The sequence below is a fragment of the Diabrotica undecimpunctata genome, chromosome 11, assembly GCF_040954645.1.
Source record: "Diabrotica undecimpunctata isolate CICGRU chromosome 11, icDiaUnde3, whole genome shotgun sequence".
Classification (NCBI taxonomy): Eukaryota; Metazoa; Arthropoda; class Insecta; order Coleoptera; family Chrysomelidae; genus Diabrotica; species Diabrotica undecimpunctata.
In genome coordinates this window covers 21,523,458-21,667,636 of record NC_092813.1, presented here as the reverse complement: position 1 = coordinate 21,667,636, position 144,179 = coordinate 21,523,458, and the positions used below count along the sequence as shown (strand labels likewise).

The following is a 144,179-nucleotide window of genomic DNA, read 5'->3' as shown; positions in this document are numbered from 1 at the left end:
TCCGACACAAGAGGGATACAGAGGACGTTAATCACACGCCTAAGCGATTTGAAATACGCCAACGATATCTGCCTGTTAGGACAAAGGTTCCAAGATGTGGCTAATCAATTGGAAACATTTTCCACTGAAGCCAAAAAAGTAGGTTTGAAAATAAATATTAGTTAAACCAAATCCTTGAGAATAAATGCAAGGAACAACACGCTATTTACTATCAACAACAAGCAGATTAAAAATGTGAAAAACTTTACGTATTTGGAAGTGTCATAACAGAAAGTGGAGGTACAGAGGACGATATTCGTATGAGGATACGAAAAGCTCAACAAGCATTCAGCATGCTCAACCCTGTTTGGAGATCTGACGAGTATACTACAAGGACAAAGTTCCGCATATTCCAGACGAATGTCATGTCTGTTCTACTCTACGGATGTGAAATCTGAAAAGTGACAAAAACCCTTACAGATAAACTGCAGGTCTTTATTAATAAATGTCTACGACGACTTGTTAGTATTTTCTGGCCTAACATCATCAGAAACGAAGATCTACTACACCTGACCGAACAAAAAAGGGTAGAACATCAAATAAAGTCCTGAAAGTGGAGTTGGATTGGTCACACACTCAAAAATAATTAAAGTATTGCAAAGATTGCCCTAAGGTGGAATCCCCAAGAAAGAAGTAAAAGAAATCACCCAGTACAAACTTGGAGAAGATTCATCATGGACAAGATAAGAGGTCAAGGAAAGTCCTGGAATGAGGTGAAGGCCTTAGCGCAAAATAGAACCCGGTGGCGAGTTTTCACTAAAGCTCTATGCTCCACTTGGGGGTTCAAGAACCTTAGAAAAAATAAGGATTACATAGAATATTTAGTTAATTGAAGAATTGAGGCCAACTATTTTTGAAATAAAAATAGTAAAATGAAAGACAATGTCAATAAATGAATAAAATCAAAAAAAATTAAAATAAAATAATTATTAAAAGAAAAATAACGTAATAAATATGAGACGTTTATAAAGTTACAAAATTGATATTTTATTTTACGCATATATTTTAATTAAATTTAGAGTTTGATATTATTGTTAAAGTTAAATAACAAAAAAATTTTTGCTATTTATTTATGGCAAACGTACTTATAAATGTTTAATTTTCTAAAATATAGGTAAAACATGGATATTCATGTTATTTCTCAATTTTTGTGCAAATAATATTAAAATAAGTAGTTTCTTAACATATTTGTGGTGTCTTTTCGGTTGCAATTAATTTAGGTCTGCTGGTGTCATATGGAAGACGGTCTAACAATATCAACTGTATTGGGATATGGTTAAACTTCATTTTAGCACAAGGTATGATAAAACTGCATGGTAAATTAGGTATTGTTGTAGTAATTTATGCAATTCCTTTATTAATTTACAGTTAGATTTGCTTTCAAAACAAATACTTTTTTATTTTTAAACGTTACGGTTTTTACATGTAGTGTTTTACTTCAAAATAAAATCTTTTACTAGTAAAGTGAAAAATGTCAAATAAAGTTTTTTAAATACAGCCGACTCGCGCTAATTCAAACCTGTGATAATTCGAATCTCTCTATAGTTCAAAGTTATTACGAGTTCCCTACAAAATCTCGTTATATTTCGAACTAAATTAACACATTTTTGTGCACTTGGTAATTCGAACGAAAAAATCATTGCTATATAACAAAACGCCGCGTTACTTCGAACTCATCGGCATTTTAAAGTTGCAGAGAGAAAGAGAGGGAAAGTACAGTTCAAACTTGTATCAACGCACTTTTGTTGTTGTTATGATTAATTTGACTACACACTTCTCACGAATTGGTTTGTTTAGTTATTAGTTACTGTTACTCTTTGGTATACAGATTAAAATCTTGTTAGTCATGAGCCCTAGAAAGTATAAATGTTTGACGATTGCTGAAAAGAAGAAGTTAATCCAAAAAGTAGAGGAAGGTGAGAAGAAAAGTGATGTTGCAAAAGAATTTAAGATTTCTCTGAGTACTCTCTCAACTGTAATAAAGCACAAGGAGAAAATTAATGCTGCTCAATTTGCTTGAGTACGGAAAGAACTACTAAACGTGAATTTCCTCGTCTGGAAGAAAGTCTGGTTATTTGGCTAAGACAGTGTAGAGGACAAAAAGTGTATATTAGCGGAAACTTGTTGAAGCAAAAAGCAAAAGACTTCGCGTCTACTCTAAGCATCAAGTGAAGAGTGGCTTACAAATTTCAAAAAGAGAAATCTAGTTGTGTTTAAAAAAGTTTGTGGGGAAAGTGGAAGTGTTGATGATGCAGTTTGCTTAGATTGGCACGATAAATTGAAGACCTTGATTGAAAACTATGATGTCCGCGATATTTTTAATACTGATGGAACTGGCCTATATATCAAATGTTTACCGGACGTAAGTTTACCGGACGTAACTTTAAAAGTAAGACGCTTACTTTTAAAGATGAAAAATGTCATGGGGGAAAACATTGTAAAGAGAGGTTAACAGTTTTACTTGCAGTAAATATAGACGGATCAGAAAAACTTACACCTTTAGTGAAATTGCGATGTTTCAAAGGTGTGAAATCGTTTCTTATGGATTATCGTGCTAACAAAAAAGCTTGGATGACGACAGAGCTTTTTAACAATTGGCTTTTAACAGTTAATGGGGACATTAAAAAGCAAAAAATTTTACTATTTTAAGCATTGCACTGTCCACAACAGTCCTCCTACATTTTAAAACGTGGAACTCTACTTCTTTCCGCCAAATACAACTTCAAAATTGCAACCATTGGACTAAGGGATCATCCATAATTTTAAGACATTCTATCGCAAAGAAATTGTTAAGCTCGTTTTAGAATCTCTTGACAAAGCTAACTGAAAATATCACGGTTTTGACAGCTATTTTACTTATTGACAAGACATGGAGAGGTATAACACCTCTAACAATTCTCAACTGCTTCAAAAAATCCGGTTTCTTACAAGAAGATCAGGAAAATCTTCCAATACTTATGCAACCAGCAATAGAACCATTAGTTGACATTAGCGGTGTGAGTGTTTCTGACTTTGTTGTCAGATTGTCTCATTAGATACCTTACAAACCTTGTGTATACAAAATGAAAGAGATGAAAAAGCATGTCAGGCACTTTTTTTCTTAAAAAAAGATTGATTAATGCACAATAAGAATACATACATGTATGTACACGAATGTACTTCTAAACTTTTGTCATTGTTATAGAATAGCAGTTAATAAATAATCATTGATCAACACTTAATAATTCGAAGTTTATTTTTTTTTACAAATTTCAAATCATTTGATATTTCAAACACTCAATAATTCGTAATATTTTAAGAGTCTCTCGAGTTTCGTATTAACGAGAGTCGACTGTATAGAGTGAAGAAATGCGTTTTACAAAAATTAACTGTTTAAATTAATAAAGGCTTTTATCAAGTTGCGTATATTGCTGATAGCAGAACTGCTTGTATATTTTAGATAATCTACTCGTCAAACATGATGATCTATGTAATTACCTTAATGCTCATGATATCCATTTTTGACATAAGACTATTATTCATATCCCTATTTGTATTATTCTGTAACAAGTTTATTTATTTACCTTGTTATTGTCATTAACCTGTTGTACCTATTATTGTCTTCTCAAGTTCATATCCCTATTTGTATTATTCTGTAACAAGTTTATTTATTTACCTTGTTATTGTCATTAACCTGTTGTACCTATTATTGTCTTCTCAAGTTCTTAGTTCATTTATCTGAAATCATACGGCTACAATAAAGTACTTTCTTGTTTCACAAATTCTTATCTCTTAAAGAAGGTAGTGCCATATCCCCGGACTGAGCCTGCAATGACCTGGTCGTCGGCAAGTTCGAGAGCAACGTTATTCCTAGCCGTTTGTTATCCACTACGATCAGCAAAAGCCTAATGTCTGAATGTATACCTGCTGTCCAAGCTATCTAGTTCCTTAATATACTCATGGCCCAATAAAATGTCACAAGAATATCTCTTTCACTTATCTCGGCTGAATGAATGCCAAAGCAAGGTTTTGTCACCTTCGGTAAACCTGTGCTGGCTACCTTCAAAGGACATCTGAGGATATTTTCTCCTCCTTCTCACATAGATGGCACTTTAAGTTATCTATTAATCGAAGTAGATTCTTTCGTCGTGAACAGTAAATATGGTGACCGCCAAAGAGAATTCTACGATTAAGGATTAAATAGGAGGAATAAAGTTGTGAGACTTTTAAATGACTCTGCTACATAAAATCTAGTCTATCTCACACTTTCACAAGTTCTTTAGTAGCTCTAAAACTTTTGGGTGAGAAGCTTCTTAATACTATCCCGGTCAATACTAAATATTACTCCAATCATAGGTTCCAGTCTGGCACTCTTCCAGTGGAGGCAGTGACGACGAGACCCGAGTTTCAAAGACCCCAGCTGTTCATTACCGTCTACACCTAAGTATTCCGGTACCCATACCAAATTGTTGAACTTGTTTGTATATAGTTATAGCTAGGGTCCCTTTGCATTCCAGAACTAGCTTGAAACTAACTCTGCTGTCAGAATGGCCTAAATTCAAGGCTGATAGAAATAGTCCTGCCAAGACAAGTCCTAATAACTATCTCGTAAAAATCTCAGCATGAAACGTTAATGCATACCAAACGAGAGCCTGGGCCTAGTTTTCGGTTCATTCACTTAACACGATCATAAAAATAAATCGATGAGTGGAATGACGGACTATGCTGTCCTGTATTATGAAAAGTATGGGATATTACTCTACGGCCTGCTTCCAAAAGTTACAATGACCAATAAAATATACATTCATTACTGTAACATTTAAAAATTTTGTTAAATAAATTTATTTTAAGTTGTTAATTTTTTATTAAAATGGTTTAAAAGGTTTATATATTCGGTAATGGTTACTTCTAAATGATCATATGCACCAAAACATACTTAATATTTTGTAAATGTTTGTTGCAAGAAATATTGTTTATTATTATTTTATAAAATATTTTAATACACTAATCAAAAAATATTTTCCTGGTTTTTACTTCATCATTCAATTCCATTTAGTTGTCTTTTAACTTGAAACATTGTCCGTCGATAGCAGTATATAAGAATATCACAAATACTTTGAGGATGTAAACCACAATCGATGAGTGAAAAGTAACTAGAAAATAAATGATAAGTTTAAAATAAATTCAAAAAGTTGCATCAAAAACTACAATGCATTGACCTTTATTTTTGGACTCTTTTTTTAAGAACTTCATAAATTAGTCTACTTTCCATATATAATCCTCTCAATTCAAAATATGTGTTATTTATTTCGGAAGCTTTTTCTTATACACCATGATGTTGCGCTTTCTGCGATCATTCACCAATGATGTATTGCCGCCTTTGACTTCCTGTTCATGATATCTATTTATGATACCTATTGCAGAATTCTGGACCAGATAGTAGAGATCCACTGGATCGGTACCATAAATTTTTGGAGTTACTTGGTAATCTTCAACATGTATTTGTCATCTGCTATCTAGTGCTTATGTTAGTATGCAAGGTATGGTTGACTGCTTCGGGTTAACTGTCGATTTTTAGTTTTAGATAAGTGATGGATTCAATCGTTGCTTGACGAAAGTTAATTGTAAAACATTTTTTTCTACACTTTCACAAAATTTGTTACAACTGATTTTTACTACAGCTGTTTCGGCAGAGTGCCTTACTCAAGGGATGTATTTTTACTATGTGTACACTTTATAGTTGATAAGTAAATAATTTGAACAGGGGAGAGTTGTTTATTTTAAGTTGATCGTTCAGATTTATATATTTATATTTTTTAATTTATTTATTTCTACAGAATATAATAAAGATAGCCTAAAGCCTTTATTTTAAATGGGGAGAAATTAAAATTGGTCGTTAAAAGAATGATTATTATCTATAATGTGAAGTGCGTACGTAGAATCTGTTTTTCTGTTTTTCGATTATTAAAAGCCCTTTTGTGTTGTGTTATACGTTTGTTAAAGGTTCTATCAGTTTGACCGATGTAAGTTTTTGGGTGGTCACCACGTGTAAATTTGTATACCTCACTGTTTAAGTGCAATTTCTTTTGGCTCTTGTTGTTCTTAATAATTTTGTTTTGAAAGCTGGTATTATTGTTTTTTTATGTGTTTGGCTATTTTTGTTGATATCTTGCCTATATATGTAATCAAAGAAAAGGTACTGGGCTTTTTATCTAATGGTCTTTAGTCTTTCCATTCTTTTGAATCATTCTTTTAACGACCAATTTCAAATTCTCAACATTCAAAATAAAGGCCTTTAGCTACCTTTATTAAAATTTATGGAAATTAATAAACTAAAAAATATAGATATACTTCTGAATGACCAACTTGGGACAAACACTCCTCTCCTCAACTTATTCAGTTAAAGGCTATAAAGTGTAAACACATAGTAAAAGTACATCACATGAGAAAGAAATCAAGTTCTCATTGTTTTATCATTAAATTTAATTTTGGCATCAAGGTCCCTTGACTGGCACATTTCCAGTAAGAAAGCCTGGTATGCTCCTGAGTTGGTCCTTGCTTATTTTCTTCAGAAATTCACCCCTAATATGCATGTGTATAGTCAATATATATTTTGCTATATACTTGACCAGGTATACATATCAACTGGGAGTTATGTTATGTTCGGATCCAATATATCTGATTGCGGATAGTGCTTTTGGTTCTCTTAAGGTCCGCCATGGACCGAAATATTTTATCTTATCCTGTTTTAGCACGTTCATTAGCTCTTGTATTGCCATATATTCCTCGATGTCTTAGTACCCATATTAGTGTGACACTGTTCTCGGACTTTCCACACTAGCCTAAAGACTATCTTAGACCTTAGCAGCCCTGAGGGCTGCTTAACTATTTGTGCTCTTATCGATTTCTGTTGTACACTGCAAGATTAAATCAATCTCTGCCTTAAATATAGAGTTACTTACTCCAAGATGGAGTCTTAGATATCCTGGTGTGGTTACTTTCACCCAGATCCGGTATTCCCTCCTGAATTTGATTTCGCATTACTGCATTCGTTTTTACTTTGCTGTTTGCTTCTGTACATCCGCTTCAGCTCTTATGTAGTATTGATATTATGCAACTGAATTGGGGTCGTTTTGCCAAGCGATGTACAAATTACGTTTGTTATCTATGTTTCTGAACATTCTGAACATATTCTGTTATCATTTTCATTTAATTATTCCTGTTTTCTTTTAATATATTCAACAGTTTCTTTAGCAGATGAGAGTATTGCTGATTTAAACTTTGACCAATGCTCCTCAATGTCATCAAAATATATATCAATAAGCTTGGCAGTCAGTATTTCCTTCAATTTTGTCAACTTTTCGTTGTGCGTAAGTCCAGCAGTGTTAGTTTATTTCTTACTTATTTTCTTACCAATTAAAAAGACGATTACGTCTTATCATGAAGATGTGAAGAGCCATGATATACCGCACTAGTCGGTAGTCAGTCCAACACTGATCCGTACTGGTTAAAGCACTTGTTAGTAGACATGAGCATTGAAATCTCCCAATATAATGAGTTTGTCTGCTTGGGAAGAAGTCTGTCCAGTTGAGATTAAAGGCACTCTTTCTTCTCATCGTACGTCTAAATATAAAGTGCATGCGTATGTACTAACTACGGTTGCTCATTGTTTATTTACCAGCTTAAGGCGGAGTGTCATAAGCCTTTAATTTATTCCAGAAGGAATTTAAAGATAGTCGATGAGGTCGTTTTTTATAACAAAGCTTAAGCCGTGTATTTGGGTTTTATTTTTTGCTTTTTCCTTCCAAAAGAAAGCATAGTCACCGCCATGTTCTTTAAGGTGACCTTCTTCTACTTTTATGGTTTCACTCAGCGCAGCAATATCGATATTAATTTTTTTCAGTTCACGAGCTATTATTATTATTTCTCGTTGTTGCTTATAAATTCTGTCTCATAGCAAAAGTTCATAAAACTCTTTAAATTTTCACCTCAAAGTAGTGTTGCATCTGGACACTGTTATCCAGCCTGACTGTGACTAGCGAAAGTACTTTTTGCAAACATTTACTTTACTACTTTATAAAAACTTATTGAAACTGATATCAGTTTATTTAAATACAAGTTCTCTTTTTATAAATATAAAAATATACGGAACATTCCATTTATAAAAAGGTATTTTTGACGTCAGTATTTAAAGGTGATCGATGCTGTATATGTCTTGTATCATAAGAAAAATTCAAATTAAAAGTAAAATCCGACCTATGCGAAGAATTTCTTCACAAATGATATTGGGAATATTTCCGACTTTTTTCCTTTTTTTGTATGTACTTTATGCTTATCTTTTACTTGCAACATGCATTTAGATTCATTGTATATTTGGAATTTATTGCTATTGATTTGGTATGTAAACATAATTTATTCACGTAGTTTAAAAGCTTAAACTCATTTTAATCTAAAATACACATTTTATTATCGATCTAAATTCAAAAATGACACCTTCAGACCTACATTAAATTACTGGGCTCCGGCCTCTCGACGCATTTGGGCCGATTGACAGTTATTCGATGGTACTTGCAGCTGGACCACAAGGACCTCAAGCTCCTCATGAACAACGAACCAGCCGATAGACGCCGAGAACCGAAGAAGAAGCAAAAGACTTCGTAGTGGTCACTAACCAGTGTCAAAGACAAATGGAAAGTGCACTTCGAAAAAATTCATGAAAAGTCTGATTAGCATTTACATTATTATCTGTAGCTAGTGATTTTGTAAATTGGTAGACGGTGTTAAACAACTGAAGTTTCCGAATTCAATTAAATGGAAAAAATATTAGCTAATATTATTATATATTAATCTATTTATCTGATGTTGAATTAAAGCTATTTTAAAGTTATGACCCTATAATACGATTTATTAAACGTATAAAATTTATTATAAACAAATTTTATCCACATAAAAAGATTTCAGTTATTTTCGTTTACTATATGTACCTAATGTTTGATATATCTCCCCAATTTACAAAGAGAATAAATAAATAAATCTTAGTCACGTTAAACTATACTTCTTAAATTACAAATTGCCATTTAGTTTTCTATCTTCGCCAATTTATTCCAACATAAATGCAACTGCTAACTTTAAAAATGTAACCAATAAATTAACAACTGCGATATTTGTTGTATAAGGAATTTATTCAACATTTTGTATATGGAATATATTAAAAATAGTTATTAAAATTAGTACAAAGTAAAGGCGAGATTACAAAAATATATTTAAATACACATTTTGGTTAAAATCTATTCTAAAGAAATATCTGGAGAAAATATCACAAAATTATCCTATAAGGTTGTTCTTCTTGTTCATGTTTCATTCCTATCTCTAGATTGGATATTATAGATAAGACTAAAGGTAATGGATTTTGACAAGAGCTATGACTTTGTAAATAACAGGTAAACTTGTGTACTGTATTGGGATGACTCATAGCTCTTGTTAAAATCCATTACCTCTATGTTAATTTTGGTTATACCTGTGAATCGACTCCCATAGGTTATGTCCTAAAAAAACGAGGATAACCAGTTTGTCGAAATTAAATTTAGGTTGCATTGCATCTGGTACCGTTTTAAACTTTAAATGATTATTATTTAGAGAGCCTCTCCAGATTTAATCCCAGTACCCTTTCGCCCTGCTTCTGGCGTCTTATTCGCTTTCTGTATGCTCCTTCCTTTGTCTTTTTTTTTCCATTTATATTTGTAATAGAGGAAGGTCTAGTATACCCTACATAGAGTCGGTTGGGGCAGTCGACATAAATCCTGTTGGTTTTCAGCATTCAGCACATTTGCTGCATACGTAATCGTAGGTCTGTTATTGTTATGGTTATGGTAGATAGGGGCAGGGCCCATTTGTGAGCCCTTCAGATACTTAGGCCTCCTAAAATGGATTCATTTAATTACCTCTATCATACGGGCTAGACCCATAAGGATCTAGTCTTTGGCGTTTCTAATGCCCAGACTACTCTGGGCGAGAGGGGCCAGATTAAAGGGTCCAGTAAAAAAATGGCACTTTATCAGAGTGACGTTATAAAAAAGGTAGAAAAAAATAAAATTTTAACGAGGTAAAATTTTATTACAGCATTATTTAATAATAATAATAATAATAATAATAATAAATGTCTTTATTAACAACAGATTAAATTTTCTTTACAATGAAATATAATATCAGTAGGACCAGATTCTGCGGCACACAACTGCTCTTCCACCTAACCCCCCGAAAATAGGATAGATAGACTATATCTAAAGAATGAAATTGTATTTACAATAAAACATAAAAATATTAAGTACATATTAAATTTATTAATTATAAAGTATTTATTTTTTTTTAATTCTTAAATTTTTAAATTACTGTTCAGCGAACAACTGCTCATAAATTAATCTCTTGAACTTAAGTCTAGACAGATTTTTAATATTTTAGGACAAACTGTTAATATTGCAAGCAATTGAATATGAAAATGAACGTTTAAAAAAGGATGTTGTATGTTTAGGTAAAGTGAGGGTATTCTTGTGTCTAAGATTAAGATTATGAACCTCCGTCCTATAAGTTATTCGATTGTACAGGTATGGTGGAACTCTCTCTTGAATTATTTCATGGTAAAAACATAAAGCATGGAGTTTCCGACGATTTTTCATATTTAGCCACTTGACTACAGTGAAAACATGACTTATCCTTTAAAATTTCCTGATGCCAAAAATCAAACGCAAACAAGAATTTTGCAATTTCTGTATTCTCCATTAATCAAATTCAGTGAGACACGCATTGTAAAGCACGTCACAATACTTTAATTTTTATAATACCAGAGCATTACATAATAATGACTTTGTGGCCCTACTTAATAAATTGCGGCTTTGTTACAGTAATTTTAAAACGGCGTAAGCTCGTTGTAAACAAATACTTACATGATATTTAAACCTTAAATCTTCGTCGAACCAAACCCCAAGGCTTTTAATCTTTTTGCTAAAAATTAAATTGTCATTTCCTAAGATAATTTGATTGGCATAATTCTATAAAAATATTTTCCTATGGAGATTCCTCCCAAAAATGATACCCTGAGTTTTTAATGTATTCAATTTTAAACAATGATTTTGAGAAAAAATCTGCAGCTGAAGAAGGTCATGATTTATTGCATTTACCGCTTGATTACACTCATTTGGATAAAATGACATATAGAGTTGGGTATCGTCTGCATAATAATGTTGTGAACAGGACAAAAACACAGAAGGAAAATTAAATATGTGTATAGAGAATAAAATTGGACCTAATATAGATCCTTGAGGCACATCAGTATTAAGATCTAGAAATGGAGAAATATTTTGATTAAGTTTTACTGCTTGACATCTATTAGAAAGATAGGATTTCATTAGATTAACTGCTCTCGCTTCTAGACCAATATATTTTAAAATAGAGAATAACAAATTATGGTTAATTGTATCAAAAGCTTTTGAGTAGTCTAGAAGAATTCGAATTGATATTTTGTTTTGGTCATAGGCTCTAAAAATATCATCTGTAATATTTAATAAAGCAGAAAGACAGCTATATCTGGACCTAAAACCGGACTGCATCGTAGAGATTATGTTGTTATTTTTCAAATGCGTTTGTAACTGAATATCGATTACCTTTTCCAAAATTTTAGATAATGTAGGCAGTACAGTTACTGGTCTTAACTCTTTAATGCTTTCTGTAATTTTAGTCTTCGGTAAAGGAATAATATGTGCCCGTTTCCATTTACTGGGAAAAATTGAATTTGTTAAGCAACAGTTAATGATATGTGTGATCTACGGTAGAAGAAAGGGAATAAACAGTTGCAGCGTTAATATTTTAATACCATCATTACCAATAGTTTTACGTTTAATATTAATAATAATATGCAAAATATTAATTTCAGATACTGGTTTAAAGTTAAGACAAGAACTGAGAGAATACTTAAAGTTGTTTTCATAGAATATTTGTGTATCAATGTAAGCTTTTATGTTTGGTATGACTTTAATAAAGTGTTTATTTATCTCGTTTGCATTCCACACGTTTTTTATTTTAAAGTTATTTTTGGTTTTGCAATTATTTACCAACTATTTTAAATTATTCCACATATCTTTAGAAGATTGATCATGTATGTTTTTAAAATATGATTTTTTCTCCCTCGTAGTCATGGCTATTACTAAGTTACGCAATACTTTGTAGTCATTCAATTGATTTATATTTTTAGTAACCTCGTAAGTAGTAAGTGCTTTACCCTATCTAATATTAATTGCTTGATGGCATTAGTTATCCATGGAGCATATTTCTTTGAGATTCTAAAAGTCTGATATGAAACATGTATGTGAAGTAAAGTAGTGATATTATTAGAGAGAAAATCGACTTTACTGTCTATATCTGGCAATTCATAAATTATTCTCCGCGGATTCCAGATATGATTTAAATTAACTGTAATTTAAATTTTTGAAATTCCGAGTAGTAATAAATTTATTTGTATTAGATTTGACATCACAACCAAATTTTAAAACAACCAATTCATGATCGCTTATTTCTGGGATATGTTTTACTTCAATAGACTTTATCCTCAGTAGATGTGATTACATAATCAAGCAGAGTCGATGTGAACTGGGTGATTCTAGTTGCTTGATTTACCATCTGCCTTAGTCCAAGACCATCTAATACATCTGTAATGAACTGTGTGGAATAATTATTGGTATTTAACAGATCAACATTAAAATCGCCCAAACAGAGTAAATGATCTACACTTGGCAGTACTGATGATAAAGTTGTTTCCAAAACTCCAAAGAAAGTTTTATAAAATGCTCCATAAGGATTATATAAAACACCAATAGCTAGTGTTTCATAACGAAGAGAGAGTTTTAACCATATCTTTTCAATTTCATTTGATGACTTAATCAGCACATAATTTATATTACATTTTATGTAAATACCTACACCTCCACCTGTGTCATTTTTATTCCTGTCGACTCGCTCAAAGTTATAGCCAGGTATATTAATGTTTTTACTGGATATTGATTCCTTTAACCATGTTTCACGTATACCCAAAATATCTAAATCATTTTTCAAAATAAGTTCTTTTACATCAATAAAATGCGCAACTAGCGATCTAGAGTTTATATGAGCAAACTTTAAACTACTCATGTTAAGCTTAGATTAGATCCTTACTAAATTGGTACAAACGATTATGTAAATAATTTAAGCAAAATTTGTAGATGATTATTATTTGCATAAACAGTAATTCACATGGTGATGTATTAACAGTGTAAAAAAATATATAGATATTACTCTTTAATTCAAAACACAGTATAAACTAAGGATTTTTTACTAAATAACTCAAGATGTACAGTTAAATTTGAATTGAAGCTTAAAGAAAATAACCTAACAGTAAATAAATTTAATTCGCCTAAGTTCAGATAATTAAAGCAATAATTAAAAAAGAAACAAAAATAAAATGTTCAAAGAAAAATGAAAATAAAGTAAGTACCTATATGCCAAAATCTATCCCCAAGATATACCATTATAACTAATAATAATATTAACTCTAATTGCAAACCAACATATTATGAAAATAAATTTAAATTATAATAAAGCAAGGTCGTTTTCAGATAATATAAGCTTCTTTGACCCATTTTGTGATACATATATTTTACCTTGATATGTCCAGCAGTTTTTGGTACCCACAGATGTCCTCACTTTTTTTTAATAATTCCTGACAATCAGGAGAAAGCATTTCACTAATCACGACACTGCAACCTTTAAGATTTTTCTTCTGATTAAACACTTTTGTTTTCAACCATCTGTTTACAAACACAACGGCTACCGGTCTTAGCCTCTTATCCAAATTTCGTTTTTTACCTAGTCGATAGCAATCAACTAAATTGGTTGACAAGATAGGTTTATTGTTGATTATATTTGTAATAACATCAGGTAGGTCGTCTTTTTCTTTCTCATCGACACCATTGATAATAAGGGATTTAAGCCGTTTGTCTTGTTTTAGATATTCAATGCTATTTTGGTTTTGAATTACAAGTTTTTGCACTTTATTTAATTCTTCTTTGACGGAATTACTTAATTCTAACATATTTTGCTCAAATTTATTTATAAAATCTATTTGGGTACCTGAGATATTACTGGTTACTTGAGATCTTAGATCCTTCATACCTTGTTGTAAAGCTTCTTCAAGTTTCTCAACACGTGCTACAACATTTTTATTGATTGTTTTAGGAGTATTTCTTGTTGATGGCATTCTTTAAACTATATAACTTATACGTATCACTACACTAATTAGTACTGAAAAACTATTAAAATGAATGCAATTTACCGTAAATAACTTAGGTTTTCTCGGAGCTAGACTTAAACACACACTCTTACTCGTTCAGCGCCATCTATCCTATCTATTATATCCTATCCTATTTATTATTAAAGCTGCATTTAGGGTACAAAAAAATAAGAAATAAAACATATAATGTATATGAAACTTACATTTTTTATAAAAGAGTTCTCTAATGCTAAAAAAAATCAGTTATTTTCTTCTGCACAACATTTCCGAAAAATAAAGCTATTATAAAGATATTATTAAGGATATTTTCTGTAATATCCTTAATAATCTGAGCTGCTTCTTTGGTAATTTTGGATGCCTCCCTGAACTGATAAAATCTGGATATGGTCTCAGCAGCTCTCATTGCTTCTTGGATTGTAGGACAATCAACGCCGTCTTCTTCTTCTTCATTATCTTCATCAACATTCATTTCCACATTTTACACTTGTTCCATAATTTCTATATCACTTAAAACTTCTCTCTAGTTTGCATTAAATTTTTGTATCCACTCTGACAAAGGCATTTCGTCATCCTTGTTAACATCTTGAATGTCAGGAGAAACTACAGTCAATTTAGCTTGACGAAAACACTTACCAATTGTCACTGACGTAACCGCACTCCACATATTGTCTAAAAACTGAACTGCGTTAAGAATGGTAATGTTCACTGGTTCCCCATTGTCCATACAAAAAATCATTATTTTCAAAAGCTGTTTCCGATAACGGCCTTTTAAACTTCTTAGGATTCCTTGGTCCATAATCCGCAAGATATTTTTGCAGTTGGCTGGTAAGAAAACTAGGTTGATATTGGTTCCTTGTCTCACTTTCTCAATTCTTCTTTAAAAATAGCAAAAGTCCTCCATACTTGTTTGTTGGCTGTGTAGTTTACTGTTTTTGAAACATCTAGGATGTAAACTTTTCCCAATAACTAAAAGCTTTCTTTTCTCTGTACCTGTTATGTTTGCACAAACGAAAGCTGTGACTCTTGTTTTGAAAGTTTTCCACTTTTCGCTTTAAATTTCCTTTCTGAAATTTAAAGTTTTGTCTGGCGTTAGTTTGTAAAAGACACCAGTTTTATCGCCATTGAGATATCTTCATCCTTGTATGGTTGCCTTAGTTGCGGCCATGTGTTTTGTAACCAATTACCTGTTACGTTATCGTCGACACATTTTCGTGAAGGGAACTGAGTGCCGAACTTTAAACCGATCTAGCCAGCCGATAGAGCATGTGAAATCTTCATCAAACAGTTTTCCGAACTTTGTAGCCTTCTCCTTTAAAAGTGGCCTAGACACAGGAATATCAGAACTGCGACACTGCTTGAACCATCTGACTAGAGTTGAATCTACATCACCACGAATGCACTTCCTAATCTTTTTAACATTTTCTCCCTTCTCATTAAAGGCTTTTAAAAATTTTGTCCTTGTTTTTTAGGATTGAGCCGACAGTCGAATTAACAAGTCCAAATTGCCGACATACATCAGCAATTTTTCGACCATTTTCAAATGCTCTTATAACATGCACTTTATCTTTAATATACAAAATCTTCCTTTTAGTACTACAACTTGCCATATTATAAAATAAAAAGTTAATTACTAAATTAAAATTAAAACCTAAAAACAAAACGAGGCGAACACAATTTCACGATAGCGACAATTTCTTACACTGACTGTTCTGAAACCGAAAATTTGACTGTTAGGATGACACTGATAAATAAGAAATTATGGAACTGTAAAGGTTTATGATTTACAATGTTAGTTCGTTCGTTTTGCAAAGGTCGGACAATACAACCGAGATGACGTAACTACCGATGCCGTAATGTCCAAGTTCCACTGTATATAGTAGGTACATCTGTTCGGGTTTCATACCTCACGATTTCTTACATATTATTCGACATATCCAAAGGATACTTCAGAACTTCGTTTTATTGGATATTGATTGATTTCATTCGCCTTTTTGTCCGTTTCTCCATATACAACCAGCATCTAGATGTTATATAGGTTCAAGCTCTTTCCGAAACCTACTAAAACTGTTTTGTAATGAAATAGCTAAGAAGACTTGTGGTAAAAGCTGATACTTCACAAGGGCTTTATTAAAGAATTATTAATACAAAACTAATAAAATAGACAGATTTATCTGTAATCTGCAAAAAGAATTTATATCTTTAATGAAATAATGCAAAAAAAGTTACAATACTACGAGTAATTATACTTTCAAAAAAATAATATTATTTAAATAAAATAGAGTTTTCAAAAAATTGTGTTTATTAAATACTCAAAATGACGTAAATAATGAACGTACAGCTAAACAGGTTGCCGTCTTTAAACGAATTGAAATAAAACTTAGTACGCAAATTAATTAATTTAAAAGTTTAAATTTCTCGACACAAAAAAAGATTTCATTCATACTACAATTAGGTTACAAAAAAAAAATAAGAATATTTATAATTTTTATCGTTAAACGTTACACCTAGTAATATTCTTGTAAAAAATAAAAAAATTACGTGCCCCTGACTAAATCACCGAACGCCAGTGGCGGATCCAAGGGGAGGGTCACGGAGGTCATGACCCCTCCCAAACAAAATTAAATATCAATCAGATAATCATCAAAAAATAATTTAAAACCCATCAACCCTATAAGCAGGAAGTCAAGAGTTGAAATGATTCAAACTCATTTTTATTCTAGGTGTAAGTGTAGAATTATACAAAAGAATTTTTACATTGCTCTTTAAAAAAATCAACAATTCTGAATACAGTAATTCCTCGACTACCTCTACCCAGACTTCTGCGAATTCAGAGATACGCGATTTTCAAATTTTGTCAATTCGTCATTTGGGTGCCAGAGCGTTCGATTATTATCGATGAGATAGAATTACCGCGCACACATTATTGCTTACTCTTATCGCTACATTTTTATTTTGTATTAGGTATTTCTTATCTTCAGTTTTGTCTACAAATTGGTTGTTTGTAATTTGAACATTTGTACATGTTATATTTATCTATAATAAATATCAAAGTGAATATTGTTGTTGCATTAGCTCTGTCTGATACGTTAGTGATCACTTAGTCGTCTTCTTCAGTCACCAAAATTAGATTTGAATCTATGGATAGAGGCCATAGAGGACACTAAATGCATTCTTCAAAATAAAAGATCAAATCCTGAGTCTGTTTTTAGCAAACTTTACTATGAAGTAAAGGAAATAGCTGAACAACTAGACATTGAATCGAAGATGCCTCGTATAGTTGCTCATCAAACCTATTGTCAAAACCAACCTGCTAACTTTTGCGAAGAATATTTCCGAAGATCTATTTATTTACTCCTTTTAGACAATATCTTAACTGATTTAGAAGAATAACTTTCACCGAAAGTTATGAAGCTATTTAATCTTCGAGTTCTTTTACCTAAAACTGATAACACACCAGAAGATAAAGTTGCATTAAAAAAAATTGTTGATTTCTTTCAGGATATTATTGGATTATTATCTACTGCATATTCCACAGTAGAACAAGAGTTTTCACTGTGTATTCAATAGTGGAAAAGGATGTACAAAATAATGGAAAACTTCCTGATTCTATTTTAGAAGCATTAGAAAACTGCGATATTCATATATATCCAAATATCAGAACATTTCTGCAAATATTAATTACACTGCTTGTCACTGCAGCAAGAGCAGAGCGTAGTGTTTCTACGCTTAAGCGTCTAAAGACTTGGCCACAGTATATTGCTTAAAAAGAATGAGTAGGTTCACTCTCGCATTTTCACGGTTCCAATTTTGATTCCACTCCTAGGTCCGTGCCGGTCCGTGCGCAATAGATTTGGCGAAAAATGCTGCTGTTGCAAGATTTAAAATATTTCATTAGTTTCAAAGAATATTCCAAAATTATAATAAAATAATTATTATTATAGAAGTTCTTCACACTTACACACTTCTAAAGTTTGAAAAATCATATTGCCTAATTGGGTTATTGGGAAATAGCTGATCTCGCAGCAAAATTAACCTTATAATTAACGAATGATAGTGACAGTACTCAAACTGCCAATTATCTTAACCACATTTAAACGTTTCACACTCAACTTTTGGCAAACTAACTGAACTATACTGCAATTTAAATTTGAAAAATACAACCACATTGAATATTAGTGGATGTGCAGAAAGAAAAAACAATAGTATCTAGAAGACTGACTAGAACACACTAGGTTAACACATAGATACCTAAATGCATTCCAGTAATGTGCCAATACTGCCACTGCCAGCTATATTTCGAACATCTATATTTGTTCAAAATACCAAAGAGTGCCAATGATTAAAGACTAATCGGAATGAGGCTCTAAATTAATCAACCAATATAAGCATATATTTAGTTTTTACCCATCTAGAAACATGTTCATGTTCAAAATGCATCCCTAGTTTATCATCTTGACTAAGAAAAACATATCCAAATACTCTACTGATCACTCTAGCATTCTTATGTTTCTGTTTCTCCATATTTTCTATGGGTATAGATGTATAGTATAAATGAGTAGGTTCACTCTCGCATTTTCACGGTTCCAATTTTGATTCCACTCCTAGGTCCGTGCCGGTCCGTGCGCAATAGATTTGGCGAAAAATGCTGCTGTTGCAAGATTTAAAATATTTCATTAGTTTCAAAGAATATTCCAAAATTATAATAAAATAATTATTATTATAGAAGTTCTTCACACTTACACACTTCTAAAGTTTGAAAAATCATATTGCCTAATTGACTTAATCTATTTAAATAATTAATCATAAGTATCTATCGTGTTTGTCAAAGTGAAATAGATTTGTACTAAGTAGTACTTGTAAAGAATTTCTACGTCCTTGGAGATCAGTATATCATTGTTCCAGAAGTATCAACACATAATTGTAAAATTTTGAAAAATGACTTTATTATGTTGGAGGGGTTAAAACTGCATTTTCTATATATTTTTAAATCATCATAACTGTATTTACGGAATCACCGGTCATGGCAAAATTCGTAAGTAAAATTACGACGATTTACAAATATATGTTGAAACTGCAGTTTTGATCCCTCCGACACAATAAAGTCATTGTTCAAAAATTTTACAGTTATGTCATTATACTTCCGGAACAGCGATATATGCTATCACTTTTCCATCGTTGTCTGGAAGTGGAATCTGATTTTATCTTTCAAAATTATGATTTGACTGTTACTGTTCCTGTCTGTGAGTATCTTAGTTGGGTGTAACATATATTCTATTATTTTATATTCTGCAAGAATTTGAGTATTACCTTCAGAAACTATTTAACAGGCCTCCCAAAACCCAGCTTTGGTTTGATTTGTCATGCTTTAGTCTCAAAAAAAACTTAAGCTATGTAAAAAACATAATTTTCTTGAACCTTTTAAAAAAGAATATTAAATAGCTGAGGAGATATATCGCATGTCAGGATTCGATCAATTAATTTTGTACTCAGCCTGAAGCCTTTTTTAAGTCAATAAATCAAAATTTGTCTTAAGGAAAATCTATTTTTATCCATAGTGCCCTATCATATCTTGTATGTCGCTATACGTTCATTAATATTGAAAACATTGTTTATCTTCCCTATCTACCCTTTCAGTGGTCGCCTTGTTTATTTTTTCTATTTGAATATATTCGTTATATCCTCCCCTTTCATTTGCTATGTCGCATGTTAGGATTCAATCAGTTGTTTATTTTGTACTCAACCTGAGGCATTTTTTAAGTAAAAAAATCAAAATTTGTGTTATGGTAAATCCATTTTTATCCATAGTGCCCTATCCTATCTCGTATGTCGCTATACGTTAATTAATATTGAAAATACTGTGTAGTGCCCTTTTATTTAACGCATTTTTCTGTCTCAACAGCATTTTTACAGCTTTTACTTAATTATATTTAATTTAGGTAGATGTTGGTAGTTCAGATTTCTTTCCTAGGTGGCGTAGTTACCTTACTGGACAAACAGTGTGACATCCTAGCTTTTTATATAGATAGATTCTTTCAATTGTAAATGTTTGTAAAAATTTGAGTTTAACTAACTACGTTTTGAACGTAGTGATCCTACAGTGGGATATTTAGGCTATATGACATTTTTTCATTTCATTATTTTGTTATTAATAAGTTGTGATTGTGGAATATATATATATATATATATATATATATATATATATATATATATATATATATATATATATATATATATATTCTATTTTAACTTGTATTCATAGTTCGCTACTTGTGTTTTTTATAATCTTGTTTTTATTATAACTGCTATCGTAAAATTGAAATCCTCAAAATATAATTTATAATTCGAATGTATTATTATTTTTTCATCTATAGAAATTAGTTTCCTCATTAGCTCTTCGTTTTATGAGATTTCTCACCAGTAACAGTGAATACAGCGTGATTGTCTATGGAATACAAAAAATTAAATATTCGATTAATCCAAACTGATAGATTCAACATAATACATTTTGAAGGACAATCAGTAATCATTATTTGGGAAACTATCGATAATTGTCGAAAACGTTAAATAAAGGGAAGTATTCATTATTCCGAAAATCTCATTAAATTTTAGGTCGCCACAAGTCACACTTTTCCTATTTATTTTCGAGCAGTGTATTAAAAATTATATTGAACAGTGTAACAAAAACTGGAATTTATCTGCGCGTGGAACTCATGCGCGTGAAAAAAATGGAACATGAAGAACAAAGGACTGGCGGCAGAGTGAACCTACTGATTCTTTTTAAGCAATATACTGTGACTTGGCTTACAAATAGAACTTCGGAAGAAAGGTTAACTGATTTAGTACTCATCAATGTGCATTCTGAAATTTCTCTAAATGTTGATGCAATCGTAGAACGATTTGCTAAATTGGATAGGCGCAAAGAATACATTTTATAAAATAATATATTATTTACTTATCTTATTCTTATAATATTTTTAATCACTGAACTCTTATTTACCACTCGTTGCCGGCTGTTGCTGACAATTCGTGAGAAAAATTTCAATACCGGGTAAAAAAATATTTCACTCACTTGTAGCATAATATGCCTTATTATAGAAATAACTATTCTTAATAATATTAACATAATATTATATTATGTTTTTTATTGAATAAATAAATTTAACTAAAATTCTGTTCTTCTAGTTCTTCTTAAGGTTCCTTCTTCATTATGGAAGGGTGGCTATAACTATAGCAAATTGCTCTTTATCTTGAGCTGTTCTTAGTATCAAATGTGTGTCCATGCCTGTCCAGTCCCCTACATTCTTCAGTCAGGAGCATTTTCTTCGTCCTGGACCTCTTTTTCCTTCTACTTTCCTTTCCATTATGAGTCGTAGAAACTTATATTTTTCCACTCTGTAAATATGTTCTAGATAACTCGTTTTTCTGTTGTTTAAAATGTTTAGGAGTTCTCTCTCAGTCCTTATTCTTTTCATCGCCTCATTGTTGGTCACATGCTCTGTCCACGAAATCTTCAGCATCCTTCGAAGAACACACATTTCAAAGCCTTCTATAAGCCTCATACTTGTAATTCTAAGATAAGATAAATTTTTTTTTTTATTGAATAAATTAACAATTAAATTAGTAATCTTACCGCATAAAATGCAGGTTTCACCACAAAACTGTATAATAAATCTGTATATGAAGCCATTTCGGTGAAAGACTTGTTTTATAAGTTCGGGCAAAACTATTTACATTTCGAGAGGGGTAGTATAGTTATGTTGATAATATTAGTTGTTTTCAATGAGCTTAATTTTTATATTAATTAAGCCAAAACTGATTAAATTTTGAAAGATATTATGTAAAATCACTCTCAAGTATAGTGTTTAAGAAGAAAATGTGCCAATGTTTATGGGAAAATATGAATACTCTAACCCAGACAAAAGGTAAAATTTTTCCCTGTCGCATCACCCATAATCTAATTTCAATAGGATTAACAGGGCAGGAATTTTGTAGTTCGCAAATAGTTGATAGTAAGCGGCACACAAATTTACTTCTCAATTTTTATTTTTGACGGATTACATCTGATATAAGTCCGAACTGGATAAAGTAGACTCGCCTTGTTGCGAAATTTATTATTTGAGGTATACGTGAATGTCAAGAGAGGGACAGGCTGACAGTGTTATCTTTTTCGAAAGTAATATTATTATTGCAATTTATTAAGCTACCCATAAAGCAATCCATTTATTGACCTTCCAATAAGTTTTTTTACAATTATCTTGGTACTCTTCCATATAGGAAATTTAAGCAATGAAATAGCTGATCTCGCAGCAAAATTAACCTTATAATTAACGAATGATAGTGACAGTACTCAAACTGCCAATTATCTTAACCACATTTAAACGTTTCACACTCAACTTTTGGCAAACTAACTGAACTATACTGCAATTTAAATTTGAAAAATACAACCACATTGAATATTAGTGGATGTGCAGAAAGAAAAAACAATAGTACCTAGAAGACTGACTAGAACACACTAGGTTAACACATAGATACCTAAATGCATTCCAGTAATGTGCCAATACTGCCACTGCCAGCTATATTTCGAACATCTATATTTGTTCAAAATACCAAAGAGTGCCAATGATTAAAGGCTAATCGGAATGAGGCTCTAAATTAATCAACCAATATAAGCATATATTTAGTTTTTACCCATCTAGAAACATGTTCATGTTCAAAATGCATCCCTAGTTTATCATCTTGACTAAGAAAAACATATCCAAATACTCCACTGATCACTCTAGCATTCTTATGTTTCTGTTTCTCCATATTTTCCTAATACCCTTTTATATTCCTGGTTATTTGCGCCCATTCTGCTATTGAAGTCACTTACTAGGTAAATATATATTCCGTTTTGCTTGTTCTGTGACCAATGCAAATTCTTCCCAGAATTTCCTTATTATAATCCGATTCGTCATCGTTTGGGCCATATACAAATATTATTGTTTCTAAATTCTTGCTTTTTTCTTTCATATCAACTCAGTATTCTCTCTGATCAGGCTCCTCTAATTAGCTAATTGGCTAACGGATCTGGAGTGCACTATGCATCCTACCCTTGCCGCTGCTCTCTAATTTTCTTTTATTCTACTATATATAAATATATGATCATTTTCTGTTGTTATCATTCTTTGTCCTTTTTTCTTAGTTTCGGTTGTTTTTCTATTATTAGTATATCTAGCCCTGTTTCTTCAAACTTTATCTTCAGTTCTTTTTCTCTGCCTTGTATACTTCTGATATTCTAGGTTCCCAGCTTCCATATTTCTTTTCTATTCTCCTTGTTTTTTTTTGCATTTCACTTTCCTGTCCATTATTATTTATTGTACTTGTTTCCTTATCCATTGCTATTTTTGTTCATCATTTACTCTTTCCTTAACTGGTACTAACGGGTCTTTTTGGACCCAACCGGATAAATTTATCTTCGTATTTTGTTCGCACAAGCGTCAGATAACGGCATCTTTTAGGAGTTCTCCAAAATCATACACACGCATCAAGGTGTGAAATACCAGTCGATAAATGGACCCTAGACCCCTAGGTAGGTCTAGGGTCCATTCTCTGACCCGACGATACCAGATACTCATATATTTTTACGACCATAAATTTAATTGTTATTGATGGAAAACGCATTACAAGTGAACAGGCACAAGCAATTTTTTTAAACGATGATTATGGTGATATTAGTGACTCCTCAACTATAGACAGTGATCATGACAGTGACCCAAAATATGATATTGTGTGTGAAGACAATATTCCAGGGAACACGAAGATTGATGATTCAGGACCTTCAACAGTGATTATTCGAGAAATCAGCTATCAGAGTCCTGTACTTTCAGTAAGTAGTGATGATGAAGATAGTGAGTTTTCAATAATTATTCAGGTACGTTTATGGCAAAAATAGCTACAAATGGTCAAAAAATCCACCAACTACTGGCGAAACATGAAGTCATAACATTGTAATACATATTCCTGGTTTAAAGTCTGCTGCAAAAGACTGTGCCGAAAAAACGCTGTATAATTTGTAAAAATTTGTGTTTTAATCAATGATGCTATTATAAACCTAATTGTGGTATGCACAAAGAAAAAATTAGCGATTTGTCATGTTCAGATAATAGTATGGATCACTGGGTCTTCTTTTGAGCATACAAACTTTTTAGTAATAAATGCACTATTTGGACTTTTATATGTTACATCCGTCTTTAATTTGAATCATAAGGATGCTGAAGGACTATTTGCAAGTGAAGGCATGTGACGCGACGTATTTTGTGTTACGATGTCACTGTAAGGATTTTTATTTCTGTTAGCTGCCTTACGGTTTGACAGCGCAACTACGAGGAATAAGAGACTTAATGACTAAATGTTTCATAAGTTTATATCGGTACCTCGGAGGTAAAGGACACTATGTCCATTTTCTTACTTTTTTAGGAGAGCAGTTTTAAAATTTTTTAAATTTGTAATCAGTAAATACTCAAATGTTTCTTATATTTAACCAAGATTAATATATTATTATTGTGGTGTGTATAATCGTTTTTCATTCCATAAAGTGTTATATACCTGAGGTTTACCGTTCATTATTTAATTTTTTTTAAAAAATGTGTAGTTGGACATAGTGTTGTTTACCTCTAACAACTTTTTTAAATAATGTGGCATTGCATGTTAAGGTCTTTACGAAATAAACAATACAAACACATTAAAAAGCCTATACTATTATTCTATTAGAGGTAAATATTATAATGTTATAATAATTAAGTAAAATTATAGACAAGTTTCAAAATTGTTAAAGATGCTCCATATCATCTTCATCTTCTTGTGGGTAATCGTTTGTGGCTACATCGCTATGTGTTAAATTTTGATAAAACGCATAACAACCTGACGTAACAAAAGGCAATAGTGCAATTAAGTCATTGTACTTTTTTTTTATTTCGAAAAAATATGTGTCTCGACAGCTAATGGTCATTGACACAGCTACAATTTACATTCATGTTTACATGGTTAATACTTTACATTGGGTACAAATTAGTTACAATACATTTTTTGTAATACATTTTGTTTTATATTAAATTGTATAACTTTGTGTTTTTAAAAAGTTTAATACATTTTCATAGTTGCTGCTGTTTGAGATAAGTATGTCTTTTAGGTTGTTACCAAGATTGTATTTTCTTCTGGCCGCTAGGTAGTGTTGACAGTCAAGAAGTACATGTGTTACGGAAGTCGTGCTGTTGCAGTACTGGCACAAAATCTGATTACTGGAATTCATTAGGTGTCAATGTGTAAGGCGGGTGTGCCCTTCTATCTTCAATCTTCGAATGATAGATTTATCCTTTCTTTTCATTGGTGGGAGCTAGTGGTAGAAAATGTTTGGTTGTAGAACGCTTAACTTGGTATTGCTTCTTTTCCAATGATCATTCCAAAGGTCCATTATTTTATGTTTGATTATTTTTTTTAAATCTGATGATGTTTGAATGTCTGTTGTAACGTTAAGAGAACATGCTTGTTTTGCTGCTTGATCGGCTTTTTCGTTACCTGGAATACCAACGTGTGATGGAACCCACAATATTGTTACTGTAATTCCATTAGTTTGAAGGCGATTACATATACTCTGGATTTCTTGAACTATTGGGTGCATAGAATGTACGTTTCTTATGGACTGCATGAAGGACAGAGAGTCCGTACGGATTGCTATAGTTCATTGTACTTTTGTTTTGTGATTTACTGAGACTTGATTTAATTGGGCTGGAAACGTTACTTGCTGTCTTCGATACCTCATGAAGTCCACTTCATACATATTTTGATTATTGAAATCGGTCTTATAGAAGAACTTTCCAATGTGTTCTTGTTGGACTTGTAAAAAAACTCATGTTGACACTAGAACAGGGTTTTTATTAACATTTTTTTTCTACTTACAAAAGAAGGATTAGCTGACAATTTCTTATCGAACAGCGTTTTGAAGTTTTTGAAATCTGCAAGTTCCATATTGTGCACTGTGTATTTACCTGATGTTTGCCTAACTAGTTGTTGCCAGGCCCATGATGTTAAAATGGCCAAATTGGAGAGTTTCTTTCTTTTTCTTTCGATTAAAGGATGAAAATTGTGTACTTCCATATGTGTGTGCCCTTTCAGTAAAAACTTTTGAGTGATCGTCTTTATTTGCAGTATCCAAAAAAAGCAAATTATAATACTTATATTTTTATTTTGTCCATAGCAGTTATCGGTCCAAAGGGTGATGTCCTCTACTTGACTACCTGGAATTGTATTGTCAGCCCATTTCAAAATTGACGAGTTTCATTTGCACCTCGGGCCCCTTTCGATTTGTCCCACATTATACATTGTACAGAAGAGTCACTGGCATCATGTTATGTAAAATATAATGTCCAAAGCTTCCTTTTGTAGAAACTAATACAATTGTTTGTTAGTGGTGAAGGCAAACATTTTTGCAAATCACCAGATAGTACTTTGTATTTTGGTGACTCTTTAGCTATTATAAAGTCCAATTGTTTTAAGTTATACCGAGTTTTAGATTCAATTAGGTGAGCATCATGATCAGCCTGTACACTGGTTAGTTCATCTGCAGTAAGATTATTTTTTAATTGAGCGGTGAATGTACTGCATGTATCGCAAATGTCTCTTTCGGGAGGTTTAAATGACAACTTGCAGTCTTTATTAAAAATATCTGCGTACAACCACTTTTTTGCTCTGAGCTTTGGATCTACATGTCTTTCATTGCATTCATCAATGTACAGTTGATACATCTTTTCTATTGTAAGTTCTGTGGCCAGATAATCTCTCTCACTTCTTTCTCTGGAATAATGACTCTCGTATTTTGGGAATGATTTAATATGTTGATGTATACTATTTATGGTTTCGGTAGGAGTTTTATTGGTTGGCGTGTGTCTACCTCTTTAATCAGCTTTTATTGAACCTCCTGGTTCAATTTTTTTCAACATATTTACTACTACTAAATTAGATATACAAAGTGTGTTTAAAAACATAACCTTGCACACCTTTAATAGCTGATTGTTTACTGTAAAATGGTAGTGTAGTGTATTATTTTTAGATTTGGTAGAATTTAGATTATTTTCTTGATCGAAGAGTAGGTTGGATGTCGATACATGAGAAGATAAATTGCTTTTTAAGATCTGAAACGTTTGTCGCAGTCCAGTATGAGTTGAAAATTTTTTGTTTCTGGCAATCTGGCAATTCTGGCAATCTTTCAGAGCATTTCATGCAACACATGCAAGGAGGCTCTAACATTTTTGCAGGCATGTCTTTGCTTCTTTTACTGAGATACTCTTTCCCAATATCTGATTCTATTTTAGAAGTATTAGAAAACTGCGATATTCATATGTATCCAAAGATCAGAATATTTCTGCAAATATTAATTACACTGCTTGTCACTGCAGCAACAGTAGAGCGTAGTGTTTCTACGCTTAAGCGTCTAAAGACTTGGCTTACAAATAGAACTTCGGAGGAAAGGTTAACTGATTTAGTACTCATCAATGTGCATTCTGAAATTTCTCTAAATGTTGATGCAATCGTAGAACGATTTGCTAAATTGGATAGGCGCAAAGAATACATTTTATAAAATAATATATTATTTACTTATCTTATTCTTATAATATTTTTAATCACTGAACTCTTATTTACCACTCGTTGCCGGCTGTTGCTGACAATTCGTGAGAAAAATTTCAATACCGGGTAAAAAAATATTTCACTCACTTGTAGTATAATATGCCTTATTATAGAAATAACTATTCTTAATAATATTAACATAATATTATATTATGTTTTTTATTGAATAAATAAATTTAACTAAAATTCTGTTCTTCTAGTTCTTCTTAAGGTTCCTTCTTCATTATGGAAGGGTGGCTATAACTAAAGCAAATTGCTCTTTATCTTGAGCTGTTCTTAGTACCAAATGTGTGTCCATGCCTGTCCAGTTCCCTACATTCTTCAGTCAGGAGCATTTTCTTCGTCCTGGACCTCTTTTTCCTTCTACTTTCCCTTCCATTATGAGTCGTAGAAAGTTATATTTTTCCACTCTGTAAATATGTTCTAGATAACTCGGTTTTCTGTTGTTTAAAATATTTAGGAGTTCTCTCTCAGTCCTTATTCTTTTTATCGCCTCATTATTGGTCACATGCTCTGTCCACGAAATCATCAGCATCCTTTGAAGAACACACATTTCAAAGCCTTCTATAAGCCTCATACTTGTAATTCTGAGATAAGATAAATACTTTTTTTTATTGAATAAATTAACATTCAAATTAGTAATCTTACCGCATAAAATGCAGGTTTCACCACAAAACTGTATAATAAATCTGTATATGAAGCCATTTCGATGAAAGACTTATTTTATAAGTTCGGGCAAAACTATTTACATTTCGAGAGGGGTAGTATAGTTATGTTGATAATATTAGTTGTTTTCAATGAGCTTAATTTTTATATTAATTAAGCCAAAACTGATTAAATTTTGAAAGATATTATGTAAAATCACTCTCAAGTATAGTGTTTAAGAAGAGAATGTGCCAATGTTTATGGGAAAATATGAATACTCTAACCCAGAAAAAAAGGTAAAATTTTTCCCTGTCGCATCACCCATAATCTAAATTCAATAGGATTATCAGGGCAGGAATTTTGTAGTTCGCAAATAGTTGATAGTAAGCGGCACACAAATTTACTTCTCAATTTTCGTTTTTGACGGATTACATCTTATATTAAAAATTTAGGGATAAATCATCCTGAAGAAGAAGATTTTTTTTTATTGCCCCACTAATCGTAGGAGTAATAATAGCTTTTTCTTTAACCTTTGTTTTCGCTGGTTTACTTATACGTCTCATATCATTGTCGTCAGATTCTGAGCTTTCACCACTTAGAGGCTCATAGATTTTATCAATATCCGAATTTTTATCTCCAAACAAATTATCATTTTCTTCCACTTCTTTCTTATAACGAATATATTATATCAAACCATCTAAAAGAAGGACTTGAATCGTGTTTTACTATAATTTATGAAAATATTTTAATTCAAAAATAATGTTAAAAAATGAAAGATTTAGACATGACTTTAAATTATTATGTTTAATTTCAAATCGAGAGCTGTCATTCGTTTCTCGTAAAGGGTAGCACAAAACTGTATTGAGTTGTGGCATACTAGAATAAATAAAACACACTGGAAAAATTAAAAATTTAATTTGAAATTAATACAAAATGAATAACTTTTACAGTGAAGAATTGTGGAATTTAAATATATGTATTATAATTCGAAATTGCTGAAATAATAGTATTTTGTTATATCTCCATTATTAAAAATTTCTTCAAACATTTTGGACATTAACTCAACCGTCTCTCTGGTGATTAAATTTATTAGATACCGGTTTTTGTTGTTAATAATAAAAATAATATTTATCTAAACACATTTTTGAACGATATTTTTTTTATTTAGATTTAGTGCAATTTCGTTATCTGTGATGGCAACAATTAATTGTTTCGGTCTGAACCAGAGATATGTAACAGAGGCTCTCTTATATATCTCTGGTCAGAACACTGGTTTACATTGGGAAAAAAAAGTGTACCATTTTTATATGACGGGAAGTGTACAAGCGTACATAACACTATGTCCGGATGGTAAATGACGGTGCACACATATAGTAAAGGTAAACAACACCAAGCCCACATGGTGTTGTTTACCTTTGACTGGAAGTAGACTTGGTGTTTATTAAAAAGTCGGTAACTTGCCGTAAAATTGTCTTTGAACATAGTATGGTTTACCTATGTGTAGAGCCAGAAAATCTATATTCAAAAGTGCAATAATCTAAATTTCGATAAAAATGGACAGTGTCCTTTACCTCCGGGGTACACATATAAAACTGTAAAAGGTGGTATATACCAGGAGACTGTTTAACTATGAGATTCCTGTTGGTTTCAGAGGTCATTGTTTCTTACGCGTTTATATAAAAAGTAAACCTAACAAATATAGTCTAAAAGTGATGTGTCTCTGTGATGCCAAGAGTCTTTATTTGTTAAATGCCTTTATTTATACAGGTAAAAGAAAAATACCCAATTCCCAGAAGCTTTCTCTCCTGAAATTATCAGTATTATCTCTTATTGTTCTGCTAAATCAAACTGAAAGAAGCATAACTGGAGATAACTGGTTTATCTCAATTGAACTGATAGATTAATTGCTTGCACAAAAACTAACCTATGTTGGACCGGTACGTAAAAACAAAAGAAATGTTTTATCGTATATAATAACGAAAAAAAAAAGATGCATTTTATTCGTCTAAATTTGTTTTTACTTCATCAAAAACAACGGTTTCTTCTGTAACAAATCAAAATAAGTATGTACTTCTTCTGTCCTCAATGCATCATAATGACAATATATAGAAGACATTATAAAAATACCTGATATCATGCTTTTTTACAATTCCACTAAATCAGTCTTAGATAGTCTGGATCAGAAATGCTCTACATATAATACTGGTAGAAAAACAAGAAGAACAAGGTCCATGTGCGATGTGGCGAAGCTATTATGAATATTGCCTCTGTAAATTCGTTTTTTTTTTTAAACTAATACTGACAGTGACATGACACAAAGACAATTTGTAATTTCTTTGGAAATATCAATGATTAATGCACATATGGAACGCCACCTAACTCTAACGAGGCTTTCCAGAATAATTCCGATGATAATTCGTAAAGTTCTTAAACTTGATGAATTAGTTACACCGACAGAAGAGTCAAAATTGACCACAAAGCAGTAACACAAACCTTCTAGAAAACGGCGCAAATGTTACATTTGTCCATCAAGCAAAGATAATAAACACCAAACTGTTTGTAACACATGTGGAGATTATGTTTCTAAAAATCACAGTATACAATTACTGCAATGTTCAAATTGTTTAAAAAATAGTATGTCTCAAAATGCCCTTGCAGATTTTGCAAAAGAACAATTTTTTAAATAATAATTTTTTTAGTTTTAGGGTATTCTTCTGAACCTGTACATTTTTAGGTACAAAATGTACTGCTTTTTTATTTTTGCATACTACATGTTTTTGTTAAACTTTTGGAGCCAACTCTTTATATACAAAATATTCTTTCATAATGATATAATAATAAATACATAAAAACTTTAATTTAATTTAGTTATTTTTTTTATACTTGAATAAAATGTCGGATCAGAATTAACCTGACAATACCAGTTACGAGTACAAAAATGACGATACCAGTTAAGGGATAGTTTTTTGTTATTTCTATTTTTTCTTCGTTCCTGTTCTCCATTTTCCTAAAGTCTCTTTGTTGAATCCAATTCTCACTAAAGTCCCTTTGATTTTTCCTTCCTTTGCCCTTTGTCTTATTTCTTTCTGCAACATAGTAACAATGGTAACATTATACATATCTGAATACTCCATTTAGCAGCACGTTTCCTCTCGCTTTTACTCTGTTTTGAGGTATACGCAGGTTGCATGCCTCTTTATGTGTCTAGATGCACGAATGAATTCTACTAAATTGGAAACAACAAATCATGTTTTATATGGATAAAATATTTTACTTGAATCTCTAATGTATAGTTATTTATATTTATGCTAAATATACTTAAAATTTAATAATATTCTGTTTTTATTGATATCGATTTATAGACCAATCAAGTTAGTCATAACTGTATAAACTGGTTTGACAGTTGAAATGCGTAGTATGAGATAATACAAAAAGACTCTGATTTAGGGATTTATCAATTTTTTAGTGGAAATATATTTAAATATACAATCAAAACGTCAAACTCATTATATTGCTCATAACTTAAAAACCTGTCTATTTAGAGGTTTAAAGTTGATAGACAACTTTGGTAGAAAAAAAGATAGACCTCGTACAATATTTACCAAGCCGGATATCCATATTTTACCATCTACTCATGTTACAGAAAGCACTGATTTTCAATAAATGTCCCACGATCCTCCCTCAAACAAACGAAATCGCTCTGGAATTATAACCCCTCCAACAAATGATACTCCAGTAAATAACCCCTTCCCAGACCCTAAATTCAAAAAGCCAAAGTCTTTAGTCACATACATGGGAACCACTAAAGTATCTGACAATATAAAAAATTCAGCTAGACGAATATATAAAGATATTTCAGTAAACCATTCAATATCTTATGAAACATTAGTAGACATACTGGAAAATGCTCATGGCACCCTTGATCCAGTAAGCTTAATAAAAACTTATACACATGTCTAGAAAACCTATTGAAACTTTTAAATCAACTACATGAAAATTTATCAAATAGGAAATCGAAAAATAAATGCACTAGACTTCGAATCAAAATACTTAAATCCATACAATCAGAAACTAACACCGAATCCAATATAATGAAATTGTAAAAGATATATCATAATAGCTTTCTCAATTATCCAGTGGAACCTACGAGGGTATTACACTCGCCTTGAGATATTACAACAAATGAATAAAAAACTTACTCCATCCAATTAGCCCCAAAAAAGTTTCTCAGTTTAGATACAATTTCATTTCTAAGTAACATTTCGTAACTATCTGACGTTAAATTTCTTTCGATAAAAAATGAGCCCAATTAACTGAATACCTACTATACCTGACCATAAATTTAATTTTTGTGGTCTTTGAGTATGGTTTTCACGCATCCAGTGTGGATTTACGTCACTCCAGTACCTTAAATTGTGTCGATTTAAACTTCCACACAATGTAAAGGTTGCTTCATTATATTTTTTTTTTGGTTGGAAGTCATTTTATAGAAGCAATTTGTCTTGCAGAACTTTTCGAAACACAACTACTGTCACTTTTAGTTAATAATGTAAATAGTGAACAATGTCAAAATCACAGCATTCTACATTTAAATATTTAAATTTAATAAAAATGCACTGTTTTATATATTTAAGACATTACGGTATGAAACGGTCAATCTGGCAATATTGCAAATATGAAATATGGATTCTCCGTATCTCAAAATAGGTGTACCTCAAATTTAGTAAAATTATGACTTGTAATTTACGAGATAATTGGTCGTTTCTCCAGACTTTTGGGCCACTCTATATATCGAGTAGCGTTTACTGGTATATACAATTTATTGCGAATTTATATTGTAACCTGAGTCCATAAAAGTATGTTGCACTGATAAAGGTGGTTATTGTCAGGTTTGTATCTTCTAACAAAGGCTTTACTAATTATGCACAGATCTGTATGTATTTTTTAGGAACTTGTTGGAAAAAATTGATGAGTTTGATTACTGGATTTTTTGGATTGGCGCTTTCTCTGGTGAAATAAAAAGATAGTACAAGTTAACGTCATATAAGAAGTGGAAGTTCAAAAGATTCAATGCACATAATTACAACTGAGCTAGATCTAAATGCATCTAGACATATAGTAAGGATGTCGTTTGTATTGAATTTAAAGATTTGAGAGAAGTATTATAGGCTGCCATGAAGAGCATGCTTCCATAATCTAATCTGGAGTGACTAAGAGCTCTATAGATTCTCAAGAGAATTTTTTCTTCAGTTCTCCATTGGTCGTGAGCTAGATTTTGTAAAATTTTTATTCTATTTAAACAGTTGCTTTAAGTGTTTTCAATGCGATATGTCTATGTAAATTGTATGTGAAAAGTAGCTCCTAAAAATTTGTGTTGATCAACAACTTTGAGAGGGACTCTATTTGGAAAATTACAGGAGAATGGTAACTATATTTTCCACTAAATTGGATAACTCTGAATATAGAGGGCGAAAATTTGAAACCAATTTCTGCCGACCACTTATAAATCCTATCTAATACGTTCTGAAGTAAAGAACATGTAGTTTTGTGACTTTTTCTTGACAAAATATGATAAGGTCCTCCGCATATATCACATATTTTACTGAAAGACGCACGAAGGAACCCATGTAATTTATATTGAGAAGAAAAAAGTAGTGTTCAAAACTGAGAGTTGCGATACACCGGTTTGAAGAGTGAGTGATGCAGATGTTTTTCGATTTGTAGAAACTTTAAAAAATCTATTAGTCAAAAAAGTACATATAAATGATAAAATATTTACGGAAAGATTAAATTCTTCAAGTTTTTCGACGATGAAAAATCTTAGATACAGTCTCAACGGCGCTCTGTATATCCATGGCCACAGCGACATCGCTCTTATTTGTTATGACTTTAGAAATTTCTGATTGAAGAAGAACCAATCTGGCTATTAGCGCTAAAACCTGATTAAGCAGCAACTAAAAAATTATGATGCTCCAGGTGGTAAAGCAGAAGTTTGTTTTTATCATCTTCTCTAATAATTTAAAAAACATTTATATTGATACAGAAGAGCTTAATAAGCCATTAGTTTTGTTAATAGGTATAATGATTGATTGTGGCCAGAGGGCGGAGAAATCTTGATTACACCATATCATATTATAAAGTACGATCAGTTTGAATAGCGTTTCTTGGTGAAGATTTTTAAGAAAAATTTAAGGAATATTATCAAAACCTGCCGCTAAATTTTTTGTAGAAGAGATGGCGAGATTTAGTTCTTGTTCGGGAAAATGGTGATTAATTGAATTCGACTGATTTAAAGCAAGGGGTGTATTGTAGCATTTTTAAATTCCTTGGTATATATTAAAATCCCCTCGTATTTGCTAAAGCACCGAAGTATTATTTCAATCCTCTTTGCGTTGCCGAGTTAATATAAAAACATTTTAAGTTTGTTGATGTATCACGGACTCGTATTTCTTTGATATTTTCTTTTGATCGAATCCACTTAATATACTGCGTTTCAAAAAAACATCCATTTAGATCGCTGAGAAGGTTATGCGAGGAAGCAAATGATTTTTAAAAGTGACATTCACTCTCGATAAGGCCGGCCGCTGTTAAAGGCGTGTTTAGTTTTATTGGAGTCCGAATTTAGCTTCAAATCCGTAGTTTTTTCGTTTCTTGTCCTTTTTTATAGAAAATAAGTAGATTTGTGGTAGTTAATTGTGCCGTATGTGTAGTTATAGAGGTTTGCATGGTTGGTCATTGAGAACAGACGTCGGTATGTAGTTTGAAGAAGCCGTCAAAATTTGTTAGAAAACGTGATTTATACTCAAAGTAATGTGTCAGTTCCGATAAGAGTAATCACAAAAATTTGTTTTGTTTTAAGATTTAGTATTGACATATTATGACAGCTAGCACTATTTTTGACATTTGGTAAATATCTAATCATATTTGAGATTTTGTTTTGTTTTTAGAAAAAGGTTGACCTCTACGCATAGTTTAATTTAAAAAGATATTTTTTTGTTTATAATCAATTTATTTCTGCTACAAATTATCGGCCAATAACAATTGTAAGTATTGTAGTATCTCCAACTTCAAGAGATTGTAAGCTGATAGGACATAGTAAGTGTTTTTTCTTTGTTATTTTTGATATTTATCTTTTTAATTAATTATATAGTATTTTTTTGTATTGCCATCTATATTTGTAACTGTTTGTGCTGAGACAACAATAAATGTTTAATTTTTTCCCTAAACCATTTTGTCTATTTATTTTAAAAAAGATTCTAACCTTTTTTCTTGTGTTTTTTTAGGAGGGAAGAGCCTTTTTCTTTCATCCAGCAGGAAGTTTCCTCAAAGCAGCGTCGCATTCTAAATAGCTAGAGAACGTTCTTGTGTTTTGTTTGTTCCAGGAGACTTATGTAAGTACCCCTTTATTTCATTACCCAATTTTCAACCCCCTATAGTAATACCCTATGGGGTAGGCAAAATATACGTTACAGTATTATTATTCGCGTACGGAATAAAAAAGTTGGCTTTGGTTTTGTCATGAAAGTGTTGTTCAAGTATGTAAGTTATTTATGTTGATCGTCTGTATTCATAAATTATTACAGGTTTTGAAGAAGTTGTATTTACAGCCTTCATCTGCGTAATTTTTGTCCGAAAATCTGTAGAAATAGACCTCACAAAGTTTGCTCAAGATACTTTTCTGTTCACTTTTAGAATTCGTTTTGATTTTGCACTCACTTTTTAAAAAATGATGATCTCTTCAATTCAGTTATCCTTGAGGAATTTATCACATAATTACCTATGAATTGGTCAGCAGCACAAATAAGGCAATCCGTAATGTGCGTTAGAAATTCATCAACGCTATTATATCAACGGCGGCAGCTGTAATAAACTCGTTATATATATATATATATATATATATATATATATATATATATATATATATATATATATATATATATATTATATATATATATATATATATATATATATATATATATATATATATATATATATATATATATATATATATATATATATATATATATATATATAACGAGTTTATTACAGCTGCCGCCGTTTCTCGCAACCTAGCTTCCAACGCTTGCGATCGTTCCAGTCATCTACTTGTAGACCCCTATCTTCCATTGCATCTTTTACTTCTTGTCTCCACGATCTTCTTGGTCTTCCCTTTTTCCTGCGGTTGGTGGGGATCCACTGTAACATTCTCTTTGGCCATCGTTGATCATTCATTCTTTCTACGTGGCCATACCATTTCAGCCTTTTTCATTCTATAGTTTCCAGGACGTCAATGTCTATGCCCATACGCTCTCTGATTTCAGTATTCTTTACTTTATCTCTTCTAGTGAGTTGGCAACATCTTCTCCAATAATTCATTTCCATTGCTTTTATTTTAGATGCGTCATTTTTATTTATTACCCAAAGCTCTGAACCATATGTAGCAATGCTTTCTATGATACTTTTGTATATCCTAATTTTTGTGTTTCGGGTGATGTGGTTATTCCAAAGTATACTATTCAGTTGACGTATTGCTGAATTTCCTTGACCAATTCTAGTAGCTATTTCTTTTGTATTCCGACCATTGTTTGTAATGTTTACACCGAGATATTTGTAGCTATCAGTATTTTGAATTTGTTTGCTTCCTAGTTCTAAGTGCTTTCCTTCACCTCCCAGTACTACGTACTCTGTTTTTGATGGATTAATTGATAAGCCCCACTTAGTATATTCTTCATCTATTTTTCGTAACATGTAGTGGATATCATCTTGATCTTCTGCAAGTATTGCTTGGTCATCAGCAAAATGCAAGCTGTACAGTGTATGGTCTCCAATTTTAACACCCATAGGTTCACATTTTCTTTTCTAAATATCCAAAACCCCCTCCAAATAAATCTTAAAGAGTGTAGGTGCAATGCAGCAGCCTTGGCGAAGTCCTTTGGTCACTTTTATCTTTTTTGTCACTTTTTGTCCAATCTTTATTACACTCGTCATATCATCGTACAACTCCCTTACAGCATTAATGTAAATCGGTGGAATATTCTTGTCTTCTAGCACCTGCCATAGCTTGGCTAATGGGACAGTGTCATACGCTTTTTGAAGATCAATAAATACCATGTGTGTCTCCATATTATGTTCCATTATATTATGTATAATATGTGCAGTTTTCCATTCTCTAGGTAGCTCTTCTCCTCTCAGGAATAAATTAAAAGTATAAGCCAATAGCTGAAATAGTTTGTCAGGGCCATATTTCTAAAGATAATTATATCCATTAAATCCCTAAGAATTTTACTGAAGAAATCCCAGTTTGCTTGAAAAATTTTCCATTTCTCATGAACATAGTTGGTTTCAGGTAAACTATTATAAATAAGAATTGTATTTTTATAATGACTACTATCATATAAAGTTTAAAGAATATTCCAGTGGTGGAGAGAAGCAATTTTGGGATCACAAAAACTCAAGTCTATGGAGAAAAACGTTCCGGATTATATATGAAAATATTTAGAGTTTCCAAGGTTTAAAAGGTTAATATTAGTATTGTTTATTATCTGGAAAATTTTTCCTCGACCACATGTTCATTCAGACCTTCATAGTGTATTATGGGCATTGAAATCGCCAACTAATACAAACGAAACGAAAAGTTTTTGAATAAGATGGAATACATTGGAGCTCTGTAAGTTAAAGTAAAAAGGAATGTATATACTAGAAACGACTACTGTATTGATGCACCAGGGAGTTATTGTTATTGCCTCCAAATTAGTATTTAAAGAAAACTCTTGGCGATAATTACTGGTTCTAATATAGTTGTAAGCAACAAAATTTTTTAAGCAAGGATTCTGAACTGTGGTAAAATTGGTTTCCCGTAAGCAAAGAAAATCGCGAGAGTCATCAGATATAAGGGATTGCAGATTTTACAGGAGAGGATGAAAAACATCGCAGTTACACTGTATTAGCGTGAAGTTTGAGTGATGGATGATGTTAGTATCAATGAGATTCGGATAGTTGGGATAAATCAGAATGGTAATCATCATCGCTGGGTTCTTGAAATATATTAGAGCTTGGCGAGTTTTCGGTTTCATTTAAGTCAATGTTCAATTTATTATTTTTTTTTATTAGTTAAGTTTTTTTTATTGTGTGAGTTATTCTGATTTTCACAAATCTTTCTGTAAAAATTGGATGTAACAGAGGTAAATTAGAATTCTGACCTGTAACCGAAAGTATTTTCTATAAATGCAATGATGTTGTCAGATGGCATGCAATATTTCGAGGTATTGAAGGTACATATTCTTAATAGACTGTTTTGCAGTTTCCTGAGTGCATTTTGTGAAGAAGACCCTTCGTTTCTGTTTTGGTTTTTTGGTATTTATTTTAGGGAGAGGCATCACATTGGAACTAGTTCTGGGTCAGTAGAACTGGTGTGAACTTCAGAATATCCTCGTTTGTTTGTAGAAGTGGGAGGTGCAATTGGCTGATCTAGTTCCCTTGTGTTTTCAGTAGGTTTCACATTGAATTTTTTGGTATTTTGTTCTTCTTCTTTTTCTTCTTCTTCTTATTTTTATGTAGAGAGGACTCTTTTTGTTTTCTTTTTGTTTTTCAATGTTCCTCCAGTAAGTTGTCGTTCTATCGTTTTCCTGGTCTTCTTACTGATCGTATACTATCTTTGATAGCATTTTGTACAAGATCGTGTGGAATAAAAGGGAAAACATTTGAGATTATTATTCTTTTAGTAGGAGAAATTAGAGAAATTTTAATATATCGACGGCGTAAAAACAGGAACTCGTAAGTGACAAGATGATGATTTTAGAAGAGACCAAAAAAACCGTATTATATTTCATTTAGGGCGCATCTTATTATGTTTTTTGTGAAATAGGCTTATTTTTGGTGAGTAAAATAAAACAAGCAAATATTTTTTAGAGTAATTTTGAATTTAAGTAAAATGACACTATTTATAAGGTAATGTTTAATCTAAGAGTTCACTTACCAAGTAGTGCTCAAATTTAAAATAAGAAAAAGACTTTTATGTCTTTAAATGATTTATTAGAAAAATAATAATAAAATATTAACGTTGTCTTAATTAAAAGTATCAAATAAATTCTGGAAGAAGTTGTATTTTTTCACAAAACTAGGTTAAAGAGTTAACTATTTTTCATTGTTATTATAAAGTGGTGAATTATAAAAATACCAAAAGTCACGTGGAAGACATTTTTTATCACCTGAAAGTGTTCAAATTTAGTTTAAATTATTGAATTTCTGGAATTGTAGAGAGGAGGAAATATCACAGATTTAAATTCAACTTTATCAGGCCGTATTGGTATTCCTGAAACTCTTCACAACAGTCCACTTTGTATGAAATTTTACCACCTTTGTACTGAATCGCACGGATATCAGTAACTAGGTAATTCGAATTACTTGTTCTTGAAGGTCTCAGAGACTTATACTTTATTAAACTCTTCTTTCCAAAATTTCCTAAAAAGTCAAAATTTCTATTTCTTGCTTCATATGGCTGAATTCACCCAGCTTATTGTGTAATTTTTAGGTACATAATCACTTGGTGGGTATATATCTTTATTTTTCAAACGTGTTTCTATTACAGTATGAACCCAGTCACACTCCATCTGAGTGTGAAGCTTTTCAAGAAATTTTTGAACAATTAATACCTTATATTTGTCAGCTAGGTAGAGTAGGGCGTTGGAGTATAAGCAAGTAATAATTTTCTATTTTGGGTAGTACAGCCGTCCGAATATATAATTTATATTTTTTCAAAAATTCTTCCACTGGACTCCCAGTGTCTCTAAACCGACGCCACAAACGACTTACGGCGCTTTGGGAGACACCCAGCTGGTCAGCAACTTGAGTTTGTCGCATACCAGCTTGAAGGAGGCTCACGGTTCTATTCATATCATCCAACGTTAAATGTTGTCGTTGCATGGTAAAAAGACAATATCTTTAACTTACCTATTAAGCAAGAAAGGTATAAAGTAACTAAAATTAAAAACAAACAAAACATAAATATGTCGATTTTTTGTCCCTTATAAAAAACATTCTAAAACACGTATTGCTATCAGTTTTACAATTTTTTTTTGATAAGATGTGAGTGTCTGTATCAACAATTATAGTACAAGCAAATTTATATGGTCATGAAATTTCTGTCATTGGTATTGTCATATTATTAAAATATCCTTAGACTTTTGCGTTGTGTGTATTTTAGCATTGCTAAATTGACAATTACGAGGTACTGCATCAACATAATGGCTGCAAAAAGTTACGAGGTACCATTTTCTGTAATTTAAAGTCTTCCGGAAATTTTTCCAGCTGTAACCACTGGTTAGTAGATGCCGCTACTTATTCTAAACCTAAAACCGAAATATCTCATTTTATGCAAATTTGTTAGTTATGAGGTCCTGCCTTTCTGCCGTCGATATACAGATTCGATTATTGGATATTCTAGGTGCAAGAGAGATATATTTAGGCCGTAGGTGACCAATAGCGTTACCTACTGCCTTTACACAGTGGAATACCTTAAGATTTTCAGCTTCAGCGGCAAAAACCAATGACGGAGTTTGGCTTGAAACATTACTATTTGTGTTTTGAGACACCATGTAGAATTTAGAGCAATTGGAGATCTGTTCGATGTTTTATCGCCCTTGTAGTCAAAAGCAAACAATATTTTATGACTAAAATTATTTGGTTTTAACTACGATGAAATTAGTCTTTTACCTCAGATCCAATATAGATCTGCCCACAGTGCCCACGCCACTGGTGGCAGGATTAGTTTTTCGCTGATTTCTTCATTGTACTAATTATTATTTGCACCAAAAAATGTAAATAAATGTTTTAATACATAGGTACGTAAATTGTCCAAGTTTATAATAACAGTAACTATAATTATGATTTATCGATAGCACTACGGTTTATAAAGATAAGAGGGAAGCAGAAAAAGATGGCACGATTACTCCTTTATACACGCTCGAACTCCAGTTTTGGATTTAAAACAGAATAATAAAGGAAATTACGTTAAGAAATACTAATATTGCAGTCTTCAGTTATGCTTTATTAAGTCAAAGTGAGATAACAGTTTCCATGTACCTAACATAATGTTAAAATAAGAACAAAAAAATTAATAACATGCGGGGTTCATAACACAGTACTTTCCTGAAAGTTTTCGAGAGGGTTTTAAACTGTCTGATTCTTTTATACACTCGCCACAAAAAGTATCGCATAAGTTTCAAAACAAAAAAAAGTTTCAAAGTAGATATAAATTTTAAGCAGAAGATATACGTGTAAAACCTCCTTTAGGTATTTAAGAGCAGATAAAATTCCAAAGTTGTTGAAGTGTTTTGTTTTTGTCAAAAAAAGTAAAAAGTAATAATAAATAGGTACTTTTTATTTTTATCATTTTTTGTGTGTAGTAAGTTTGTTTGTTTTTCTATTTTAGAGTTTTCCGACTGAAATGTAACTTTTATATGTCTGAGTAATTAACCATATTTTGACTTTTATTGGAGATATGCAGTTACAGCAATTCGTTGCCGTTTTTAAATTTTTGTGCAGGTTTATAGAAAATTGAGGTTACAATAGCAAGCCATATCCAGGACTTCAAATAAATATAGTACAATAGGTTAGTTTACAGCCGTTTGGACCTTTCGACGACTGTAAATGATGACCGCTCTCTAAAATTTTAAGAAAGTTTGATAAATGATAAAAAGCATACAATTTTAAAAAATACTCACATTAGATAAAACTATGCCTTGTTGAATGTCTATGGGCTCGTCTTTTTTCTCTCTTTTCGACCGTCTTCAAAGTAACTTTAGAACTATTAGTGTTTTCAAGCGACTGCCCAAAAAGCAAGGCAAAACTTTGGCACCTCCTCGAATTTTTTAATGTGATTATAATCGTAAATCTAACATTTTGGTTAAAATGGCTGGATAACAGAAAATATAAGCAAAATGGATAAATAGTTTATAAATATAGTAAAGTAGGTTAGTTTACAGTTGTTTGGACCTTTCAACGACTTTAAATGATGACTGGCCTCTGAAATTTTAAGAAAATTTGATAAATGGTAAAAAGCATTTAATTTTAAAAAATACTCAGACTAGATAAAACTATGCCTTGCTGGATGTCTATGGGCTTGTCCTTTTTTCCTATTTTCAACCATCTTCATTGTTATTTTGCATCTATTCGCATTTTCAAGCGACCGCCCAAAAATCAAAGCAGATCTTTAGCAGCTCCTCGAGTTTTTTAATGTGATTATAATGGTAAATCTTACATTTTGGTTAAAATGGCTAAATAACGAAAAATAATAGCAAAATGGATGAACAGTTTATAAATATAGTAAAATAGGTTAATTTACAGTAATTTGGACCTTTCAAAGACTGTAAATAATGACCGCTCTCTGAAATTAAAAAAAAATTTACAAATAGTAAAAAGCCTAAGTTTTAAAAAGTACTCAGATTGGATAAAACTATGCCTTGTTTCACGTCTATGGGCTTGTATTTTTTCCCTCATTTCAACCATCTTCATTATAACTTCGGATCTATTTGCGTTTTTAAATGAACGGTCTCTGAAATTTTAAGAAAATTTGATAAATGGTAAAAATCATACAGTATGGTGGAAATGAAAGGAATAAATTCGTTATTTCGTAAACCGGAGACTTTAAGGAAAAATCCTGAAACCCGTCGAGTTTTATTTTTAAATAAGCTATTCGTATACATTTTTATTTTTGACGTCATCTATGTGAGCGTGATGACGTCATTGCTAAAATTTTTGAATAGAAAGGGGGGTATTGTAATACATCATTTGAAAGGTCTTTTAAATAACTATTCAGCTATATGTCTAAGTAATTAAAGTTTGTAATTGTTTAAAAAAATAATTAAATTTTTATTATTACAATAAATATTTATTAAGTATTATTCAATAAATACTACGAAACCTAAATTAAGTGCTCAAATTGTTTACCTTCAGCTAAAATACAATGAGAAAGGCGTGCCGCGAACTCTTCTCTAACTTCCGGAGTTATTTGAACAACCTCATTACGTATTCTTTCTTTCAGTTCATTAATGTTTTGTGGTCCATTTTGATACACTTTACTTTTTAAATAAAATCCACAGGGAAAATAATTCCTGTAGCTGGCTGTATACCACGTATAACAAAAAGAGGTTAGTCTTTGTATGTGGGTATATTTTATTTTATAAAAACCCTTAAAAGGGCAACATTAAAAACACGAACGTTTTCGGAACAACCGTTCCATCATCAGGTTAAAATACCTAAAATAAGTATAAACCATTTAATTACAGCAAATGTGGTTTAAAATTTTGACTAAGGTTAAAAAAACAAAATGGTTATACTTACAGGTTACCATGCCTGAGCCACCAAAATATTTGGGTAAAAACCCTTTAAAATGTAATGTGTTACCAAAGAGTGTACATGATGTTGATAATATTATATGATGTTTAATATTTTAATTAGATTTTACTTCAGGTAACACACACCCATGCTTAAGTGAGTTCCAGTGTCCGGAGAGTAAACCTCTTCAAACGGACTTCAGCTGGCAACTGATTGATAAGATACCTATGAGCGGTGTCAAAAACAAAATGTCAATGAACCATGAAACAATGTTAGTTAAACATTATATTACTACAGCCAAAAGATTAAAAAAACTTTGATGATGTTAAAATGATAACAGCAATCCAGGTGTTGGGATTTAAAAATTTTTCTATAATTATTTAATATTGGATATAAAAGATGTAAATTACTGGTGTTGTTGAAGGTCATGTTTAAGAGAATGACGTATGCATTAGGCAGCTTATGTTACTCTATATCGTATGGAGTGTGGTCTAAAAGGTATAATTTGTGACGAATTAGCTGAAATATATAGACATGTCCTTTTATGTTGCTTACATCTAGGACAAGGAAAAATAAATAAATAGTATATATTTGTAGCTAATGTAAGACTTCGTATTTAGATGAAATTGTTTAATACTGCTTGTATCTTAAAAATTTTTAATATAAGTGGTTCCAATAGATTGAGAAAAGTGATTGAAAATCTTCCGGCTGAAGGAATTAAAGTTATAATATATGTGATTAAATTTAAAAATTTGAAAAGGCTGAGATCCTCAGAGACTTGGCAGGAATAAAAGTAAATGAAATGACTAAAGAATAAAGGAGAGTGGGTTAAAGGAAAATGAATGAGTTAATCAACAAAATTAGAGATGATAGAGGTCCTTCATGCTTAAAGCATCTAGCACCCTGAACAAAATATATTTTTTTTTTTTTTGGCTTAGACTTATCGTCATACAGCCAGACACAAAAGGACTAAGACAGTCATCATTATAATTATTTACCTAAATGCCCTATCAAAATAAAAGACTATTACATCGATATAGGAGAACAGGGATACACGCTTCTCGCCTAGGGACCTATCAAGGCATTTATTTATATAAGACACAACAACACTAGGTCACGGAGAGGAGGAAGTTATACAAATGGTTTAAAACAAAGGTAACAAGATTAACTAAATAATTTTTAGAGAATTATAATGATAATTTGCTGTCTTTTAAAAATTGAATTAAGGAGTTGTAAATATCTACAGAGCCAAGTGATAATAAATATAGTATATTCCAAGGAGCTGCTATTTTATATTTTAATAAATCATTTATAAGTTTGGATGAGTACACTCTGTTTTTAGAACAACCAAAAAATATATGATCTAAATCACTTTCCTCTCCACAATGCTCACATTTGTCATCATCCAAAACCTTTATTTTAAATAAGTGCTTTGGATAACATGCGTGTCCGAAACGTATTCTAATAATGGAGGTTATGTGCCTCCTGGAAGCTCTAAAAGACTTGTACCAAGAAAATTTGGGAATATCTGGCTGAATTATCGAGTATCTATTTTGGTTCACAAAAGAGTATTCCTTCCACTGGTAGCTCCACTCTCGAAGCAATGTTAACTTGCAAGAAACAATACTGTCAGAAAGCGTTACTTTATGTAGAATACCAGTATCGGATAAAATGCTTTCTTTGGCTAATAAGTCGACATATTCATTATGTTCAAATCCTGCATGTGCTTTAATCCAGAGAAAATGTACATTGATTCCTTTAGTTAAAAGAGTTTGAATAATATGTTTAATTCTATAAATGTATGGGCAGTCTTGTAAGTTAGGTGGTCCATATTTACCAATGGATTTTAACACTGCTAAGGAGTCCGACAGAATTAGAATATGGGCAAACTCAACTTCAGCTACATATAATAAAGCTTCATATATTGCAATAGCCTCTGCTGTATAAATCGAAGTTTCCGGGTTCAGTTTGAATTTCTTTTCTATATGTTCCGATGGTATAAAAAAAGCGCATCCGGTTCCATCTGGAGATTTAGACGCATCTGTATATAGAGTTATTGCCTCTTTGTATTTGCTTGTTAAAGATAGAACAATATTTTTATTTAAATATATATTTTCACTATAATTTGGTACAATAATATCTGTATGTAAAAAGAAAGAAGAGTAATTTTTGAATATATAGTTCGTTCTATCTATATTTTTTAAAAGTGCTATATTTTGATTATACGCTTCGCAAAGTAAGTGAGATTTCTTTTTTTGCCAATATTTATTTGTCAGGTCATGGCAATTCAAAGTGACTATCTTTTCGTATAGAGATGAGTTCAGTAAGTATACTTTCATTAAATATTTTTTGGACAAAAACCTTCGTCTTATATTTAAAGGAGGTTCTAAGGCTTCCAAATATAAAGCTTGTACTGGAGTGGATCTCATGGCTCCTAAACATATTCGTAAGGCTGAGTTCTGTAAAACGTTGATTTTGTTTAGTAGTACATTACTTGCTGATCCATACAAAACACTTCCGTAATCCAAAATAGATCGTATGTAAGCTTTGTAAAATAATAAACTTACTTCAACATCCGATCCCCACCAAGTTTTATTAATTGATTTAAGAAAGTTTAATCCCTTATTGCATCTGTTCAACATGTCATCAATATGTAACTTCCAGGTCAATTTCTGGTCGAGTATCATTCCCAGATATTTAATTGTGTTTTTAAGGGAAAATTGGTGCCCACCTAAATTTATTGTACTAGCATTAGGAAAGTTATGTCTGGTAAATAAACAAACTTGTGATTTACTGCAGGATAATTCGAAACCATTTTCTATAAACCATTTTTTATGGAATCCGTACACTTCATTCAGGTTTTCAATGGATTGCTGATATTTTTTGTGTTCTGTGTACAAACAGAAATCATCAGCATATTGTACAATATTAAATGCAATATTAGTAATAGTGATGTTGTGTAGATCTGCTGTGTAAATGTTAAACAAAATAGGACTCAAAACGGAGCCCTGAGGTAATCCTTTGTTATTAAGTCTAGGTCCTATAAGAGTATGATTGTCTTTTAAATAAATTATCCTATTTGTGTACAAGTTCACAACGTTAGAAGCAAACTGCGCTGGAATATGAAAAAATTTAATCATTTTTTCTTTGAGAATTGTAAGAGATACCGAGTCGTAAGCACCTTCGATGTCTAAAAATAAAGCAGGTACATAACTGTTCCTGGAAAAACTATTCTGAATGTCTACAACAAGTGTTGTTAAGGAATCTAAGGTTCCATAACCTTTCTTAAAGCCATGTTGGTTAGCGGGTAAGGGACTTTGATCCCTTAGCCACCAATCTAACCTAATTTTAATCATCCGTTCAAGAGTCTTCAATATACATGATAATAATGATATAGGTCGGTAAGCTTCAGCTAATTTAGGGTTTTTTCCCGGTTTGGGAATAGGGACAACTATAATACGCTTAAAATCGATTATGCCTTTACCCTCAATAATTATCTGGTTAAATATATTCAAAAGTAATTCTTTTGCGTTATCTGGCAAATTTTGTATCATAGGATATTTGACTGCATCATATCCTGGTGAGGTACTGACGCGATTATCAAGGGCAAACTCTAATTCAGCTCTTGAAAAAGGTGTTAAGAGAAAATGATTCTGATCAGATGAGAGAGTTTCAGATGGTATTACATCTATCTGGTTATTTACGTAAGGTGGAGCTATTTTATCAAAAAAGTCGTCTACCCATGTGTTATTTAGAGGCAGTGGAAAGTTAACTTTTTTCCTGTTCATTTTCCTTGCTTGGTTCCAAATAAGACCAGATGAAGTTTGTTTATTTAATTTTGAACACCATTCAACCCAACTTTGTTTGGCCTTCAATTTCAGGAATTTTTTGACACGAGCATTCACTTCTTTGCATTTACAAAAATTTTCAAGAGAAGGATTTTTTTTGTAGTTTACTAATGCTTTCTTTCTTTCCAAAACGGATTCATCACATTCCGAATCCCACCACGGAGCGGGAGTACGTTTACATTTAAATGATTTATATTGACAAATTGATTGTTTAGAAGCTTCATTAATACAGTCAATAAGGAAATTATATTTTTCTTGCGTGTCTGAGTAGGCGTGAGGGTTGTTAGTTAATAAGGTTTCAATAAACTGAGAGTATACTGACCAATTGGCTTTTTTAATGTTCCACTTACTGCTGGGATAAATGATATTCGCATCAGTTCCCAAGATATCGATTACAACCCTTATAACGAAGTGATTTGATCCCAAAGTATCAGTATCTACAGACCACGAAATTTTATCAAAGAGAGAAGGTGAGCAAAATGTGACATCAATCATGGAATCTGTGTTTCCTGGTCTCGTTTGGCAAGTTGGTTGTCCATTATTCATTACCACATAATCTAGATTCTGAATTGTCTCCACAATTTGATGGCCTGTTTTATCATTTTTAGATGAGCCCCACAGAGAATTATGTGCGTTCATATCTCCTCCAATGATACAAGGGTGTTTTAATTGAGAAAATAACTTATCCCAATCTTCGGTGTTAGTTTTAGCTTTCGGACACCTATATACAGAGAGTAAAGTTAAATGACTTTTGTTATAGTTGATTTTAATACCACAAGCAAGCAATTCTTTATTATAATTTTTTTTAATTTTTATGTTTTCAAAGGGAATACCAGTTTTAATTAAAATAGCAACTCCGGAATAGCCGTCATCCCGATCTTCGCGAATTACATTATAACCTCTATAACTATAAACAACATCCCGTTTAAACCAGGTTTCACTTATTAAAGCTATATCAATATCTTCGGTTATTAAAAAGTTGAGAAGGCTGTTTTTGTTAGCAACAGCTGATCGAGCATTCCATTGTATTATTTTGAGTTTAGCTTTGAAAGTAATTAGATTAGTTATTTTTTAAAAATATTATCTAGAACATTATTAATACCTTTGGCTAACATATTAATATCAAGTGATTTTGCCTGTTCTAAACAATTAATATTTTGAATAAAATCTGAGAAAAGAATTACTAAAGAATCTACTAATTTATTTTTATCATTGTCTATAGTTGAAAAACTTTCCTTGTTTAAGGGTGGTAAAGGTTGAGATGGTCCAAATCTGAAAGGGATGTGAGGAGATGTAGGATATTCGGAAGTTGGAGATGATACTTTTCTTTTTTTATTTTCTCTATAATCAGTGCTTGATTTACTACAACTTGGTTGACTAATATTTTTGGTTTTCTGTAAATGAGGCCTCAATAGGTTGGAATAAGCAGGTTTATTAACTTCAGATGTGTTAGTTAATTTTGGAAATTCTCTATCTGAATTTGACAATATTTCAAATCTGTTATTACAAATAAGACCAGAAAAAGAAGAATTGTTTAAATTTTTGGCCTCCAAATATGAAATTTGATGTTCAATCATGATATTTTTTATTTTTTTTTGATGTTCGAAAAAAGGACAGTTTTTAGAGATCGATATATGCTTATCACTTTTACAGTGTATGCAATACATTTTTTTTTTCATCACATGTATGTGTATCAGTTTTAGTTTCTCCACATCGTATGCAGTATTCCTGTGTACCTTTACATTGTCTAGAAATGTGTCCAAATTTGAGGCATTTATAACATTGTGTAACTTTACCTAACAATTTTTCAACTTGAAAATATACATAATTAATTACAACATAGTTTGGTAAACAATTGCCTTCAAATGTAATTATAACATTACGTCTAGGTACATACTCTGTATTTCCATCCTTTTCTATTTTCCTGTGCATTCTTTCAATATCAATAATTTGTGAATTAGAGGTCATATATTTTTTCAAATATTCAATGTTATATTTGGTATCGACATCACGTATCAACCCTTTGATTTCTAAGAGGTGATTGGGAATATACGCCTTTAAATTATCGTCTTTTAAATTACTATTAGTGACTAATTTATTTGCATCCAAAATAGATTTGAGGATTACTTTAACACGGTTTCTTCCTATACTTTTAATTTCCTTAATATTGTTGATCTTTAATTTTTGATGTAAAATATCACCCACAACCATAGGGTGCAATCGGCCTATATTCTGATCATTGGTCTTTTCAATATATACACAACAATTTTGAAAATCGTAATTACTAGAATTAATATTAAAAAGTTTTACTTCCCTTGTAGCAGGAGAAACGGTGGTATTAATTCCTGTATCCATATCTTGTTCACTAACACTAACAACTTCAGAAGTATTTAGTTCGCGCATTGGCGTCTTATTGGTATTCTCCCCCATCAGGGGAGAATATTTTCACTTTTTTATCACTATTTTACTATAATATGTAAATATTTTTAAACACGACGAAATTAAAATATTCTAATTGTCACAAAAACTGGGAGCTTAATGACTTTATCAATAAACACGTCTACCCGATATCAATGTATCGCTTCGACTGGTTTAAAATTATTAAAAACTATAATTTTTATCGGAGAACTTTTAAATTCAAATTTTCACTTTGACAGTTATTTGACGTGTTTAAAATATATTTTGGTTATATTAAATTCGACACATAAAAGCCTGATATTTTATATGTGAGTATGGTGTACTAAGATGTTGACTAAGAGAGGGGGAGCCATGGTTGATTAAGGGTTTAGGTAAAGTGGGAGAAAGTGAATTCTGATGAATTGCTGGATTGTGTTTAAATGGTTACTAAGTTTAGAACTAATGAGTGGATGGTAGATATATGAAAAGACAGAGAACTAGCAAAAGAAAAAAGAATGGACAGGAATATGATGTAAACGTGAAGATTGTAAAATAATGAAATAGTGAGGTATAATAGATATGATGTTAACAATAGGGGGCTGAAAAATTCTTTTGGAGGGAGTGTTGTGACAGTAGTGTAGAGAGAATGGTTGTTTTAAAAGCAACAATTGTTGAGAAGGATTAAGGTGTTGACGTTTATAGAGGAAGGTCAGATAAAGAAGATGGGGTAAATTTGAGAAGTGTGGGTTATGAGAAGAGTTGTCGGTGTAAGGGTTGAAAGTCACGGTTGAAAGATACATGGCGATTAACGCAGTTGGGGCTTCTTTGCTTTTCCTTGACTATTTCCAAGTCTTCATATAGATCTAAATTTAGAAAACATTTTTGGGGTATATTATGTAACAAAGAGACGTCTTCTGGTATGTTGAGGGTATGTTTATGTTGTGCAAGATGTTGTGAGAAGGTGGAAGTGTTCTCTTTTTTAGTGTGTTCTAGGGAACGGGAAGTTAGTGATCTACAGGTTCTACCTATATATGTAGCATCACAATCAGAGCACTGTAATTTGTAAACACCACTACGATCCATGTAGTTGATGCAATCTTTTGAATTGGTTAAACATTGTCCTAGATTGTTCAGGACTTTAAAAGAAATGTGGGTATTCTCAACAGATCTTTTTAGGATATATCTGATATCTCCAGAGAGACGTTCTTGAAGGTAAGGTAAGGAAGCATAATGAGGTTTAATGGTCAAGTCTCTGGGGAACGCAGCCTCTCTCAATAGTTTGAGTTGTCTCTTATTAATAAATCTTCTAAAATAAATCAAATCCACCCAAACATAAAGTTCACCATGGAACTAGAGTCGTCTCAATCTATTAATTTCCTCGACCTTACTATTACCAGATTAAACGACCATTTCGATTTCAGTATCTATAGGAAACCTACACAAACCGACCATATCATACCTTTATCTTCCAACCACCCAATGTCACATAAATATGCAGCCTTCCATGGTTATATTCACCGCCTAGAAACAATCCCACTATCACAATCCAACTACCAAACAGAACTCAATATTCTGAAACAAATAGCATCCAACAATGGGTATGACCCCAACCTCATTAACAAACTTATTAATAAGAGACAACTCAAACTATTGAGAGAGGCTGCGTTCCCCAGAGACTTGACCATTAAACCTCATTATGCTTCCTTACCTTACCTTCAAGAACGTCTCTCTGGAGATATCAGATATATCCTAAAAAGATCTGTTGAGAATACCCACATTTCTTTTAAAGTCCTGAACAATCTAGGACAATGTTTAACCAATTCAAAAGATTGCATCAACTACATGGATCGTAGTGGTGTTTACAAATTACAGTGCTCTGATTGTGATGCTACATATACAGGTAGAACCTGTAGATCACTAACTTCCCGTTCCCTAGAACACACTAAAAAAGAGAACACTTCCACCTTCTCACAACATCTTGCACAACATAAACATACCCTCAACATACCAGAAGACGTCTCTTTGTTACATAATATACCCCAAAAAAATTTTCTAAAATTAGATCTATATGAAGACTTGGAAATAGTCAAGAAAAAGCAAAGAAGCCCCAACTGCGTTAATCGCCATGTATCTTTCAACCGTGACTTTCAACCCTTACACCGACAACTCTTCTCATAACCCACACTTCTCAAATTTATCCCATCTTCTTTATCTGACCTTCCTCTATAAAGGTCAACACCTTAATCCTTCTCAACAATTGTTGCTTTTAAAACAACCATTCTCTCTACACTACTGTCACAACACTCCCTCCAAAAGAATTTTTCAGCCCCCTATTGTTAACATCATATCTATTATACCTCACTATTTCATTATTTTACAATCTTCACGTTTACATCATATTCCTGTCCATTCTTTTTTATTTTGCTAGTTCTCTGTCTTTTCATATATCTACCATCCACTCATTAGTTCTAAACTCAGTAACCATTTAAACACAATCCAGCAATTCATCAGAATTCACTTTCTCCCACTTTACCTAAACCCTTAATCAACCATTGCTCCCCCTCTCTTAGTCAACATCTTAGTACACCATACTCACAAATAAAATTTCAGGCTTTTATGTATCGAATTTAATATAACCAAAATATATTTTGTTCAGGGTGCTAGATGCTTTAGGCATGAAGGACCTCTATCATCTCTAATTTTGTTGATTAACTCATTCATTTTCCTTTAACCCACTCTCCTTTATTCTTTAGTCATTTCATTTACTTTTATTCCTGCCAAGTCTCTGAGGATCTCAGCCTTTTCAAATTTTTAAATTTAATCACATATATTATAACTTTAATTCCTTCAGCCGGAAGATTTTCAATCACTTTTCTCAATCTATTGGACCCACTTATATTAAAAATTTTTAAGATACAAGCAGTATTAAACAATTTCATCTAAATACGAAGTCTTACATTAGCTACAAATATATACTATTTATTTATTTTTCCTTGTCCTAGATGTAAGCAACATAAAAGGACATTTCCATATATTTCAGCTAATTCGTCACAAATTACACCTTTTAGACCACACTCCATACGATATAGAGTAACATAAGCTGCCTAATGCATACGTCATTCTCTTAAACATGACCTTCAACAACACCAGTAATTTACATCTTTTATATCCAATATTAAATAATTATAGAAAAATTTTTAAATCCCAACACCTGGATTGCTGTTATCATTTTAACATCATCAAAGTTTTTTTAATCTTTTGGCTGTAGTAATATAATGTTTAACTAACATTGTTTCATGGTTCATTGACATTTTGTTTTTGACACCGCTCATGGGTATCTTATCAATCAGTTACCAGCTGAAGTCCGTTTGAAGAGGTTTACTCTCCGGACACTGGAACTCACTTAAGCATGGGTGTATGTTACCTGAAGTAAAATCTAATTAAAATATTAAACATCATATAATATTATCAACATCATGTACACTCTTTGGTAACACATTACATTTTAAAGGGTTTTTACCCAAATATTTTGGTGGCTCAGGCATGGTAACCTGTAAGTATAACCATTTTGTTTTTTTTAACCTTAGTCAAAATTTTAAACCACATTTGCTGTAACTAAATGGTTTATACTTATTTTAGGTATTTTAACCTGATGATGGAACGGTTGTTCCGAAAACGTTTGTGTTTTTAATGTTGCCCTTTTAAGGGTTTTTATAAAATAAAATATACCCACATACAAAGACTAACCACTTTTTAAATATCCCCATAAAAAGAAATCAAGAGGAGTCAAATCAGGTGACCTAGGCGGCCATTCTATTGTTCCTCTTCGGCCTATCCACTGATTTGGAAAGACGTTGTTTAAGTAGTTGCGTACCAAGACAGCATAGTGTGAAGGCGCACCATCTTGCAGTAGCCATAAATCATTTCTGTTTGGAAACAACCGGTTCAATTCTGGAAGCAAGAAATTTTGAAGAAATTCTAAATATCGAGGACCTGTTAAGTTTTCTTCGAAAAAGTATGGTCCAATACACCTATTATCTATTATTCATCTTCTTCTTCTTCACGTGCCATCTCCGCGACGGAGGTTGGCAATCATCATGGCTATTCTGATCTTAGATGCTGCTGCTCTGAATAGTTCAATTGATGTGCATCCGTACCATTCCCTCAAGTTACGCAACCATGAGATTCTTCTTCTTCCTACACTTCTCTTGCCCTGGATTTTCCCTTGTATAATCAATTGAAGTAGGTTGTATCTCTCATTACGCATAACATGCCCCAGGTATTGCAGCTTTCGTGTCTTGATGGTTTCCAATACTTCCATTCTTTTGTTGATTCTTCTCATGACTTCGTTGTTTGTTACATGCTCGATCCATGATATCTTCAGGATTCTTCTATACTATTATTATTTATACTATATATTCTTATATATTATTCATACCCAAACATTAATTTTCTGAGGATTGAGTACGGTACTCTTGCATCCAGTGTGGAGTTTCCGTAGCCCATTACCGATAAGTTTGACGATTGACATGACCGTTTAGTAGAAATGTAGCTTCATCAGAGAAAATAATCTTTTTTAAAAACATCGGATCTCTGTTATTTCGTTCCATTATAATGTCACAAAATTCAATTCGTCTATCAAAATCATCTTCCATAAGTTCTTGTACTAAACTTACTTTGTAGGGATGCCACTTTTCCTTCTTTAGCTGTTTAAGAACTGTTGAATGGTCCATGTCATTATCTAACGCTACTTGCCGTGAACTGTTATGAGCATTATCTTGAAATGCTAACAGAACGTCTACTTGTTGGTTTTCAGATATTGGTTTTCTACTACCTTTAGGAAGGTCTTTAACATGACCCGTTTCTCTAAATTTTGTCTCAATTTTGCTTACAGTGGATTGTGAAATTGGTTCTCAACGGGGGTATTTAATATTAAATAACGCACATACTTCTTTCTGCGTACGTGTTTTATCTCCATAACCAATCATTATGAGAATTTCAATTCTTTGCGTTTCAGTTAGCTTCATGTTCAAAGATACAAAGACTTTTTGAATACGTTTACTACAATAATACTATTAATCACGTGACAGAAAGATAATTAAGTTTGAATGTCCAACTATCAATGTTCATATTGATAAGGTAACTAGTTTTTTTAAAAAGGTAAAAAGTAGATAAAAAAGACATTTCATTATCAGTGATGGCCTTTATAAAATTTATTTTTGGTTGTCAATAATACATCATATCAATACTTAATAAATATTTATTGTAATAATAAAAATTTAATAATTTTTTTAAACAATTACAAACATCAAATACTCAGACATATTGATATGGCTGAATAGGTATTTAAAAGACCTTTCAAATGATGTATTACAATACCCCTCTTTCTATTTAAAAATTTTAGCAATGACGTCATCACGCTCACATAGATGACGTCAAAAATAAAAATGTATTCTTACGAATAGCTTATTTAAAAATAAAAATCGACGGGTTTCAGGATTTTTCCTTAAAGTCTCCGGTTTACGAAATAACGAATTTATTCCTTTCATTTCCACCATACTGTATAATTTTAAAAAATAGACTGGATATAACTATGCCTTGTGGATGTCTGTGGGCTTGTCTTTTTTCTCTCTTTCCAACCATCTTCATTATAACTTCGGATTTATTTGCATTTTTAAACGACCGCCAAAAACCAAGACAAATCTTTTGCACCCCCTCGAATAATATATGATTATAACCGTTAATTTTACATTTTAGTTTAAATGACTGAATAACAAAAAATATAAGGAAAATGGATAAAAAGTTTATAAATATAGTACAGTAGGTTAGTTTACAGCCATTTGGACCTTTCGACGACTCTAAATGATGACTGTTCTCTAATATTTTAAAAAAATTTGATAAATGGTAAAATGCATCAAAATTAAATAAAATTACTCAGATTGGATAAAACGATGCCGTGTTGGATGTCTATGGGCTCGTCTGTTTTTCCTCTTTTCAAACATCATTGTAATTTTGCATCTATTCGCGTTTTCAAGCGACCGCCCAAAACCAAAGCAATACATTTGCACCTCCTCGTATCTTTCAATGTGATTATAATCGTAAGTCTTACATTTTGGTTAAAATGGCTGAATAACGGAAAATACAACCAATGACTCTAAATGATGACCGCCCTCTAAAATTTTAAGAAAAATTGATGAATGGTAAAAAGCATCAAATTTAAAAAAAAAATACTTAGTTTGAATGAAACGATGCCGTGTTGGATGTCTATGGGCTCGTCTTTTTTTCCTCTTTTTAACCATCTTCATTGTGACTTTGGATCTATTTGAGTTTTTAAGCGACCGCCCAAAAACCAAGGCACGTCCTCGAATTTTAGAATGTGAATATAACCCTAAATCTTACTTTTTAGTTAAAATGGCTGAATAACGAAAAATATATGCAAAATGGATAAACAGTTTATAAATATTGGACAATAGGTTAGTTTACAGCCGTTTGGACCTTTCGACGACTCTAAATAATGACCGCTCTCTAAAATTCTAAGAAAATTTGATAAATGGTGAAAATCATATAGTTTTAAAAAATTCTCAGATTTAATAAAACTATTGCTTTGTTGAAGGTCGATTTGTTCGTCTTCTTTTTATCTTTTCAGTCGTATGTATTGAAACTTTCTATATATTCGCGTTTCCAAGCGACCGCTCTAAAATTTTCAATAAATTTGATAAATGTAGCAAAAGCATAAAATAAATATAAAAGCATAAAATTAAAAAAAAAAAAGAATAATCCGATTGGATAAAAATATGCCTTGTTGAATGTCGATTTGTTGGTCTTCTTTTCCTCTTTCCAACCGTCTTTATTGCAACTTGCTATTTATTCGCGTTTTCAGGCGACCGCTCTCTAACATTTTCAGAAAATTTGATAAATTACAAGTTTAATTCAAATATACATTTTGATTAACCAAATTTATTTTTATGAGTACTACATTAACAATACAAAAGTTTAAATAGAATATTTTTAAAAAGTTATGGATTTAACCGTTACTTGAGGGAAATTCATTTTATATAATAATAAAACACTGAAAATTTTTGTTTTCAAAACTTCCACAACATTTATTATAATATCTTATCACTACAGCAGTTTCGGCAGAGTGCCTTCCTCGAGTGATCTATTTTTGGTATGTCTTTACACTTTATAGTCTTTAAATGAATAGGTTGAGGAGGGAGGAACTGTTTGTCTCAATTTTTAATTTGTTAATTTCCACAGATTCTAATAAAGATCGGTTAAGGCCTTTATTTTTGAAGAGAATTTGAAATTAAGAATTTGAAATTCGCCATTAAAAGAATGATTATTTTTAAAACAATACGGTCAAAAGTCCTGTGTAATATATGTAAGTATAGTATGTAAAACATCTGGTTTTTAAAGATGTGTTTATGGAAAAATTATAAATAATTATAAAAACTTATTTTAATTATATTAAAAAATTATAAAAAATTATAAAACATTATAAAAATTTATAAAAAATTATAACAATTAAATAAAACTAAATAAAATTAAATGAAATTAAATGAAATTAAATGAAATTAAATATAATTATAGTCGCCAAATATCCAGATGGGTATTGATTTGTCCATAAACATAAGAAGATAATTACTACTTCCAAAAGATCGCTGTGATGGAAATCATGACAACTGTATATTGCTCCCATTTTCAACGGAGTTAAGTGTGAAAATATACAAATGGAGATAACTTCATAAATGAAGACGTTTTAGATCGAAATTTTATCGTGCAAAAGTATTTACCTCTGTTGTTTACGTTTACGATCAAAACTTATTAGTGGTACCGAAGATAACTCATTTTGAAATGTGTTCAAGGAATTTATGTCTAATAGACTCTGTTGACACTATAATGTCGGGGTCAGTTTAACTATATTTGTATTACCATACGCCAATTTTTCGGAGCTTGCCTAAATCTGCACTAAACACGATGCATCACGTGTTTTCGGCTCACAGCTGAATAACATTGAGTGGCTTATTGATATTTTGTTCATTCATTTGCGTTCTTTACGGTGAGACATGCACATACTTTGAGATTATTGTCTACTACTCGTATTAGAGAATAATATCGTGAGTAAAAATGTTTGCAGAAAGAGAATTTCTTGCCGCTCTGAAAGAACGGGCATTAAATTTAGAAGGTAAGTAAAGTTGAATAATTTTATTAGTATTGAGTATTTTTTACCTCCAACGCAAAAACAGAAGTATTATCACTTATGAGTTATACGTTTAGTATGTGTGTATGTATGCTTATGTTTATGTGTGTGCGTGTGTGTCTGTGTCTGTGACATCGTAGCTCCTCAACGATTGTGACGATTTAAATACGTTTTTTATTTAAAAGTTGGCGTAATTGAGACAGCTCTTAGGTATAATTTGTTTGTTTGTGTATTTATGTGTCTGTCTGTGTCATTGGAGCTCCTCAATAAATGAACCAAATTATGATACGTTTTTTTTTGTTCGAAGTCGGCACAATAAATTATTTAGATGGTTTTTAGCTATAATTTATGAAGTCTAATAAGGCGTTGAGTTCATTTCGTCGGGGGTTAATGAAATTGTAGAAATTTTTATTTATAAAATAAATTATATTTCATTGTTTCTTATTGTTTCAGCTGAGCTCAAGTAAATACTGACCAGTCCATTAGACCAAAAAGTGATACAGCTAGATGTTCTAATTTGGAAAGTGAAAAACGAGAAAACAGGAAAAAACAAGAAAATATGGATTCTCGTTTTTATATTTTTAAAACTGATATTTCTGAAGCTTGTTGTAGCAGAGGTCAGTTTTGTTACAATTTAGAAAATAGCAAATATTATTTATGTATTCTAAATGTTTTTGCAGATGCACCTAGTGAAAGGATTACTGAGTTCTTTGGAAGCGATATCGACAACAGTGACAAGAATCCAGATTATGAACTTCCTGAATCAGAAGACTCGAATAGTATTCCATTGGTTTCGTTTGAAAATACAATAGATCCGAATCAATTGAATAAAAATAAAAGAGGAAGAAAATCGGTAAAAATTAATACTAGAGCAATGAGGAAAAAGACCAAACATGGACAGAAATGCAGGTAAAGAATACGTGACCCTAAAAAATAAGTTGATGAAAGGCAAAAAATGCAAGGTACTTGGAGATTTCCGAAAAGGATGCGGTAAAAAAGTTGATAACGAGGGACGTAAACAGTCATTTATTGAATTTTGGGAGTTAGGAGATTATAATAAAAGGGTTGCTTACTGTTCAAGTCTTATTTTGAGACAGGAAAAAAAGATAATGAAAATTAATTTATCAAAAACAAGAGCCTGTAGCTATCAGTATCACTTCAAGATCGCTGGTGAGCAGCTAGTTGAAGTTTGTAAACAGTGCTTTCAAAAAACATTTGATTTGTCGAATAAGTTTATAGAAAATGTTATTACAAAAACTAGCTTTTCCGGTATAACAAAAGAAGATAAAAGAGGAAGCCACATAGCTGCGAATAAAATAAGTTCAGACAGAATTGACATGATAAAGCAACATATAGGTCTTATACCTACATACAAAAGTCATTATTGTCGTGAAAAAACTGGAGATAGACGTTTTTTACCTTCTTTTTATACATTGACCAGAATGTATGATGAATATAAAGCTTGGATCCAACCTTAAAGTCTCGTAAGTAGAAAGATGTATGAAACTATTTTTCACAGAATGAACATTTCAATAAAAAAACAATTGACAAGTTACATAACACTATAGTGAATAAAAAGAAAGAAGAACAAAAAGAAAAAATAAGAAGAGAACTAAATCGGCATCAAGAAGAAGCAGAAGCTACATATGCAGCAAAAAGAAAAGATAAAATAATTTGTCAAGATGACAAGACCCAGAGAGTTTTTGCTTTTGATTTGCAGCAGTGTTTACCCACGCCCAGCCTAAACACTTCAATCGCTTTTTATAAAAGGCAACTATGGACGTACATCCTTACAATTCATAATTGTGGTAATAACAAAACTACTTGTTGTATGTGGTATGCAACCATTTCTGGTCGTGGAGCCAATCAAATAGCTTCTTGTTTGTATAAAGAGCTCTTAGAAATCCCACCAGAAGTAAGAAAAATAACATTGTATTCGGACACTTGTGGAGGGCAGAATAAAAACTCGCATCTCATTGCAATGTTTATGGTCTTAATGGTTAATTCTGGTCTCGATACATTGGATCATAAATTTTTAATTCCAAGACACAAAAGGCTGGAGTGTGATAGCGACCATTCGATAATTGAAAAAAAAGAAAGAAAAAAAAATATGAAAGCCGAATTGAACATCCAAGAGACTGGTATCAACTTGTTCGACTGTGTGGTAAAAGATATCCCTTTAGGGTTCAAGAAATGACCAGACATGATTTTATTGATTTTGCAAGTTTACTAAAGAGTTCATTACAAATAAGAAAGGTAGATAATGACGGTAACCGCTTTATTTGGAAAGATGTTAAATGGATTAGATATCAAAAAGAATTTGGACTGTTTGCATATAAAAAGAGTTACAAAGAGGATGAACCATTTAAACCAATGAATTTTCTTAGAAGAGGTTTCTCATCTCCTCCATTAAATCTACCAAAATGTAAATATCCAAATCCAATTTCTTTAGAAAAAAAAATAATCTAATCTATTTATTACCGTACATAGATGACGTATTTCACGATTTCTATAAAAACTCACCTACACAGAGCGATGTTGCAGACTACTGTTCAGAATAGGAAGAAGATATACTAGATGAAGATTAGTGCAGATAGGATTATGTACGCTAAAGTTTTGTGCATTTGGATATAACTGATGATTTTCAAAATTACAGTTTAATATTTTCTTTTAGTTTGTAAAAATAATAAAGTTTTTAATTCATCTTTAGTTAGATTTAAGTTGTTTCATTTAAAATTTGCTTATAGATTCATAATAATTTTTAAACGTTTATATCTCAAAATGGGAATTTTGGACTTATCTCCGTTTGCACGCGCAAGGGCGTATTAATCTGTAAGAAAAGTATTTTGTGATACATCTATGGATTTCAGCATAACCTCCACCTTCCTTGTCTCTACACACATATACTGCACTATATCCATTCACATTAAAATAGTGATAATACTATAATCCAACTTCAAAGAGCCCTATACCATATTTCTAAATATAGATGCATAAAATCATTTTAACTCCAATAGAAAAAAAAACTGCCGCTCGTAAAAATATACCACATAGGTGTTCTGTCTCTAAAGACAAAATATGAATACCAAATCGGACAAAAAAGTCGTTTTATGGGATTTTAGGAGAAACAAAATTTTTTATCAAGAATGGCATTTTTCGCTAAAAATAAAAAAATACTCCTCTTGGGCACACTTTACAATGTCGTTTCATCGTCAACCCATTTTTTGTTTGCCAATGCTTTCATTGGAATTAATCCGTATTGGCAAGCTTTTTTAATTAAAAAGTGTGATATTTCCATTTCTGAATTCCAAATCGAATGCTTAAAATTACTACTAATTTGCACCATAACGCAACAGTGCAAAAATGTGTAGATAAATTATTACATAAATAATAAACATAATAAAAATTTACTGGGAGCATTTAAGTGATAATCGAATGAACTACGTGACATTATGTATGTTTGATTAACAATGGTATTTCTTACGAACGAAATTTATGATTTAATAAGTGGTGGAGATACATGACACATGTTGTTGACTCCACAAAAGTTACGTCAGTGTTTTGCATTAGGGAATTTTTTAGCGGTTACGTTTTTTTGTTAAACGTATGCTAAAACATATTTACGACGGTCCTCGTTCTGAACTTTCTAAATCAGAGGCAATTAAGGAAATATAATTTTTATCGAAGATACCAAAATCAACCATTTATGCCAGGGGTGAGCAACGTTTTTAATCAAAGGGCCAATTTAAATTTTAAAATTTTTCGGCGTACCATACATAAAGTAGCACTGATTAAAAGGTGAAGTACTACCATATTGAAAATTTTAATGTCTTCGTTCGTCACCGATCACGTTTTTTTACGCCTTCGCTGCAGTTACGAAAAATTCAATTATTATCTTGTATGCTTACCAGTTATAATTGACTGGTACTGTAGAATTCTGTATTTAGATACACCAGTCGCAATAGACTGGTAGTTCTTAAGAAATGTGAGATCTATCTGTCAATTTTTAAAGATTTATGTGTAGTACCTAATAGTTGTATACATACAAGGAATAGGACAAACTTGCTGGAAACTGTATCAGTACCAGACTATTCCTTTTGGTAAAGCAAAAATTGAAATTTTTAAGAAGTGCATATAATATTTTTAAATAAAATAAAACCAAAACTTTTATTGAGAACAAAATACATATTTTTCATAAAATGTAAAAATAACAAATGCTAATTATTATTAGTAAGAATAAGTTTTAAAATTTATACATTGTGTTTAATTTTTTTTTTATTATTTAATTTAACGTGCTTGTGACAGCTTCGACCATTAGCACAAGGCACCGTGGATACAATTATACATAAGGTACAATTACATATTATAATATACTATAGTTATATATTATTTAGTAAATTTTCTAGCTTCAGGAACTGGATAGCTGTGATGACTTGGCTCTGGTTCGATAATATATCTGTGATGTCGCCCCTCATGCCCAGTTCTTGGCGTCGTTTATTGTAATCAGGGCAGTCCACAAGGATGTGTAGAACGCTTAGTGGAGATTGGCAATAGTGACAGATTGGCTTAGGTGTAGAATTCATTAGGTGACCATGTATAAATCTGGTGTGACCGATACGCAATCTTCTAGTAACAACCATCTCATTTCTAGTTATACCAGGGATAACGAACCGCTCAATCGTCTGATCTATTTGGTGTAAAAATGTAGTGGATTGGTTCCAATGATTCTGCCAGTAATTTCGTACGAGTTACTTTATACTAGTTTTTAGGTCACTGGCAATTTGTATATTACGTGGTGTACAATTGGATACAGCAGCTTCTTTGGCAAAGCGATCGGCGTTGTCGTTACCCATAATCCCGATGTGGGAAGGAATCCATATGATAGTGATATGGATGTCGTGAATGATAAGATTTTGGTAAGTGTCATGGATTTTTTCTACAAGAGAATGATTAGTAAATAGATTATTGATGGACTGGATAAAGGCAAGGGAGTCTGTACAGATGGCAATATGTTGATTCGGTGCTGTACAGAGTTTGAAGGCTTGGTAAATAGCATACAGTTCACCAGTGTGAACGCTGCATGTGGCAGGTATTTGACATGAACTAACGACTGTTTCCGTAGTGGTAACCGCACAACCAACCCCCGTTTCACTCTTTGATGCGTCAGTGTAGAGGACTCGATGGTGGGTTTCTGTCTTACTAAACTTTGTAAGTGACACATTAGATTTCGGTAAAGCTTTGGTCCAAGGAGAATTCTGCGGGATCGGGAGGGGGATACTTAGGGATAAATTTATATGTGGTATTAAAGTTGGAAGTAGGAGGGCGATAGTGTGTCTGCGTGGAGCAGGAGGGTGAGTACTAGTATAGTTGGGTAATGTCAGCAGTGTGTGTACTGGATTAGAAGGGTTAGCTAAAGTAGAGGCAGCATAAGAAAGGAGGAGATATTGGCGCCTAAGCCAAAGAGTGGGTTCGTTGGCTTCGCGGTAGAGGCTCTCAGCTGGACTGCTACGAAAAGCTCCTAAACAAACAGAGGCGCATAGCAGTATTATATACTGAATTAAAGGTTGTAAGGATGTTTTGGATGCTGACATATATATATATATATATATATATATATATATATATATATATATATATATATATATACATATATACCAGTTTACTCCAATTAGCCTCTTCTACTCAAATCCGACTCTCACCTTCATGCTGGTATCCCCTGTAAACCGAGCAACCCAACTGGAGATCCGGTATCCAACCCGGGTGGAAAGTTGGGTGGGGAACTGACGAGAGCGGGTGAAATGGCCCTCCGAAAAGGGGGTTTGGCGTTGGGTTAACTACCCAACCCTGTAAAAAACCTTTTGTTATGAGAGCTACAAAGAAGGAAACCGGACTGTCTAACCTACGACGAACTCGCAAACGAAATAAGGATAATGATTTAAAGATTTGCACCTGGAACGTAAGAAGCCTTTATCAGCCTGGAGCCACTGCTCTGCTCATACAAGAAATGAATAATGCCAAAGCAGATATCATTGCTTTACAGGAAATGAGGTGGATTAGATCAGGCATCCTGGAAAAAAATAACTGTAATATTTACTACAGTTCACATCCTACCCGACACGAATTTGGTACCGGATTTATTGTAAGCAGCAAGGTCAAACATACTGTAATCGATTTCAAAGCTATTGATCATAGGATATGTCGAATAAGACTTAAAGGGAAGTTCGCTAATATTAGCATTATTAGCATCCATGCTCCAACGGAAGAAAAAGAGGATAATGAAAAAGACATGTTCTATGAGGCACTAGACCGAGAGTACGATCAGTGCCCAAAAAATGACATCAAAATAATAGCAGGAGACTTTAATGCCAAAGTCGGAAGAGAGAATATATTTTCGCCCACCATCGGAAAAGAGAGCCTACACGTAGAATCTAATGATAACGGTCTCAGAATCATAAACTTTGCGATGTCTAAGAACATGAATATAGCTGGGACAAGATTTCCCCATAAAGATATACATAAGGGAACTTGGAAATCTCCTGATAATGAAACGATTAACCAAATAGATCATATAATCATCGATGCAAGACACTGCTCTAACTTATTAGATGTTAGGTCTTTTAGAGGAGCAAACATAGATAGTGATCATTATCTAGTTAAAACACGATTTAAAGAGAGAATATCCAATTTAAAAAAGGAGATGGGAAGAAGGAGAGAAAAAATCGACATTAATAAACTAAAAGATCCCGACATTGCAAATGTATACAGACAGCAAATAGAAGACCAAATAAGGACAAAAAACTTAGAAGAAGAAGAAGATATTAACCAACTATGGGCAAATATACGAGATATTGTCTTACAGAAATCCGTTGAAATATTGGGCAAAACCAAGTCAGAAAAAAGAAATCATTGGTTTGATCATGAGTGCGAAATGGCCACAAATAGAAAGAACGCAGCATATCAAAAAACCATTAACGCAGGTTGTACACGGAGAAAAAAAGAAGAGTATAGACGTCTTAGAAGAGAGGAAAAACGTATCCATCGACGTAAGAAGAGGGAATACGAACAGAACACTCTCAGTGAGATACAAAGTTTATTCGATAAAAATGAAACGAGGAAATACTACAAATCCTTAAATATTAGCCGTCGAGAATTTAAACCACGATTAAAAATTTGTAAAGACACTAACGGTGAAATTCTACATGATAAAAACTCAGTTCTTAACAGATGGGCACAACATTTCAGCGAACATCTAAATATAAACGATATTGAAGGAGAGTACAATATAGAAAATGAACAAAATATACAACGTCAACTACACAGTGAAGACCCAACAAGAAGAGAAGTGTCAGATGCGATCCTAAAACTCAAAGACAATAAAGCCCCAGGAATCGATGACATCTGTTCGGAAATGTATAAAATAGGTGGTGATCAACTTTTTGCAGCAATCCATAAACTAATAGTACTTATATGGCAGAATGAATGGGTACCAGAAGAGTGGCTGAAGGGAATAATATGTCCATTGCATAAAAAGGGGGATCAACTGGAGTGTAAGAACTATAGAGGCATTACTCTGTTAGCATCTGCGTATAAGATCTTCGGCAATGTATTATCTAAAAGACTTAAACATTTTACAAAGGATATTGTTGGTCAATATCAATGCGGATTTACTGCTGGAAAGTCAACTACACATCAAATTCAAGCACATAGGCAGATTCTAGAAAAGTCATTAGAATATAACATAGAAACACACCATCTATTCATTGACTTCAAAGCAGCCTATGACAGTGTGAAAAGAACTGCATTATATAATGCAATGATAGACTTTGGGATCCCACCTAAGTTAGTTAAGTTGTCCCAACTAACAATGCAAAACGTAAGCTCATGCGTTAGAATTGAAGGAGAAAACTCTACGTTCTTTGACATTAATAATGGTCTAAGACAGGGGGACGCGTTGGCGTGTCTCCTCTTTAATATTGCCTTGGAAAAGGCAATCAGACAATTAAATATTAGAATGAATGGAACTATTTTTAATAGATCGACGCAAATTCTCGCATTCGCTGACGATATAGTTATAGTGGGCAGAAGTATGAGAGACATGGTGCAGTGTTTTACAAGGCTTGCGGACGCAGCAAGTGAATTAGGACTTGTGGTAAACGAGGAAAAAACCAAATATATGTTGGTTTCTAAAAACCCTCGAAATATCCAACAAAGAATTAAAATTAACAACCATACCTTTGAGCAAGTCAAAGAATTTACATATCTTGGATCGCTAGTAAACGCAACAAACACGACAAGCGACGAAATAAAAAGACGCATAGCAATAGCAAACAGAACTGTTCACGGCCTCCAGAGACATTTAAAAAATAAAAATATAAAACGTGCACTAAAGCTTAATATATACAGGACCTTAATAAGACCAGTTTTGATATATGGGGCTGAAACGTGGATCTTATCTCAAAATGATAAAAGACTTCTTGGTATTTTTGAGAGAAAAATTCTTAGAAAGATTTTTGGGGCCGTAAATGAAAATGGGCTATGGCGTCGAAGATACAACTTTGAACTGTATCAGTTATACACCGATCCAGATATTGTGAAATTCGTTAAAGTGCAGAGACTTAGATGGGCTGGACACATTGCTAGGATGTCAGATCACGAATACACGAAGAGATTAACATTTTCAAAACCAGAGGGCACAAGAAGCAGAGGACGACCACGAATGAGATGGATTGATGATGTGGAAGAAGACCTACAGATTCTAGGGGTTAGAAGATGGAGGGAAGTTGCCAGGAATCGACAGGAGTGGCGACTTCTTTGTGAGCAGGCCAAGATCCACAACGGATTGTCGAGCCACTTATGATGATGATATATATATATATATATATATATATATATATATATATATATATATATATATATATATATATATATATATATAAAGTTGCCATAATCGAGTTTAGAGCGAATAAGAGACCTACATATTTTTAATAGTGTACATTTGCTAGCGCCCCATTGGTAGTGAGAAAGTGTTTGATGATATTTAAACGTTTTAGGCACTCTGCTCTAGTTTCCTGAATATGTTGTTTCCAAGAAAGTCGGGAGTCGAATATTAGTCCTAGAATTTTGCGGTGATCGACGACTGGGAGAGGGTGATTATTTACTAAGATTTTAGGGACAGTGGAGAGTCTTTTTCTGTGAAATATTTGAGAACGCCAGATAGAATTATATATGTCTAACAGGAAAGTGAGGCAGCGGTTGGGTAGGTTTTTAAGAAAAATATAAGGGATGTCATCAGGGCCGGCGGAAGTATTTTTGCATGAGGATAAGGCAGATGTAAGTTCAGAAAGTGAGAAGGGAGAATTAATATTGTCGATATCTTGTAAGTGCTGTGAAGTGAGGTCGTAGGAGAGCGGTTCTTGTGTAGAGGATGAAATTAGGGGTTTGAGTTTGTTGTGAAATTGTTCCTTAAATGTATTAGCCAGGGTATTGCAAATAATTTGGCTGTTGCTAGAAGACGTGCTGTTAGAGATTAAATGGGTAATTTTGGTGTTAGTTTTTTGTCCCTGAACTTGTCGAATTTTTTTCCAAATTTGGGAGGGATTTGTGTTATCATTCAAAGACGATACATAGTTATGCCAGGATATTTTCTTGCTCTGCTTGACAACGTATTTGGCTTTGGCTTTTAGCTTTTTATACTTAATTAGATTTTCAGGACTTTTATGTTTGCGGTATTGATTGAGCGCAGTCTTGGATTGTCGAATTGCGAGCTCACATTGAGAGTTCCACCAAGGTACAAGTTTATGTCGGGAGCTAATTGTGGTTTTGCCAATATGAGTTAATGCTGCTTTAATTATGGCATCTGAGAATAGTTTTATGGAATCATCGATATTATTAGAGTTAGGTAATTCGCATATAAGGGATTCAGATTTTTTGGAGAACTCTGGCCAATTAGCCTTGTTGAAGCTCCAATAACTTCTCACTGAAACTTGGTCATAGGTGTTGTCACGTATAATTATAGGGAAATGATTGCTGTCGTGAAGGTCGTCCGCTGTTTGCCAGGATAATTTGGGGGCCGATTTGGGATCACACATGCTTAGATCGATGGTAGAAAAAGCACCTCAAGCAATGTTAAAGTGGGTGTATGATCCCGTATTCAGGACACATGAGCTAGTGCAATCAAGAATATTTTCAACAACTTTACCACGTCCAAATGTACGCGAAGAGCCCCACATAGTGTTGTGGGCGTTAAAGTCTCCTACAATTATATAGGGTTGGGGGAGTTGGTATACTAAATCAAGGAGTTCTTCTTTCTTTAGAATGTAGTCAGGACGGATGTATATAGAGCATATTATAAGTTTGTTAGGGCAGTAAGTAGTGATGGCGACAGCTTCGAGGTTGCTAGTCAGAGGAAGAAAAGTGGAGTAATGGTCTTTAGAAACAAATATAGATGCACCTCCACTAGCTATGGAGCAGACAGATCTGATGTAATGATCTGATGTAATGAGTGTATGGAGATTAGTTAACGTGAAGTTGGTTTCCTGTAAGCAAATAAACGTGGGGCGGTGGAGAGATATCAGATAATATCCGTCGCAATTCCATTGAATTATAGTGAATATGAAAGTTATAAATTAAGGCAGATCGGTTTTGTCTATGGATGGTTCACTGTCGTTAGAGCTAACAGATGCAAGACTAACAGTGTCAATAGCATCATTTAGATTTATCGTTGCCTTATTTTTTTTTTGTAGGCGAGTTATACGACTTTTAAGTGATCTATCAGACATATTATGGTAGATTTGTTTGAGGTCATCAAGAAGGGCGTTAATGTTCGTAGTAAATTGGTATGCTTTAGCTAAGGGGTCATGACAGTTGAAAGAATTTTCCAAGAAAGCAATTAGTTGTAGCGAGTTAATTGAAAGGGATGATGGGTTTGCTGCTATAAGATTTTCTATGATTGAGCGGGCAGATGGGCTGATAGTGGCTGATGGTTTTGTATCCTTGGTTTTAGAATTTTTTAGGGGCTGATTTGGGGCCCGGAAGGAGTTGTGATCGAGGGAATGTGGATCGATTGGACTTTGAGTAGTGGGATCTAAAATGGCAATTACAGGGGGAGAATCGAGGCTTGAGTCAGTTGAATGAGCTCGTTTGAGGAGGGCAATAGTAGGATGTGTAGGTTGAGGTTGATCTAAAGGTAGAGGTGTAATGTTAGATAAATTGTCGGAGGAAGAATTTGGGGCAGAAGTGTGAGAGGTGCCGGAAGGTGCAATGGGGCTATTATTGGTGAATTCATTAGGTACTTGGGCAAAACGGGCGTGGGTAGTAGTATCCGGTGGGTTTTGGTAGGTTTCAGCCGTATGTCCGGCTTTTTGGCAAAGGAAACATTCTAGTTTGTCTGATATAACAAAGATTCGGAAGGAAGTGTTTTCAAAATGTATTAATATGGAGGTTTGTATTTCGAAATTTTCTTTATCTGGTATTACGTAGATAGACCGTCGAAAACCTAATATATGGGAATAATCTTTATCGGGTGAGCCTGTACGAATCTGAGATACAGGTGAGGCTAGTTGCAGACCAAGTTCGTTTTTTAATACCTGCTCGATAAGTTGATTTGGAATCGATGGACATACATTAGATATTAACAATCTTTTAGTTGGGTAAATGAGTCTGCGGATGTGGATGATTTCATTTTTAACGGAAAGAATAGAGTTGAATGTAGTAGTAGAGAGAATGTTTTTGAGAAGAATATCGACGTCAGAAACAGAAGCAAGAAAGATGCAAATGCGTTGGTTGGATATGCGGGAAGCGTGGGTAATACGCTTTGGTGTTACGATTTCACCGATCGCTTTAATGTAATCGAAGAGAGCTGTATCCGGAAGAGCATTTAATACTATCGCTTGCTTTCTGCTAGGTATGATGTGGTAGCCGGTGTAGGTTTTGTTGTATTTGATGTGGTAACAGGTACGTAGCTTGGAGCGGTGGGTTGAAGAAGCATTTTTAAATATTCTGGATGCCAAAATATTTATTAAAAATCAGGCGCAATGCCTGGCCTATTAGTGTGTTTGTATCAATTAAAAAATTTACATATCAAGTTATTTCACAAAAAACTTTTCACTTTCAATAATTACTTGATCAATAATCACATTCACTGACAAGTTTTTTATTAGAAATACTATTAGAAGAAGCCGAGGTGTTGACTCGTTGGCTTTTCGAATAGGAATGGTGAGTTTAAAATTAAAACATGGTATAATGCAGGTTTCCCCTCGCATATGTTGCAGTATGTAGTAACTTTAAACCTTTTTATCAGCTTCTTTACTTTTCATTGTTTCTCTCAGCTTCTTGTAACATTCCATACAATTTCGCATTTTTTGGTACCAGGCCCTTCAGGTTTAGTTCGTATATGTTTTCGAGGAACTGATTTTATATTCGTCATTATCTGAATTAGTTAAGAATTCAGAAGGAGCATAATTAGAATCATAGTTCGAATGTTGCTAAAGGGTTCTTCCTCTGATTCGCTCAAAGTATTTATAATTGTTTCTTGGTGCCAATCAAAATTCTGATTGCGATTTATAAACGAAGTACATGCTAATTACAAAAAGACCACAAAATATACATCACCTATTGACAATCAATGGTAACGTGATAGAACAAGTAGAAAAATATCAGTACTTGGAAACTTTGATCAATGAAACCAATGATTATACTGCAGAAATAAATAGGCGAATAGAGATTGCCAGATCAGCATTTATATGTGAAGCCACTCCTAACGTGCAAAAATCTAAATTTGGAGATCAGACTATGTACCATTCGCTGTTATATATTTTCAATATTATTATATGGAGCTGAGACTTGGACATTAAAAAAATGCAATTTAAAAAGAATCGAGGCTTTCGAACTCTGGTTATACCGCAGAGTATTAAAAATATCATGGACTGATAGAATTTCAAACAAAGAATTACTGGAGAGGGTTGGTAAAGAAACAGAACTAATCACCACTATACAAATCAGAAAACTGGAATACCTAATTGGGTAAACTACCTAGGCCACGCGATGAGGGTACCAAAATATGAAAGTTTGAGACTCATAATACAGTGAAAGTTTCAAGGAAGAAGAACTTTTGTCCGAAGGCAGAACTCATGGTTGAAGAATGTAGGTGATTGGTATCAATGCAGATCGATTGATTTGTTTAGAGCAGCAAGTTCAAAAATAAAAATAGCCATTATGATTGCCAACCTCCGTAGGAAGACGGCACTCTAAGAGGAAGAAGCTGTATCGCAACATTCATCAAGTGTCAAAGAACAGTGTTTGTTTATTTCGAATTTTGCAATGCATTCATGCAGCGTTGTTGTTATATTCTCGGACAAGTTTTGAATTCTCCTTGCAATGGTGAATCTTAATAAACTAATGTTTGAAATAATATTTATTTTACGAGGAAATGTTATTTCTGCAACAGCAGTCAGGCAGTCTTTTATCATCTCTCATTGGGTGTCATTTTTTTGCCAGTATTTGACTGATGCCAAAACCAACTTTTACTGTCGTATTTGATAAAATAGCTTGATTTTTAAAAATAGTCTTTTGTTTTCGCAAGCTTCTCTTCATTTGATTAAACTTATCTAGCCGGAGTTGGTCTATAAAGTTTTTGAATTCTTGTTCATGTTTTGTATCGTAATGCCTATGTGATTGGCGGGCGGCATAAATATGTTTAACGGGCCGCGTGTTGTTCATCCCTGATTATGACAAAAACAGTATACGAAAACAGTACGCAGCGAATGTGTTTCTAGCTATTTTAAGTATTGGAAAAAATTGGTTTAAAAATTAAAATTGTTGAATGAAGCCTATTTTGAGTTTTCATTAGTTTATAACAAGAATCTTAATCTATACATTCTTTGCATTTATAGATCACCTGATTCTTCCACTGAACTATTTTTTCAGAACCTGCTAAATTTGTTAGATGACCTGCCTAATAGAAGCAGAAATATTATATGCGATTACTTTAATAGTAATTACGCTATTGCTTGTGCTACCCAACTATCCTTTGTCAATATATTCAAATATTATAGTTTAATAATGCACGTTAATTCTCCTACAAGAATTACTAAAAGAACATTTACCATAATTGATTATATTGTCTCAGATTCCTCACCCCTTGATATACGCTTTACAATTATTAAGGTTGATCTGCACCCCCAAAAGACAAACTGTAAATTCAAAAAATTTGAAAAAAATTGAGAAGGTATATGTGATAACTAGAAGTATTTTGACAACTTTTAAGCAAACTTCATGTTTTCGTTTTTGATAAAACTCAAAAAAACTACTTTTTTCCAAGTATAAAGCGGGAAAACCAAACATAGGATTTTGTTAATTTTTATTAATACTTATGAATTTTTAAAAAATTTTTGAATTTACAGTTTTGTCACAATAGGAAAAAATAATATGTTTCGGCTTATAATAAAGTTACCGGTAAGAAACCGAAATTTTTTTTAATAACAACATATATAAAACTGTAAAAGTGGAAAATATTTGCAATAAAACGTTAAATATTTTTTCCTAAACATATGAAAAATCGCGTTAAACAAGAATTATGTCTTGAACCACCGCCTTCAAATTGTAATGTAGGGAGATGGCTCCATCTGAAACAATGGTAGTATTTATCATCGATAGATAGCATTACGTTCGGCTTCGAAACGCTTCAAACTAAACGTCATACTAACAGGGTTGCCATATCAATTACTTTGTACAACAGCGGAGAAGTGGTAGACATTACCTTCAATTCTCAAATAGCTCCTCATCTTATATTTAATAGACCTTGTACAGTTATAGACAAAATAATCAATAACTTACCACAATTTTCGATCTCCTTCTAACGTTAAAATTCCGGCTCACATAAAAGTTGAGCTTGCCGATTCTTTCTTTTTTGAATTCAGCCAAATATATATTCTGATCGGCTGCGATTTATATCATTATTTACTTAAGTCTGCCGTGATTATTACGGGTCCTAATTTACCGTCTTTTATAGACACTCATCTCGGATACGTCATAGCAGGTCCTGTACCTCGGAAAAATATTAATTTTTCTAATGCCAATACTTTGGCTTCTACCTTTTTAACGGTATATATGATGATCAATAAAATATTCAAATGAAGAATATGTGGAAAACTTATTTCAAGATACAACTCTTATCCTTTCTTCCGGGCGATATCAAGTAGATGTGCCTTTCCTATCGAATCAAAATAAAAAATTAGGCTGGCCGTTTGGTATGGCCACTCAAAGACTCTTTGCTCTTGACAAAATTTTAAAAATGATACAAAGCTTTTTGCAGAGTATCAGAGTGTAATTTCGGAATATTTGACACTCGGACAAGCTAAGATCATTTCTTTATCTCTTTATCATAGTTTATCAAACGAGTTCAAATATTTCATACCCCATATGTCGGTAATACGAGAAGAAAGTGTGTCCAAAAAACTCGGGATCGTGTTCGATTTTTCAGCTAAAACTGACTCTGGTGTGTTCCTTAACGACTTAACTTCAGAGGGTTATCAACTTCAGGACAATCTTTTTGACATTTTGTGTCGATTTAGATGCTTCAAATATGTTATTTGTGATAACATCAAAATGATGTATCGATTTATAGACATCAACCCAAAACATAGACATTTACAAAACATACTGTGGAGAGATACTCCCGATGAACATTTTAAGTGTATTCAATTATCCTCTTCAAGTTTCGGGTAAAATTGTGCCCTATTTCCAGCCACTCGTGTTTTAAAAGACATTGCTTTAAATAATCCTAAGGCTCGCAAAGCACAGCATGCTATCCTCCATCAAACTTATATGGATGACAGTCTGACAGGAACTAATCATAAAAATGACTAAATAAATAAATAATAAATAAATAAATAAAAAAGACAATTATTTAAAGAAAACAATGATAGCTTATACAAGCGACAAAGTATTTAAAACAATAACACCGAACATAAAATTGTAAAACTGGTTTATACATACGAAACCAATACAAGAAATAATATATTATCATAAGGCACCAAAATATTTTATCTGAGTAATGACTCACTAATGTTACGCTATACGATACGTTATGAACCGTTAATGGATTACATTTTAAGTAGGCGTTATTTTCATGTGTTTGTCGTTAATTCTAATATAAATTTTTTATTATTTAGAAATTACAGCCGCATCCCCCATAATGATTATTAGCGGCGGCTACAGAAGTATAAAATTAGAGTTTATAAAATATTCCTATACATTTTAAGAAATTTACGATATTAATAACAGAAAAATTAGTGCCTAATAAATTACTTAAACTGTTAGGTATGTTAAATGTACTACGAAAATTGGCAAATCTATGACATTCAATTAATAAATGGTTAACGGTTATTTGTACATTACATGTTTCACAAATAGGTGGATCACTTTTGGACAGTAAACATGAGTAAGTCTCGTGTGTCCAATTCGTAATCTAGTTATCACCAATTGTTCTCTTCTGTTCCTGGTTGAGGGTTGCCAAGCTGTAACGTCATTTTTGATTTGCTTCAGTGATGTTTGAGAAGATTGCCATTCGTTTTTTCACTTGCACAAAACTCGATTTTTTATAAAAGCTTTTATATCACTCGTGGTATTTCGATTCTCGGCTTTTTCTATATCGGCACATTTAGCAATTTCACTCACGCACTGGTCTGCACTTTCGTTGCCAGCAATGCCAATGTGGGATGGAATCCATATAAATCTGATACTCCTAGAATTTTCTTAAGCCTTCATGAGTTCTAGTTTTATCAGTTTCTCAAGGGGATCTTTAGGATAGATCTGTTTAAGGGTTTGAAGGGCACTTAGTGAGTCACTTAAGATAACAGAGTTAGGAATATTATTAGAATTTATATGCATGATAGCTTTAAACATTGCATAGAGCTCAGCGGAGAAAATCGAAAAGAAGGTTGGAAGACGAAATTGATATGTATCGCGTGGATTAACGAATGCAGCACCTACTCCTTTATCACACTTAGATGCATCTGTAAAGATTTTATAGGCTCTTGCCTATTAATAAGGATCTTGCACGCCGATAACATTGCTTAGAAGTAGATTTAATTTGTCAAAACTAAGAACAAATGTGGGTAAATGATTTTGGATAAAATCTTTAGCAGGTTCAAGGTCATATGATTTTGTTGATTTTATACATGTATGCTCCTCGTTGCTTTTAACTTTCTTGACTCTAGGTTTGGATGTAGGTACAGCAAATGATTTTTCTGTATGAGTTGTTTCTGGAGACGTAAGAACATCATTGATACTACGTTTTGGCTTGTAGCGTTTTAAATTTTTTGAACTACGAAATATTTATATGTTAAAAATTTCTAAAGACGTCCCTGTTTGTCTGTTTGCAACGAAGTTAAAATAGTCAATATAATATGTGTTATTTCGACAAATTTAAAATAGTTGTTTTGATTCAAGGCTGTAATGTAAACAGCGAGGAAATAAAGAAGGAAAAATTAAGGGACAATTCGCCTAGTAAAGAGTAATAATTATTTAAGTAATTATTATATATTCCAAATTAATAAAGAATAAATTCGACACAGTTTAACGTATACATTTCAAATTAAAAACAAAACAATTGACCCAGTTTAACACAAGCCTGAATGTTTAAAAAATTACGACACTTAGACCTTGTTGGAAATTAATACAAGGTAAGAATTGTTAAACAAGTGAGAAGAATTGAGCTGAGTAAGAAGTTTTACAAAGCGTGATCCAGTTTAACACATGGAATACGTGACATAAAGAATCTAAGGTAGAAGTTGGCGATACATAAAAAAAACAGAAGTTGGTCAGCAGTCAGTAAGAACTCGGCACCTGAGGGTGGCCCACGCGAGAGGCGCGCCGAATGAGCGCGCTATTTAACTCGACATGATAGTGTGACGTACAAGTGTCGGCAACTGGAGATTCGAAGGTACGAAATCTCAAATCCCGGTAGACTGGAGGCGTATTCCCTAGCTAGAGCCTAGATACGCAGAGGTAACTAAGATCTCTATATACTAACCCCACGTATATCTAATAGCACGGAAATTGTCTGACCTTTAATTCCTTGCTTGTCTCTTCTCGTCTCCCTTCGCGCCTGATCGAACATTTTGGTCATAACTGATATTTTGTAATGTACAGTCTAGTTAATACATTGTAAATTCGAAATTTGTTTTGTTATTCCTAGCCGTTACAGGTCGAGACTAGAAGAGATACACATTTCGCTTATGCAGTGCTCCGGCTTCTAACGTAAGCCCATAGCCTCTCACTCTTTGCAGGACCTGAGACCAAGAAGTCCTTAATTCCTTCCTTTCCAAAAATTACTCTACCCTCTTGTAAATCCGCGAGGGCGAAACCAGTCAGTTCAGACTAGTGGAGCCAGTAAGCCTTGCCCCGCTCGCAGGGATAAGTATCCCCTAAGAATTGTAGAGGTCTTAATAAGGATATTGAGACATACGTCTTCTACAATGGTGACAGCCTTATCAGAGTGAAGACATTTCATTTGAGGGTTTTGGTCGATTTATTTACAGTTTCAATCATAAATTATCACACATTAACCCCTATTTATTATTAGAATGGTGACAGCGGACCCGGTTTGGAGAAATTAATTCGGAAATAGGGATGATTAAGTCACTTCTACAGTTTTCTATTGTTTTGGCAAAATTTTGCAAGTTTTCTTATAATATAAGAATTTCTTCCATCGTTGAAATCTTGCTTCGCCAGTGGCATTCCAAAATTTTTCTTCTAGTATAGAAACAGTACAATATTCAGCAAATATTATTTTATGTACAGGACTTCTTTTCTGAAAATCCTTTTCTTTTTTTTACCATTGACGTTTTGCGTCCAGAGACATAGACCCTCGATCAACTTAAAAAGAAAAAAAATAATTTTAGAGTATAAGCAAAGAAATCAGTTTGCAAAACTTCCGTCAGGTCACTCAAGTACTAAATAATTTTCGTGTGGTAGCACAAATCTCGTTTTAGCGAGTAAATTTTTTTTTATCGCGAGAAAATACCTTCATAACAATCCCGTCCTAAAACCAAAAAATTCCAAGAGGCCATAAAAGGTAGGTGAATCGCTTTTATAATCAATTAAAGGGAGGACAACTTAAATGATTTTGCTTGAAAAATAAATACTAACCATTATTTTAACAGTTGATTTTACTTGAGATAACAATTCTAATTTATTTTATTTAACAACCAATTATATTCTCTATATATTTATTTTTTTTGAATTCTTAAAGTTACCATATAGTACTGTACGAAATATATAAGTATACAGTTAAGATACACACTTATTATTTACGTAGAAGTTGAAAATAAGGAATTTAATTATCCAGGTCAAGTTCACAGTGTCGAGTGCACCTTATATTGGAAAAAAATGCAAAACAGCATTAGTTGAGTTTTATTAAATGACTGTTTACATATCAAGTTCAATTTTGTTTTGATGAATTAAGTGTGCCATATATATTTTGTAACTCGAGGAATATTTTGAAGAAAGTATAAAATTTACCATATCACACTCGATACTGAGATTCAGACGTTTGCATATTTTTTGGACAAATCCGACGGACTCTGAAAGTTTTTATAGCGGACAATAAATTGATATTATATAAATATGAATCGACTATATTGATTATTGATTTGTAATAGGGGACGGTATCATTCCAGAAATTTTAGTAACTTTAGTTGTCTATTATAGATGAGATTTTTGTGAGATTCGCTGATACTCTAGCGAAAGAGACGAGTAGAATTTGTTGTCGTCTTAGATAAAGTAGAAGTTGAAACATTCTTCGTGTATTCTATATTTATTGAACGTAGTAGGGATTTACTTGACGATTTGTAGAGATTTCTGCAATAGTCAATTTTTGGGACGGATGACAGCTCGGTATATTTTTAATATTGTTTCCTCATCGACTCCTCAACTATAACGACCCAGTGATTTAAGGATTTTTATTTTTGAAGGCAGCTGACCTTAGGTTCTCGAATATGTGGTCTCCAGGAATGTTTTATCGAAAAATAATGCAGAGAAGCTTTATTTGATCTACTACTTGGAGAAAATTTCTATTCAGAAAGATGGTTAGAGATTGCGTGTTTTGTCTTCTGGTAAAGTGAATGACTTTGGACTTCGATAGGGAGAAGTTAATGCTGGATTGACTGACCCAGTTGTTTATCTTATTTACCGTTTTCTGTAGTAAAGTGTTTGTGGGGGATATGACCTTTCCATGACAGACTAATATGATGTCGTCAGCATATATTCCATATTGTACAGGATCATTTATGAAGGAACTTAAATCGTTATACTAAGGAAAAATAGTATGCTGCTTAGAGCAGACCTTTTTTGATTCTATGGTGTGAGAATGTTTGACGTCGTATGATCTGACTAAGTGTTTAGTATCAGAGAAAGCGGTATAGAGTCAAAAGCGATTTCGATATCAAGGGAGAGTGCAATCATTTCATTTTGTTGAATAGTGCATGCATAATTGTGGATCGAAGAAGTTGAAGATTGTCCACGGTGCATCGATTTGGGCTAAAGCCGGATTAAAATAGGTCGAGAATATTATTTTGTTCAGTGTGCCAAAGTGATCTTTTACTATTTATTTTCTAGAAGTTTGCATGATGTACAGGTGAGAGAGATTGTCCTGTATGAGTTTAACGTGTTTGGAGATTCATTGTCCTTTTTGATAGGAATCGTTAAGGATTGTCTCCATAGAGATGAGAATTGTTGAGAAAACCAAATGTTGTTGAACACTTGGAGTCTTTTTTTCGTATGTATTTTGGTGAAGAATTTTGAAAAAGATAGAGGAAATAGTAGGATAATAGACGAGTAGGAGACGGAAGGCGTCGGAGAACGCTGTAAACCGATAGTAATAATCGAGGAAATAGTAGCATTAGAGGAGATAAACCGATAGTAGTTATCGAGGAAATAGTAGCATTACAGGAGATAAACCGATAGTAATAATCGAGGAAATAGTAGCATTACAGGAGATAAACCGATAGTAATAATCGAGGAAATAGTAGCATTAGAGGAGATAAACCGATAGTAATAATCGAGGAAATAGTAGCATTAGAGGAGATAAACCGATAGTAATAATCGAGGAAATAGTAGCATTACAGAAGATAAATCGATAGTAGTAATCGAGGAAATAGCATTACCGGACATAAACCGATAGTAATAATCGAGGAAATAGTAGCATTAGAGGAGATAAACCGATAGTAGTTATCGAGGAAATAGCAGCATTACAGGAGATAAACCGATAGCAGTAATCGAGGAAAAAGTAGTATTACAGGAGATACATCGAATGATGATACAAGAAAAAAATGTAGGAACAAAAATTATGGAAATATAAGTGAATATGAAAAACACGATACGAGGATATATCGTAATAGATTTTATAGAAACAGAGGAGATTGGCAACCACAACGAAGTAGAAGAATAATAAATGGACATAGGTGAGATGCCACAGAAATAGAGGCACAGCGAGAGGATATTTCGCACCGCATGCGAATACAGTGCCAGAAGTAGATTTTTTGGACAGGAATGTAGGCAAACTGCATATGGTTCGACCTTAATGTTGAAACCTACGTCGAACAGGAGGCTGCTAAGAGGATAAGCTAGGGTGGTACTTGAATCCCAACCCGCTGAGAGTCCTGCTGCTCCAGCACGACACTGCAGTAACTACAGACTGGATTAAAATTGCGAAACGAATTGGGAATTAGGATTTTTTTTTTTCAATGAAGTAAATGGCAGAATTATTGAAAAAGAAGTTTGTCACAATGAAGGACGATTCCCTATGAGTATTGTATTTATATGCAAGAGAACAAAAGATGTTGAGTAAATTAGGTACTCACAAAGGCGAAAAATGATAAAGAGATTATTGAGAAAAGTATTTGTCAATATTATTACATATTTAACGAAATTAATTTCGAGATTGAACTGAAAAATAGAAGAAACAGTTACAGTAATATTGAAACAAAAGTTGCGAAGGAATTACAGAAGGATCAATAGATAAACCGATTAAGGGTATGTTATCTATAGGAATCATAAATGTGAATAATCCAGAAACATAAATTAGAAGTTTTATTCCGAAGATACAAAACCAGAAAAAATTTTATATTTGAAGAAAAAAGGCCGATCGAAAAAAATGCAAAATATGCAGATGTTTATTTGTAAAAGACGAGAAACAAAACAAAAAATACGATACCTAGAATATTTTATGTCGATAGCAAACACATTACATAACGAAATTAGGTTAATAGTATGATATTTGATACAGTTGGAATGTACGAGTAAGCAGTCCATAAACTTAAAAGGTGTACAATTAACTGACCAGGTTAAATGTTTTATTATTATGAGCGTATATTTAAAATTTTATTTACAATGCAAGAAAAAGCAATTTTGCGGAAATAGCAGTACCACGTAACAGATTATCTAGGAAAAAAGTAAAGTTTAATAGACTACGAAATGTCAAGAAACATTTAATAATGAATATATCTAATAAGTGCCGTTTAGAATTCTTCGATTTATAGAAGAAAAACAATTTATTTTAAGGATTTATGCTTCAGGAATAGCATTAGGAGACTTGTTGAGATTTTGGCTCACAAGTGCGAGTACAGGCGATCATAAAGAAAAGGATAATAATGAAAAATGAGAATAAGAAGAAATGAAAAATAAGAATCAGCCAATTCATAATGAAATACGAAAAGATTAAAAGAATCATAATTAATTTAAAAACAGGTACAAAAATTTGTATAGTACAAGATAAGAAGGTCAAGAAGAGTTATAATTAACGACTTCCACATGTTACAGGAAGGATATGAAAGAATAAATAGAATATATAGTACAGAAATATAAGGAAATAATATTTCTGGAACGAATTACGAAGAAATGTTGAGAAATATGTGAAATGTGAAGAGATGCGATGATTGCCAAGGGCATAAGCACTCAATCATAGACCAGGAACTTCACTTAACAAACCGCCGAGAAGAAGAAAAGGAAGCCAGGGAGACATCAGCCAACCAAAAAGATCAGAACGTATAAGGAATAGACTAGGCAGCAAGCCCGAAAGAAAATGTTGCTGCATATTCCATAAAACGAAAAAGAAAGGATGGAACTCATACAACAGAATAAGAAATAAAAAATGAGACAACAATAATAACACAGAATGATGAGAACGCAGAAACGTTTTTCGACGCAGAAGACCAATAAGGAAAATATCAATCAACGACAAGAAAGGTTAAAAGCTTGGTATTACAAGAGACGGCCGCTCGAATAATGCTAAAGTTTTAACAAGAAATTTAATATAGTAAGGAATCCGATATACAAGAATATCATTACCAGGTATAAGTCAAAAATATACATTACAACAATAATAAACTAACATAATGTGCTCAGCTGATTATCTCGTTCGTCTGTTGTGTTCTTATTTAAATGAACTTTATGTGTATGTATGTATATATGTGTGTATGTAATAGAATCATACTTGCCTTGTTGGAACGTATAAATGTTCCGATGTGCATTCGATAATGTTTGCAAACACCCCACATCATCTCCCGACATATTATTTAGTGTCTCTAAACCCTGTTCACCCCCCGTAAGAAATTATTGTGCCTGTGACACAATCCTCTACCGTCATACCACATTAGCAAGGAAAATGTTAGCTCCCATAATCCGAAAATATGGAAAACAAATAACAATAGAAAGGGTAGGTTTTGCAATCCAGTATAAATGTAACGACGGATTGGAATATGGTCGTCACCCTTCCTAATAGAAGTACACATGTTAATAGGTAAGAAAATTCGCCATTAACAACAAGGGACGAAAGACCAAACACAGGTAATACACTCATTCACATTTAAAAAAAAATAAATAGAGTTAATGAAAATAATTTTCTTTGAAAGTATAAAAGGGCAGGCTCGAAAATTAAACTAAAAATAGTTAAAAACTAACGTGGACAAACAAATCACTAAATAGAAATACAAGATTACTATTTTATCATAAAACTAAGCAATTTTATAAAAAAAAATTTAAAGATCAAGTTAGAAACCGCCAGCAATTTCAAAAATGCAGTATAGTCAAAACGTAGTTCAAATACCAAGAATGCATATTATAGGTCAGTACGTAAATTTGCAACAAAGACTGCTGCTCAGCAAAATGTAATTAGCCTTGAAACATAATTACAATAAACAATTGTAAAGTACAAACAACAGGTGATTTTGTTTAATAAAAAAAGAAAAATAAAGATAAACTTTATCTTGGAATTATTTTAAAATTTTAGGAAATAGTTAAGAAATAGTCTTGAATTTTAAAAAAATTACATTTGAAAATAGGATACTTAATATAGTTTCTGATAAAAGCAAAATTCAGTACACAGTATATTGTAAAAAAAATAAGTGATGACAAGTTGAAAATTAAAAATATAAGAATTAACTTTACAGGGTGTATATATATCATAAATATCATATAGTATATTGTAATCGTTTAAAAAAGTCCCAATTATCTATATATCCGTTAATAACTAATTAAATATCATTTTATTTATTAGTTATGATCACAAGGCATACTAATATGCAATACAATGTAGGTTAGTTATAAGTCAGAACTATGTAAAGCTATCGCTACAATTGTCTGTAATAAGCAGCTATGCATGTAATTATAGATTAAGGTGCGTTGGACTTACGCGTAGAAAGTACTAATGCTAACTAAAGTTTGCTAACGGGAGTGCGACTACTCGAACAGTAATAACAGTGCGATTTGTTACAAAAACCGCAAAGAAAACCACGGATACCGTTCAAAACCGATTACATTATTAACTATCTTATTCCTGGAAGCAGCAACCACAACCAGAGAGAGGAAATCCACCTACGAGAGGAAGTAATATGTCCATTCATCGATGGCTATTGCTTCGACTCTACAATAGGCGAAATAACCTGGGAACAATACAAAGACAACAGTTGTGAAAGTCAATTGTCACAACTTTATAAAGGGCACGGTGAAAAGATCACTAACAAACAATCCCTAGAAGAGCTGGTAATAGTAGAACAAGATAAAAACATATTTGCTCTAACGCTACACAAAAGGGCTATAATATGTAACACAGAGGTATGGCAAACTGAACACCCCCGAATCCTAATAAATTTCCTCGTAAACAACAAAATAAATCCTAGTATGCCACTCCTTCCCCAAAACGTAGACCTAATGACCTACATAAATAGCAAATTCCTTTACACCGAACAAGCCTACCAAAGAGAAATAGAGAATCTATACTTAGACACAGTACTGCGGCGATGTCAAACAAAGAGAGAAATTTTAAAAAACAGATTACTAATGGCCCCATCCCTACCTAACGCTGTCAGTCAACTTATGCAGAACATGCCAGGGTACACTGAAAGAGTGCTAGGAGAAGTACTTTACATAATGCAATGCATACCGAAACCAGTGACCATACGAAGAACAAACAAATGTTTCCATAGACTACCGATCTCACTACTAAACCAGTCAAAATTTATGTCACCAGTAACAAGAATAATCCAAGATTACGCCGAAGAAATAGATTGCAACCATGTAACACCTCCGATGTACTACGTAGAAGAACAATGGATCAGCTTGACACCAGACCCAACCAAGGCAGTCAATCCAACAGAAATCACAGTAGAAGCAGAATCATTAATAGACATGGTACCACCACAACCATTAGCAGCTGGCGGAATATACACACAACAAGAAATACAAGACGCACAAAGGATAGTCACATTCGGATCAGAAAGAAAAGCAGTAGAGAACATAATCACCAGAAGAACAGCAGGCCTAGAGACAATAAATCAAGGGTACACATTAACCAAAATATTTGACGAAAATGAACTAAAGGAGATCGCTCACTCCACCCTCAATAGAATATGGGGATGGTTATCCACATTAGGAAATATCACCAGTAGCTTAATTGGCGTATATTTAATATATAGAACAATTATATATGCTTGTGAAATAATACTGAATGGGTTAAGAATATACCAAACAATAGGATGCAGCTACATAATCATAGCAGGGTTATGGACAAACCTCACCAACTGGGTAATACACCGACACCAAAAATCAAAGAACGAAGAACAAAATATACACCTGAATACAAGCAATGAGCAACCAGAATCAGAAGATGAACATTGGACAAAGAGATGCAGCAAACACATACCAGACACCAATTTGTCAGAAGTATAACGCGGCAAAAGTAAACCAGTACCAACCAGAAAAGACCAAACCAGCGAGAGCAACCCAATGGAGATAGACAGCACTAACAAGATAGTTAACGCGGTACGTGAAAATTGGCAAACGGACATTAAAAGCCAAAACGACGCGAGTGAAGTACGAAAATCCCCACAGGAATACGTCGATATTGAACGATCATAAGCAAAACCGCGATTGCCGTGAAACGCGAGTTACATTCGGATAGAACAATTTTAGAATTTTAGAATTTAGAATAAGTGACACATGTAGTCACAAAACACAGTAATAAGTCAAGAATGTTTCACTTCTAAATTTCAATAAGAATTTAATACAAAAGTAATTCAACTTGTCATACACATAGGTACAATACGGGGGCAGCACGATACATTCGCTGACCACCGCACAATATTCTATAAGAAACAATATAATATAACACAATAATTGGGACTTAATATAAAAGAGTATAGTAGGATATAAGTAATGTAAGATGTAAGTAGAATAATTATTATGGGTTGGAAAAGGAAAAGGCCTCTCAGGCCATTTCTTTTTTTTGCGAAGGGAGTAATGTAATGTAAACAGCAAGGAAATAAAGAAGGAAAAATTAAGGGACAATTAGCCTAGTAAAGAGTAATAATTATTTAAGTAATTAATTTATATTCCAAATTAATAAAGAATAAATTCGACACAGTTTAACGTATACATTTCAAATTAAAAACAAAACAATTGACCCAGTTTAACACAAGCCTGAATGTTTAAAAAATTACGACACTTAGACCTTGTTGGAAATTAATACAAGGTAAGAATTGTTAAACAAGTGAGAAGAATTGAGCTGAGTAAAAAGTTTTACATAGCGTGATCCAGTTTAACACATGGAATACGTGACATAAAGAATCTAAGGTAGAAGTTGGCGATACATAAAAAAAACAGAAGTTGGTCAGCAGTCAGTAAGAACTCGGCACCTGAGGGTGGCCCACGCGAGAGGCGCGCCGAATGAGCGCGCTATTTAACTCGACGGGATAGTGTGACGTACAAGTGTCGGCAACTGGAGATTCGAAGGTACGAAATCTCAAATCCCGGTAGACTGGAGGCGTATTCCCTAGCTAGAGCCTAGATACGCAGAGGTAACTAAGATCTCTATATACTAACCCCACGTATATCTAATAGCACGGAAATTGTCTGACCTTTAATTCCTTGCTTGTCTCTTCTCGTCTCCCTTCGCGCCTGATCGAATATTTTGGTCATAACTGATATTTTGTAATGTACAGTCTAGTTAATACATTGTAAATTCGAAATTTGTTTTATTATTCCTAGCCGTTAGAGGTCGAGACTAGAAGAGATACACATTTCGCTTATGCAGTGCTCCAGCTTCTAACGTAAGCCCATAGCCTCTCACTCTTTGCAGGACCTGAGACCAAGAAGTCCTTAATTCCTTCCTTTCCAAAAATTTCTCTACCCTCTTGTAAATCCGCGAGGGCGAAACCAGTCAGTTCAGACTAGTGGAGCCAGTAAGCCTTGCCCCGCTCGCAGGGATAAGTATCCCCTAACAATTGTAGAGGTTTTGATAAGGATATTGAGACAGACGTCTTCTACAATGGTGACAGCCTTATCAGAGTGGAGACATTTCATTTGAGGGGTTTAGTCGATTTATTTACAGCTTCAATCATAAATTATCACGCTTAACCCCCCCCCCCAATCTATTAGAATGGTGTCTTCACACCCAATATATTTATATTTATAATTAGAATAGTAATTATATATTATTAGAATGGTGTCTTCACCCCCAATATACTTTTATGTATTATTACAAGGCTAAATCCCCGGTTTGTCAAGACATTTTGTTGCGAGAACAGGTTATATTTGAAAAGGGTGGCCGAGATACAGAAAGATCGGCCGAGGGGAATTGAGGTCAGGTAGGAAGAGTTTTTTGAACGAGAGTCAAGCAAGAGATCTCAAATAGAAAAGATGTTAAGGTGATTAGTAATCAGGAGTTGATTCAATCTTCTTGGTGTGGATGTCTTAAGACCGGTTAAGATGATAATACTCTTTGCATAATGGCAGTTTAGAACAGAGTAATTATCATAAGATTTGTGCAGTACACCGGAACTGAAGAAATTTTGGAAATTATTATATAGGATGTCCCACCAGCTTTGTTGTCGTTTACCTGCTTGATCCAGTCACATCTGCTTCAGATCTTCGTCCCTGCGTATGGAAATAGTTTCCTTTTGTTCAAATTGAGAGTTTTGTCCTTGCAGCTCCAATCCCAGAGATAGCAAGTTTTCCAAAGTTAAGTGTCAAAGTTAGTGAATCAAGGTAACATTTAACATATTAATTTTAAAGTAAAGACAGACATTTTTTTGCTAAACTAATAATTGCTTTCATTAAAATTTAAAAGGATTTGTAAAAATTATTAAATTGTAAATTTTATGGTTTAACTTAGCTGTCATTTTAATTGTTTTTTTTTTTAATTTAATGTTAACATATGACAGCAAGCTTTATTCTTTTCGATATTTATTTGTTTTAAAAAAAGGTTAATCTCTGTGAGGTAACATTTGTAAGTTTTTGTAGTATCTCCAACCCCTGGAGTTTGTAAACAGGCAACACATGTAAGTTTTTTTTTGTAATTTTGTATTTTGCAACTTTTAATAATTTTTGTGCAATCTGTATGTTTGATAAGTGTTTGTATGAGACAAAAATAAACGTTTTGATTTGTTTCTCTGATCCATTTTTTTATTTATTTCAGGAAAATCTCCCAACCCGTTCGTGTTTCTTATTTTAGGAAGGAAGAAACTTTCTTTACTCCAGCAGGAAGTTTTCTCGAAGCGGCGTCCCATTTAAATAGCTAGAGGTATTTCTTCTTGTCTTTATTTGCCCAGTTGCCCAGGAGATTTATGTAAGTACCCCTTTGTTTCATTTTTTTGTGTAGATACCCCAATCCGACCCATTTATTTCAACTTATCCACGACCCCAGCTCTCCAGCTAATCCCTGAGTGCCGTTCGCATACGTATCGATTTGTTTTGCTTGCCCTTTCTCAACTCCTTTAGTTTCTGTCCCCAATTTCCTACCCCCATAATCTTTTCTTGGACGGAAATTTGTTAGTTTTATATGGATGTTGATGCAGGTTGAGGCATGATGTCAGGGGAGAAAGGAGTAGTAGATTGACTGTTATTAGAATCAATTAAATTTGTTGTTGATTCTAGTTTATCGGGACAGTTGGTGGCGATATGTTTAGACTTTATGCAGTTATAACAGGCCATAGTTTCTTGAGATAAGAATATTCGATATGTTGTATTATCGAAGTCTAAGGTGAATGAGTCGGGTAAGGAGATATTATGGGGACTGACATATATTTGTCTTCTGAAACTTAAAATATGATTATATTCGGTAAGGGTGGAACTGATTTTTAGAAAAGTGACAGGAGAGACCATATTAAGTCCAATAGTTTGTAGATAATCAACTAACAGACTGTGTGGTATTGTTGGACATACGTTTAAAAAACAATACGTTCCGCTGGTGAGATTAATCTTCTAGCTTGTACAATATTGTTCTGGATTTGTATGTGCCCATGGTTTTGCATAAATTTGTCCACAATTTTTTTGTTTGCAAGGTACATGCAAATCCGATTATTGGATAGTCGGGAGGAAAATACAATATTTTTGGGATGAATTAGGTTACCCAAAGGAATTAAGTAATCTTGCAGTCGAGTATTTTCTAAAGCGCTGAAGACAATTGCTTGGTGTTTTGAGAGGAATTGTGTAGAAGCTGCTGATGAATAGGTTTTATTGGTATTTGTCTGTAATTGCGATACTTGTGGTATGTTAGAGAGACTCTGAATATTAGGTTCCATTTTTGATTTTAACACGGAACATGTGTTTAAAAATAATACGGACCTGCCTAGTAATCAAACAGGTAGTAAAACTGGAATAATGTTTCTTGAGTCGTATCTTACTTATAATTGTTAAATTAAAAATTAACCAAAAACTTGTTGATCACGTTATATTAATAAAAACTAATATGATGTGTTCACTTACTGGTGTTTCATGTAATTGTCACTTAACTATTTATAAATCAACTATTATAATTACTGCATAAAATTTGCAAATTTGTTGAGACCAAAATAAACACGCCTTTCGGTGGGAAGTTTTGGGAAAAATTTCACCTGGTCTGATTGAGAAGCAAAATGCATTTAACAAAGAAGGCCATGATGCAACGTGTCAGGGGAATTATTAGGCAAATCGAAAATAATGGTCCCTTGTCTGTCATTTGAATTTTGATTAATATTAAGGATAGTTAAGTTATATTGTAGAATAATTTAATAAAAATATAAGATTATTGTGGTCAGAGTTATATGCTTTTGAAATTTTTCCCAAAACTTTAGGATCATACGTTATCTATATCGGCAGCTCTTATCTATACGGTAGTTTTTTAACATGTTATATTTACAATTATTTCTGGAACGAGCTGTAATTTTTCTTAAATAACCATATTGTGTGGTTGAGGCGCATTGTCGGTTCGGCATGATTTGTCACATGCTCTTTAACGTATTCTTCAATACTAATCCAGATACTTCCGTTTTGTTACTTAATCTCTTATTTGACTTTCAATCTACTTTTAATGTTACTATAAATGGTCAAGTAGTGTATTTGTACAGTTTAGTTATAAGCTAAATTAGGTGTTGTGATATGCCTACTTCTTTTATCCGCCATAAGTGTATCCGTCTGTTCATGTGTATCCAATGTATAGTGGGATATTGGATTCCCTAGACTTAAAAATCGACATTATTGAAATTAGACAGTAAAAATTATAATAATATTGATTTATAAATTATTGTGATTTAAATTTTACTACTTCATGAAACAAATATTGCACGTCATAAACTGTAGCAATCGGAAAGTTACTAAGATCTCCTTGTTGTACAGAGTTTTCTATAATTTTATGGGGTAACAAATATTAGAGTACTATCACTTTCTTAAAATGTTACACGAAAACTCAACTCGATATACGAACATTTATACAATAAATGTTTCAGTGACATGCATTAAAAGAAAATACTAATGTATAAAAATGGAAATTTTCCAAGTTTAAAAATAATTAAAGCAAGTAATATAAATTTTCACCTTGCTTAGTAAACAAAAAAGTAAAATACAAGTTATATGTCGGTTAACAAATTATATTATAAAATTTTTAACTACATTAGCCAAGTATCTATGAAATTTCATGTAGCCTGGTGCTTCCGGAAAAACCGGAAGCACCAGGCTACATGAAAAGGCCACAATCAAGGCTGTTGAGTCTCATTAAAAGGACCAAGCTAGATGAAGTGCTTTAAAATAAGGGGGAAACACAATAGATCTGCAAAGGTCGCAGTGTATCAGGCCCTATTGGCCGCCCCATTTTCTACATTCTACATCTATGAAATTCCTCGATGACTAAATTGATGAATATTTAAATAAATTTCAAGTTCCAAAATGTACCTGCTGCAAAATTTGAAAATCTACGACTAATAAAATTATTGGCAACATTGCAGGAGCTTAGTTGTATACGCGAAAAGGTGCATACGGATCCCAAAAATTTTTTAACGTATTACGGAGTCCACTTGATCCTATGCGTTGGTCGGAGTCTACATAAAGCGCTACTTAGATAATAATATACACGGTGTATATTATCCTGGAGTTCGTATAATACTGTTTTGTTAGTACGAAGCCCACATTAACCGTTAGATCTAAATGTAGGAAATAAATAAATAAATAGGAAATAAATTTGGAAAACTCCAATATAGTTATATATATTGGAGTTTTCCAAAACATATTTTTAAAAAAATTTTATTTAACACAAAACAGTAACAATACGTTTTATTATGATAAAAGCAGAATCTAGACTAACTTACAATATGATTTTTATACAGAATGAAATATACCTAATACCAATATGACGTTCCGAAGAAATAGAAACAAATCCAGTTTTGGGTCAAAATCCACACCGGCTTTCGAACCGGTGACAGGACCGGACTTAAAATTAATCAACCATGACTTCGAATAAAACTATGAATACTACTCACACTTCATCTCACGTCTCATATTCCAGTATTGTCATTGCATTTAAAGATCCAACTGAAGAACAAGCTTTAGTACTTTCCAGTATTGAAGGAACCAAAATTCATGACTACATCATCCCGTTGGTTCACTAGTTGGTCCACGTAACGTATCCTGAATGCTCTAAGCAAGCCAACCCCACTACTTTTAATGTACACTCAGAAACTTCTCAAAACATATTACCAACAGTAAATACCTCTAATAACCAAACAGAACTACAAAGTTCTGACAAAGCTAATTCATTCACTGCTAGTGCATACCTTAAAACTTTTCAAAACACATTAATTACAATAAAATCCTCTAATAACCAAACAGAACAAATTATGGAAACTGACAATAACCTGACAGGACCCATAAGTAATAGAAGTGAAACATCTTTTTTAAAAGCTCCAACATCATCAACCTCAAACAACATCAGAAATCGTACTCCAGTAGAATTAACAGCAAATCCAATTACTACAAACGTCCCTAATCAACTAAAAAGCTTCATCTCATCTTCTCCAGACATTAACGAAAATACCCCACAGAACGATTCACAGATATTTACTTCGCCTATAGTAAGCAAACCAAAAAAAAAAGTCAACCATAAATTCTTGCGAAGAACTTTTACTTTCACTAGAGTCAATTAAAGACAAAATAGAAAACAGATCACCACCGTTTATCCTAAACTATAATGAAATATGTGACTTTCTAGAAAACACAATATATGCCAATTACCCTGAAATAATTTCAAAAGATTACTCGAATGAAACTGCCGAGCTAATTGAGATCCTTAATTTTGTTCACGCTTATACCCACAATTCAAAATAAAAAAAATAATATAACTAGATTAAAAAAAAAAACTAAACCCCAATAATATCTCTTCCACAGAAGAGACAGATGAACAATTATCTCAGGCAGAATTCTAACATGTCCAATTACTTTATTTTAGAGTGGAATCTTAATGGGTTTTATACCAACTTAGAACAGTTAAAACTATTAATAAATGAATTATGCCCAAAGATCTTATGTCTTCAAGAAACTCATTTTAAACAAGCTAATATAAATCTTAAAAATTATCTATGTTTTCCAAAAAACAGAGTAGCACAACAGGCCAGTGGCGGAGTAGCTATCTTCGTAAGTAAAGACCTAGAAGCTAAGCAAATTACATTAAGTACTAATCTCGAAGCTGTAGCAGTGAGTATAACATACCAAAAAAATATTAATATATGCAACATTTATTAACCACATCCTAGCGAGCTAGACCTACAAGAACTAAATAACCTTCTTGATCAAATTCCACACCAACAAATAATTTTAGGGGATATGAACTGCCATTATTCTGCATGGGGAAGCTCTAAAACAGACAAATACGGTAATCTAATAAAACATCGCAACGATAAACGCAGAGCGACAGTGGACCAAGATGACGACATGACTGGACCCGAAATACTAAGGTCTGAAGTGGAAAAAGCCATTTCATCGCTAAAAAACGACAAAACACCAGGTCCCGACAACATACAGAGCGAGATCATAAAACTCCTATACGAAACGGATGACCACTTCCTCGATTTTCTGACAGGCCTTTTTAACACCTTTTACGACAAAGGGGAGATTCCGGAGGAATGGCTTTAATCGACCTTTGTAGCCATACCTAAAACACCAAGTGCAAAACACTGTGATCAACACCGCTTAATAAGCTTGATAAATCACATTACCAAAGTTTTCACCAAAATCATACACAATAGAATATATAACAAATGCGAAGCAAATATATCGGAGTCACAGTTCGGATTCCGAAGCGCATTGGGCACAAGAGAGGCGATCTTCAGTCTGCAAGTTTTAATTCAAAGATGCAGAGACAGGCACAAGGACGTCCACTTGTGCTTCATCGACTTCTCCAAGGCGTTTGACAAGGTCAAACATGATAAACTCATGGAAATGCTCAGGAAGATGCATATTGATGGTAAGAATCTGCGCATAATAACCAGTCTCTATTGGAACCAAAGTGCTGAGATAAAGATGGGCAACTTACACAGTGGGAAGATAGATATTAAAAAGGGTGTACGACAGGGATGCGTCCTCTCGCCGCTCCTGTTCAATATATACTCTGAACAAATCTTCAGAGAAGCACTGGGAGAAGTTTCGGAGGGTATCAAAGTAAACGGAGAGGTAATCAATAATATTAGATATGCTGACGACACAGTTATTATCGCAAATGACTGCAACGAGCTTCAAAGACTCATGCAAAGCATACACACAGCAAGTCAAGAATATGGTTTAGAACTCAATACAACCAAAACTAAATGCATGCTCATCAGCAGAACACAACAACCTCCGATGCAATTGACATTAAACAACCGAAAAATAGAACAAGTGGAGACATACACATACCTTGGAACCACAGTCAACACAAAATGGGACCAGTCAACAGAAAGAATATCACGAATTGCAAAAGCACGAAACGCGTTCAACAATATGAAAAAGTGGTTCACAAGCAAAATCTCATTGGAACTAAAATTAAGACTGGTCAAGTGTTATGTCTTCCCGGTCTTGTTCTATGGAGCAGAGGCATGGACCACAATGGAAGCCACCCTGAAGAAACTAGAATCCTTTGAGCTGTGGATATATCGCCGTATTCTTCGGATATCCTGGACAGACCACATCACTAACGTGGAAGTAATGCAGAGAATAGGCAAAAGCAAAGAAATAATCTTCACCGTAAAGAAACGGAAGCTTGAGTAGTTCGGACATGTCATGAGGCATACTAAGTACCGGCTGCTACAGTTAATAGTCCAAGGAAGAATCGACAGTAGGAGGGGACCGGGAAGAAGACGACACTCATGGATGCATAACCTGCGACAATGGTTCGGTCTAACATCGACCGAACTGTTCAGAGGTGCCGTAAACAAAGTCAAAATAGCCTTGTTAATAGCCAACGTCCGAAACGGATAGGGCAAAGGAAGGAAGAAATAAAACATCTCATTGACTCTTCTGATCTACTATTATTTAATACAGAAGAACCTACCAGATTTTAACTCCTATAACGGCTCTTTTTCCGCCATATATTTATCATTATGTAGTAAATCCTTATCAACGTTCCTTACGTGGAATACTTTAAAATCGTTATATGACAGTGACCACTTTCCTATCTGCATATCATTAAATGAAATTCAATCTCCTAATTCTCCAACCTATCAATCCTGGAAATTAAAGACTGCAAACTGCTCGTCTTATCAAGATGACATTGAAAAGAAAATTGAAAACTATCATCTAAGTAATGATATAAACTCTAATATTACCTCTATTAAACAATATAGTTATAGAAGCAGCTTTAAATGATATGGGTAAAACAAAGCTCCGCAAAAGACCTCCAGTACCTTGGGGGAACAATGAAGTAGCATATCCTCTATCTTCTAGCAATCATGCTTTTAATGTACTTAAAAAACATAATACTAATGAAAATTTACTAAATTTAAAAAAACTCAGGAGAGAGTGATTGGCGGTCAGTCTAGTTGGATGTGTGTAGTGTCGCTCCGAAATTAAATTCCAATTTTGGGTGGTTTCGAGTGTAATCTGCATGCAAATTAGTGTAAAGTGTATTTAAAAAGGACATTTATGTAAGTAAATAATCAGTTATCTGATTTTGAACTGTATTAAATTAATAGTTAGTTTTAATTGCCCTACGGATAAAAGTGAAACTTCTGAGTGGTCGAAACGAGTTGAGCTTTTTGCGCTGGACGGGTGATTAAGAACGATAAACAATAATAATTATCAACAAAAACAATAGGTCTGTTATTCAGGTTTCGGTAAAACTATACAGAATTATAAAGGCTGAATTTATTTGCTGTTTTGATATTGATTGTATTTTGTAGCTACAAGTGGTAGAAGTCGAAACTGGTTAGGATCGAGAATAATTGCTAAGATTTAACTGTAAAGGTAGGCGCGGCGCTTTTTGAGATCCGTAACCGTTACTTATAATATTTATATATATAAATACTTTAATTATTTGAATAAGAAGAAAAATGGCGGATGGTAAGGTTGATGAAGATGGTAAAAGAAAAAGCAAAGAGGAGATAGACATATTTAGCAGGAGCAGAAAAGTGAGCCGAATGCCAGACAGGTCGAAACCAACAACGAATGAAACCAGCAGCCAGAACGAAATGATGGAACTAATGAGACAAATAGCAAGCGATAATAAAAAGAAAAACAGGGACCTGGAAGAGATAAAAAATACAATGGGTAATATGATTGAGGAACTAAAAGAAATTAGGAAGGAAAATAGTGAATACAAATTGCAAATGAAAGAAATAATAAGAGAAAATAAAAATCTAAAGAAAGAAATGACAACGATGAAACAAAAAATAGATAAAATAGATAAAATATAAGATGGAAGCATGTCAGAAAGAAAAGAAGAAAAATAACCTAATAATGGGAGGCTTACCAATAGAGACAATAAAAGCAGAGCAACTGGAGAACTTCATAGAAACAAAAATGGGAGTAAAATCAGAAATAAATAGGGTACAAAAGATAAATGAAACAATGTGTGTTATCGAATGTAAAAAATTCGAAGATAAAATGAAAATACTGAAAGCCAAGGGTAAACTAATAAACTATAAACAACATAGAGTATATATAGAATGTGACCTAACATTGAAAGAGATAGAGATACAAAGAAATCTTAGGAAGATAGCAGCAGATGAAAAGACTAATGGGAAATGGACAAAAATTGGATATGGTTTCATAGTTATTGAAGGCATTAAGTGGAAATGGAATCAAAAAACAAGCCAGATAGAAAAGATAACATACAATACAGAACCAACTGGTTCAAAAAGCTGAAGAAAACACAATGACGGACCGAGAAAAAAAACAGGCACAGAACAGAGTCATGAGCAGATCTAAAGATAATAACACAAACGGAAGTAAAAACAAATTGAAGTACAACTTAAACACAGAAAAGAACAAAACAATTTGGAAAATGGCATCATGGAATGTGAGAGGTATAAATGGGAAGGAAATAGAACTGGGGGAAGAAATTAGAGATAAGAATATTGAAATAGTAGCTATAACAGAGACAAAGAAAAAAGGAAAAGGATCAATAATATTAAAAAACGGAATGTTACTAATATACAGTGGTGTGGAAGAAACGAATAGAGCTCAGGCAGGAGTAGCGTGCATGATAAAGAAGGAGAGTATCAACAAAATAAAAAATTGAATATGTTACAACGAACGTATACTCAGAGTAGATATAGATATACATACAGGATACAGAGGAAACCAATACAAACCTAATCATATGTTATGAACCAGATGAAGACGCAACAAAAAACGAAAAGAATGAATTCTGAGACAAATTACAAGAAGTGATAAATGATTGTAAAGAGAAAATTGTGATCACAGGAGACATGAACAGTAGAGTGGGGAAAGAAACAGAAAAATGGAACAATGTCATCGGACCTTATGGAGAGGACAAACTAAACAAAAATGGAAAATTACTACTCGAATTCTGTCTAGACAATAACCTGGTGATTATGAACACACACTTCCAACATAAAAGGATACACAAGATCACAAGAGAAGTCAAATCAAGAGACGAACAATCAATTATAGACTATACTATAGTGCAAAAAACAGAGAAGAACTGGCTAAGAGACGTAAGGGTAAAAAGAAGTTATGAAATTGGTAGTGACCACTATCTACTAGAAACCACATTCAATAGCAAAAGAAAAGAAATAAAAAAAAGAAATGAGAACATAAACAGAAAACACAAAGAAATAATAAAAATTTATAAACTAAGGGAAGAAACAATGAGAATAAGATACTCAGAAGGACTAGAGAAAGAGATGAATAATGAACATGAAATAACAGAAACAATAGAAGAAGAATGGGGAAAATTTAAAAATGCGATGATAAAAACAGCTAAATCAATATGTGGAACCACAAGAAATAACAACAGAGGGAAACGAACATCTTGGTGGAACGATGAAGTGAAAAGAAAAGAAGAAAGTATGGAAAGAATACATCCAAGATAAAACACAACAAAAATATGAAAATTATAAGAGACAAAGAACAAAAGTTAAAGAGATAGTTAAGAAAGAGAAAAAGAAAAGTTGGGAAAAATTCGGGGAAAAAAATGGAAGAAAACAGCACAGAAAACGTAAAATTATTTTACAGAACACTGAAAAACCTAAGAAGCAACAAAGAAACGAAACTGAAACAAATAATGAACAAGAAAGGAACAATAATAAACGACGATAAGACAATAATGGAAAGATGGAGGGAACATTTTCAGCTGATACTGAATGGAAATCAAGCGAATACAATGGAGAAGGAAAGCCACAACAGGAGAGTATCCATGAGAAACACGGAAAATCCAGAAACTATAGAAAAAGAAGAACTGGAAGAAGCAATAAGAAAGATAAAGATTGCAAAAGCACCAGGAAGCGATGAAGTAGCACCAGAAATGATGAAATATATAGGAGTAAAAGCAAAAGAAAAATTGTTATACATATATAACCTAATATGGAAGAGAAAAGTAATACCCAGAGAATGGACAAATGCAGTAATTATACCTATATACAAGAAAGGAAACACAAGAGACTGTAGGAACTATAGAGGTATATCACTACTATGTGTAGCAGCAAAAGTATACGAAACCATAATAGAAAGGAAAATTAGAAAAGAACTAGAACATAAATTAGAGGATGTACAAAGTGGATTCAGGAAAGAACACAACACACAAGACCATATATTCACCATGCAACAAGTAATAGAAAAAGCATTAAAGAAAAATAAAGAAATACATCTGAGCTTTATAGACATGGAAAAAGCATTCGACCCAGTCAAAAGAAAAGATATATGGGAAAGCCTAAAGAAGAAACAAGTAAGTGAAGAACTGATAGAAGCAACAAAGAGTATATACATGAAAACAACAAATACAGTAAGAATGTTAAATATACAGTCAGAACCATTTGAAACAACCCAAGGAGTTAGACAAGGAAAAACAACCCAAGGACACAACACACAAGACCATATATTCACCATGCAACAAGTAATAGAAAAAGCCTTAAAGAAAAATAAAGAAATACATCTGAGCTTTACAGACATGGAAAAAGCATTCGACTCAGTCAAAAGAAAAGATATATGGGAAAGCCTAAAGAAGAAACAAGTAAGTGAAGAACTGATAGAAGCAACAAAGAGTATATACATGAAAACAACAAATACAGTAAGAATGTTAAATATACAGTCAGAACCATTTGAAACAACCCAAGGAGTTAGACAAGGGGGAATTCTCAGCCCAGTACTATTCATAAATATAATAGATGAGATAGTGAAAGAATGTAAGAAAACATTCAAGAAATACTGCATCGGTTGGAACAGAATGCAAATGATAAATGCTGAGATGTGTATATTTGCAGACGACATAGTATTAATTGCGGAAACTGCAGAAAAACTGAAATACAACTTAGAGAAATAGAACCTAGAAGCAAGCAAATACAACTTAAACGTAAACAAAGAGAAGACTCAAATAATAAAAATATTAAGAAAACAAGGGACGGAAGATCAAATAGAAGTAATGATAGACCAACAAAAAATAATGCAGACAAATTCATACAAATACTTAGAAACAGTAATCAACAACAAAGGAGACATCGAGGATGATCTTAACAACAGAATGGAAAACACAGGAAAACTATTCCAAGCACTAAATAGAGGATTCCTTAATAACAAAGAAATATCAACAAAGACCAAGATGACAATATACAAAACAATATATAGACCTACAGTGACATATGGAGCAGAAAATTGGATATTAAACAAAAGACATCAGAGCAGAATTCAGGCAGCAGAGATGAAATACCTCAGAAGAACGATAGGAGTAAAAAGAACTGATAGAATCAGAAATGAAGAAATAAGAGAAAGACTCAAAATTAAACCGTTACTCGAGTCAATCAAAGAGAAAAAATTGGCATGGTTCGGACGTCTAACCCGGATGGACAATAATAGACTGATTAAGTCAGTAGATAACTACTGATTAAGTAAGTAAGTAAAGTAAAAAAACTCAGAGCAACAGCAAGATACCTCATAAAGAAAAGCAAAAGAGATACCTGAAGAGAGTACGTATCATCTATCAATTCGTCTACATAGACATAGAAGCACATAATGCTTCTACAATCTGCATTAACAACTCTGACAGCCCCTTAACTGCTCCTATAACTCTTCAAGAGTTAGAAGTTTCTCTCTCAAATATAAAAAACACATCTGCAGGACCAGATGATATTCTACCAGTCTTCATAAATAACATACCATTCGGAGCTAAATTAATTATGTTAGATTTATTTTAATACCTGCTTCTTAAAGCATGAATTCCTAGATCTTTGGTCTCAAGCGATTATCATTCCCATTAATAAGCCTAACAAACCAAAAGACAACCCTACCTCTTACCTGACCCATCTCTCTTACATGTTGCATGTGCAAAATCCTAGAAAAAATTTTAAACCTCTGCCTTATATGGTACTTAGAAAATAATAACTTTCTTACTCCCTTTCAAAGTGGTTTTCGAAGAGGCAGGTCCACATAAGATAATCACGTTGCATTACAGACTTCAAATTAATGAAGCTTTTGCAAATAACCAAAAACTAATAGCAATATTTTTCGATATAACCCAAGCCTACGATAGAGCATGGAGACACTGTATTTTACAAACCTTGAAAGATACTGGCATTCAAGGTAACATACTTGTATGTATAAATATTTTTTTTTAAATCGCTCAATTCAAGTTATAATAAATGGTGTTACAAGCTCCTCTAAGATACTAGATAATGGAATTCCTAAAGGTTCGATTGTTAGTCCAACTTTATTCTTAATCGCTTTTAATAGTATTATGGATGTAATTAAAGCACCTATTAAAGCTAGTCTTTACGCAGATTACATTGTTATTTATACTAAATCAAATAATCTAAGGACAGCATCTAAAATTATATAGAGTTTCCTAAATCGGCTTTGTAATTGGACGATAAAAACGGGATTTGTTTTTTCTACTGAAAAAACATGATACATTATTTTTAATAAAAATAAAACCCACCTCACAACTAGTCTAACATTAAATAATTTACCTTTAGAACAGTCAAAAGTAATAAACTTTCTAGGTCTAACTTTTGAGAGAACTTTAAATTGGAATTCGCACATAAATAAATTTCAGCTTTTCTGTCAAAAGAGATTAAATATACTCAAAATATTATCCAAAAAAATTTGTGGTGCTGATCATAAAATATTAATTAGGCTTTACAACCGCTCATTAAAACTGCATATGTTACGATGCTGCATGTAAAACCACTCTAAAAAAACTAAACAGTATTCAATCTACAGCTTTGAGATTAGCACTGGGAGCTTTTAAAACTAGGCCGGTTAGTAGTATGCAAGTTTTAACTGAAGAACCTCCATATCATATAAGATGACTATCCTTGAACTACATTGCAAAGATATCATCCCAGAAACAGCATCCTGTATTTTTCCACATCTGCAATCCTGGCCTTCTTCCTAACAATAATACTAAAAACTCTACACCCCTCATAGAAAGAATAAAGCTCACAACTTTCGATTTGAATCATCTTAATCTATCGCTACATATAAATGCAAACTATCCCCCATGGACCAGCCACCCAGTAACTATTGACGTAACTCTTACCAAGTATCCCAAATCAACTACAAATTCCACACTAATTAAATCTCTATTCATGGAAATTCTAGACCACTACCCTAAGTATTTGCAAATGTTTACCGATGCCTCTGAAACTCCCTATGGTTACGCTGCTGCCTACTACTGTATCTAAAGAAAATATTCTTACAGCATATCGATACCAACCAACTGCAGTATACTAACAGGTGAAGCTACAGCTATTTTGGAAGCCCTAATCTTCTACGAAAAGAGTAGACCGATGAAATGCATTATCGTAACAGACTCATTAAATGCATTACTGGAACTGAAACAAATATATACCAACAACCCTATTATACAGAGTATAAAAAACGAACTAGAAAAATTTCGATCATTAGGAAAGGAAGTGGCTTTTATTTGGGTACCTTCACATTATGATATGACATTAGGCAGCAGTAATGTCATTACTGGATTAAGGCTGTGGAAAGTAAAAATCCTGTAGGCTTAATTCCAGATAGTCACAGGCGACACTCACATTATGAGTTAAGCGGCTGTGATACTGCGATCTTAGGGCACTCTTTTGTCCTGGAGTTTGAGAAACCGGCTTTGAAGGCGGAGGAACGAAGACTTTTAGTGAACGGCATAAGGATGCAGAAGGCAAGGAGAAACCACTGCATTAAAGACTTCTTGTAAGTATCTCTAGTACAATTATCATGGTGATAAAAAACTTTAAGATTCCGACTACTGATCATGAAAATCGGAATTCAAGATCCGGCAGGGAAGGTAAATCTAGCTCAAACCGTGAGGCCTTCCAGGTCGTTATCAAGAGAAATCCTCACGAACCAAACTACATTCTAGATGATGGATCTCTAAGAGTATTGCGAACAGCCATAAAGATAGGTACATGGAACGTTAGAACAATGTACGAGGCGGGAAAAATCTATAATGCCATTCATGAAATGGAAAGACTCTCGATTAATATTATGGGAATAAGCGAAATGCGCTGGACAAATACGGGATACCGAGTTATCAAAGATCACAAAATATTCTACTCAGGAAATCTTAAGAACGAACATATAAATGGAGTGGGCCTAATTATGAATAATAAAATCGCCAACTGTGTCAGTCACTTTGTACCTGTATCAGAAAGGATGCTCTTAGTTCAGCTAAACACAACTCCCATAAAAACAAACATTATTCAAGTATACGCTCCTACAGCGGACGCCCCAGAAGAAATCATAGAAGAATTTTACAATGACCTTACTAATATTGTCAAAAGGATTCGGAAAAACGAAATAACACTAATAATGGGAGACTTTAATGCCAAAGTTATAACTTTAACAAATTTCATAGGATTATTTAAGACTTATACTATGTCAGAAGTTAAATGAATATTGAGTTTTCATCGAAATTATTTACAAAATAAACGTTTGAAAAAGGGGTATGTTTTTTACTTATAAACAATTGTAATAACTTCTATGTTTGTCAAGCTACAGACTTGTACGTACAACCACTAGATAGCTGGTATAAAAACTCACATTTAACAAAAAAATAAACCTTCTATGAACAATAGAAACAAGGTTAGCGACAATTTTTTGTTAATTATATCTCCATTGTTTATAAACATTAAGAAGTAAAATTTGCACAAATTTTGAATGAAAATCTAAACTTTATATTGAATTTTATAGCTACTAAATTCATCCAATTTTTCGAAACTTAAAACCTTTCGAAATGAAGTTTCGAACCTATTTTTTCTTTGGTATGTTGTGGAGATGTCCATGTATATAACCGTCGAGGAGGTAATTTGAAAACGGTATTTGTTATTACGAAGTCTTTACTTTGAAAAAATTGAATCAATCGATCTCCTCTGTCATTTCTGTTTCCAAGCCCATATTTTTCTACTTGTTCTCCTACCTTACCTTGACCCACCATGGCATTAAGATCGCCCATTAATATATTATTGTATGGAAAGACTGACTTAATAAGTGAAGACAAACAACCTGCAACAAAAAGGTTCAGACCTGACAGTGAAGTCAAATAAATGAACCAAATTTTAACTTTTAAACCAATGTATGTAAAGTAAATAATAATAAATAAAAGTAAAGTTCAATAAACATTGCAAAATTTAATAAGGCAAGTGATGAAAAAATCGACTTATTTTATCAAAGCAGTAAGGCAGATTAGATTAATATTGTATATCATATTTGTAAGAAAAATAGAATAAAAATCAATATTGTTAATTATAAAAATACAAACAATTATAATTAATATAGGGAATATAATTATATAATGAGTAAAAAATTATCTGAAATTTAATTTATAAAATATATAAGTATTATTACATCAGTGATATAAAATGAAAAAACATATGTTGATTTTCCGAGATTTATGGGGGGTGAAAATTATGTCATCATTATTAATACTGCGACAGACTGTTCGAGCAAATTAAAAAAAAAGTAAGTATTTAGGGTGAATTTCAAATGGACTCAATTTTTACGAGTTTTCCCATATTTTCCGGCCATGAAAACTATGTAGTTATTCATATTTCGACGAGCTACCCCACAATAAAAAAAAGAGGCCTGCAGCTGCAAAGGAAGCCGAGATAATGTAAATTTTTTCTACGTGTTGCAATTTGAAGTTCCGATGCCGAAAAAAAAACGGAGCTGAAACAAATATCCTCTCCACTTTCCTACCTAGGTCGATTTTTCGAAAGTACCGTCGTTTCAAAATTTAGATAAATTTTATAGCTATAAGTTTCAATATAAAGTTTAGATTTTCATTCAAAATTTGTGCAAATTTTACTTCTCAATGTTTATAAACAATGGAGATATGATTTTTTTAAAAATAGTCACTAACTTCGTTCCTATTGGTCATAGAAGGTTTTTTATTTTTTAATGTGAGCTTTTTTACCAGCTATCCAATGGTTGTACGTACAAGTCTGTAGCGTGAAAAATATAGAAGTTATTACAATTGTTTATAAGTAAAAAACATACCACTTTTTCAAACGTTTATTTTGTAAATAATTTCGATGAAGACTCAATATGCATTTTACTTCTGAGATAGTCTAAGTCTTAAAGAATCCTATGAAATTTGCTGAATGTGTCTAGCATTATGCATAGGGCAAGCTCAATAGTTTAAATAATTAGCCTCAGGGATAAACAAATTAAATAACTTATAAAATATTTGACTGATCGGGGGGAAATTTCGCACAAATCTAAAAGATGGTAATTCCTTGATGTTTAAATGTATTAATACCATTTTATTTTGTTAATAAAAAAATTAATAAAATTTATAAATTAGTGCAAAAAAACTGCTTTTTTGCAAATATCTCTGTAAGTTATTTATCAATTTTAATTAAAAAAACGGAAAAATAAAGATATTCTTGACATAAAAAATGACATAAATATTGTTTATTTAAAATATAAGGGAAAAAATTTATAGACAAAAAATTAAATTGTGACCATAAATTATTGCTTAAAAAAACGCTAGGTAAAACTAGGAGCATCTATTCATCTATTCATCATCTAGTATCCCCCACCTATGTCTTAAAAGCTTCAGATATCTGAGAAACATTTTTCCACCTTTTTTTTAACCAGACTGGGCTAGATGTCGACCTCTGAAGTCGAACGAGGTTTAAAACAAGCTCCACATAAATCCAGTTTTTAGGTGATAAAAAGCATCAAACCTAATTACAGTTTTTACTTAAAAAGTGAATCTAAGTGATTTTTCTTACCACAAGTATAAAATATGTGAGTACAAATATTTATTTAATCTAAATAAATAACATTTAAGTTAAATCCACGTAAACAAGAATCAATTTTGATTATAAAGCAACAACGTTTTACTGCTACCGTTTATCAGTTCTGATATCGGGGGGAGAGGACTGGACTAGGTTTTTAAGAATTATCGATGATAATAATTAAAAATGGATAATTTTCCGCCTCTTGGGGCCCCTGAACAAGAACTGGAGCAAAGTTCATCAAATACAAATATGAAACAATCTTTTGCAACTGTCACAAATCAAAATGTACCTAAATTTCCATCCAAAACACAAGCAATAGTTTTTCCTGCGCTGGAAAATACAAATATTTGCAGTTATGTATGGATTAATTAGAATACTCACTCAATAATACGAAAAACTCTTCTTCCGGTCCTGATAACATCCCTGCAATATTTCTTTAAAAACTTTCTTCATCTGCAAAGAACACTTGCTGAATATCTATAATAATATATGGAGACATAGCAAGTTTCCAAAAATCTGGAGTTCATCTATTGTCATCCCTATTTATAAACAAAATCAATTAAAATCTCTGTCACATTCATATAGACCTATTTCTCTAACTTGTGTAATGTGTAAAGTTCTCGAGAAAATCATATCCAACAGATTAATATGGTTTTTAGAAAATAATAAATTACTTGCCCCGGAACAAACCGGATTCCGAAAAAGTCGTTCAACACTGGATAACCTTATTACTTTAGAGTCTGAGATTCATGAAGCAATGGCATGTGGACAAAAATGTATCGCAGTATTTTTTGACATAACAAGAGCATATGATACCGTTTGGCGACATGGTATTATTCAAATACTTAGTCGATGGGGAATAAAATTTAATATAGCACAATTCATAAAAAATTTCTTATCTCATCGAACTTTTAATGTACAAGCTAACGGTACTTTATCTAATACAAAAATTCAAAAAAACGGAATTCCCCAAGGATCTAATTTAAGCGTCTCCCTATTTCTTATTGCAATAAATAATATTATCTTCACTTGTAACTTACCAGTAAAAGCTAGACTCTTTGCAGATGACTTATTCATTTTTGTTAAGAGGATACATGATAAAACCCTTCAGACCCATCTATAGAAAGTGCTATGGAATCTCGAATTATGGAAAAACTCCACAGGTCTTCAATTATCAACAACAAAATCAAAAGCTATGCTATTTTCAAAAAAAAAGAAGTTATATCACTCCAGAATTAAAACTATTTAATAAAGAACTAAAATATGTTGAGAAAATTAAATGTCTAGGCATGACATTTGACAACAGATTATCCTGGAACCACCACATCCATGATCTAAAAAGTACTTCTCAATCTGCACTTAACATTATAAAAACTGTTGCACACAATACGTGGGGAGCAGATAGTAAAACACTGACCCTTATGTACAAGTCTTTGATCAGGTCCAAACTCGACTACGCTTGTATTATTTGTGATTCAGCAAAACCATATATCATAAAACAACTCGATCGAATACAAAATAGTGCTTTGCGAACTATACTAGATGCTTTTTATATTAGCCCTACTGAAAGTTTACACTGTGAAGCTGGAGAAGTCCCCCTGGAATTCCGAAGAAAACAACTTTCACTAACATATGCGGCATCAATACAGGCAAATCCTATGAATCCTGTTAACCACTATGTAAATTCAGACCGTTTTAGGAATATCTTTAAAACTCATGCTAGGCTTGACCTTCCTTTTTATGAAAGGGTAAATAGATACCTCAATGAACTTGAATTCAAATTTCAAGATACCTATTGTATACCCGATATTAACACTGTTACCCCTTGGACTGTTCCCATACCATCTATCAATACCAAACTCTCCATATATAAAAAAGCAGATAGCCATCCCAAAGCATGATATCAATATGTCCTCCAAGAGTTCAAGACATACAGTAACCATACTCTTATATATACCGATGCCTCTAAAAATGTTAATGAAACTCCCTAAATTAACATCCATTTACACAGCCGAATTAACCGCTATTCTCAATGCAATAAATTTTGTGGTAGAAAATAGTATCAAAAACCCTGTCATTATTACGGATTTCCTAAGTTCTGTAATTGCCCTAAGTAACTTATATCCTTGTCATCCAAGTCTACTACTTATTAAATCAGCATTAAGCCAACTGCAAACTATGAACATAAATGTCAACTTTGTATGGATTCCTTCCCATATTGGAATTGCTGGTAACGAAGAAGTAGATTCCTTGGCAAAACTAGCAATCTCGAGTCCGGAAGCTGTAGAAATCAGAAGCATTCCACATCTAGATATATAACCTGTAATCAAGAACTTAATAATCAATAATTGGCAAACCAAGTGGAATCAGTCAACATCCAAACTACGAGAAGTAAAACATTCCATATTACCTTGGAAATCAACCCCAAATAAGCGTAAACATCAAACCATCCTATCTTGTCTGAGAATAGGCCACACCGCCATCACCCATAAACATCTGCTGGAGAGTGAATTAAAACCACAGTGCAACGTATGTGATGTTGTGCTCAGTATTCGCCATATTTTACTGGAGTGTCCTTTATATCGCATGGAAATACTTCGATATAAATTACAAGATACCTTACAGGCAATATTAAGTGACGGAACTGATATGAAAAATTTGATATCATACTTACATTTCATAAATGTACTAAATAAACTGTAAAACTCTAAATTGTACGCTAATGACCCTTTGAGGTTGAGGCATAAATAAATAAAAAAAAAAATATTATTTTTATCATGTAGAACCTGTTGTAACTAGAATTGGTCCTCTAATGTTCAGCATGAAGCCGTACAAGCATTTCCATTATATACATAAGTATATTTTATGGCATCCTCAAAACACGCTCAAAATCGGATTGCTCCCTAACCATAAAATGACTTTCCTAGTCATAGAAGGAAAATTTGTGGACTTCTTTTTCCTGAAAATTATAATAAAAATAAAGATATTTCAATATGCAGATATAATATTCCGATAATTGACTGATAAACGTAACTTAGAATTCTAACCAGAATTGATAAAAAAAATATGTGTAGTTATTGAATAGATTTTTGGTTGGTTTAAAAGGTCTCTCTCCTAACTGGTGGAAATAGTTTAAAAAACGATACTCACAATGTAACAACTGCTACTATAATTAGAGTAACTTCTACAATATGCTATTTGTAAACTACTTTTTAAGCAGACCATAAAATGACATCAATCATACACATGACTTCATTCATGGCCCGTTTAAAACACAGCTCAACATAGGTAAGGTTTCCAGACATAAAATGTTTGTCCCAGTCGCATAAGAAAAATTTAAGCACTTCTTCTTTCTGAAAATTATAACGAAGAAGATATTTCCAAATGCTGAAATCTATTTTCGGTAATTGGTTGGCCGAAAGATTTAGTTTTTAAAATCATAAATAACATTGATAAAAATAATTATTATTCTCAACAGATTTCGGATAGCATTAAATATGTATTATTTTTTTTTATTTTAGTTTGATGGCCTTGGCCAATTAAACAGACAAATTTAAGGTTGATCTTCACCCTCGATTAATTTGTTTCTGATCCTAGAGATGGCTCTACTGCGGCATACTACTGTGGTAATTTTTTTAACTTAATCGTAGATTTCTACGTGATGACTCTGTAATATTTTCAAACCCTAATATAAATTACAGTTTTCTATCATTATATCCATTGGCTGAGTTGCCAAGTTGTGTAGACAGTAATTTTATCAAATACCTAGTAGACCAAGTAAGCAAAGATATCTTTAACAACATCTTTATGTATAATATTCTACTGCTCCGCTGTGTCAATCGGAATATATTAAAGTTACGCATTTGCAAAAACATAATCCACACATGTCATTGAAAAATGACACATATTTATTATGTAAACATTTTTATCGATAAAGAGGTACTTAGCGGCGCTATCTGTGAATATCGTATTACCATTAAATTTATACATGCAATCATATATTAGATTTTTGTTGATAGTTAATTAAATTATCTGGTATTATTAAATATTTTAGTGGGATTTATATGAAAAATGGTCAATCGTCAAAAATGTTATTTAAAACATGCGAACACGTCTTTCTTTTGGTCTGTTTATTACTGGTTTCAGGTTTGTTATCTTCCTTATTAGTGCGTCTTTTTCTCTTCTTTGTATGTGTCCAAACCATCTCAGTCTGTGTGGATTAATAAATTTCACTATGTCTTCCCCTTCGGTTATATTTCTATTTCTTATTTCATGCTTCATTAGTCTTCTATATTCTCCTTGTTCGGGCTTTATTGGGCTGTTTATTCTTATCATTTTGCTTTTAATAATTCTTACTTTTTCTTTATATTTTACTTTTTATTTATATTTTTATTTTCTTTATATCTATTTTCGTAAGACATATTACTTTTGCTACGTATGCTATCACCGGTCTAATTGCTGCTCTATATATTTTTGCCTTTGTTTTTTGCTGTTTTTTATCTTTAAGTAATGAATGATATTTCCAAAACACGATGTTCTTCTCTCACCTTGTGTGCGTGGTAGTGTCATGCGTTGGATGTACGATTTGGGGTAGTTGATGCCTATTTAGTTATCACGGTTCTATTTCGTCTAATTAGTTCTTCAGTTTCCGTTTTCCACCATTTTATAAAGCCAAATGAGTATGTGAAAAGTGGTATTGTCTATGTGTTTATTGCTTTTACTATGTGCTTGGAATTAAGTTTGCTTTTGAGTATTAGTATCCCAGATTTAGTCATACGGCTCACACTCCATCTAAGGGGAAAATTCACTTATCCCAGATACCTACGGTATCAAAAGGATTGAGCTCTGGTGGGACTCTTTCCGTGTTATCGAGCCCTAGGTGGCTTGGTATGTTGGAGTATCTTCCAAAAATTTTCGTACACATCTGGACGTTGAGAGTACTACAGCTTTCTGCATAGTCTTGTAGAGATATTCATTCAGACCTAGCTTTTTATGTTTTCTAGGAGTTTCTTTGGAATGACTCTAGTAGTAGAGAGAATAATAGGTATTCTCTGGGTACTTTCCATTCTTCACTGTCTTCGTATTTGAATTTCCAGATCTCTGTACTTGGCGATTTTTTCGTTCTGTTTAACACGAAGATTATTGTTGCAATTAATGTTGTTTGTCTCTTTAGTTTATTAACTAGTATGAGATCTGGTCTATTATGTGCCACTGTTTGTTCTGTGAGCACAGTGCGGTCCCAGTATAGCTTGTAGTTGTCATTGTCAAGTATACTCTCAGGAACGTATTGATAATATGGAAGATGGTTTGTTTGAAGAAGTCCCAGTTTGATAGCTATTTCTTGATGAATGATCTTTCTTACTGAGTCGTGCCGTTCCTTATATTCAGTTGCAGCAAATGCCTGACAGCCCCGGTAAGATGTTGGATGGTTTCCTGAGCTTAACATCCATGTCGGCATTTGTCATTCTGGACCTGAGGGTCTTTGACGATATATTTCAGGTAATTTTTGGTTGGTATAACCTGATCCTGAATGGCCAGTAGTGAATCTTCTGTTTCAGGGAACATCTTTCCTGATTTCAGCCAATAGTTCGACGCTATATTGTCGACATGGTCTTGACTGACCTCAATGGGATGTCGCCCGTGCAGAGGTTTACCCATCCAGGTGTGCATTTTTTCGTCCTTAATAAGATGGTTTATGCGCATTTCTGGTTCCCTCAGTTAGATCGGTGTTGTGATCTACTGCACAAATCGCGCAATGTAAAGTAGATGGCTTGCACCTGAAAATAAGTTCTTAAATTAGTAATTTGTTTTTCGAGTTGCTCACTTATATCCATAAGTCCTCGTCCTCCGAAATACCGCGGTAATGTCGTTCTTTCTACTGCACTTCGAGGATGGTGTTTTTGTGCCTTGGTGAGGTGTGTTAGTACTTTTCGCTAAAGATTTTCTATATCAAAAAGAGGTTTAATCTTTGTATGTAGGTATATTTAAAAAAATATACCTATATACCTACATACAAAGATTAAACCTCTTTTTGTGTTACATGGTATACAGCCAGCTACAGAAATTTATTTTCCTTGTGGATTTTCTATATCCGTTTTTGTCCACTTAACAATATCAAATGAATAGCTAAGCGCGGAACATGCGTAGATGTTTAGTGCCTTAAACAAATTTTTACTGTTAAGGTGTAAACGAAGCAGCTGTTTTACCCTTCGTATAAACTCAGTAGTTATCTCAGTTTTTATTTGCTTATGGTCAATCTTCCGCGCTTGCTTACTAGAAGTGCATACTAATATCATTAGAGAAATTTTCTACTGTTTTTAGCATCTGATCCAGGTGGCTTCGAGTGGAAGCTAATAGTTTTAAATCATCCATATACAATAGATGATTAAGGTTGATACGCCGGGCTACACAGGATGTGACCAATTTATACAGAGTTGGAAGACAAGTAATTGGGCGGTACTTGGTTGGATCTTGAGTTTTATTTTGATCTTTGGGAATTAAATAAGTTATTCCCTGGGTTAGGAAAGATATAAATAGAAGAAACAAAAATACAAACAATACAGTTAACATAAGGCTAGGTACAATATTCTGTTCGTTTTCATCAAACTTGTTTTTGAAACTATTTAAACTAGTAGCTTCTACTATAAAAACAAGTCCGAAGACATTCTATGAAAAGCTTTTGATATAAAGTATAAAGCAAAGTTGGCTTTACTAACTATTTTTGCTGTTTGAGTAGACCAACTTAATGTTTGGTTGACCGTAACACCAAAATCATTAACTTCCCGTAGCAACTTCAGAGGAACTCCATCCCAAACATATTATGTATATCGGAAATATGAATATCGGCATGAGAAGATTTAAATGACAAAAAGTCAGAAAACTTAGCATGTAAAGAAGCAATATTGGTCTAAAAAATATTGGTTGTTGTCTTTATTCGTTTTTTGCAGCATTTTGTTGGTTAGTAGTAATAATAGTTGAAACTTTATTAATATACTTTATTGTTAGTTCTTTGTTAAGTACTTTATATTTTTCCAGTTCCTCTCGCCATTTATTCAAATAGTTTAGTTGATATTTAGTTATGTCATCCTTTAAAATTGAACTCTAGAAAATTTGGTTCTTAACCACCTCATCTAATTGTGCAACATAAATAATGGACTACTATTATCTGCAAATTTAACCGTTAATGGCCTAGGCTTATTACTCTTGTTAACCTGCCAATACGAAAAACGGAAAAACGTGGAAACTGATAACGAATATTTGCTTCTTGTTACAATCCTCGAGTTACTCAATTGAGTTACTTTGAGAAAGTTGTTCCAAGGCCTCGAGACAATCCTTAATCGATGCGAATCTATCTGATAACTTAGAAATTAAATCAGATAATTTATTAAACTGATCTTAGAATGTATAGCAACTATTACAGACGATTCTTAGTGACTTCGATTTTGTCCTAGTTATTCTTATAACTTCTTCTTGTGCAATATTTAGACATTGAATATGAATACGAATATGAACAAGTTCGTTTGAAATACCTTCTATAATTATTACACCAGCATCCAGTTCAAATAATTCTAATATGGCACCCATTTTTGATGTTAATAAAGATTTTTCTATCTTACCAGTAAAAAAATATATAAAGAATAGTAGGAAAATGTAATTTGACTTTCACACACAATACAAAAAATCCAACAACGCTAATTGAATAATTAAATTACCACGTTAAATATGCAGAACACAATAATTATTGTATAAATACACAATATGATATTAGATATACATATCTAATATTAGGCTTATAACAAAAGTAGACAGGTGGTAGACATTGTGGACTATCACGGGTTGTGTTTCTCTGCATGTGCTAGCAGTAGAAAAGAGACATCTCTATGAGAGAAGAGAGCATTTGACAACAGCTATAAGAAAAAGAAGAAAGGAAAAGATCAATGGAAAGATGACAAGAAGAGAACAACAAAGAAGATGTTGCCCAGTGGACCAAGATGCTGATCCCGAGCCTAAGGGGACTGGTTAGATTGTCTGTTTTAGGGCGTATCTTCATAGGTTCAGAAAGACAGATACAGATAAATGCCTATACTGCTAATATTCCGACATTGTTCCTCACACAATGCTGGAGTGTAATAGATGTACAGTGGAGAGAAACAGAGAAAGAAATAGGTATGAACCCTGTGACTGTAAGAGAGATGATCGTGAAGATGACTGGAAGTACGGAGGGATGGAATAGTGTTCACAATTACATCCGAGCAGTCATTAAAAAGAAAGAAGAAGAAGAAAAACACCAACCGAGCCAACGACAGAGATAAGATCTAATTACTATTTTAATGGAAATAAGCCACAATTGAAGGTTAAAATAAGTTTATTGACGTTTGAATCTTTGATCTTTGATCTTGCACTAATAAATTGTTTATACTCCAACAATTAATAGAAAAAAGAATAGTAGTTCTACAACATCGACCTAGAAAAGGCGTATGGTACAGTCCCAAGACTTAAATTGTGGCAACAACTCGACATTAGTCCATACCTTTTAGGAATAATTACAGAAGTATACAGGGAGAACACTACTTACCTAAAAATCGGAAATAGACTATCAGAGCCAATAAAAGTAACTAAAGGACTAAAACTAGGATGCAGAATGTCACACTCACTGTTTAATTTATATATTGAGGCAGCCCTCCATAATTGGAAAAACCACTGCCTGGGAATGGGAATCCCCATAGGAAATGACGTACTGTTCTCCCTGAACTTTGCGGATGACCAAGTCGTCCTAGCTCAAGATTTTTATGATCTAGAATTTATGATAAAGCGTCTATACAGAGAATATGTAAAATGTGGGTTACAAGTCAGCATGAAGAAAACAGAATATTTAGTTATCAATTCAGATGCAAGGTTTGAAGTGTTGATCGACGAGGACGTGGAAATCAAACAAGTGGAAAAATTTAAATATTTAAGTGCACTCATTGCTAAGAACGGCTTGGGACAAACCGAAATTAAACACCGAATTACTCAGAGACGTAAAATTGTAGGATGTCTGAACTCCTTATGGTGGGATCGCAACATTTCCAAAAGGAACAAAAAAAGAATAGGGCAAACCATGGTTGAATCAGTTCTTTGTTATGGCTCTGAAGTATGGACAATTGTCAATGCAGACCTGAAGAGAAGATTGTTAGCAGTTGAAATGGATTATTTGAGAAGAAGTGCTAGAACATCAAGCCAGGAAAGGAAGACCAACGCTACAGAAACGGTCATTGACAGAATAGAAAAAAAGAGGTTCAAAATGGTTTGGACACCTATTGAGAATGCCTAACGAACGTTGGCCCCAAAAACTTCACAAATGGATGCCCCCTAGAAGAAGAAAAAGAGGTAGAACTTGAAAGATGGAATCGAAAGGTTTGGAGGAGGAGCATGCCTTAAACCGGCAGGATTGGCGGAGAAGAACGGGAATACGGCGATAGCCGTCTCCAAAATGTATTGTATTTACAAGTTGGCTTATTCCCATTAAAATAGTAATTACTTTAAAAGCCACAAGAAAATAGTTTCAGAACAATAGATAAGATTTAGATAAGAGAAGGGAGTGTTCCAAAAATGTCTTCGCCCCACTTTCGGAGTACCCAATAATAGATACCTGAATCTTTGGCACTGCTATCTTTAGAACTTTAAATTAAACTAAAATCAAATTTTAGGGACTCAAAATGGAGATAGCATAAAAAAATTTCAAACCCCCCCTCAGACAAATTCTGTGTACGCCACTGGTTATGCAAGAAACACTATTTTTATAAATACTAAAATAATTAACTAAAAACGCCTAAATAGGTTTTTAAAACTAAATAGGTTTTTTATAGATATATTACTTATAGAGTGTAAATTTTATGATATCCTACTTTCAAAATAAAAGTTGCAGTATCTACTATTCTGTAACTCTGTAAGTTTCAGCATGACCGGTTCAAAGTTCAAACCGATAACATTCCTATTAAATTTTGTTGTTATCTGCCAAAGTGTTGTACAAAGTAATTGATATGGCAACCCTGTTAGTGTGACGTTTCGCTTGAAGCGTTTCGAAGCTGAACGTAATGCTATCTATCGATGATAAATACTACCATTGCTTCAGATGGAGCCATCTCCCTACATTACAATTTGAAGGCGGCAGTTCAAGACATAATTCTTGTTTAACGAGATTTTTCATATGTTTAGGAAAAAATATTTAACTTTTTGTTGCAAATATTTTCCACTTTTACAGTTTTATATATGTTGTTATTAAAAAAATTTTCGGTTTCTTACCGGTAACTTTATTATAAGCCGAAACATATTATTTTTTCGTATTGGAACAAAACTGTAAATTCAAACATTTTCAAAAAATTCATAAGTATTTCTTATAATCATATCTTGATGCTGTAAAAAAATTAACAAAATCCTATGTTTGGTTTTCCCGCTTTATACTTGGAAAAAAGTAGTTTTTTGAGTTTTTTCAAAAACGAAAACATGAAGTTTGTTTAAAAGTTGTCAAAATTTTTTGAATTTGGGGTTTGTCTTTTGGGGGGTGCAGATCAACCTTAAAGAAAAACAATATTTACAATCAGAGGAATTTTTTTACAATCAGAGGAATAAACATACAATCATCCGTACAATTTAACGTACAATTTTTAATAAATTAAAATTTTTTTTCCTGCGCTAAGACATAACACGATTCAACATATCGGAGGTTTACATCTTCCTTTTCATTTTTTAATTCTTTAATATATTTTTTTGTATATATATATATATATATATATATATATATATATATATATATATATATATATATATATATATATATATATATATATATATATATATATATATATATATTTTAGTGGATTTTCTTGGGCTTAGGTTCATAAAAAAATTTGATTTGATACTAAGGCATTTTTATATATTTTTTCGACGTTTCGGCAGGAAATCCATGCCTTTTTCAAGAAGTAATATTAACTAAAAAACATTTTATGATAGACATAATACGATTTAAAAGTTAAACTTTTGACTTACCAAGCATGTAAAAATTTGTTACTAACAAGTAGACGTCACAATTAAAATAATATTAAAAACATAGGACATACCCACTAAGTCACTACATGTAAAATATATTTTAGATCTAATGTGTTGTTTATTGAAGTTAGTTTATCGTTTAAACAACCAGTTATTTTAACATCATAGGCGTTCTGAGATTGTCTTTTTATGTGTTTTTAAATTAAGTTAAAATATATTTTGTTCAAATTTTTGACATCTTTTTTATCATTTATTGCATTATTATTATTTTTTATTTGTATAGACTCTAGAAGCTCTCTCTTTTTCCTGTTGGGTTCACTTTTTAGGATCTTGGTTTTCTCAAAATCAAATTTATGTTTTTTTTCGTTTTCATGTTTTGTGAGGGCGGTTGAGTTTTTTTTGTCATATTTGTGGGAACGTATTCTTGAGTTAAGTAGCTGACTGGTTTGTCCAATATAAACTCCATCACAATTCGAGCAGGGAATTTCATATACAACATGCGATCTTTTTAATAGAGGGGTTTTTGTTTTTAATCTTGTAAAATTCTTTTTCAAAAGATTGTGCCCTTTATGAGCAACCATAATATTATGTTTGGACAGAAGATTTGCAATTTGTTCTGATAATCCTTTTATATAGGGAAGAGACATATAGTTTTTCTTTACCGTGTTGGTTTCATTGTTATTATTGTTATTGTAAAATTTATGCAGTTGCGATTTGAAAGTGTTGTCGATAAGGTGGTGTGGGTATGAATTAAGTGTTATTTGAAAATACCCTTTTGAAAATAAAACAATACAAAAGAAAATTAAAAAGACAAAAGCTTTTTTAAACGAGAACCCCAATTTAGTTGTTCTGAAACCTGACAAAACTAACAAGACTGTTATTATGGAGTCCAAAGACTATGACAGTAAAATGGATTCTCTATTGAATGACAACACAACATACCGTGAAATGAAAAATGATCCTACAAATATTTTCCAAAAAAGAAATAACGAATTAGTCGACAGATGGGAAAAAATGTGCTACATCTCACCTAACACTGCTAATTCGCTCAAGATACATAATGCTGTAATTCCAAAAATATACGGTCTACCCAAAACACATAAAGAGGGTGTGCCGCTGCGACCTATTGTTTCATGCATTCAGTCTCCTTTTGAAAACCTTTCAAAATATTTGAAGAACATTATTTCCAACGTAATAAATAAAAATCCACACTATTTAAAAGACGCTGATCACCTGAAATTAAAACTCAAAAATATACATTTACCTCCAAATTATAAATTAGTTTCTCTCGATGTGGTATCTTTATACACCAATATTCCAATAGCTTTAGCGAAAGACATTATTAAAAAAAAGTGGAACGAAATCAAAGCGTTCACAGACATCCCTCTAGAAGAATTTCTGCTAGCAGTCGAAACAACATTAAAGTCAACCTATTTCCTATATAAAAACAAAATCTTCCAACAAACAGATGGATGTGCTATGGGTGCTAGCATATCCAGTGCCATCGCTCAATTAGTTTTAGAGCATCTAGAGGAAATTGTTTTAAATAAAATAGATTTTGATATACCTTTTTTCTATCGCTATATAGATGACTGCTTAAGCGCAGCACCAGAGGATAAAATGGATATTTTACTAAATGAATTCAATAACTTTCACCAAAAACTAAAATTTACATTAGAAATTGAAAAAAATCATCAAATTAATTTTCTGGACCTGACCTTACATAGAGAAAACAGCACTATAACTACTTCATGGTACACCAAAAAAACCTGGTCATCGAGATATCTGAATTTCAACTCTCATCATCCCCTGTCTCAAAAGAAATCAGTAGTTATCGGACTCGCCGATAGAGCTATTAGATTATCCGATCCTATTAATAGACCTCAGGCCATTAAAAAAGCAAAAACAGCACTAACACTTAATTCATACCCACACCACCTTATCGACAACACTTTCAAATCGCGACTGCATAAATTTTACAATAACAATAATAACAATGAAACCAACACGGTAAAGAAAAACTATATGTCTCTTCCCTATATAAAAGGATTATCAGAACAAATTGCAAATCTTCTGTCCAAACATAATATTATGGTTGCTCATAAAGGGCACAATCTTTTGAAAAAGAATTTTACAAGATTAAAAACAAAAACCCCTCTATTAAAAAGATCGCATATTGTATATAAAATTCCCTGCTCGAATTGTGATGGAGTTTATATTGGACAAACCAGTCAGCTACTTAACTCAAGAATACGTTCCCACAAATATGACAAAAAAAACTCAACCGCCCTCACAAAACATGAAAACGAAAAAAAACATAAATTTGATTTTGAGAAAACCAAGATCCTAAAAAGTGAACCCAACAGGAAAAAGAGAGAGCTTCTAGAGTCTATACAAATAAAAAAAAATATTAATGCAATAAATGATAAAAAAGATGTCAAAAATTTGAACAAAATATATTTTAACTTAATTTAAAAACACATAAAAAGACAATCTCAGAACGCCTATGATGTTAAAATAACTGGTTGTTTAAACGATAAACTAACTTCAATAAACAACACATTTGATCTAAAATATATTTTACATGTAGTGACTTAGTGGGTATGTCCTATGTTTTTAATATTATTTTAATTGTGACGTCTACTTGTTAGTAACAAATTTTTACATGTTTGGTAAGTCAAAAGTTTAACTTTTAAATCGTATTATGTCTATCATAAAATGTTTTTTAGTCAATATTACTTCTTGAAAAAGGCATGGATTTCCTGCCGAAACGTCGAAAAAATATATAAAAATGCCTTAGTATCAAATCAAATTTTTTTATGAACCTAAGCCCAAGAAAATCCACTAAAAAAATATACATTAAGGTTCAAGAACTAAACTCAAACTATATATATATATATATATATATATATATATATATATATATATATATATTATATATATATATATATATATATATATATATATATATATATATATATATATATATATATATATATATATATATATATATATTGTTGTGATCTGCTTTATGATGTTTTATTATTAATTAACACTAATTTAATTAATCCAATTATTTAATTAAAGAATTCACTAATTTATGCAGAGTCATACAAATCAATTACTATTTAATATTCTCAGGGTGCCTTCTTAATTTTACTTTAATCAGTTTACTTTATATATCTCTTCTAGTGGGTCAGTATCTCCTAGTTGCTCATAATCGGGATAGAACAGGAAACGGAAGTAACATTAAAACAATATAAATATGCACACAAATTATTATTTATTTTCAATAAGCAATACGATGACTATTAATAAATAACTTTTGTGGGCAATTATCTTTCCCAACAAACTCCTATACTCTAAATTTAATTTTAATTACAAACTATCTATTGATCTGTTTTATAATAATATCTTATGACCATATAAAAATATAATTTATTCACAAAAAAAAAATAACTCTTTGAAACTTGGAATCTTAGTTCGTATGTTTATATTTGATTTTATCTTTAGAATATCTTAGAGGTTTTCTTTTATTCAAATTATTTGACTGACCTTTATTTTTTTACACCAATGATGTCTCCTCTCGATCAAACCATAGTTCCTTCCTTGATTGATTATGTCCGGCTACCATCAAATCTTTCCCGTTCTCAGCACGATCCAAACCGCATACCAGCAAACTACTCCTCCGAAAACACAAGCCCAAGCCTCTTTTGACCGGTACTCTTTATTCACAAATTCTCCTTTCTTTCTCAATTATATCTCGTGGACTATGCAGACCCAAAAGAGGTATTAATCTTCTCGATTTTGATCTGCTCTCAGCTTCCACATTTTTCACTAATACACGAAAACACTGGTACTCAGATGGACTACACGAAAAACACGTCTTCTCTTCTGGTCTGCCGGTAACATAATAATCTTTTCAATCTCCCCAGACAACCTTCTCCACTCTCTCATTCCCCATCATTCTTTTTTTAACCAATTATAAGCATTCATCTTTCCCACTAATTTTCGATTTAGAAAATTTCCAACATAATATTTAAAACAAATAAACTACTTTCACTCAAATTACTTTTCAGAAACCATTAACAATTTTGCCTTTTTCAACAGAAATAAAATTCCAAATTCTTGTTATCTCATATCTAAATCTAATTCTTATTTACTTTCGAAAAATGCCCACCGCAAAATACAATTACAAGTTTATTCTTAAATCTATAATTATACGAGGTTCCATTGTCCTTTCACTATTCACTCAGTCTTTCAACGAAAAACTCGTTCGGGTTCCGTCACGGAACAATGTCTTCTCTTATTTTAACTATTACAAATAAGTACAGGGTTGTATTTTAACTTATATGCCCGCGGTATATTAAAATAATAAAAAAAACTCTTTATTCTATTTCTGATTGATAAACTGATCCATAACAATATATATATATATATATATATATATATATATATATATATATATATATTGTGACAATTAGGGTTTATAGAAAATAATTTATAAGTTATATACTACATAATATTAGATATAAAAAGTATTTAATTATTTTAAATAAGTTATATACTAGAGAATTTAATAAAAATATATTTATGTGAGGGCATTTTAAGAAATTAGCATATAATAATTGTAAAAAGTTGTATTTTAATATTGTAAATATATATAAGTGAGCCATGTGCATAGGCAACCAAAAATACTCTCGGAGTAATTTGACAGATAGAAATTAATCATAAGGGAATATAAAGTGGGGTTATATAATATATTGTTTGAAATGTGTATTTTATTAAATTAGAGTGTTAGTTACTAATTTAATTATATATTCTGATCTGAAAAGCCTAAATGTAAACAAAATTATTAATAGAAAAGAATGGAATTCTCTGGATCTCCGGAGATGGCCATGTTTGCGAAATGGTTTGTTCCAGAAAATTCAGACAAGTATTTGATAGAACAAATTGGAACATGATCTCTTACCAGATGGTTCTAGAAATCCAAAAACATATAAATACCCGTGATTTGGATTCAAGATGGCAGTTTTTGGAAGTTTTTAGTCAGAAGTCAGGCCAGTTTATTATGAAAGTTATTAGACACATTTAGTGAAGTAAATTGTTCAGAATTTTCAAGAAGTCAGTCAGAAAAGTTTAGTAAGAAATATGAAAGATTATTTGGAGTCAGAGAATCAGGTACAAATAGTCAAATTGTTTAATATAGTGAGTTAAATGAAGATTAAAAATTATGCATATAATTAATGCACATTTATAATTATACACAAATAATTATTGAAGATTATAAAAGTATATTGGAAGAAATTAAATTATATTGTGGTTGGAGATTAGTATAAATCAACTTATAATAATTGGATATTGGTATATTGAAAAGAAGAATAAATATAAATGCTGTTTGCTGGTTTGGTTGGTGGTGTATAAATGCTGGTGAAGAAAACTATGTCTTAAATTGGTAGAAGCTGATAATTGGAAAAAGTAATTTCACAAAAAAACAAGGATAACTGAAGTACGAAGACATTCAGTGGTGATTAGAATCTATATACTTAGTGGAAAACAGTTCATTTAGGCATTCAGTGAAAGAAAGGTACAAAATTTTGTTAATATAATTTAGTTAGTGTCATAACAATTTCAATTTTGAAGATAGTTTGTTTAAATTTTAGATTGTCTATAGAATTTAATTAGTTTTATAAGAATATCAGTTTAAAGATAGTTTATTTTAAATTTACATTGACTAGGTTAGATATATATGTGTGTTTCATAATAGTTATAATAAAGATAATTTAAAAAAGTACTTACAAGCTAATTCTTTGAGAACCGCGATAAAAACCCTATATATTATTAAAAATACTCATTGCTCATCATTCAAACAAAAAACACACCATAACAATTTTGGCACCCAACGCGGTGGCTCTCTATTTAAAAGAATTAGTTTGGGAAGATAAGTGCTCTCATATAATTAAATTAATTATCAGTAGAAAAAAAAAATTATAGATTTTATTTTAATTATATTTGAACAAGTAAAGTCTCAAAATGTCTCAAGGAAAGAAAGGTACAAGAAGCAAAAAGAATGAAGAAGATGTGGAAGTAGAAACACAACCTATATAAGAGGAGAGTTTAGTTCAAGTTCCACAAGATACTGCAGAAATGAATCCAGAAAGAGAGGAAAATGTCAATATGGCAGCTTTGATGTCATTAATGATGCAGATGAACAAGACAATGGAAGAGAATACGAAAAAAATGGAAGAGAATTCAAAAGAAGTCAAAGAGGACATGAAAAAAATGGAACAGAAATTGGAAGAGAATTATAGAAAATTAGAAAAGAAAATAGAAGATAATAATAATAAAATTGTAAAGCAAATAGAAAAACAAATGGATAAAAAACTTCAAACTGCAGAGAAAAAAGTAGCAAATGAAATAAAAAGTATACGGAATGACTACAAGAAAAGGATAGAAAATGAGAGGACAGAAGTAAAGAGGATTATTCAAGATAATAAAATAGATATAGAACAGAAAATAGAGTTGGAGAAATGTAACTTAGAAGTAAAAATTAATGAAGACAGGAGAAACACAGAAGAAAAATTAGACGATATACAACAAAATATCCAAATAAATAGTAATCAAATAAGAAATGTGGAACAGAGAATAGATGATATTTCACAAATGAGAGACATAGGGAGACCTTACTTAAATTTAACAAATGAGACTGGGATTAAATTCTCTGGTAATATAAAAAATTTGCATCCTAGAGTATACATAAATAGTTTAAAACATAAATTAAGATTTGTGAATAATATTAATGATATTAAAGATTATATTAGAATGACATTAAATGACAATGCAGCAACTTGGTTTGCTAGTATTGAAAATGATTTAGATAACTTTCAAACATTTGAAAATAAATTTTTAAATTATTATTGGGGTGAATTAGAGCAAGCAAAGTTTAGAGAAATTCTATATTTTGGTAAGTATAATCAAAATTTAAAATCAAATATGGTAGATTATGCATTGAAATTGATAACAGTTGCAAAATATTTAGAACCACCACTTAGAGAGGATGAAACAGTCTTAAATGTATCTAGACATTTTGATGCTGATGTTGTGCAAACCGTAACTGTACAAAATATTCAAACAATAGATAGTTTTATTAATAATATTCAAAGAATACAAAGAGGCAATATGACAAGTAATAATAACAACAGAAAAAACAACAATAACTTTCAATATAATAAAAATGATAATCAACAATATAGACAATCATATAACAATAATACTAGGTATGGTGATAATTTACAAAATTTTAATAATACTAACACTAATCCAAATAGACAGAACTTTAATAATAATACTAGTTATAATAGACAAAATTTTAATAATAATACTAATTATAATAGACAACATTTTAATAACAGTACTAATAATAATAGACAAGATTTTAACAATAGAAGAAATACAGAACGACCTAACTATAACAGACAGGTAAATTATGTTCGAAGGAATAGAAGCTGCGAAGGCAGGGAACGAAGTAGTACAAGGCAGGAGAATGTGAGTAGAAGTCATAGTAGGGAAAGACATAGGACATCAGATCCAAGTGGTCAGATACAATCTGAGAATTCTAATAATCAAAATTTTGTGCAGTAAACTTTCTGAATTACAAGTTAGGCCATTGCTATTATGAAAAACCTTCTGAATTTATTTCTTTAGATGAAGAGAAAATTATTGAATCTATTAATTTAATTTATATAAATGCTTTGGCCAAAAATAAAATGATTAAGATTATGATAGATACTGGTTCAGAAAGTACTTTAGTCTCGGAGAATTTTATTTTTAATACATTAAAACTATCAGATATAATAAAGATTCCAAAAATTAAAATTATTGGTGCAAATAATAAGAAGTTGGGTGAAATTGATAAACTAGCCAATTTTAAAATTAATATTCTTAATAAAGAAATTAATATGCAAGGATTTATTGTCAAGGATTTATGTGTTGATATATTAATGGGAAATGATGAATTGGAAAAGAAGAAAGTAAAGATAGATTTTGAAGAAAAAATGGTAACTTTGGAAGGGCAAATAATTAAATTTATGCAGAAAGATGAGGTAGAAGAAGGAATAAGAGTTGATAGGATATTATTAAAAGAAAATAATGATGTTTATGAAGAAGAAATGTATTTTGATGATAGGGAAATGTCCCAGAAGAATGTAAAGAATAATTATTGTAGTGAATATTTAAGGAATGGAAATTTTAAGCAGATGGATGCCTACGAGGCGGAGTGCGTAAAATTGGAAGCAAGGAATAATGAGTACATATTGAAGAATAATGTGATTTGTAAAGAAGAAGATATGATGAAAGTTTTAAATTGCCCTGAAGAATATAAATCAATAGTCATTTCCATATTGCAGCAACACAAGGGACTTGTCAATAAAGAAAATAGAATTGCACAAAATTATATCCATAGTATAAAAGTTAAAGAAGAAAAAGATTTTAAAACAAAATCATACCCAATACCATATAAATACAGAGAAGAAGTAAACAAAACAATTAATAATATGTTAGAAGATGGGATCATTGAGAAGGCAGACACACGTTTTATTAACCCCATAGTAGTAGTACGAAAAAGATCAGGTGAAATCAGGTTATGTTTGGATGCAAGGAATATTAACAAGATTACTGAAAAGCAATTTGAAGCACCAATGAGTATAGATGGAATATTAGGAAGAATTACAGGAATGTCATTTTTCACTAAAATCGATTTACAGCATAGTTTCTGGTTAATACCTCTAGAAAGAAAAAGTAGACAGTATACAGGATTTCAGATAGATGGAGTAGTATATCAATTCAAAGTAGTACCATTTGGACTTCAATCATCTTGCAGTGCTCTATGTAGATGTCTTCATGATATTTTGGATCAATATGAACATTTTGTAATTCACTACATTGATGATATCTTAATTTTTTCTAAAACGGCTGAAGATCATGAGAAACACCTAAAAATTATAATGAATAGATTAGACCAAGTGGGACTAAAAATAAATCAAGAAAAATGTACATTTTTTCAAAAAGAAGTCATATATCTAGGTTATAAACTTAACACTAAGGGAATCGAAATGGATCCAGAACGGACACAAGTCATTCAGGAATATAAAACACCACACAATTTAAGAACTTTAAGAGGATTTATTGGAATAATTAATTATTATAAAAGGATGATACCAGATCTAAGTATAAAAGAAATTCCATTACTTGAACTACTGAGAAAAGGTGTAAAATGGAGATGGGATCAGAGAAGAGAACTAGCATTCCAAGAAATTAAAAACATTTTTCTGTCAAATTTGAAAATATACTATCCTGACTATACACAGCCATTCATACTAAGAACAGATGCATCAATAGAGAGATTATCAGGGGTATTATTACAAATACATGATGGGGTCGAATACCCAATACAATTCATTTCAAGAATCACAAAGCCACATGAAAAGGGTTACTCAGTTTCAGAATTAGAACTAGCAAGTATAATACACTGTGTCACAAAATTAAGATTTTATTTGTTGGGTAATGAATTTACAATAGAAACAGATCACCAAGCTTTAACGTCTATATTAAATAACAAATATGGAAACAGTAGAATACATCGGTGGAGTCTAATACTTAGTGAATACTGCTTTGAAATCAAATACATTTCTGGAAAATCCAATATAGTGGCAGATGCTTTATCAAGGTTAGAAAATACACCACAAAAAGGGCAGCGCACAATAAAAATTGGATTAAATCAATTAGTAGAAAGTACAGGATTATATTCTAAAGAAGAAATTATAAGAGATCAGATCAATTTGAGTGAAAAACAAAAAGTCCTTAGGAAAGATGGGGTATATTATAAAATAATAAATGGCATAGAAGTATATGTAATAACTAGAACTTTAGCAAAGAAAATATTGAAAAATTTACATAACAATTATATGCATATTGGTTCAAGAAAGCTATGGATGCTATTTAGGGACAATTATTTTGCAAAGAATGACATAAGTATAGCAAAAGAAATTACTACCCAATGCCCAATATGTCAACTAAACAAAGAAAAGAATTTCAAAAACCAGAACACATATAAATCTAATGTTGTATATGAAAAACTAAATACAGTTTCCATGGATTTTATTTCAAATTTAGTTCTCAGTCCAACAGGAAAAAAGCATATACTAGTGATAGTTGATTTATATACAAAATTTATTAAACTATATCCCTGCTCTAGAACAAATGTTAAAACATTAAAATCATATATTAATCAATTTTTCGAAGAAATAGGACCATTTAGAAATTGCATAATAGATAATGCTACATATTTTAACAACCAAAAATTTCGGACATTTTGTGAGAAAAAGGGAATCAATATTCATTTTACAAGTATCAGACATCCTCAGGCAAATCCTGCAGAAAGATATATTAAAGAAGTTATAAAATATTTAAGGATACTGTGCCAAAATCAACACGAAACTTGGCAGCAACATATACCACAAGTAGAATATTTTTTGAATAATACACATAATTTGAATACAGAGGAAGTACCAGAATATTTAATGTTTGGCCATATAGGAAACAGAAAGTGGATTAGTGAATATAATCAGGATATGTTAGAACAAGTAATGCAGAAAGTGAATAACCGAATTAGGAGGAAAGCTGAAAAATATATCAGAAGACAAAATCGAAATATAAAAAAACCAATCACATTTCAAAAAGGAGACCAAGTGTTAATTCGTTCACTTAGAAAAAGTAATGTTAAAGAAAACCGTTGTAAGAAATTACAACCAATGTTTGAAGGTCCATATACAATTGAAAATCAGAATGGACTAAATAGTTATGTGTTAATAGATGCAGAGAACAGACTAAGAGGCATATTTCATATCAACGACATTTTTCAATATCATGAAGAGATTGAATAATATTTTCTATACCTTTAACACAAACATAATAACACTAATAACTTACTGATATATCCATTTTATTCAATAGACTTGATTTGTTAAATGGTAGATGGTAGATTTCATTATTTTGAATCAATTTGACATCATACTTGTTGAATTTTGTATATATGGAAATTAATTTGTACCTTAAAAATCATAATTTGGGGTTAGACACAAAATTAGATACTATAATTGCTATAAAAATGTCTTTCTAATGTAATAAAGTGGAAAAACTTACCAATTTATATTGATGAAAGTTATTTTGAATGGAAATGCTTCCTAGATTTTGTCTATAAATAAACAGAACACAATATAGATTATATTTTTAATTAAGGTTATATTTTATTCTCTGATATCGCATCCATTGCTCCATTTGACATGACAGTTTGACCATAGAATAGCTGAACTGTGCTCCGTTGTTCTCTGTTTTGACATAGACAGCGAACAGGGATGTATTTAACACATTTTAAATAAAAAAAAATTGATTTATTAAATTTAATAAGGTATGAGAAAATTAATATTTAAAAAAATAATAAGTAAATTATTTATTTTAAATATTATTTTTGGGGTATTGTGACAATTAGGGTTTATAGAAAATAATTTATAAGTTATATACTACATAATATTAGATATAAAAAGTATTTAATTATTTTAAATAAGTTATATACTAGAGAATTTAATAAAAATATATTTATGTGAGGGCATTTTAAGAAATTAGCATATAATAATTATAAAAAGTTGTATTTTAATATTGTAAATATATATAAGTGAGCCATGTGCATAGGCAACCAAAAATACTCTCGGAGTAATTTGACAGATAGAAATTAATCATAAGGGAATATAAAGTGGGGTTATATAATATATTGTTTGAAATGTGTATTTTATTAAATTAGAGTGTTAGTTACTAATTTAATTATATATTCTGATCTGAAAAGCCTAAATGTAAACAAAATTATTAATAGAAAAGAATGGAATTCTCTGGATCTCCGGAGATGGCCATGTTTGCGAAATGGTTTGTTCCAGAAAATTCAGACAAGTATTTGATAGAACAAATTGGAACATGATCTCTTACCAGATGGTTCTAGAAATCCAAAAACATATAAATACCCGTGATTTGGATTCAAGATGGCAGTTTTTGGAAGTTTTTAGTCAGAAGTCAGGCCAGTTTATTATGAAAGTTATTAGACACATTTAGTGAAGTAAATTGTTCAGAATTTTCAAGAAGTCAGTCAGAAAAGTTTAGTAAGAATTTTGAAAGATTATTTGGAGTCAGAGAATCAGGTACAAATAGTCAAATTGTTTAATATAGTGAGTTAAATGAAGATTAAAAATTATGCATATAATTAATGCACATTTATAATTATACACAAATAATTATTGAAGATTATAAAAGTATATTGGAAGAAATTAAATTATATTGTGGTTGGAGATTAGTATAAATCAACTTATAATAATTGGATATTGGTATATTGAAAAGAAGAATAAATATAAATGCTGTTTGCTGGTTTGGTTGGTGGTGTATAAATGCTGGTGAAGAAAACTATATCTTAAATTGGTAGAAGCTGATAATTGGAAAAAGTAATTTCACAAAAAAACAAGGATAACTGAAGTACGAAGACATTCAGTGGTGATTAGAATCTATATACTTAGTGGAAAACAGTTCATTTAGGCATTCAGTGAAAGAAAGGTACAAAATTTTGTTAATATAATTTAGTTAGTGTCATAACAATTTCAATTTTGAAGATAGTTTGTTTAAATTTTAGATTGTCTATAGAATTTAATTAGTTTTATAAGAATATCAGTTTAAAGATAGTTTATTTTAAATTTACATTGACTAGGTTAGATATATATGTGTGTTTCATAATAGTTATAATAAAGATAATTTAAAAAAGTACTTACAAGCTAATTCTTTGAGAACCGCGATAAAAACCCTATATATTATTAAAAATACTCATTGCTCATCATTCAAACAAAAAACACATCATAACAATATATATATATATAATTTTAATTCCTTCCTTTCATTTAACTCACTACATTAAACAATTGGACTATCTCCAACTAACTTTCATATTTCTTATTAAACTGCTTGACTGACTTACTAAAACTGTGAACAATTGACTTCACTAACTAATCTACTAACTTTCATAATAAACTGCTTGACTTCTGACTAAAAACTTCCATGACTGCCTGACTTCAGACTAAAAACTGCCATCTTGAATCCAAATCACGGGTATTTATATCCTTTTTGATATTCCAGAACCATCTGGTAAGAGATCATGTTCCATTCGTTCTATTAACTTCTATATAGATGTTCTCGAAAAAAATATCTGTTCGATCCACCGCCATAATCATTATTCCAGAATGTTCCAACATAAACACAGGTCAAATTCTGCACTCTGGAGAATTCGTTAATGTTCCATTGATAATTTTGTTGACATTTAGGCTTTTCAGATCAGAATAAACATTCAAATTAGTAACTAACACTCTAATTTAATAAAATACACATTTCAAACAATATATTATTATAACCCCACTTTATATTCCCTTATGATTAATTTCTATCTGTCAAATTACTTACTGTATAGTTGGTTGCCTAGGCACATGGCTCACTTAAATCTATTTACCACATTATAATTACTAAAATACAACTTTTTACAATTATTATATGCTAATTTCTTAAAATGCCCTCACATAAATATATTTTTATAAATTTCTCTAGTATATAACTTATTTAAAATAATCAAATATCTAATATTATGTAGTATATAACTTATAAATTATTTTCTATAAACCCTAATCGTATCAATACCCCAAAATAATATTTAAAATAAATAATTTACTTATTATTTTTTTAAATATTAATTTTCTCATACCTTATTAAATTTAATAAATCAATTTTTTTTTATTATTTAAAATGTGTTAAATACATCCCTGTTCGCTGTCTATGTCAAAACAGAGAACAACGGAGCACAGTTCGGCTATTCTATGGTCAAACTGTCATGTCAAATGGGGCAATGGATGCGATATCAGAGAATGAAATATAACCTTAATTAAAAATATAATCGATATGGTGTTCTGTTTATTTATAGACAAAATCTAAGAATTATTTCCATTCAAAATAACTTTCATCAATATAAATTGGTAAGTTTTTTCACTTTATTATATTAGAAAGACATTTTTATAGCAATTATAGTATCAATTTTGTGTCTAACCCCAAATTATGATTTTTAGGGTACAAATTAATTTCCATATATACAAAATTCAACAAGTATGATGTCAAATTGATTCAAAATAATGAAATCTACCATCTACCATTTAACAAATCAAGTCTATTGAATAAAATGGATATATCAGTAAGTTATTAGTGTTATTATATTTGTATTAAAGGTATAGAAATCATTATTCAATCTCTTCATGATATTGAAAAATGTCGTTGATATGAAATATGCCTCTTAGTCTGTTCTCTGCATCTATTAACACATAACTATTTAGTCCATTCTGATTTTCAATTGTATATGGACCTTCAAACATTGGTTGTAATTTCTTACAACGGTTTTCTTTAACATTACTTTTTCTAAGTGAACGAATTAACACTAGGTCTCCTTTTTGAAATGTGATTGGTTTTTTTATATTTCGATTTTGTCTTCTGATATATTTTTCAGCTTTCCTCCTAATTCGGTTATTCACTTTCTGCATTACTTGTTCTAACATATCCTGATTATATTCACTAATCCACTTTCTGTTTCCTATATGACCAAACATTAAATATTCTGGTACTTCCTCTGTATTCAAATTATGTGTATTATTTAAAAAATACTCTACTTGTTGTATATGTTGCTGCCAAGTTTCGTGTTGATTTTGGCACAGTATCCTTAAATATTTTATAACTTCTTTAATATATCTTTCTGCAGGATATGCCTGAGGATGTCTGATACTTGTAAATGAATGTTGATTCCCTTTTTCTCACAAAATGTCCGAAATTTTTGGTTGTTAAAATATGTAGCATTATCTATTATGCAATTTCTAAATGGTCCTATTTCTTCGAAAAATTGATTAATATATAATTTTAATGTTTTAACATTTGTTCTAGAGCAGGGATATAGTTTAATAAATTTTGTATATAAATCAACTATCACTAGTATATGCTTTTTTCCTGTTGGACTGAGAACTAAATTTGAAATAAAATCCATGGAAACTGTATTTAGTTTTTCATATACAACATTAGATTTATATGTGTTCTGGTTTTTGAAATTCTTTTCTTTGTTTAGTTGACATATTGGGCATTGGGTAGTAATTTCTTTTGCTATACTTATGTCATTCTTTGCAAAATAATTGTTCCTAAATAGCATCCATAGCTTTCTTGAACCAATATGCATATAATTGTTATGTAAATTTTTCAATATTTTCTTTGCTAAAGTTCTAGTTATTACATATACTTCTATGCCATTTATTATTTTATAATAAACTCCATCTTTCTTAAGGACTTTTTGTTTTTCACTCAAATTGATCTGATCTCTTATAATTTCTTCTCTAGAATATAATCCAGTACTGTCTACTAATTGATTTAATCCAATTTTTATTGTTCGCTGCCCTTTTTGTGATGTATTTTCTAACCTTGATAAAGCATCTGCCACTATATTGGATTTTCCAGAAATGTATTTGATTTCAAAGCAGTATTCACTAAGTATTAGACTCCACCGATGTATTCTACTGTTTCCATATTTGTTATTTAATATAGACGTTAAAGCTTGGTGATCTGTTTCTATTGTAAATTCATTACCCAACAAATAAAATCTTAATTTTGTGACACAGTGTATTATACTTGCTAGTTCTAATTCTGAAACTGAGTAACCCTTTTCATGTGGCTTTGTAATTCTTGAAATTAATTGTATTGGGTATTCGACCCCATCATGTATTTGTAATAATACCCCTGATAATCTCTCTATTGATGCATCTGTTCTTAATATGAATGGCTGTGTGTAGTCAGGATAGTATATTTTCAAATTTGACAGAAAAATGTTTTTAATTTCTTGGAATGCTAGTTCTCTTCTCTGATCCCATCTCTATTTTACACCTTTTCTCAGTAGTTCAAGTAATGGAATTTCTTTTATACTTAGATCTGGTATCATCCTTTTATAATAATTAATTATTCCAATAAATCCTCTTAAAGTTCTTAAATTGTGTGGTGTTTTATATTCCTGAATGACTTGTGTCCGTTCTGGATCCATTTCGATTCCCTTAGTGTTAAGTTTATAACCTAGATATATGACTTCTTTTTGAAAAAATGTACATTTTTCTTGATTTATTTTTAGTCCAACTTTGTCTAATCTATTTATTATAGTTTTTAGGTGTTTCTCATGATCTTCAGCCGTTTTAGAAAAAATTAATATATCATCAATGTAGTGAATTACAAAATGTTCATATTGATCCAAAATATCATGAAGACATCTACATAGAGCACTGCAAGATGATTGAAGTCCAAATGGTACTACTTTGAATTGATATACTACTCCATCTATCTGAAATCCTGTATACTGTCTACTTTTTCTTTCTAGAGGTATTAACCAGAAACTATGCTGTAAATCGATTTTAGTGAAAAATGACATTCCTGTAATTCTTCCTAATATTCCATCTATACTCATTGGTGCTTCAAATTGCTTTTCAGTAATCTTGTTAATATTCCTTGCATCCAAACATAACCTGATTTCACCTGATCTTTTTCGTACTACTACTATGGGGTTAATAAAACGTGTGTCTGCCTTCTCAATGATCCCATCTTCTAACATATTATTAATTGTTTTGTTTACTTCTTCTCTGTATTTATATGGTATTGGGTATGATTTTGTTTTAAAATCTTTTTCTTCTTTAACTTTTATACTATGGATATAATTTTGTGCAATTCTATTTTCTTTATTGACAAGTCCCTTGTGTTGCTGCAATATGGAAATGACTATTGATTTATATTCTGCAGGGCAATTTAAAACTTTTATCATATCTTCTTCTTTACAAATAAAATTATTCTTCATTATGTACTCATTATTCCTTGCTTCCAATTTTACGCACTCCGCCTCGTAGGCATCCATCTGCTTAAAATTTCCATTCCTTAAATATTCACTACAATAATTATTCTTTACATTCTTTTGGGACATTTCCCTACCATCAAAATACATTTCTTCTTCATAAACATCATTATTTTCTTTTAATAATATCCTATCAACTCTTATTCCTTCTTCTACCTCATCTTTCTGCATAAATTTAATTATTTGCCCTTCCAAAGTTACCATTTTTTCTTCAAAATCTATCTTTACTTTCTTCTTTTCCAATTCATCATTTCCCATTAATATATCAACACATAAATCCTTGACAATAAATCCTTGCATATTAATTTCTTTATTAAGAATATTAATTTTAAAATTGGCTAGTTTATCAATTTCACCCAACTTCTTATTATTTGCACCAATAATTTTAATTTTTGGAATCTTTATTATATCTGATAGTTTTAATGTATTAAAAATAAAATTCTCCGAGACTAAAGTACTTTCTGAACCAGTATCTATCATAATCTTAATCATTTTATTTTTGGCCAAAGCATTTATATAAATTAAATTAATAGATTCAATAATTTTCTCTTCATCTAAAGAAATAAATTCAGAAGGTTTTTCATAATAGCAATGGCCTAACTTGTAATTCAGAAAGTTTACTGCACAAAATTTTGATTATTAGAATTCTCAGATTGTATCTGACCACTTGGATCTGATGTCCTATGTCTTTCCCTACTATGACTTCTACTCACATTCTCCTGCCTTGTACTACTTCGTTCCCTGCCTTCGCAGCTTCTATTCCTTCGAACATAATTTACCTGTCTGTTATAGTTAGGTCGTTCTGTATTTCTTCTATTGTTAAAATCTTGTCTATTATTATTAGTACTGTTATTAAAATGTTGTTTATTATAATTACTGTTATTATTATTAAAATTTTGTAAATTATTACCGTATCTACACTTGAGTGCAAAAAAATCGACTCAAAAGCGATATTTGAGATTACACCTTCTGTTTCAATGTAAGAATTATGAAAATAAAAAAATGTAATGTGCAAACAACAACTTTATTATTGAACTTACAAAAACTTCTATTGCATTATTTGAAAGACGCATTTTAAAAATAATATGCAATACAAACAGAGTTTCCTAAATATTCATCATTGGAACTAACGCAAGAAAGACGTTATGAACAGAGAAATCATCAGTTACAACATGAATTTCCTAATTATTCAGTATTTAATATTACCACCCCTACTCCTAATTACGCTTTCCAATCGATTTCGCATGGATCGGATGACTTTTCTAATAAATTCTTGAGGCCTTGCTTCCCATTCATCATTAAGTGCAGCTCTCAATTCCATTATGCTCCTTGGTGCATGATTTCTGTTCCGGACCCCTCGTTTAAGCTCATCCCAAACATGCTCTATTGGATTTATGTCCGGGCTCAACGCAGGCCAATTTATTGTAGGTATACCGATCTCAGTCAGATAGGTGGTGGTGACTCGTGCGGTATGACATCGTGCATTATCATGCAATAAAATAAAGGCATTACCAATAAATCCTGCGTATGGAACCACATGTTCCTCCAAAATATCTCTGATGTAACGGTCCGCCGTTAAACCTCCTCCACGTCCTCCACCAGGCACGAAAACCAAGTCGGTTTTCCCATCCATAGAAATGCCTGCCCAAAACATACAAGAACCGCCTCCATATGATACAATTTCTCGTATACAACATTGAGCAAATCGTTCCCCTGGCCTTCTATAGACTCGACGCCTCTTGTCGTTGCCATGTAGGCAGATCCTACTTTCGTCGTAGAATAATACCTGACTCCATTGATAGTCGTCCCAATCCAGATGTTCGCGAGCAAATTCTAGTCGCCTTTGCTTCTGGGCTGCAGTTAGCTTGGGACCCGTAGCTGCCCTTTTTGGTGTCAGGTTGGCTGCTTTCAGTCTCCTTCTGACTGTCCAAACGCTGGTAACCACACCTCGAACCTCTCTAAGCTCTTCTTTGAGATTAGCACCAGTCAAATGTCGATTTCTCAAAGATTTAGATACAAGAAATCGATCATCTCTCTCTGTTGTTATTCGTTTACGACCTCCTCCTTGTCGGCGGACATAATCACCAGTATCTTGGTACCGAAGATACACTCGGGACACAGCAGATTGGCTTAAATTTAGTCGATTTGCCACGGCTCTCTGGCTCAGGTCTTCTCTCAATAATGCTACTGCTTGAGCTGCCTTGACGGATGTGGTATCCATTTGTTATGAAGTTGCGAACTTAATTGACTGATGTATTAGTGGGTTGCTATGGAAATTTATGCTTACGATGTTCACCGAACGCGTTAAGTCGGTGCTTGTCGATTTCAATGAGTCAAATTCTGACCCACTCTCTACGTATTGCATTATTTATTTGTAATACGTCACCCGATTTACCAAAAATCAAAACTTTTTTCAAACTCAATAATGAGGTTAATAATTGTATACTAAATATTTTAAATTTACACCTTTTTTGATTGAAACAGGAGACGAACTTTCGCAAAATAATTTTGAGTCGATTTTTTTGCACTCAAGTGTATTATATGATTGTCTATATTGTTGATTATCATTTTTATTATATTGAAAGTTATTATTGTTTTTTCTGTTGTTATTATTACTTGTCATATTGCCTCTTTGTATTCTTTGAATAAAATTAATAAAACTATCTATTGTTTGAATATTTTGTACAGTTACGGTTTGCACAACATCAGCATCAAAATGTCTAGATACATTTAAGACTGTTTCATCCTCTCTAAGTGGTGGTTCTAAATATTTTGCAACTGTTGTCAATTTCAATGCATAATCTACCATATTTGATTTTAAATTTTGATTATACTTTCCAAAATATAGAATTTCTCTGAACTTGGCTTGCTCTAATTCACCCCAATAATAATTTAAAAATTTATTTTCAAATGTTTGAAAATTATCTAAATCATTCTCAATACTAGCAAACCAAGTTGCTGCATTGTCATTTAATGTCATTCTAATATAATCTTTAATATCATTAATATTATTCACAAATCTTAATTTATGTTTTAAACTATTTATGTATACTCTAGGATGCAAATTTTTTATATTACCAGAGAATTTAATCCCAGTCTCATTTGTTAAATTTAAGTAAGGTCTCCCTATGTCTCTCATTTGTGAAATATCATCTATTCTCTGTTCCACATTTCTTATTTGATTACAATTTATTTGGATATTTTGTTGTATATCGTCTAATTTTTCTTCTGTGTTTCTCCTGTCTTCGTTAATTTTTACTTCTAAGTTACATTTCTGTAACTCAATTTTCTATTCTATATCTATCTTATTATCTTGAATAATCCTCTTTACTTCTGTCCTCTCATTTTCTATCCTTTTCTTGTAGTCCTTCCGTATAATTTTTATTTCATTTGCTACTTTTTTCTCTGCAGCTTCAAGTTTTTTATCCATTTGTTTTTCCATTTGTTTTACAATTTTATTATTATTATCTTCTATTTTCTTTTCTAATTTTCTATAATTCTCTTCCAATTTCTGTTCCATTTTTTTCATGTCTTCTTTGACTTCTTTTGAATTCTCTTCCAATTTTTTTATGTCTTCTTTGATTTCTTTTGAATTCTCTTCCATTTTCTTTGTATTCTCTTCCATTTTTTTTGTATTCTCTTCCATTGTCTTGTTCATCTGCATCATTAATGACATCAAAGCTGCCATATTGACATTTTCCTCTCTTTCTGGGTTCATTTCTGCAGTATCTTGTGGAACTTGAACTAAACTTTCCTCTTGTATAGGTTGTGTTTCTACTTCCACATCTTCTTCATTCTTTTTGCTTCTTGTACCTTTCTTTCCTTGAGACATTTTGAGACTTTACTTGTTCAAATATAATTAAAATAAAATCTATAATTTTTTTTTTACTGATAATTAATTTAATTATATGAGAGCACTTATCTTCCCAAACTAATTCTTTTAAATAGAGAGCCACCGCGTTGGGTGCCAAATTGTTATGATGTGTTTTTTGTTTGAATGATGAGCAATGAGTATTTTTAATAATATAATATATAGGGTTTTTATCGCGGTTCTCAAAGAATTAGCTTGTAAGTACTTTTTTAAATTATCTTTATTATAACTATTATGAAACACACATATATATATCTAACCTAGCCAATGTAAATTTAAAATAAACTATCTTTAAATTGATATTCTTATAAAACTAATTAAATTCTATAGACAATCTAAAATTTAAACAAAACTATCTTCAAAATTGAAATTGTTATGACACGTATGTTTATATTTGATTTTATCTTTAGAATATCTTAGAGGTTTTCTTTTATTCAAATTATTTGACTGACCTTTATTTTTTTACACCAATGATGTCTCCTCTCGATCAAACCATAGTTCCTTCCTTGATTGATTATGTCCGGCTACCATCAAATCTTTCCCGTTCTCAGCATCGATCCAAACCGCATACCAGCAAACTACTCCTCCGAAAACACAAGCCCAAGCCTCTTTTGACCGGTACTCTTTATTCACAAATTCTCCTTTCTTTCTCAATTATATCTCGTGGACTATGCAGACCCAAAAGAGGTATTAATCTTCTCGATTTTGATCTGCTCTCAGCTTCCACATTTTTCACTAATACACGAAAACACTGGTACTCAGATGGACTACACGAAAAACACGTCTTCTCTTCTGGTCTGCCGGTAACATAATAATCTTTTCAATCTCCCCAGACAACCTTCTCCACTCTCTCATTATTCCCCATCATTCTTTTTTTAACCAATTATAAGCATTCATCTTTCCCACTAATTTTCGATTTAGAAAATTTCCAACATAATATTTAAAACAAATAAACTACTTTCACTCAAATTACTTTTCAGAAACCATTAACACTTTTGCCTTTTTCAACAGAAATAAAATTCCAAATTCTTGTTATCTCATATCTAAATCTAATTCTTATTTACTTTCGAAAAATGCCCACCGCAAAATACAATTACAAGTTTATTCTTAAATCTATAATTATACGAGGTTCCATTGTCCTTTCACTATTCACTCAGTCTTTCAACGAAAAACTCGTTCGGGTTCCGTCACGGAACAATGTCTTCTCTTATTTTAACTATTACAAATAAGTACAGGGTTGTATTTTAACTTATATGCCCGCGGTATATTAAAATAATAAAAAAAACTCTTTATTCTATTTCTGATTGATAAACTGATCCATAACTATATATATATATATATATATATATATATATATATATATATATATATATATATTGTTATGATGTGTTTTTTGTTTGAATGATGAGCAATGAGTATTTTTAATAATATAATATATAGGGTTTTTATCGCGGTTCTCAAAGAATTAGCTTGTAAGTACTTTTTTAAATTATCTTTATTATAACTATTATGAAACACACATATATATATCTAACCTAGCCAATGTAAATTTAAAATAAACTATCTTTAAATTGATATTCTTATAAAACTAATTAAATTCTATAGACAATCTAAACTTTAAACAAAACTGTCTTCAAAATTGAAATTGTTATGACACTAACTAAATTATATTAACAAAATTTTGTACCTTTCTTTCACTGAATGCCTAAATGAACTGTTTTCCACTATATAGATTCTAATCACCACTGAATGTCTTCGTACTTCGGTTATCCTTGTTTTTGTGAAATTACTTTTTCCAATTATCAGCTTCTACCAATTTAAGATATAGTTTTCTTCACCAGCATTTATACACCACCAGCAAACACCATTTATATTTATTCTTCTTTTCAATATACCAATATCCAATTATTATAAGTTGATTTATACTAATCTCCAATCATAATATAATTTTAATTCCTTCCAATGTCCATCCAATATTCTTCTAATATACTTTTATAATCTTCAATAATTATTTGTGTATAATTATAAATGTGCATTAAATATATGCATAATTTTTAATCTTCATTTAACTCACTACATTAAACAATTGGACTATCTCCAACTAACTTTCATATTTCTTATTAAACTGCTTGACTGACTTACTAAAACTGTGAACAATTGACTTCACTAACTAATCTACTAACTTTCATAATGAACTGCTTGACTTCTGACTAAAAACTTCCATGACTGCCTGACTTTAGACTAAAAACTGCCATCTTGAATCCAAATCACGGGTATTTATATCCTTTTTGATATTCCAGAACCATCTGGTAAGAGATCATGTTCCAATTTGTTCTATTAACTTCTATATAGATGTTCTCGAAAAAAATATCTGTTCGATCCACCGCCATAATCATTATTCCAGAATGTTCCAACATAAACACAGGTCAAATTCTGCACTCTGGAGAATTCGTTAATGTTCCATTGATAATTTTGTTGACATTTAGGCTTTTCAGATCAGAATAAACATTCAAATTAGTAACTAACACTCTAATTTAATAAAATACACATTTCAAACAATATATTATTATAACCCCACTTTATATTCCCTTATGATTAATTTCTATCTGTTAAATTACTTACTGTAGAGTTGGTTGCCTAGGCACATGGCTCACTTAAATCTATTTACCACATTATAATTACTAAAATACAACTTTTTACAATTATTATATGCTAATTTCTTAAAATGCCCTCACATAAATATATTTTTATAAATTTCTCTAGTATATAACTTATTTAAAATAATCAAATATCTAATATTATGTAGTATATAACTTATAAATTATTTTCTATAAACCCTAATCGTATCAATATATATATATATATATATATATATATATATATATATATATATATATATATATATATATATATATATATATATATATATGTATGTAAATACTTTTTTCTTTTTGGGTGTGGTAGTCAATAAAAACAGAGCTTTGCTAAGGCGTACTATTTATTCTGAATCCAAGCTTTCGGTGGTTTTTTGCCACCTTTATCAAGGTCTACAAAGAAAATTACTATGTTGTAACAGTTTGAATGGTGCCAAAAAAAGGCTATAAAAAGTATAAAAAACTTACCCGAATGTAAGATTCGTGGCATAAACAACAACGTTAAATAACATGATATACTGAAGTTGCAATTACACTTTAAAAATTACTGTTAAAAAAACACTTTAAAATTTCTAAATACGTTAAAAGTTAAAAACAAAATGAAGGACGACATGTTAAAACAGTCGTCGCTGCAGGCTTGATTTCAGTCACATTTCACGAGCATAAAGAGAACGTGGGTGGACAATTATTGTTTAAATAGTTAGGAGAAAATACAAAAAACAACTTTGAAATTAACGTCTCACAAAATACTGTTTATGAATTTTGAGTACTACCAACTGTATTACCAACTTAAAAATAAGCGGGAAGTTAAAAATGTTATTTATGACATAAGCAATCGAAAGAAAATAGTATTTAGTAAATAGGATTAGAAAAAATAATAACTCAAACAAAACAAAACTAAATTAGTAACTGAAGTTTGATCACAAGTATTCAATTAATACTGAAATTTTTAACAAAAGAAAAGAACAAAGAAAACTCTGAGATGCAAAATAGCTCAGTCAAAAGTCAATATAAAATTGTAAATTTTGCTAAGATTCTGGATCTCAGATCTCTTATTAAGATTGTTATTATCACTCTTGCTGATATGTACCATCTCTAAGAAAGTTCTCTTAAATTTATTTTTCTCTCTGGCTAATATTTTTACATTGTTGAAATATATCTTATGGTCTAGATCGATAGTATGTTCTGCCAAAGCACAAGTAGGTTTGTTTAATCCACAATCACTCTTATGAGAAATAATACGGCTAGACAGATTCCTTCCAGTTTCACCAATGTACGTGGATGGACATTCAGTACATTGAATGCAATAAACAACATCTGTAGTCTCTAGAGTGGTTAGGGGTTGTTTTATTTTGCTATACAGCTGACGTATGGTTTTGATGTTCTTGTTAGCTATTTTGATATTCTTAAAGTCTTTAAAAATCTTAGTGAGTTCAACGGTTAGTTTTGGAATATATGGAAGGGCATAAAAATACACACTTGTTGAAGCTGAATTATTTTGTGCTGAGGACACTGATTGTGACATAGTAAGTCTGTTGTTTCTATTAACAAAGGGAACATTAAAAATTAATTTATTAATCAGTCTTAGAGGATATGAATTTTCAACAAAAATATTACGTAAGAGGTTGAGATCATGTTGGAGATAATCCGGATGAGATAACCTTTTGACACGTTCTTTCATCGCTAGGACTAAATTAGTTTTCATCCTCGGAGGATGGTGAGAGTGGTAGCTTATGAATCTATTGCTACATATGGGTTTTCTATACCATTGTGTTTTCACAACATTATCCTCACATCTATGCAATCTTATGTCAAGGAAAGGCAAAGATCCCTCCCGCTCCTCCTCGCACGTGAATTGCAAGTGTGGGTTTTGTTGGTTGAACACATTTAACGTAGAATGTATGGAGTCTGCAGGTAGTGCCAAGATTAAGTCATCCACATATCTCTTTATGAACGGTATTTCAAAATTGATTTGTTTCAAAAAATCTTCAATCAAGTCATCTAAGACATAATTGCACAGTATTGGTGAAATAGTGGAACCCATTGGAGTACCAAAGACTTGTTTGTAGTAACAGTCATTAAAAATAAACACATTAGAGTCAAAAACAAAAGAAATGAGTTTTTTGATATTATCTAAGTTAAGGGTTGTGTGCATTGATATGTCATCCCAGTGTTTCTCAACGCTAACCAATATTGTGTGTAATGGTAAATTAGTGAACAGAGACACTACATCAAAACTAACGAGCTTATAGTTAATGGGTAATTTTAAGTTATTAATAAAGGAACTGAAACTGAAAGAGTCCTGAATGCAAAACTCATTGTTATTATTGTATGTTTCTGTGAGAATATTAGTTAAAAAACTTGCTATGGGGCCATTAGGTGTACCTATTGAGGACACTATTGGTCTCATAGACAGAATAGGTTTATGAATTTTTGGGAGAGCATAAAATCTAGGAGCAATTGCATTGTAAATTTTCAAAGTTTTACCAACTGATTGATCTATTTGATTCTCCTTTACCAAATCAGAAACTAGTTTGTTAGCCTTTTGTTGCATAGTACACACGGGATTATTGTTCAACTTTTTATAATATTTAGTGTCGGTGAGTAAGTCTTCACATTTTTGTATATAGTCCCTAGTGTACATTGCTACAGTGACATTGCCTTTGTCGCTCTGGACAATCTTAATCTCAGGGTGATGCTTCAAAAAAGTTTTACATTTGATATAATATTTATTTAAGAAATGGTCTTTTTCATCTTTGTTGAGAAAATTAGTAATTTTCAGTTTCAGTTCCTTTATTAATAACTTAAAATTACCCATTAACTATAAGCTCGTTAGTTTTGATGTAGTGTCTCTGTTCACTAATTTACCATTACACACAATATTGGTTAGCGTTGAGAAACACTGGGATGACATATCAATGCACACAACCCTTAACTTAGATAATATCAAAAAACTCATTTCTTTTGTTTTTGACTCTAATGTGTTTATTTTTAATGACTGTTACTACAAACAAGTCTTTGGTACTCCAATGGGTTCCACTATTTCACCAATACTGTGCAATTATGTCTTAGATGACTTGATTGAAGATTGTTTGAAACAAATCAATTTTGAAATACCGTTCATAAAGAGATATGTGGATGACTTAATCTTGGCACTACCTGCAGACTCCATACATTCTACGTTAAATGTGTTCAACCAACAAAACCCACACTTGCAATTCACGTGCGAGGAGGAGCGGGAGGGATCTTTGCCTTTCCTTGACATGAGATTGCATAGATGTGAGGATAATGTTGTGAAAACACAATGGTATAGAAAACCCATATGTAGCAATAGATTCATAAGCTACCACTCTCACCATCCTCCGAGGATGAAAACTAATTTAGTCCTAGCGATGAAAGAACGTGTCAAAAGGTTATCTCATCCGGATTATCTCCAACATGATCTCAACCTCTTACGTAATATTTTTGTTGAAAATTCATATCCTCTAAGACTGATTAATAAATTAATTTTTAATGTTCCCTTTGTTAATAGAAACAACAGACTTACTATGTCACAATCAGTGTCCTCAGCACAAAATAATTCAGCTTCAACAAGTGTGTATTTTTATGCCCTTCCATATATTCCAAAACTAACCGTTGAACTCACTAAGATTTTTAAAGACTTTAAGAATATCAAAATAGGTAACAAGAACATCAAAACCATACGTCAGCTGTATAGCAAAATAAAACAACCCCTAACCACTCTAGAGACTACAGATGTTGTTTATTGCATTCAATGTACTGAATGTCCATCCACGTACATTGGTGAAACTGGAAGGAATCTGTCTAGCCGTATTATTTCTCATAAGAGTGATTGTAGATTAAACAAACCTACTTTTACTTTGGCAGAGCATACTATCGATCTAGACCATAAGATATATTTCAACAATGTAAAAATATTAGCCAGAGAGAAAAATAAATTTAAGAGAACTTTCTTAGAGATGGTACATATCAGCAAGAGTGATAATAACAATCTTAAGAGATCTGAGATCCAGAATCTTAGCAAAATTTACAATTTTATATTGACTTTTGACTAAGCTATTTTGCATCTCAGAGTTTTCTTTGTTCTTTTTTTTTGTTAAAAATTTCAGTATTAATTGAATACTTGTGATCAAACTTCAGTTACTAATTTAGATTTGTTTTGTTTGAGTTATTATTTTTTCTAAACCTATTTACTAAATACTATTTTCTTTCGATTGCTTATGTCATAAATAATATTTTTAACTTCCCGCTTATTTTTAAGTTGGTAATACAGTTGGTAGTACTCAAAATTCATAAACAGTATTTTGTGAGACGTTAATTTCAAAGTTGTTTTTTGTATTTTCTCCTAACTATTTAAACAATAATTGTCCACCCACGTTCTCTTTATGCTCGTGAAATGTGACTGAAATCAAGCCTGCAGCGACGACTGTTTTAACATGTCGTCCTTCATTTTGTTTTTAACTTTTAACGTATTTAGAAATTTTAAAGTGTTTTTTTAACAGTAATTTTTAAAGTGTAATTGCAACTTCAGTATATCATGTTATTTAACGTTGTTGTTTATGCCACGAATCTTACATTCGGGTAAGTTTTTTATACTTTTTATAGCCTTTTTTTGGCACCATTCAAACTGTTACAACATAGTAATTTTCTTTGTAGACCTTGATAAAGGTGGCAAAAAACCACCGAAAGCTTGGATTCAGAATAAATAGTACGCCTTAGCAAAGCTCTGTTTTTATTGACTACCACACCCAAAAAGAAAAAAGTATTTACATATATTTTTTCCAAACTAGTCAAAAATTTTGGACTACTTTTTCTTACTTTGTAGTATGGGTTTTTATGAGGACATCAGACTCCAATACGGACCATTACTTGTGTCGTATCTAAAGGAATGGGCTAATGTGAACACCAAACTGGCAGCGTTAAGGAACAGAAAGACTTTTTTAATTAAGTGTCGAAATGCAGATTGTTTTCCGAACCATATCACGAACAGCTTGACAAATGTGAACAACTTACTCCATCATAGGAGAGGAGAGATAGATTTTCGTGCTCAAGGACTTAGTAAAAGGTTTGGAAAAAATATTCTCAATTTAGAAATTAAGATTACTTTTGCTGATATTAATCATTTAGAAAATAAGCTAAAAGATCTCCAGGCCAAATCAAAATCTATACTTAATTATTACACATATGTTGAGTTCAAACGTAGGCAACAAGTAATTTATAACAATCTTTTTCATAAAATTAAGAGAACCAATATCAATAAATTTAATAAGTTCAGATTAGATAGTTTTGACAGTATTGATTTCAGGGAGGGTTGGTTTAAAAACCTCACAGACTTAGAATTTCTTGTAGAAGTTAAAAAGTTGTTGGCTTTAGGCCCTAAGTTCGCTTTGCTTCCTAACAAAAAAGATTTTAAAGTTTCCTCTTTGTTGGCAGACATCGAAAACATTTTAAG

The 144,179-nt window shown here is 32.0% G+C and overlaps 1 protein-coding gene across 1 annotated transcript; it reads left to right on the top strand.

Moving 5' to 3' along the window:
- Positions 1-106,017: 106,017 nt before the first annotated feature.
- LOC140452752 (uncharacterized) lies at positions 106,018-106,428 on the top strand. The gene has a single exon (XM_072547077.1). The coding sequence runs from the start codon at positions 106,018-106,020 to the stop codon at positions 106,426-106,428; it is 411 nt and encodes a 136-aa protein (XP_072403178.1).
- The last annotated feature ends 37,751 nt before the right edge of the window (positions 106,429-144,179 follow it).

Bases quoted from the DNA above. Each gene is read 5' to 3' on its own strand.
- LOC140452752 (XM_072547077.1), top strand. From the start codon at position 106,018: ATGTCCTCCAAGAGTTCAAGACATACAGTAACCATACTCTTATATATA.